The sequence below is a fragment of the Pelophylax lessonae genome (assembly GCF_965119305.1).
Source record: "Pelophylax lessonae genome assembly, chromosome: 1".
Lineage (NCBI taxonomy): Eukaryota > Metazoa > Chordata > Amphibia > Anura > Ranidae > Pelophylax > Pelophylax lessonae.
The window spans coordinates 335,886,888-336,031,066 of record NC_138768.1 but is presented as its reverse complement, the minus strand read 5'-3'; the positions used below and the strand labels follow the sequence as shown (position 1 = coordinate 336,031,066).

At 40.9% G+C, this 144,179-nt stretch overlaps 1 protein-coding gene across 2 annotated transcripts; it reads right to left on the bottom strand.

Moving 5' to 3' along the window:
• Window positions 1-38,948: 38,948 nt before the first annotated feature.
• On the bottom strand, window positions 38,949-104,696 carry DIRAS2 (DIRAS family GTPase 2). 2 transcript variants are annotated; one of them, XM_082243475.1, is made up of 2 exons: window positions 104,613-104,696; window positions 38,949-39,736 (listed from the first exon to the last, which is right to left on the bottom strand). In XM_082243475.1, the coding sequence occupies exon 2, from the start codon at window positions 39,696-39,698 to the stop codon at window positions 39,099-39,101; it is 600 nt and encodes a 199-aa protein (XP_082099601.1). In that variant the 5' UTR covers window positions 39,699-39,736; window positions 104,613-104,696; the 3' UTR covers window positions 38,949-39,098. The 2 variants fall into 2 exon arrangements, with proteins under 2 accessions (XP_082099601.1, XP_082099600.1); XM_082243474.1 differs by lacking the exon at window positions 104,613-104,696 and adding an exon at window positions 104,273-104,540.
• Window positions 104,697-144,179: the final 39,483 nt, after the last annotated feature.

The window sequence follows — 144,179 nt, the reverse complement described above, 5'->3', positions numbered from 1 at the left end:
GGAGAGCTCATTAGGCATGGAGCAATATGTAAAAAGGAGAAGGAAAAACTCACTGAAACCCTGATAAGGAAAATCTCTGAACTTGAAGGGCAGCACAAACTCAGTACTTCGCAAAAAGTAGAGCAAGAACTGATATCACAAAGGAAGGCTTTGAATGATCTTCTACAATTTAAGATTAAAAGGTCACTGTTCCTCAAAAAATCAATCTACTATGAACAGGGGGACAAGGGTGGTAAACTATTAGCTAGGGCTTTGAAGGAAACCCAACTAGACAATAACATCCACTGCATCAAAGGCAAAAATGGTGAATTGATAAGAGACCCACATAAAATGGCAGACAGCTTTGGATCCTTCTATTCCAAATTATATCATATCCCACCGCAGAAAAAACCCGAAGGGCTGGAAGGATCCCGAGATGAGCTAATTCAGGACTACTTGTTCAACAGTGGGTTACCAACTCTGCCGAAAGATGCATTGGATGATTTAGAAAAAATGATTTCATTAGATGAAACGAAGACTGCAATAAGAGAATTGAAAACAGGGAAGAGTCCCGGCCCAGACGGCTTTACATCCCAGTATTATAAAATATATATAGATTCTATAGCGCCTCATCTCACAAATGCATTGAATTCCATGCTTGGAAAACATGTCCCATCCAGGGATTTTTTGATGGCACACATCTCAGTCATCCCCAAACCCGACAAGGACCCTACTCTTTGTGCAAGCTATAGGCCAATTTCGCTCCTAAATTTGGATTTAAAGATTTTAACTAAAATAATGGCAACCAGAATGAGTACACTGTTACATCATGTCATAGGGCCGGAACAGGTGGGATTCATGCAGGGAAGGGAGGCCAAAGATAGTGTCATAAAAGCGATAAACTTGATCCATGGAGTACGGGACACTGCTGTCGAGGGCCTGATACTCTCCACAGATGCGGAGAAGGCCTTCGACAGAGTGGCGTGGGATTTCCTAATGCACACATGTAGGCATATTGGTCTGGGACCGAATATGTTGAGTTGGCTTCAAATTTTGTATTCAAACCCCACAGCAAGGGTTAAGGTTAACAACAACCTATCTTCTCCGTTCCCACTGAGAAATGGTACCAGACAAGGATGTCCCTTATCACCACTTTTGTTTATTTTGACCCTTGAACCCCTAATTCGTACTATAAACCTTTCTCCAGATATTCATGGATTCCAAAGAGGAACTAGAGAGTTTAAACTCTCAGCTTACGCAGATGACCTTCTATTCTTCATATCCCAACCACACATATCTATTCCAAATTTAAACAACCAATTCAATAAATATAGATACCTATCTAATTTTAAAATTAATCACAGTAAATCCGAAGCTCTTAACCTGACCCTCTCTAATGATCTCCTCAAACTAACGAAAGAAAATTGCCCATATAGATGGGAACCCAAGGCGTTGAAATATCTAGGCATCAAACTTACGAAACAGACAGCTGACCTATACGAAGCAAATTTTATACCCATACTGAAACAAATAGCAAATGATCTTAAAAAATGGAATGTGAGGACTTTTTCCTGGTTTGGCAGAGCGTCCATCATAAAAATGACGGTACTGCCGAGGTTGCTCTACCTCTTCCACACGCTCCCAGTCAAGATACCCTCACTTTTTTTTCGCAAATTAACGGTTCTACAAAGAACATTTGTTTGGGCAAACAGAAAACCACGAATTAAACTTAGCTATTTACAATTGCCTAAACTAAGTGGTGGCATAGCGTTACCAAACTTCCAAAAATATTATCAGGCAACGCACCTGACAAGAGTACTGGACTGGCATTGCCACTCTAACAGCAAAGACTGGGTGGGTGTGGAGGTTGGCTGGAGCTCTATACCTTCACACCACCTTCTATGGACAGACCAACGAAATTATCCCGCAGACATCAAGGCACACCCGCTCATAAGTAATACCCTTAACATTTTCAAAAATGTAGCATTAGCGCAAAAGATATCTTCCTTTCCAAGTCCACTTGTACCACTTCACAAAAATCCAGACTTCTTGCCTGGTACGGAGAACAATTCTTTTCTACTAAAAAAGAATGGCCGGCTGCTTCCGTTGAGGGTCTACCAATGTTTCCGAAATAATACGTTTAAATCCTTTGATAATCTTAAACTGGACTGCTCAAGCGAAAATCCCTTAAAGTTCTGGTCCTATCTACAACTGCACGATTACATTTCGCACACTAAACACAGAGAACTCCTCTATAGGCCACTAACAGACTTTGAGGAACAGTGCATGAAAGGAGAGAGGATTGAGGGAGCCACGTCTCAATCGTACAAAAAGCTTATCACAGCGTCGCCAGATTTTACTGACCCATATAAAGAAAAATGGGAACAAGAACTGGGCTGTTTATTCACATCAGCTCAATGGGAGAAAGCCTGTTGTTTCTCTCATAAATGTTCTCTAAGCACGAAAATACAGGAGACATCCTATAAAATCAGGACTCAATGGTATCGTACACCTGTTGTCCTTCACCGTTGGTCTGAACAAAACTCTAGTGCGTGTTGGCGATGTGGCTCATCTCCAGGCACATTCCTCCACATTTGGTGGGACTGTCCTGTCATAGAAGGTTTCTGGAAAGAAATTTCCAAATGGATACGACATATCACGGAAACTACGCTTACTCTAGATGCAGCATGCTGTCTACTACATATTAATCATTTTCCATATAGAAAATACAAAAAATCATTGACAAGACATATGCTTAATGCAGCTAAATCCCTCATCCCAATACATTGGAATACAAAAGTGGTTCCCACGACAAAAGACTGGCTGACCAGGGTTAGCTATATATATGAGATGGAGGAGACTTTGGCTATAAAACCTCAGAGAAACGATATCTTTCAAAAAATGTGGGTTCACTGGCAAACATTTACGGTCTCTTCAGAGTACAAAGACCTTATGGCAGCTCAATAAGACTTGATAGGTCATTCACTCAAACCTGGACACGTTAACAACTTTTACCCCACCCCTACCCCACACCCTATTTCCTTCCCACCCCGTCCCATTTCTTCTAAAATCTCTACTTCTCACTCCTTTATATTCTTCATTTCTAATCTTTCTTTTTCTTCCTTTTTTCTACTTTCTCTTTGTTATATGGACGAGCCACGCCATGTGACTCGTCTGTTTGATAATATCACAACAGTAACCGACTTACGCTCCTCTTTATAGACTATATACTTATAAAATGTATACATCTGGAAATTTATATGCAAGTTTTGTTAACATTTATGCATCTCACACCTTCTCATCGAGATTGGATTGTAGATGCCGTATGCGAATGTTCATTAGTCTTTCCTGAATGTTACTGAACAAAATGTCTAAACTTAATGTGCACTTTACTATGGTAATGCATACTTTTACTTGTTTGTTCGTTTTCACAAATAAAAGTTTTATATTGAGAAAAAAAAAAAAAAAAATCAGTCTGATGAGACAATACAAAACACGCAACCATAAAATGGATTATTGGATAAACAATTCTTGTGGACCCAATAAGTAAAATAAATAAAAAAAAGACATAGTATTAGGTGGAAGGGCTATGGGAAATGGGGATTTCTTTAGTGCCCAAAAACCATAGACAGCATAACACTATCTATAAAATATCCACGTTTTTTATTTATTCAAATTTTAAAATGAAGTTCACAAAACGTGATATATCACAACCATAGACAGATAGTGCAAATGTCTGTACATCAATGGATACCAGGAAAAGGGAAAAAAACACCCCACAACAACCTGAATTATCTGGGATATTGCATAGATCCACACATTGGACAAAGGCAGAAGAATTGGAGGAGTGGATGCAATTATATTGAACCTTACCTAGGATAATAGCCACCAGGCTTGTGTGTATTAATATAAAAATAAAAAAAAGATTTAATGATGAAGTCACAAGGGGGTTTATTTACTAAAGCTAGAGAGTGCAAAATTAGTCACATTTCTGCATAGAAACGAATCAGCTTCTAACTTCAGCTTGTTCAATTAAGCTTTGGCAATAAAACCTGGAAGCGGATTGATTCCTCTGCAGAATTGTGACTAATTTTGCACTCTTTAGTTTTAGAAAATAACCCCCAAAGTGTCAATGTAAACAATGCAAAACCAATATGCATAGCTCGATGTGTGCTATTGATAAAATACAATTACTGGTGCCCAAGTCCACAATTTAAATAATTAAACTGTAAGTAGGTGTAGAGAGAACAGCCCCTTTTTTTTTTTTGCAGATGTTCAAATATTCCACAAAGGGCTCATTAGGAGATGAATAGCTTTTAAACTGTCAAAAACTGACCTAGAAAGAGAGTTTTCTGCAAAAGTGTAGAAAGTAAAAATAGCTCCTCAGGTCCCGAGCTGCAATAGAGCTCATGTGCGCATACGCAACGCCAACTAAGCTCCAAAAGTTCCGCTTTACCAAACTCAAGCATGCAGATTGTTGAATGCGAACGAAAAATCCGCTGTATCGCCCATGTAAAATGGAAAGAACTGGCAGATTAGAAAAACATGCACATAGTTTATTCCTTAGTAAACACCATCACATTACCACGTTCTAGACACCTTTCCTGCTCAATCATATTTCACTAGAACAATTTTACATCGAACCTCCACATTATCTAGGGTATCCCACAAAATATTTAATCGGGAAACACGTACCCACATGGAAGAAAAAAATATTAAAAACATATTGTAAAGAATTTTTTTTTTATACCAAATACAAAAGATAATCGTTTTGAAATGCTACAATTTGGGCCATATTAAATATGTTTGTCAAAATTTTGGTCTCTAAATATATCGGAAATACACATTTCTTCCATATGGGTATGGCCAAGCTTTTGCATTTTAGTACACATTTTACTGCAGGTATTTCCCCATACTTGGCTAATTAGCAAAGTATGGAAAATGAACAAATATAGCTCTATCTCTCAATATTGCTAGATATTGACTTTATGTGGCATCTTTTGTATTTAGTTAATGTCTTTATATTAAGAGTTTGGTGATACACATGGCTATGTTAAACAATAGCAAAAGTATTGATGCAAAAATTTGGAGGGTTGGAAAACCTCCAATTGTTGCTCATACAAAGGGCTCATTCTGGATTCGAACTCACAAACCTACAGCAGGAAGGCAGACTCCCTAATCATTGTGCTATTTCTCAGTCCTTAGAACTTCACACTTATTAGCCTATGTTCACATGTTGGCGTTGTTATTACGGACCTTTTTAAGGGCTTTTCCCCAGGCGTTTTTATGGTCTTTATAGCAGGCGTTTCACAGGCGTTTTTTGTGCAGGTGTTTTTAGATTGATTAGAGACCAATGGGAAACGCGTGTAATCTGCCCAAAAAGAAGCTCGTGTACTTTCTTGAGCGTTTTGCTCACGGCGTCAAAATGCTCAGATGTGAACAGGGGCCATTGAAATGTATAGGATTAGTCTTGTCGGGCGTTTTGAGAGCTGATCCTAGAGCAGACAAACTCCCCAAAATAGGCTACGTTCACATGTAGGTCTTGTGGGCCATTTTGGGGGCGTTCATTTTCTTTTCAATCTAAAAACGCCTGCACAAAAAACGAGAGAGAGAGAGAGAAGAGAGAGAAGAGAGAGAGAAGAGAGAGAGAAGAGAGAGAAGAGAGAGAGAAGAGAGAGAAGAGAGAGAAGAGAGAGAAGAGAGAGAGAGAGATTTTGGAATCTGTCTAGATAAAGACAAATGGATTGCGCCTTTTCATAGATGCAAGATTATCAACATGATATTCCCTAAATAAAGAGAAAAAAGATTTTGAGGTAGACATACATACACACTGCAAGCTCTGGTGATAGACAGGTTTGGCTGAGAGTTGCCATCATAAGATGGATGTGCAAACAGCAGCTAATTTGTTCACCTGAGATGGAATGAGTGATCACTAAAATCTGGACTGGACATGTCTTCAAAGGATTGCATTCGATAAATCGGCAGAAAAGGCACATGCATCTCACACTGCCATATGTGAATCCATGGGAGTGTCCATTGCACGTTAACAACACCCACAGATCAAATTGATTTGGGATTTTTGTGGTCAAACAGGACTCGGATGGCACTGCTGTGAACCACTATGCAATCCAATTCTGCTGTGGACCACAAAAAAGGATTATGTGTGATTTGACTGTGATTGTGTTGCTAATGCTAAATAAGGATGATCGAACTTTTGAAAAGTTCAGTTCGACCAGAACACCCGAATTTTCCAAAAGTTCGGCCCGGATTTCAGAACCCCATTGAAATCAATGGGACCCGAACTTCGGTAATCAAAAAACACCATTTTGAAGCCCTAAAACCCAATAAATGCCCCTAAAAAGTGCCTAGGGTTCTAGGTCATGCCCCATTAACTATTAATCACACAAAAAAGTTCTTAAAAGATTTTTACTTTGGATTTAGTATCTGGGGGGGTCTAAAAGGTGTGCATGTGAAGTTTCAGCTCTGTAGCATTTCCAGAACCATGAAAAAAAAAAAAGATAATTTTTCAGTAGAACAGGGATGTGGGTCGGGACCCTCCTTTAACTTTAACACCTATATGATCTTTTTTTCTGGTTCTGGACATGCTACAGAGCTGAAACTTCACAGGTACACATTTTAGACCCCCCAGACACAAAATCACACAAAAAAAGTTCTTAAAAATTGTCATTTTTGATAAAAAGCCAATTATTGAAAAATTAAAAAAAAAAAGAGATTTTTTGATTTTTACTTTGGATTTCAGATCTGGGGGGTCTAAAAAGTGTACATGTGAAGTTTCCGCTCTGTAGCATGTCCAGAACCATAAAAAAAAGATCGTTTGTATTAGAAAACTTTCTGACAGGGGGTTTGCTTCGCTGCTGTAACACCTTGCCGGTTTAATAGAAGGCATTTTTTGGGATCTTTGCAGTCAGGAAAAACATCTGAACTAGACATATATAGGTGTGTTAGTAGCAGAAATATATGCTTGCGCTAATGAAATCATTTACAGTAATATATTTCTTCTACTATCACACCTATATATGTCTAGGTGTGTATATAAATATATGGATGTGTGTATATATACCACTATACACAAGTTCAGATGTTTTGCCTGCCTCCAAAACCCCCCAAAAAATGCCAGCAAAAACACACCTGGGCATTTTTTTTTTTTTGACGCTAGCGTTTTTTTGGCATTTTTTTGGGTTCTTTTGAGGCAGGCAAAACATCTAAACATGTGTATAGGGGGTATATATAGACATATATGTCTGAATATATACCCCTAGAAATATATAGGTGTGATAGTAGCAGAAATATATTACTGTAAATGATTTCATTAGCGCAAGCATTTATTTCTGCTACTATCACACCTATATATGTCTAGGGGTATATATTCAGACATATATGTCTATATATACCCCCTATACACATGTTCAGATGTCATGTCTGACATCAAACATGTCCTCAAAAAAGCACTGGCAGTGGCAGCCCCTGCAGCATAAAAAATGCTTGACTGGTGAGAAGCCATATGGGTGTTTAGAAGCTATTCAGAGAAAAGATCATTTCTCTATAGCGGTCACCCTGCTATGGAAGGGTTTTGTCACCCTGCCATAGCAGTCACTGCCAGTTAACCCTACACTACACTACGGTCCCCTTACACTTAACACTTTCCCTACAGAAACTGAATTTTTGAAGCTAACTAAAGTGTAAAGGAGCACTCTAACTACACTAGATATCCCTTTCCTCACACTAAAAATAGCTAAATGACACTTTTAAAGTAAAATTTACAGAACAGCATTCCACTCTCTTCCATGTCCAGTATAACAATGCTAGGAATATGGCGGGGGCGATCTTATATACTGGGGGGCGTATTCACTAATGATTGGTCTAGGGACACCCTAGTCACTCCAATCACATTCCTAGCATTCTCCTGCCCCCTCAATTGGCTTTTGCTAATGGTTCTGGTCCAATCACGGGCTTTTAAAGCCCATTTCCTGAAGCATTGCATTTTGGGCGGTTCTGGTTGCCGAATTCCGAACTTTTTAGGCAAAAAGTTCTAAATTCGGCCGAACCTCGAACACCCAATGTTCGGGCCGAACCGATGGTGGACCCGAACCATTCGATCATCCCTATTGCTAAACCGGCCACATTAAATTGATCTAAATTTGTTATGCCAATGATATTCAATTTGTATTGTGTATGGGCAGCCTAAGTAATCACACAAGTCATCCCAGTGTGAAAAGGGTGTCAACACATCATTTGCTTGATCAATAACATATGTTTGTGTCAAGACTTCGATGTTAGCTCTAACATGCGATTCCACAAATTCCATTCGTACATATTCCAAGATGTGTAAAGAGTCACTTTAGCATGTACATGATAAAACACCTCAAAAATAAAAAAATCTTTGAAGGCAACAACAATAGAGATCTTTCTATTATTCTAATTATTCTAATTATTCTAATAGAGATCCTTCTGCCTATGTGCAATAAAAAAAACAGCCCCACCCCCACAATTACATATTCTTTTAAAAATATATAAAAAATAATGAGAGTGAAAAGAGATCCCAAGTGTAGTGATTGTTGGGATTTGAAACCATGACGTTGTTAACTGTAGTGAAGTTGCAAAGCACTTAGCTATTGTGCAGAATAGAGCTGTTTGGTGAAAAGAAAGGAGTGTGTTAAGGCTAAAAAGCACATATAGCTAAATTACTAAACATTGTATGGAATCTAGGAAGAAGACCATAGAAAAAGTGTGAGGTTTAATGTGGACCTGAAGTGGTCTAGTGGTTAGATTACATGGCTTTGCAACGTGTGATCGTAAGTTTGATTCTACAGACAGATGAAATCATAAAATCACTTAAGATGATGTAAGTTTGCAAGCGCTTCTGGGTGTATTTATGTGATGTACATTATTTAGCAATATATATGATCCAATAAGTTAGAGTTTTTTAAGAATAAAAAATAATTGAGAAAAGATGTTAGGTGGAGATGGTCAGCCTCAAACCTAGGGCAGAGAGAGATGAATTACAGAGGATGTGTGCACGAACCCTCTACACCACATTGCATCGTAACTGAATGCCGCTGACGGCGGTATTCATTGTTGCTGTCCCTCTGTCCAATTCGCCAGTGCGCTAGTTAATTGATTTGAAAGCGGCGAGACTTAAACAAGCCAAAGGAGTCTGAAGCTGCAGTTTTTATAAATCCGGCTCCCCGTCTCAGATTTGTCTGCCACAGTCCCGCTAAAATTTGCTGATTGCCGCCATTACTAGCAAAAGCAATAAAAAAAGTCAATAAACCTATCCCATAGTTTGTAGACGCTATAACTTTTGTGCAAACCAAAATATATCAATCAATTTATACGTGTTAGGATTTTTTTTACCAGAAATATGTAGTCGAATACATATTGGCCTGAACTGATGAAGAAATTTGATTTTTTACATTTTTTTTATTGGCTATGTTTTATAGCAGAAAGTAAAAATTATTGTTTTTTTTTTTCAAAATTGTGTTTTTTTTTTGTGTATAGCACAAAAAATGAAGACCGCAGAGGTAATCAAATACCACCACAAGAAAGCTCAATTTTATTTGGATACAGTGTCGCATGACCACGCAATTGTCAGTTAAAGCAACGCAGTGCCATATCACAAAAAATGGCCTAGTCAGGAAGGGGGGTAAAACCTTCCGGAGCTGAAGTGGTTAAGCACCACTGTTTTTTTTTCTAAATAAATGAAAAAACATTTTTTTTTTTTGTATTTTAGGGTGTCATTCCACTTATACCCATGGCATGTGTGAGCATCTAATATTTAGTGACAACTTTGTGTAAAAAAAAAAAAATAATAAATTGTAAATTTTCAGAAACTTGTGGCAAAATATAAAATATTCCATGGACTCAATATGCCTCTCAGCAAATAGTTGGAGTGTCTCCTTTCCAAAAAGGGGTCATTTGGGGAGTGTTTGAGAAGCTTATGTCACACATCCCCCACTCTTCTAACCACTTGAAGACCAAGCCTTTTCTGACACTTTTTGTTTACATGAAAAAAATATTTTTTTTTTACTAGAAAATTAATTGGAACCCCCAAACATTATATATATATTTTTTTAAAGCAGAGTCCCTACAGAACAAAATGGTGGGTGTTGCCATTTTATTTGTCACTCTGTATTTGCGCAGAGATTTTCCAAACGCAATTTTTTGGGAAAAAAAAACCTTTTTAAAATTGCATGCACAAATACACTATACAGTCAGGTCCATAAATATTGGGACATTGACACAATTCTAATCTTTTTGGCTCTATACACCACCACAATGGATTTAAAATGAAACAAACAAGATGTGCTTTAACTGCAGACTTTCAGCTTTAATTTGAGGGTATTTACATCCAAATCAGGTGCACGGTGTAGGAATTACAACAGTTTGTATATGTGCCTCCCACTTTTTAAGGGACCAAAAGTAATGGGACAGATTAACAATCATAAATCAAACTTTCACTTTTTAATACTTGGTTGCAAATCCTTTGCAGTCAATTACAGCCTGAAGTCTAGAATGCATAGACATCACTAGATGCTGGGTTTCATCCCTGGTGATGTTCTGCCAGGCCTCTACTGCAACTGTCTTCAGTTCCTGCTTGTTCTTGGGGCATTTTCCCTTCAGTTTTGTCTTCAGCAAGTGAAATGCATGCTCAATCGGATTCAGGTCAGGTAATTGACTTGGCCATTGCATAACATTCCACTTCTTTTACTTAAAAAAACTCTTTGGTTGCTTTAGCAGTATGCTTCGGGTCATTGTCCATCTGCACTGAGCAAATATTGCCTGAAACACTTCAGAATTCATCCTGCTGCTTTTGTCAGCAGTCACATCATCAATAAATACAAGAGAACCAGTTCCATTGGCAGCCATACATGCCCACGCCATGACACTACCACCACCATGTTTCACTGATGAGGTGGTATGCTTTGGATCATGAGCAGTTCCTTTCCTTCCCCATACTCTTCTCTTCCCATCACTCTGGTACAAGTTGATCTTGGTCTCATCTGTCCATAGGATGTTGTTCCAGAACCGTGAAGGCTTTTTTAAATGTTGTTAGGCAAACTCTAATCTGGCCTTCCTGTTTTTGAGGCTCACCAACGGTTTACATCTTGTGGTGAACCCTCTGTATTCACTCTGGTGAAGTCTTCTCTTGATTTTTGACTTTGACACACATACACCTACCTCCTGGAGAGTGTTCTCGATCTGGCTAACTGTTGTGAAGGGTGTTTTCTTCACCAGGAAAAGAATTCTTCAGTCATCCACCACAGTTGTTTTCCGTGGTCTTCCGGGTCTTTTGGTGTTGCTGAGCTCACTGATGTGTTCTTTCTTTTTAAGGATGTTCCAAACAGTTGATTTTGCCACACCTAATGTTTTTGCTATCTCTCTGATGGGTTTGTTTTGTTTTTTTAGCCTAATGACGGCTTGCTTCACTGATAGTGACAGCTCTTTGGATCTCATATTGAGATATGACAGCAACAGATTCCAAATGCAAATAGCACATTTGAAATGAAGTCTGGACCTTTTATCTGCTCCTTGTAAATGGGATAATGAGGAAATGACACACACCTGGCCATGGAACAGCTGAGCAGCCAATTGTCCCATTACTTTTGGTCCCTTAAAAAGTGGGAGGCACTGTTGTAATTCCTACACCTTTCACCAGATTTGGATGTAAATACACTCAAATTAAAGCTGAAAGTCTGCAGTTAAAGCACATCTTGTTTGTTTCATTTCAAATCCATTGTGGTGTATAGAGCCAAAAAGATTAGAATTGTGTCAATGTCCCAATATTTATGGACCTGACTGTATATTGCTCAATTTTTTGGTAAAATATAAAATATGATCTTGTGCAGAGTACATAGATACCAAACATAACATGCTTTAAAACTGTACACACCCGTGCAGCAGCAACAAACTCTGTACATTTTTAAAAGCCTTTAAAAGCCTTTACAAGTTACCACTTTAAATGTATTGAGGAGGTCTACTGCACAAATTATTGCTCTCAATCTGATGTTGGCAGTGAAACCTCACATGCATGCTGCAATTGCTGTTTACATATGACACCAGATCGATGCTTGCATTCGCCTTTGCGCGCAAACACGGGGAACAGGGGTGCCTGAATTATTTTTTTTATTATTATTTATTTTGCTTTTTTTATTTTATTTTGACCCCCTTCCCTTAATTTTTTTTAAAGCATTTTTATTGTTATCAAAGTTAATTTAAATATCCCCTATGATAGCAATAAGTAGTGACAGGTACACTTAAAAAAAATAAAAATAATTGGGGTCTTTTAGACTCTAGATCTCTTCTCTGCCCTTAAAGCATCTGACCACACCAAGATTGGTGTGATAAGATGCTTTCCCAGTTTCCCAATGGCACTGTTTATATCTGGCGAAACCGAAGTCATGAAATGCTTGTAGCTTCCAGTATCTTAGGCCATAGAGATGATTGGAGGCATTCTGGTCTCTGACGGAACCACCAGCTGCAGTCTCGGGTTACCCGGTGGGACAGGAGAGCCAGAGAACACCGTGAAAGGTGGTGGGGGGGAGTCCCCTCCCACTGCTTGTAAAAGCAGTCTAGTGGCTAATTATCTGCCAGGATTGCTTTTAGGCAAAAGCCAACCATTGGCTGCAAAAAACTATACCAGAAAGTGTGTGATATGCCCACCATTAGATCTCCCAGCATCCACCCACTTCTAATGATAGGCATACATGCAACATTCTTTTTTTTGGGCTGAACGAAAAAAAAAAAAAAACATAACAGATTCCTTCATTCACATTGAACAGTGTGGATGAAGAAATCTCTGCCAAGAAAAGTGTTAAAAAATATATGGCGACGCATAGGGGGATCTGCCCTATGTGTCCACCCCATCCCCTATGCTTTGCCATATATGCTCTTTTTTTAACTGTGGTGGTGAAATCACCTCCTACAGCACTGCAATCATTGCTTTACGTAAATGAAGAGAGCAAATGCTGTTGCTGTCAGAATAAACAAATCAATGCTGCAGCTGATGGGCATACCTGCAAAGCAAACAATGGTTAAGAATAAAGCACATTAACAATAAGACTTTACAATATAGTAGTATGCACTGCAGTAAAACAGTAGAATGGTGGTATCTGCAAAGAAAACTATGGTTAACAATGAAAAACACAGCAACAATAAAACATTACATTATAATGGAATACAGTACAGTAGAACGGTGGTATCTGCAAAGAAAATTATGGTTAACAATGAAAAACAGTAACAATAAAACATTACAGTATAATAGTATATTATAAAGTACAGTAAAAGTAGAAAGAATAGAAAAGTAGAGTAAGAACAAAAAATTAACTCAATAAAACGACAACTATTTTTGCCTTTTTTATTTATTTATTTTTTTAACTTTTTTTTTACATTTTTTTGTAACTGTAAAACACTGTTTCAGGCTAGGGTCTCTCAAAATGCAAAAGCCATCTAACATTTTTGAGACCCTGTGTAAAAGTGTGCCCTAGACTGTGCTGTGCTGTACTCTATACTAATACTCTACTAGTGTGTGGTAATGACGTAAACAGTACCCAATGTAGAGACCAGGTTGTCCAGGACAGGAGGGACAAAAATAGAGGGTGTCATGCCTATATCCGCGTTTTCTACAGACACAACATCTTCTTTGGGGTGCTCTTTGGGTAGGGGTACCAGGGAGGACATCCGGAAAATGCCGCTCATAGAACCGGCTCATTGCATCTGGATTGTGAATTTGGGCCAAAGCACCTTCTAGCTACAGAAGGGCAGTGATGATCTCTTCCTGGAATTTTAGGAAAGGATCCGCTTCTTCCTGACGCTTTGTATAGCCCACAAGCGTTAAGCAGAGCCAATTGGAATAAGTATACAGACACTTTTTTGTACGAGCGTCTGGCCTTACAGGAAATTAAGTATGGCACCATCATCTGGTCATTGAAGTCCACCCTCCCATATTAAGGTTGTATTCGTGCACACAGTGTGGTTTCTCAACAACACCAGTCGCCATTGCAATTTGGACTGTCGTATCTGTGTGAATGGATAACAGAACGAAAACATTCCGTGTGTCCCTCCACTTCACTGCAAGCAATTTATTACACTTCAAGCAGGCTCTCTCCCCCGTCTAAATCTACAAGCCATTGGGAAAAGCCCCAGTGATTAGGTCGCACGGTGCCACATGCGCCAATTCCAAAATCAAAAAAGGTGACTAAAAAGTGGCATGCTTGTGTAACAATTGCCCACGTATAAATGGTACCCCTTTCCAAATAAGAGTGACACCAAGTCCCAAACAAACTTGCCACTGCTCCCCATGTATTCTGGGCAGTTGGAGGGCTCCATATTCCTATATTTTCCCTCCTAAATCTGGAAACTACATGTATAGCTTGTTGCCCTGTCACAGAGCTTATACATCTTGACCCCATATATGGTGCGCTTGCTGGGGAGAAACCATTTGAAAGCAAGGCGGGCAGAAAATTTAATCAGGGACTCATCAATGCAGACAGCTTGTTGGGGCGTATACAAGGCTGCAAACTTCTGGATGAAGTGATTTACGAAGGGGCCCTAGTTTGTGGAGCCGGTCATATCCAGGGTCACCCCGAGGACGACAGAGTTCATTGTCACTGAAGTGCATGAACCACACGATTTGCTTATATGTAGTCCTGGCCATGGCAGCAGAGAACATGGGTATATGATGAATTGGGTCAGTGGACCAATATGACCGCAACTCGCTCTTTTTAGTAATGCTCATGAGGAGGGATAGGCCCAGAAAGGTTTTAAATTTAATACGTTTCCATGCAAATTCTCTGGCAAGGCTCAAATTTGGATTTGCTGATTGATTGGCATATAAATTGCTTTGGTCCACAATAGATCTGTACAGATCTTCAGTGAAAAACAGCTCTTAAAACCAAGTAGAGTAAAATTGGCTGTTTCCACTTAAATTCCGGGTTGGCCAGTGAATGGGGGAAGTACGGGTGCTGCAGAAGTGGTGGGCTTCCAATCAGGATTTTCAAGTGCATCAGGAAGGACACTATGGGCTCTACAGGCCTGTCTTCAAATTATTGGTGGCTGCGGGACACTACTTGTGCTGGCCACCTCACCAGCTTGAACTGCACTTATGGGACTTGCCATCTCACCAAGTGTTACTGCAATGCTGGTTTGACTATGACCAGGATGTAATAGGCTGCTGGTGTTTGCCAGTTCACCAGAAGGTTGAGCAGCACTAGTACCGACACTCTGCTGCATACGAGGACCCTGCGTTGTTGCCCTTTAGCAACAGAAGAACGGGGTCGGGTACACCTGACCTTAGCAGGGACCACTACTCCATTGTCCATTGTCTGGGTGCCACTGCTGTCTACAGGTTTGAATACTGAGCCTGATTCTGAGAGTGAGGCTTCCCCATCGCTCTCATCTGTCATGCTCAGAATTGTTTAGGCCCCTTCACTAGTGTACCTCTGTTTGGACATTTTGGCCAATAAATTTATAGGTACTTAGTGTGACTCACAAGTAAAAAAGTACCTGGTTGTCAAGGACTGTTTGAACCGCTACCAAAAAATGTAACTGCTTGTGCTAGCAGAGATCAGGCCTGACTCTGCTAACGCTGCGGTTTAGTGTGCTGTGTATCGGAAGTGACAGTAATCTACTGGTTGTGAACTTCTTGGAGGGGGGGAGCTAAATGCAGGTGCTGGCAGGTGTCGGGTCTGATCCTGCTAACGCTGCATTTTGGGAACACTATACTAAACTATTGGGGACGCTAGTATAGTTCTGATCAGATCAAAGATATTGATCCGTTCCGATACTATACTGGTAATGGAGGTGTTTAGTGTGTGTATCACTGGCAATCAAAGGGTTAAAATGTATTATTAAATATGCTGTCGGCAATCTGACGCTATCCTGTATTGACGCTAAGTAACGTTAACACTAACTGATGTCACCTGTGACACTAATACAGTGATCAGAAAAAATATCTGTAAACTATAATAGTGACACTGTGACAAGGCAATGAAGGGGTTAACTTTGGGTGATCAGGGGGTTAAATCTTTATTAGGGGATGTATGGTGGGTACCCTAAAACTACCTGGGACTACCATTAACTTCCACTAAATGTCTCTCACACTAACTGAAGTCACAAGTGACACTAATACAGTGATTAGTAAATGGTATACTGTATATGGTGTACACTGTGACGGGGAGAGATGGGGTAACTGGGGGATGATCAGGGGTTTAAAGTGTGCCTATATGCACTGGTGTCAGTGTAGTGCTTGTGTACTCACTGTCTGATGTTCTCATCTCTCACGCAGGAACCGAACAGGGCTCCAGGAGGGAAAATTGCTTCATTTCCTGTGCCTCTGTTTACACTACAAAAGCACAGGACATTCTATGAATGGCCAGAACTGATCACCAGGTCCAGGCCAAAAATCATTGGCGTATACCTGATGACCGATTGGTTCTGGACCGAATCAGAACATCGCAGGCAATGTGAGGGCGCGCACTCGCACCCACAGGTCCTGCGCACTACTGACTTACAGTTATGTCGGTTCGCGCAGCCGAGCCACCTTGCCGCGGTAAATCTGTGGCGGGTGCTGCATAGTTGCCAACATTTAAAAAAAAATTCAAGGGACACTTTGCAGCACAGCTATCAATTACCAAACCCACTTCCCTGATGCTCCGCCCACTCTGCATAATTGATTTCGTCTGCTTATCAGATTATAGAGTCTACTCAATAAACAGAGAATTACAGGAAATTAAAAAGGGAATTTCAAACTTAAGGCCACAAAAGCAGAGTTGGAATCATTCTCCCATTCAGCTGCACTACTTCTGCGTAACATTTATGGGCAGCCTGATTAACAGGCACTTCCAGGGACAATATAAATTACCTGGGACAGGCTCCTATTTCCAGGGACTGTCCCTGGAAAAAGGGACAGTTGGCAAGTATGGTGCTCGACAATGGGTTAAAGAGGAACTAAAGTCTGCTCACATAATTTGTAAAAACAAAACATATTTGCCATTCTAAAGCTTCCCTCCAACCACTTTGCATTTTATTTTATATACAGTATACTGTGATCCTGTACTTACCATATGCTGCAGAAATCTCCCTCAAACTAAGTCTGGCTGCAGCCATTTCAACTGTGGGCAGCAAAAGCTGCTGCCTGTTCACTTCCTGGATTTACACAGAGGCTCTCTCCCTCTCTCTTATGACTCATTCTTTCTCCCTTGCTGGAAAGCTCTCATGACAGTTAGAGAGAGAGCTGTGCATGATGTCATTAGCCTAGGCTAAATTACCAGACAAGAAAGAAGAGGTGGGCTGTATAAGGTATTTACTGGCAGAAAAAAATAAATGTTTTACTATCCAAAGTTAAAACAAGGGCAGAAGATTTAATAAATGGAAAAATGACTGAAGAGCCACTTTAAATAATACTCTATATATGTCACCATCGGCCACAGAAGAAGTACAGTATGTGTCATTTTACTTATCAGCCATGTAAGTTATTTCATGAGAATGGCATCCCTATGCGCTGTACAGAAGCTGAAAATGCACGAGGCACAGGTACATGGCATAATGCCAATAGCATGTATGGTGGTGCACTGTGGTGCATTAGAAAAAGGAGCATCTATGTTAACTGGTCTATTGAGGTGCATTAAGAGCCCATTTATAATACATATGATATGTCTTAGTGCCGGTTCACACTGCTCCTTCATTACATGCGATCGGATGTGCAGTGTGAATTCTGCCATACACTTTGTATGGCTAAATTCGCACTGCACCCGCACAAAACTCACACATGAGGCATTTTTTCAGCCGCATCAGGATCGGATCGCACAGTGGTTCACACTTGTGCGATCCGATCCTGTGCAAACTGTCAGATCGCACTGCGATATGCAATCAAACTGGGGGTGTCGTTAACATTTCATTGACACCCCCAGCGTATCGCATATGGCAGTGTGAACTGCCAGATGTGCGTTTGCGATGCGGGAACAGGCTGCGAATTCGCAGCCTTCCCACATCGCACAAGTGTGACCCGGCACTCAAAGTGATTGTAAAGTCTCGTTTAAAAAAGAAAAATAAATAAATAACAAACGTGTTATACTTATAGTTGTGCTCATAAGTTTACATATCCTGGCAGAATTTATGATTTCTGAGCCATTGAAAATATAAATGATAACACAAAACTTTTTCTTTGACTCATGGTTAGTGTTTGGCGGAAGCCATTTATTATCAATCAACTGTGTTTACTCTTTTTAAATCATAATGACAACAGAAACTACCCAAATTACCCTGATCAAAAGTTTACATACCCCAGTTCATAATGCCGTGTATTGTCCCCTGTAACATGAATGACAGCTTGAAGTCTTTTGTGGTATTTGTGGATGAGGCTCTTTATCTTCTCAGATGGTAAAGCTGCCCATTCTTCCTGACAAAAAGTCTCCAGTTCCTGTAAATTCTTGGGCTGTCTTGCATGAACTGCATGTTTGAAATCTCCCCAGAGTGGCTCAATGATATTGAGGTCAGTAGATTGAGATGGCCACTCCAGAACCATTACTTTATTCTGCTGTAGCCAATGACAGGTCGACTTGGCCTTGTGTTTAGGATCATTGTCATGTTGGAATGTCCAAGTACATCCCATGCACAGCTTCCAGGCTGATGAATGCAAATTTTCTTCCAGTATTTTTCAATAACATACTGCATTCATCTTGCCATCAATTCTGACCACATTTTCTGTGCCTTTGTAGCTCACACATCCCCAAAGCATCAGCGATCCACCTCCGTGTTTCACAGTAGGAATGGTGTTCCCTTCATCATAGGCCTTGTTGACTCCAAATGTAGTATTTATGGTTGTAGCCAAAAAGCTCAATTAGGTCTCATCATTCCAAAAGACTTTGTGCTAGAAGGTTTGAGGCTTTTCTCTGTGCTGTTTGGTGTATTATAGTTGGGATACTTTGTGGCATTTGTGTAGTAATGGCTTTCTTCTGGCGACTCGACCATGCAGCCCATTTTTCTTCAAGTGCCTCCTTATTGTGCATCTTGAAACAGCCACACCACATGTTTTCAGAGGGTCCTTTATTTCACCTGAAGTTATTTGTGGGTTTTTCTTTGCATCCGAACAATTTTCCTGGCAGTTGTGGCTGAAATTTTAGTTGGTCTACCTGACTGTGGTTTTGGTTTCAACAGAACCCCTCATTTTCCACTTCTTGATTTTGAACACTGCTGATTGGCATTCTCAATTCCTTGGATATCTTTTCATATCCCTTTCCTGTTTTATACAGTTCAACTACCTTTTCCCACAGATCCTTTGACAAGTTGCTTTCCCCATGACTCAGAATCCAGAAACGTTAGTGCAGCACTGGATGAAAGATGCAAGGGTCTGTCAGGAGTCCAGAAACTCATTGACCTTTTATACACACACACTATTTACAAGCAAACAGATCACAGGTGAGGATGGTTACCTTTTATAGCCATTCAAACCCCTTTGTGTCAACTTGTGTGCATATTATCAGGCCAAAATCTCCAGGGTATGTAAACTTTTGATCAGGTTCCTTTGGGTAGTTTCTGTAGTCATTATGATTTAAAAAGAGTAAACACAGATGATTAATAATAAATGGCTTTAGCCATACACTAACCATGAGTGAAAGAAAAGTTTTTGTGCTATCATTCATATTCTCAGAAAAATGGGCAAGATGTCAAAAATTCTGCCAGGGTATACAAATTTATGAGCATAACTGCACTTCCTCTGTGTAATTGGTTTTGCTATGGGGCACTCAAGCCGAGCTGCAGCTCTGTGTATCCATTCAGACACAGAGCTGCCGTTCGGTCCAACCCCCTCTCTCTCTCCTGATTGGCTCACTGACTTTGATTGAGAGCAGCGGGGGCCAGTGCCACCACGGCTGTATTTCAGCCAATCAGGAGGGGGAATCCCAGGATGGCCGAGGGACTTGTGGACATAGATGGGTGCACAGGTAAGTATTATGGACGAAAAATTTTATTTTCAATAAAAATATATTTAACATATATCACTGCTATATAAGCCATTTTGTCTGTCTTTGTCTGTCCATTTTGTCTGTCTGTCTGACTGTTGATGTACAGTAGATAACAGTTCTTTTTTGCTAAGTAAAACATTAAAACATAACTCCACCCAAAGATAACAATATAAAAATGAATAGCCTAATAAAAGATAACACGAGAATAAAACAGCTTTTCTGAGAGACTCCATGGCAGCATACATATGGGTTAATCCCGTCTCTGCTTCTCCTCTAAAGGACCCCACTCCCATAAATACTTGCTCTGAGCCAGAGGTCGCGTTCCTTTTTTGTCCTTCTCCTAAGGACCAGAATGGTTGAAGTCTTACCTTGGATGAAGTGTCCACGATCGAGGCCAGATTGTTTGGCAAGCTGACGCTTGGAGTCTCCACTAGTCCCCAGCTATTAGCACGGTGGAGAAGGGTGATGGATTTGGTGCCATGTGGAGTCCCTAGCAGTCCCCAGCTATTAGCAGGGTGGAGAAGGACGATGGATTCTGTGCCATGTGGAGTCTCCAGCAATCCCCAGCTATTAGCGGGGTGGAGAAGGGTGAGGGATGGGGTGCCATAAAGAGCTTAAGCTTGGCCATTGGCAGGCAAAGTGGCAGTATGGCCTTAGAGTCTTGCTATTAGCAGGTGGCCATAAATGCCCTGGGCCCATGCAGCAGCGTCTTTTGGATCCAGGCATGGTCATGGGGGATGTCGTGTACGGTGATTTATACTTTTATATTGCATATTCTATTGCAGCAGTTGTGTGTTTGTCTGTTTTTCTTCCCTGGCTCTAGTGTCTTCCAGCCTAGTGCGGCTGGAGCGCATTTGCCTGGCGTCCCTGGGTTACTCATGCCCAGGGACTCAGTGCATGTGCTCTGTGGGCAGCGAGGGTGGCATTACAGTGGAGAAATTCAATCAGCAGTCAGTACTGTTGACATTGGGATTTCTCTGTAGGAACCTTGCAGCAGTTTCCCTAAATGCTGTGTTCAATCATCACAGGTATATGCTCTGCAATAACACCCTTGTGTTCTGCCTGTGTGTGATACTGATGGTTCTATCACCTGTGCAGGTTGGCTGTCTGTGCAGTTTCCACACTACGTATGTTATCACTGCCCCCCCTTGTCGCCAGCTCTTGTGTAGCGGGGATGAGAGGGTGTGTTTGCCCTATCCTTTCCTCGTTTTCCTGGGCACTACTTTTGGGTTTTTAAACCTTTCCTTTCTAACCTATTTTGTTTTCTTTTAGGGTTTAAAGTCCTTCTAGGTCAGATTGACAATACAAGGCACAAGATGATAAAGACCTCATTAAGTCACTACATCAACATTCTTCTTCCAGATTTAGTCGTCATTGGTCACAGTCAAAGTCCAGCCTTCATAGCAGAAGCTCTGAACCCTCCTTTAGGCACCACATCCACCGCCACGTCAGCCGCTCCAAGGAAGGAGCCTTCTGGGGATGCAGGACTTAGGTCCCAGAGGACAAGTCTCTGTGTGAGCCATACTAAGCCCAGGCGGTTGGAAAAGGGGCTGGTGATTTCCAGCAAAAGGAATCTCTGGTGAGGCGCGTAGTGCAGAAAACATGCAAAGTCCAACACCCGGTATGACGTAATCTCCCACTAGGGACAGCCAGGGAGAACTGGAACTGTCCTAACCAAGCCTTCCATTTATGAAGACCTCAGAAAGTGAGGCAGTGCGAGATGTGTCCATTTGCCCTTGTGATGCCTTTGGGCAAGGCAATGAAGGGGGCATTTACTCCAATAAGAACCTGTAGAGTCTCCTGCAAGCACCTCTAGAGAGACAGTTCTAATTTCCCATTCCTAACAGAAATAAGGGACATAATTTTGGATGAGTGGAGCAAGTATACGAGATATACCTCCCTTCAAGGCAGGATGGCCAAGCTCTATCCATTCAGAGATAAGGATGTGAAGCATCTAAAGGATGCCTCTCTAGTTGTTGAGACCTTGATGAGGCAACAAGCATGTCGATCTTCCTTGGAAGATGCAGTGATGGGCCTGAAAGTCGGCCTGGGCTCTTGTGGTTATGTTTAAAGTGATGGAAATGTGGAGGGAGAATGTGGACGCAGTATTCAAAAGCGTTTTCAGAAACTCGATAGTTCAGGAGCTGGTGTCATTTTCCATGGTGAGGCTCCAATTGACATCATCCGCATAGTGGCGTGGGTTTTGGTCCCGTCAGTTATGGCAAAGTGAGTGCTATGGCTGGGGCCTGGGCTTGCTGATCCCGCCTCTAGCAGGCCTAGTGTAAGATCCCTTTGAGGAATTTTCATCTTTTGGCAAGCTGGACAGCACCGTAACCTGGGCCACAGTTGGCAAGTTGGGTCTTGCCTCAGGATCTGCGCCTGCTAGGCCATAAAACAACACAATCTAGAGGACAAAGTTCAGAGCGTGCGAGAGTTGCACATTTTTACAGACCAGGTCTGGATTTTAGGAAGAGCTGGTGGAGAGACCAGAAGTATGCTAAAAGCATGACCTGGGGTACCCAAGAAGCTACTGAGTTTGAGCCTCGGACTATTGGAACATCAAAGCGGTCTTTTCAGGACACGCATGGTCCATCAGAAGTCCTCCTCATTAGGGATGATCGAACTTTTGAAAAGTTCGGTTCGGCCAGAACATCCGAACTTCCCGAAAGTTCGGCCCGGATTTCAGAACCCCATTGAAATCAATGGGACCCGAACTTCGGTAATCAAAAAACACAATTTGTAAGCCCTAAAACCCAATAAATGCCCCTAAAAAGTGCCTAGGGTTCTGGGTCATGCCCAATTAACTATTAATCACACAAAAAAAGTTCTTAAAAATTGTCATTTTTGATAAAAAAGCCAATTATTGAAAAAAAAAAGAGAGAGAGATTTTTTGATTTTGACTTTGGATTTAGTATCTGGGGGTCTAAAAATTGTACATGTGAAGTTTCAGCTCTGTAGCATGTCCAGAACCATGAAAAAAAAAGATAATTTTCCGGTAGAACAGGGATGTAGGACCCTCCTTTAACACCTATATGATCTTTTTTTCTGGTTCTGAACATGCTACAGAGCTGAAACTTCACAGGTACACCTTTTAGACCCCCCAGACACAAAATCACACAAAAAAGTTCTTAAAAATTGTCATTTTTGATCAAAAAGCCAATTATTGAAAAAATTTAAAAAAAAAAAAAGAGATTTTTTGATTTTTACTTTGGATTTAGTATCTGGTGGGTCTAAAAGGTGTACCTGTGAAGTTTCAGCTCTGTAGCATGTCCAGAACCATAAAAAAAAAAAAAAAAAAAAAAGATTGTTTGTATTAGAAAACTTTCAGCACAGGAGTATGGCTTCGCTGCTGTAACACCTTGCCGGTTTAATAGAAGGCATTTTTTTGGGTTCTTTGCAGTCAGGAAAAACATCTGAACTTGTGTATAGTGGTACTGTGCACAAGTTCTGATGTTTTGCCTGCCTCCAAAAACCCCCAAAAAATGCCAGCAAAAACACACCTGGGCATTTTTTTTTTTGACGCTAGCATTTTTTTTGGCATTTTTTGGGGTTCTTTTGAGGCAGGCAAAACATCTGAACTTGTGTATAGTGGTGTATATACACACATACATATATTTATATACACACCTAGACATATATAGGTGTGATAGTAGCAGAAATATATGCTTGCGCTAATGAAATCATTTACAGTAATATATTTCTGCTACTATCACACCTATATATGGCTAGGTGTCTATATACATATAATTATGTGTGTATATATACCACTATACGCAAGTTCAGATGTTTTGCCGGCCTCAAAAGAACCCCAAAAAATGGCAAAAAAAACTCTAGCGTCAAAAAAAAAAAAATCCCCAGGTGTGTTTTTGCTGGCATTTTTTGGGGGTTTTTGGAGGCAGGCAAAACATCAGAACTTGTGCACAGTACCACTATACACAAGTTCAGATGTTTTTCCTGACTGCAAAGAACCCAAAAAAATGCCTTCTATTAAACCGGCAAGGTGTTACAGCAGCGAAGCCAACCCCCTGAGCTGAAAGTTTTCTAATACAAACTATCTTTTTTTTATGGTTCTGGACATGCTACAGAGCTGAAACTTCACATGTACACTTTTTAGACCCCCCAGATCTAAAACCCAAAGTAAATATCAAAAAATATCTTTTTTTTGTTTAATTTTTTCAATAATTGGCTTTTTTATCAAAAATGACAATTTTTAAGAACTTTTTTGTGTGATTTTGTGTCTGGGGGGTCTAAAAGGTGTACCTGTGAAGTTTCAGCTCTGTAGCATGTCCAGAACCAGAAAAAAAAAAGGATTGTTTGTATTAGAAAACTTTCAGCTCAGGGGGTTAGCTTCTCTCCTCGGTTTTCACACCTTGCCGGTTTCAAAGCAGGCATTCTTTTGGGTTCTTTGCAGTCAGGAAAAACATCTGAACTTGTGTATAGTGGTACTGTGCACAAGTTCATATGTTTTGCCTGCCTCCAAAACCCCCCAAAAAATGCCAGCAAAAACACACCTGGGCATTTTGTCTTTGACGCTAGCGTTTTTTTGGCATTTTTTTGGGGCTCTTTTGAGGCAGGCAAAACATCTGAACTTGTGTATAGTGGTATATATACACACATAATTATATGTATATAGACACCTAGCCATATATAGGTGTGATAGTAGCAGAAATATATTACTGTAAATGATTTCATTAGCGCAAGCGTTTATTTCTGCTACTATCACACCTATATATGTCTAGGGGTATATATACAGACATATATGTATATATATACCCCCTATACACATGTTCAGATGTCATGTCTGACATCAAACATGTCCTCAAAAAAGCACTGGCAGTGGCAGCCCCTGCAGCATAAAAAATGCTTGGCTGGTGAGAAGCCATATTCCTGTGCCGAAGCAATTCAGAGAAATGATCATTTCTCTATAGCGGTCACCCTGCTATGGAAGGGTTTTGTCACCCTGCCATAGCAGTCACTTCCAGTTAACCCTACACTACACTACGGTCCCTTTACACTTAACACTTTCCCTACAGAAACTACATTTTTTAAGCTAACTTAAGTGTAAAGGAGCACTCTAGCTACACTAGATATCCCTTTCCTCACACTAATAAATAGCTAAATGACACTTTTAAAGTAAAATTAACAGAACTGCTTCCACTCTCTTCCATGTCCAGTATAACAATGCTAGGAATATGGCGGGGGCGATCTTATATACTGGGGGGCGTATTCACTAATGATTGGTCTAGGGACCCCCTAGTCACTCCAATCACATTCCTAGCATTCTCCTGCCCCGTCAATTGGCCTTTGCTAATGGTTCTGGTCCAATCACTGGCTTTTAAAGCCCATTTCCTGAAGCATTGCATTTTGGTCGGTTCTGGTTGCCGAATTCCGAACAGTATGGGCAAAAAGTTCTAAATTCGGCCGAACCTCGAACACCCAATGTTCGGGCCGAACCGATGGTCGACCCGAACCGTTCGATCATCCCTTCTCCTCATCTCTGATTTCCACAGGTTTTGCCTCACTCTGAGGTAAAATTAAGCATATACTCTTGTATTATGTAAAGTCACTAATGTTGCAAAGTGCTGCTGTGCCAGTCCCAGGATGCAAGAGATTTCAGGGCATGTACTCTCCTCTCTTTATGGTCATGAAGAGGAGTGGCTTGCAAATGGCCGATATTCAACCTCGTGCACCTAAACCAATTTTCATTAAAAGGAGAAGTTCAAGATTGAAACACTGTCCCTGATTCATAAGGGGTCCAGCCAGGTGACTGGCTCATTTCCAATAGACCTAAAGTTGCTTACTTTCATGTGCCCATTGTAGAAGACTTCCACAAGTTCCTTTGGTTCTCCGTAGGTCAAGACCATCTCCAGCTTGCTTGTCTACTTTCGGGCTTTCAACATCACCCTGTGTGTTTTAAAGATATTATTGTTGTCTTTATCAAAGCAAGGAGCATACACTTGCATAATTACTTGGATGCTCTTCTCCTACTGTCCCAAGACAGAGGGAAGCTGCTCCTCAAAATTCAGCTGGCAGCTGATTCTGGAAAAGAAACACCTGGAGCCCACTCAGTCTCTTGTGTCTCTTGGGGCTCAGTTTCATATAATCAAGAGGACCATTGCTTTGCCTCTAGAACCTGATGTTCTAGAACAGAATACTCCTGGCCCTGTCTTCTTCCCACCTGCGCGCCTTTCAGTGTCTAAAATGAACGACACTATGGTGTCTATGGATCCGATGGTCAAGTGGAAGCTCCAGAGAAGGCGGCCCTTACAGAAGGGGTTTCTCCAGCAGTGGGAGCCAGGAAACAAAATTCAGGTCATCTACATAACCTCAGTCATGAGAGCGAGTCCCCTGGTGGCTGAAATGGAGAAACTGGCTCATTTGCCATTCCATTGCCCCTGGTTCACAATCACATTCGATACCACCAATATGGCATGGGGGGGGGGGGGGGGGCTGTCTGGGATAGCTCAAGGCAGGATTTCACAAGATTCAGTTGAACATTCTTTAACTATGGGCAGCCTTCTGCACCCTACAGGCCTTTCACCATATAACAAAGGGAGCGTCAGTGCTCTTAGGCTATTCAACACTACGGCAGTCTCCTACATTAAAAGACAAGTAGGGACTCACAGCATGTTCTCTATTACAGAAAGTGGAGCCAATTATGTCTTGGGCTCAGAAGAATCGAGCCTACAAGCCTACATCTTAGAGTCCTATTTCCCCGGAGTCCAGAATATTCTAACAGATTTTCTTTCCAGAGTCCAGTTGGACAACAAGGAATGGTCTCTGGAATGTGGAGGTTTTACAGGCACAGATGCCCTGATGGATAATTGGAAATGCAGAAGGTCCTGTGCGTTTCTTTAATTCCTGGTCATCCTCGGGTTTCTATGAAAAACCCTGAACAGAAGTTGTGGAGGTAACAGAGAATTGGCGCCCGCCCCCGTCTATAACTGGCCTTCACAGCAAGGAGCACATGGATGGGCAAACGCATGAAAGACAAAAATAGAGGAAATACTTAGCTCAACTCACCAACCAGTCTGCTTACCAACCGATTTAACCTGTCCAACAGTATGCGTTAAAAACAGGGGTTTAGTTAGCACACATTTGCAAGCACATGCTTAAGCTGCAAGGCCAATTCACAGCACCCTGTATGGCTTGCAGGCCTAACCCTACCAACTTATGAGAGTCTCCCAAATGAAAGCACATGCATTTTAATGGATAGATGAGGGGCAGGTGGGCCTGGAGGTAGCCCAGTCCTCTCCAAAGGGGAAGGGGCACCATGGACACCCAGAACATAGCACAATGGCAGCAAAGGTGTCCAGTGGGTCCCCCCACCAATATTACTCCAGTAACAGAGAAATGGCCCCTGCTCCCCTCTATAACTGGCCTTCACAGCAAGGAGCACATGGACAAGCAAATGCATGAAAGGAAAAAACAGAGGAAATTCCCAGATGGAAATGGAGTCTTCCTCTTGTTCTCAACACCCTCTCTGGAATTGGAGTGGAGTGTTCTATGGCTGTCTTCATTAAAGGCCTCTCTGTCATGTTCGCCTTTCTCCTGGCTGTTATGTCGGCATTAAAAAGCCTCAGAGATTGATTCACTGGTCATGGAGAACTTTTCTTAACGTTCTTCAAGTTTGAGCTGTGCTTTTACCTGTGCTTGACTCAATTCCTAAGGGTACATCAGTCTTTCATGGGAACCAAGAAAATGTTCTACCAACCTTTGGAGTACTAACTTGGAACCTTTAGATGTGGGAGAGGTCGAGCTGTGGCTTAGTTGGTTAAAGCCCATGTCTAGTAAATAGGGAATCCTGAGTTTGACTCTCAGCAGTGACTTCCTTTGGTTCTAGGAATCTCTCAGATAGTGTGAAGTTATATCTACAAGCTACAGCTTCCTTCAAGCTTCAGAACGCCTGTTTATTCTTTTTGCCGGAAAGGACAAAGGTGAACGTGCCTCATCTAGAATTACTGTGGCATGGATTGTCTGGGCCATCCAATAGACTCACAGAGCCAAGGGCTTGGCTCCTTTGGGGATGGTGACCGCTCACTCGACCAGGAGTGTGTCTACATCCTGGGGGGCTTTGCAACGTTGTGGTCCCCAATCAATAAATTTATGGCTCATTATTGTGTAGAGCCGGCCTCTTTATCTTCTGTTAATTTTTGGTTTACAAATCCTGTTGGTTGACAGTGTCAATTAAACCCTTTTCTTTTGTTCTGCAATTGCCCACCCGGGTGTGTATGGCTAGTTTATTCCCATACGTATGGTGCCATGGAGTCTGTCAGAAAAACTGGAAATTTGCTATCAAATACTTACAATAATTTCCCTTTCCTAATGGACTCTGTGGCAGCAGAAATCCCCTCCCAGAGTCATGAGTAGGCTAGTTACGGAAAGTGGCCTCTTGCATCATCCAAGGTAAGACTTTAACCATTCTGGTCCTTAGGAGGAGGACAAAAAAGGACCTCTGGCTCAGAGCAAAGATCAAAGATTTATAGGAGTGGGGTCCTATAGGGGAGGAGTGGACCCATACATATGCTGCCATGGAGACCATCAGTAAAGGAAAATTACGGTAAGTATTTTATACATTTTTCAGTTTTTGCTGCAATATTCATCTTTAACCTAGAGATTTTTCTGCAGTCCCTTTTTCTTCCTTCAGATGTCCTCCATCTGATGGTCAGTATCATTAACCGACTTCCTCTGAGCCTAGGTCATCCTGGAACCACCTCAGCCTGTGACTGGACTGTGAAAGGAGATGCAGCACAATGATGAGCTTTATCACTCTGATGAGCTTTATATTACTCTGCTTTCTCCTCCTGGCAGCATGCTTCTTATACATGTCTAGATTTCAGCTTTAACCAGTTCCTTCCCACCCACCGTCAGCGGTGCATCCATTGTTCTGGGACGCCGTCATATGATGGCGCACAAGAACTGCCTCTCTCGTGCGCCCACGGGGGCGCGCAGAGCGGCGATCGTGGCTGCGCCGTGTCGCTAGGACTCGGCGCGACCCCGATCTTGGTAAAGAGTCAAGAACATGACTCTTTACCCATGTGATCAGCTGTGTCCAATCAAAGCCGGTAACATGTAAATGAGGAAGCACCGTTATTCGGCTGTACTCGCCTATCACTGTCAGAGTGTGAGGCGAGGAGAGCTGATTAGCGGCTCCTCCTCATAGGGTAGACCAGGACAGGTAATCAAGGCACTGATCATCAGTGCCCTGATTACACAAAAGTAAAATAAAGTGCCAATCAATGCCCACCCTCAGTGCCCACAGTGCCCACCATCAGTGCCCAAATCAGTGCCCATAGTGCTGCCAGTCAGTGCTGCTCATTTAGGCATTGATGGGCACTGACTGGCAGCACTATGGGCACTGATTATGGGCACTGATGGTGCTGCCCATCAGTGCTCATCAGTGCCTCCCGTCATTGCCCACCAGTGCTGCCCGTCAGTGCCCATCTGTGCCACCTCTCAGTGCCCATCAGTGCCACCTATCAGTGCCTCCTATCAGTGCCACCTATCAGTGCCACCTATCAGTGCCCATCAGTGCAGCATATTAGTACCTCCTCATCAGTGCCCATAAGTGCCACCTCATCAGTGCCCATAAGTGCCACCTCATCAGTGCAACCTATTAGTGCCCATCAGTGCTGCCTCATCAGCGCACATCAGTGAAGGAGAAAAATTATTTCTTTTCAAAATTTACTCACAGAAAATAAGAAAAACTTTTTTTTTTCAAAATTTTCTGTCTTTTTTCTTTTTTTTTTGTAAGAAATAAAAAACCCAGCGGTGATTAAATACCACTGAAAGAAAGCTCTATTTGTGTGAAAAAAATTATAAAAAATGTAATATGGGTACAGTGTAGCATGATCGCGCAATTGTCATTCAAAATGCGAGAGCGCTGAAAAATGAAAATTGACCTGGGCAGGAAGGGGGTAAAAGTGCACTGTATTGAAGTGGTTAATATTGCTCAAGTGATTATAATGTAGACAGACCCTCACACTTCTGGAGTTTTTTTTTTTTTGTCAACAGAACTGGAGTTACACTTTAAAATCACACTGACAGTATCCAGCTTAATTGTTGTACTTTATTTTGTATAATTCTTTATATTCATAACAGCACTGGAAACATAGAAACATGTAGGCACAGATAAATTCTGTATCTGTATTTTGAATAAAATAGATGACATTTCAACAATAAATACAACTTGAATAATACACCGTATAATGTAATAAATATCATGCTCTTGTGTTAAAATTAGCCATTCATCTTACATGTACAGTATATCCAGTGGTTTATATACATATTAGAACTTGTGTACATTTGCATACATTCCATAAAGAAAAAAAAATAAAAACATAAAATATATTAAAGCTGTATATTATTTTATATTTTCTACAATTTATCATTTTTACTACTAAAATAAGCATTTTTTATACCAATGAGAGCATAACAATCATTTAAACCGAGCATACTCTATGCAAAATAGTACTCAAAAAAACTACAATAACCATACAAGGATATAAAATATGGTAGGAATTCATATATAGTATTGCTTACTGGCCTTGCTTATATTCATGCAAGACGTTTTAACAGATCATGGCTTTAATACATAAAACATGATAAAGTTATATGGAAACCAGCATGTTTTGCTTTATTTTACAATGTTTACATTATTTATTTTTTGCTTTTAATAAAGATCTGTTTTTTATGAATATTTATTTGTTTTAGCAGTGATCCAAACCACTACAAAATTTTCTGCTAATACACAAAGAAAATGCTGCCTTTTCTATAGGGAAACAATCCATAACATTTTTCCCTAAAAATAAAATATACTGTAGATAAATAAACATAAAAATTCAATAAATATTTTTTTTATAAATTATTTTAAAAAGTTTCATTACATGTTTGACAAGTATTAGTTTTTCCATATCTGAATATCATGGCACATTTATTATGATATACAACATACAACTCAAAACATATACAGTATATAGGTAGCTTTAAGCAACTTTCCATTTTTAGCCAAAATATGTCAAATTTCCCCTGGTCCTAGCTAATAGTCATCTTTGGCCTTCCTCTTCCGAGACCCCCATTTAGCAACCCCCACGTTAGCTTTCTTTAGAACACTGCTATATTACTGGGGCAATCACTATCTTTTAGAGAACCAATGTATTTTTATTTAAAAATTAAATGTTAAAAGCCGTTTCAGTGTTTGGTGAGATCAGTAATATCAAACCAAAATTAGTCTAAAGCCTCGTACACACGCAACGATTATCGGCCGACCGATCGTCCGACTTTTGTCCAAGTTGTGTTTTGTTGGTTGGAATGTGCCTAGACTGCACACAAATTTTCTTGGCCAACAAAATTCTACTTCAGAAGTGATGTCATGTGTTGGTTTGTTTTCTTTGTGTTTTTTCTTCTCTGAGCATGCCCAGACTTGCTCATCAGATTTTTCCCTGTCGAAATCTGTACTGACTGCACGAAAATCGGACGTTGTGTTGATGGCCAACAAAAATTTTATAGTCTGCACACCAGATTTTTTTCGGCCGAAAAGTCGGAGTTGGTTGTCGGAAGCATCATACTAACAAGCCGAAAATCGACAGATCGGACGTTGGCCGAAAATTCCCTGCCAATTTTAGACGCGTGTGTACGGGGCTTAAGTAAGGGCTATCCTTCGACTGAAAAAACTAAATTTGACTATTGACACCTGTGAAAAATACAGTAACTGTTTTTTTTTTTTTTAAGTAGCATTAGGCTGGCCATACACCTTGCAATTTGAATTTGTAGTCTCTATTGAATGTCCTTTGGTTCGTAGAACCCCTTCCTAGCAATTTAGTCAATTTGTAACTAGACAGGTAGGCTCCAATATGACATATGAGCTGTTAATAAATTAAAAAAAACAATTGTTTAATTAGCTTGCATTGTGTATAACCATCAAAACATTTTGCTGTCTATTTGGGATAGAAATGAATAGTGACTTTTTTTTTTATCACATCCTATTTTCTGTATATAGAACATTAAAGTAGAATTCCATGAAAAACTACTCTTAAAACTGTCTCCTCGCCTCTCCTAACATCTATTCGGACTAACCTGTGTAAGAAAGATTATGTCAACTAGTGACTGCTGCAGGGATGAGGAGGGATCACTGACAAGGGGTGGGCCATAAAAGCCTATAGGTGATGTCACTGCTCCAGGCTGTGCTCCAGGCTTTATCAGCTGTTGTCGAGTGCTCTGTCCTCTCCCCTGCAGGCTGCAGCCACTGCTGGCTTACACAGCAGATCACATGACTGGACCAGAGCTGGATGAAAATAGGTAAGTACACAGATCTTTCTTACACAGGTTAATAAAAATAGGACAGTTGTGGACATTATAGTCATTTTGTGCTTTACTAGATGGATCACACTAATATAAATTACTAAATGCGACCTCAGTTGTAGTCGTGAAACAATAATAATAGTCAAATATACAACTTCTTGTTGAGAATTGTGAACATTATTTAGCAGACATAGAAACTTATTAGTACCATTGTTACAACCCATAAAAGATATTTTAGAAGTTAAAAATACTGCAGTTTACATTTCATATTCTATTGTGAATGCCTCATATATGGATGGGACAGTTTTTGAAATTATTAGGTTTTACATGCAATTCTACTATAGGTTAAAATTAAGCCATGTTAAAGAGCGTTTCCAATCTGCTTGTACCTTAAAATGTGTATAACGTTAAAAAAAATAGCTTTGGAAACAATGTGGAATGTTTAGAACTCCTTTATGGTTTGTATTACTGTCTGAGTCCATGCTAAGGAGATGTGTCCTTGTCTCGGCTACAGACAACTTGGAGTTGTCATCAGAGTAGAGGAGAGGAGATCTTCCAAAGGAGATAGAGGAGATCTTCCAAAGGGTAAACCTGTTCTGGTGACAACTGTGTAAAAGTGGATATTATCTCGCTTTGGAGAGATTTTCTTTTTTTTTCCTATGGTGTCTCCGAATCAGGAAATTAAGGGCAATCTCCAGAACTGAACACAAAAAACTGACCAGGGTCTGGGTCCTAACCATTCCCTATTCTTTCTAAATCTAGAAAAAAGTTTTGATTTTTACGTACACTTAAGGGCTGCTAATTACAAGGGTTAAGATGCTCTTCCTATGAATTTTGTACTCTATTAATCACGTTGAGCATGCTGCAAAAGAACATAGTGGACTTAAGCATTAAAATGCCACACAGATACAGAGGACCAGAGTTACTGCAGTGTGAAGTGAGGTGAAGTGCAGTAAATTGAAGTAATCCTGCGTTTACTTCAAGCATCCAATCATGCTAAATTAAAAAGAAAAAAGAGCTTGATATTTGGAGGGAATCTAGGTTCACCTCGCTGCACTTCAACTGACTTCACATGTCAGAAAATCAAACCCAATGGACATGCTCAGACCTGTCAGCCATCCTTTTGTGCTTGGATATATAGTTGTTCTTTAGCTTAGCCTGTAAATACTAAACTGTGAAACACGTAGTGCAAAGGATGGGTTTTACATCTAGGACAGTTGTGGAAATTACAGTCTTTTTGTGCTTTACTAGATGGATCACACTAATATAAAGTACTGAATGCAACCTCAGTTGTAGTCGAGAAACTGTAATAATCGTCAAATATACAACTTCTTGTTGAGAATTGTGAACATAATTTAGCAGACATGGAAACTAATTGCTACCATTGTTGCAACCCATAAAAGATGTTTTAGAAGTTAAAAATACTGCATTTTACATCTGATATCTTGTTGTGAATGCCTTATATGTTTGCATATTTAATTTTAGAACATTCTGCAAGTCTGGCCTAAAAAATATTGAGATACAGTTTGTTTAAAATACAGCGTGTGCTTTGAAACAAACTGATACAAAAGTCAACCAATGCTACATAGAAAATCTAGTTTGTCTAAAAAAAAAAAAAAAAGATATTTTAGGACATGTAGTGCTTAGCTGTACTCCCAATGGTTTCCAGAGAGTGTTCACCTCTTTTACAGGAACAAAGCCTCCAGCATACACCTCCTCTGTACAGAACCTACTGGTCTGGACAGGTATGTCCGCAACTGCTCCCTCTACAATAGCCCTTGTTTCTTAAAATAATGCTGGAGGCACTGAATCCACAGCTGATTGGTATTAACAATCTTATTATACTCTATTATTAAAGTATACCTAAAGACATTTTTTTTTCATTTAGATAGTGTGTTATGGAATTAGAACCACTATCAGGTTTTTAGATTGAAGTCTGTGTCCCCATTATGGAGATGTATATCCTTTAACTGCCCTGATCACCAATTTCAATGAGAATACAAGTGAGGGTAAATCCAAAACTTTGAGTTGCCACTTAAACAAGAATAGTGGAGAACTCTTCCAACACTTATTCCAAAGATACCTGTGTAAGAGGGACTTTGCATAGGTTCACACTGTAGCAGATGTGGAATGTGTGTAATTCGCACACATTCTTGCACACACAGGCAGAATGTGCTGCTCTCTAGCAGATGCACAGGGGTGCCATTAGTTCTTAATGGCACCCCCCATGCATCAGAAAATACGGCACCTTTTTGGGTGTGAGAAACTGCATGGTGCCAAAGCACCATTATATGCAGCTGCATTTAAAAAAATAGCTCAGGGACTTTTTCCATGTGTTTCCTGCAGGTATAGCAGTCCATTCAAATTAATGGGCTGCTGTGCCTGTGCAAATGTGAGCCACAACAACAGCAACAGTGTGAACTTAGCATTCCTCACATTGGAAAAAAACCTATATCCTGTTAAGTCTAGGGCCGCTTTAACACGGGCCGCCTGTTAGTTTTTCAGGCGGACCTGATCAAACGCTCTATGGAGCAGCAGATGTCAGCAGTGACATGTTCGGACAGGAGGTCCTTTTTCATCTGATCTTCCATAGAAGAGAGCGGGGCTCTGACAGGTCCGTCTCAGCACGGTGAGCGGATACGAACCTGTCATCTGCATGCTCAGTGGGGATCAGCGGATCGATCCCCCCACTGAGCAAAACGGAGTCCGCCGGGCTTTTACCCTCCCCTACTATATCCAAAATAAACAAAAATAAGTTTTGGCTTTAAATATACTTTAACTCTTTCATTTAAATTAAGATAAGCCACACTATCTGGTCCTGTAATGTATGGTTTCTCCTACAAGCTGCATTTGAACATCTCCCATAAATCCATTGTGAAATAAGTTCTGTTACTGGTTACAGGTAGCAATATTCCAGTGCCTAATTGATAGGAGACATACGTCAACCAGGACAGAGCTAACTATAACTAATATCAACATTAGAGACTTAAATGCATGGTAAAGTGACTGTGATAATTCAAACAATTTAACTTTGGCATTCCATAAAACTGAACACTGTGCACAAAACTGGTATTGCACACTTTGCTTTTATTTGAACTTTGACTAGTGCATATGCTACATCACAGTGAGGATCTGTGTGGATGGAAATATGGAACCTGCCATAACTGCCTTGCTTACTAAGGTGCAGGCTCCAGAGATGTCACCCTACCCTAACCTCGGACAAGCGTTAATTGAGAAACATCCAAACTAAGTCCTGCATACTTGTCAAGGTCAGTGACTCATTACGTAGTAAAGGCCTGGAACCTGCCCCATTGAAAAAACTTCAGCAATAGCAGCATCCGTTATCCTTACAGAATACTAATGTGCAGATACAATAAAGGAATACTTTTAGCCTGGGTTCATTTAAACTCCACAAATATGGGAACATGATATATCTAAATATGTCGTAAAAAATTGAAACTTCCACTGAACCTGCATGGAAATTCAACGTGAAGATGCAATGCACATGTTTAGTAAATGAACCCCTGTATTGTCCACTGGTCTTTGCAGCACAAATATATAGAGATGTTTAAGTATGCGTTAGTCAAGTGAATTTAACAAAATCAGTCCATATATACACCATATTACCAAAAGTATTGGGACACCTGCCTTTACACACATAAAAACTTTAATGGCATCTCAGTCTTAGTCCGTAGGGTTCAATATTGAGTTGGCCAAACCTTTGCAGCTATAACACATCAGTGCACAAAGCAATGTCCATAAAGACATGGATGAGTGAGTTTGGGGTGGAGGAACTTGACTGGCCTGCACAGAGTCCTGACCTCAACCAGATAGAACACCTTTGGGATGAATTAGAGCGCAGACTGAGAGCCAGGCCTTCTTGTCCAATATCAGTGCCTGACCTCACAAATGCGCTTCTGGAAGATTGGTCAAAAATTCCTATAGGCACACTCCTAAACCTTGTGGACAGCCTTCCCAGAGGAGTTGAAGCTGGTATAGCTGCAGAGGGTGGGCCAACCCAATATTGAACCCTAAGGACTAAGACTGGGATGCAATTAAATTTCATGTGCGTGTAAAGTAATGTAAAGTAATGTCCCAATACTTTTGACATTATAGTGTACAGTATATATATATATATATATATATATATATATATATATATATATACATATATATATATATAATTAATGTAAAGATACATTACTGGGATTACTGGGTTTACTAAATATTAGGGTTGATTTAAAAAACCTGGAGAGTGCAAAATCTGGTGCAGCGGTACATGGTAGCCAATCAGCTTTTAACTTTAGCTTGTTTCATTAAGATTAACATAAAAAAAATGGAAGCTTCTATGCAGAGCTGCACCAGATTTTGCACTCTCCGGTTTTAGTAAATCAACCTCAATGAGTGTTAAGGGCAGTAGAGTTATCTCCAGAAATCTATTAATTAACAGAACTTAGCTTTGTTTGTTCAGACAAACGTCATGAGATATAATTCTTCAAGGCAATATCAAATCATCACACTTGAATGACAAACAGCCAAAGAACACATATGAGTTTCTTTAATAAAATGTGCAAAGTATAAATGAGATGTGCAAATTATGGAAACTCCTAACAATAAATTTGGAATAAATTCTCTTAATAGATGGTGGCAAACAGCACATCCTCACTGTACCTTGTACTGCCTTACTAAATAAACATGCTTTGCTTCTTCCTTACTTTATTTATTACACCAGCATTAGTATGACCTTCCAGTACAATGTCTGGTTATGAAAAAGAAAACATTTATTTAATTATGCTTTGACCTCAGTGCCAAATTTAAAGTAGGACTAAGCAATCCAATGTGAGATCATGGTGTTACATCTCTCCATCCATTTCCAACGAATCCTTGGGCTAATTCAATGTAAGACAATTCATAAAATGATCTACGTAATATTTCTTTTTTTGTGATTTACGAGCATGAGCAACAAAAACATTGCCAGTGAACATAAACTTCAACTGATATATTTAGCTGTTAATGGCCAATTTAGCAGCTATCACTGAGACAAAGATTGATTGCAATGAGGCCAACATTACGCATTTAACAAAAGGACTAAGACTGTCCAGACACATTGCACACATAGCACAAGGAAAATTAGATTCTGTATCATACCCTGTAATATTTTAAGGATTCTTCCCTTAGTTACAAATTTTTGAAGCCATTTTAAAAGCCTTTTATGTACTTCAGTTGAAAAGGTGCAATTTTGTATTGCCAAAGACACATTACCCTTAAAATAAATGAAATTGCTTACTGAAAGAAATGAGTAGCCTACCATTGCTATTTTTTTTTTTTATTGGAAATAATAGTTGTCTGGCTTTTTTGAGGATCCATTGGCTTCAATACTTTTCAGACTCTGATCTGGCACAGGAATCCAGATCATGTTACCTGACTTTACTTTAACTTCACTTGCTGAATGCACAAGATCGCTAAGCATCTAACATTTTCCTTAGTAACTAGCAAAGGCATGCTTCATACCTCTGTCAATACCAGTTAACTTCAATTGGGACGGGTGTAGGGTTTGCTTGTTATACAAAACGTATGTGCTTTTCTTAGACGTTTTTGCTTTTTCATTATGGTTTTTTTATGTTAGCACAAACTTAAACACCTAAACTGGGTAATTAAAATAACACAATATTTAAAAATTGGCACAGTTACAAACCACTGTTAAAGGCGTATACAGGTTCCACAACCAATTTGTGTGTCAAGGAGTGTTATAAAGAAAACTGAATGGAAGTACAGCAAATATCTATAAATATATAATGTGTATATATATATATATATATATATTTTTTTTTTTTTTTTAATTGTAAAGGAAAGGGATCCTACACTGCTGTCAAGCAAATGCTGAAGACAGTCCCTATGGTTCTGTTATAAAAACTGAGGCTATAGTTTATTTTGAAATGGAGTTGCTGCTCATTGCAACCAAGGTGATTTCAAAGTTGGTTTGAAGAAAAGAAACATAGCACCTTACAATAATAGTTGCAATGAACAGCATTTTTTTCTTGACCTTTTTTATATAAATAATTTACTTTGGTTTTTTAACATATAGGATTGGTTCTTTATCATCAGAAGACAGTAATGTATTGAATATAACTGATCAAACGAAATAATTCATCCACCCAATCATTTTCTCCATGTAACTGATTGCATACTGCTTCTATAGCAACTTATGGTTTAAAATGAATAACAAACAAGAGATTTGTGAATCAGCATTATAAGTGTGGTAACCCAAAATAGTGCCAAAAAAAAATGTATGTTATTGCAGCATGCCTTGAATATATTTATCATGTTAGTAAATGCACTTTAAAAATGAATATTGTTGCTTTTGGGTGTGTGTTTACATGCAAAAAAGTTTCAGATAATATAATCCGCAGTTGGGACAATTGGGACAGCAATGCTTGTATTACCAGATGCAAAACCTAGATCCCTATGCTCAGACACCCCACATGTGTTTTTAATTGTGTTTATGCTAAAATGCATGATTTGCATGCAAATTTATATTTTTAGTCTGCATGTTTATATAAAAAAAACAATTTGGAAGCATTTCTAGCGATTAACATGCTGGAAACAAGAGATCAGTTCTATTAAAATTATACTGACCACTGTAAAAATGTAAATTAATTTTACTCTGAAGTAAGTACAATTTCAACCCCAGTCCTATCTGAGGCGATATAACTATAAATCATGTGCCATTTATTTCCAGATGTTAAAATGATTGCATTGCCAAGTGTTGAACATGCTAGTGTCCCATTTTCGGTGATGCTGAAATGGGTGTAGCTCTATCCCATTCACATTTATGGGACTTTACATAACCACACATTTCCCTTTCAATTTTTCTTTTCTTTTTTGCTGTTTGCTCTTTTTGCCATCTATCTGGAGGCTTACAGTCCTGCGTTTCTCAAGGTTTAGCAGCTCTTGAAACAGCTCTTTCACATTGTGGTTCATCTTGGCTGATGTCTCCATAAAGGCACATTTCCACTTTTTTGCTATTGCTTCTCCTTCTGAGCTTTCCAGTTCTCTGTTTTGTGTTTCATCACTTTTATTTCCAACCAGCATTATAGGGATGCTTTCAACATCCCCTTTAATCTGACAAATTTGTTCATAGATTGGCTTCAGTTCTTCCAGGGATTGCCTGCTGGTCACAGAATAAACCAAAATAAAGGCATGTCCTTTTGATATAGACAGACGCTGCATAGCTGGAAATTGGTGGCTTCCAGTGGTGTCTGTAATTTGTAAAGTACATATGCTTTTATCACAGCTTATCACTTGTCTGTAGGTGTCTTCAATTGTCGGGATGTAACTTTCTCGAAATGTGCCTTTCACAAACCTTAGGACAAGGGAACTTTTACCGACTCCTCCTGCTCCAAACACCACTACTCTGTAATCATTACTTTGTTCTGGCATTTTCAGAATGAATCAGATGTCTTCCTTGAGAAAAACACCTACAAAGAAACATACAAAAGTATCATTAATACTATGCTTTGTGGATATTTTTTTCACTGACTGTAATTCTGGCACTTTAAAAAAAAAAAAAACATTTTGCCAATATGTTTGTTTCTCTGTTGTTTATAGCTTTAGATTAATCCTAGACTTTACTGCAGAAATGAGAGATGGAATCTAGATGTGGTTAAATCATATTGCCGAAGCATTCCTAAGGACAACAAGCTTGTGCTTCTTCAAAATGTCTAAATAGAATTTCATCACTGATTGCTTATCTTTCAAGCCCCCATGGATGCCTCTTTATCTTTTACACTATATACACTATATTGTCAAAAGTACTAGGATGCGCTTATGGAAGAATGGTCAAACATTCCCATAGACACACTCCTAAACCTTGTGGACAGCCTTCCCAGAAGAGATGAAGCTGTTATAGCTGCAAAGGGTGGGCCAACTCAATATTGAACCCTACGGACTAAGACTGGGATGCCGTTAAAGTTCATGTGTGTGTAAAGGCAGGTGTCCAAATACTTTTGACAATATAGTGTATGTACTTCATGCTTAGTAGTGGAATTACCCTGTGGTACATGGTACCCCTGGATTTTCCTAAAAGTTTTAGACAATTCTGGTAAATCAGTGACTGTTGGGAGATATGATCACAATAATGACATACTTGATACGTGTTCACAGAGATTTAATCATTATTGTACTGACACACCAGATACATGTCCGGAGACACAGAATCAGTACTGCACTAACAAGGCTGATACATGTCCACAGACACAGAATCAGTACTGTATCAACACACCTGATACATGTGCGCAGACACAGAATCAGTACCATACTGACACACCAGATACATGTCCGGAGACACAGAATCAGTACTGTACTACTACGCCTGATACATGTCCACAGACACAAAATCAGTACTGTATTGACACACCTGATACATGTCCGCAGACACAGAATCAGTACCATACTGACACACCAGATACATGTCCAGAGACACAGAATCAGTACTGTATCGACACACCTGATACATGTCCGCAAACACAGAATCAGTACCATACTGACACACCAGATACATGTCCGGAGACACAGACTCAGTACTGTACTACTACGCCTGATACATGTCCACAGACACAAAATCAGTACTGTATTGACACACCTGATACATGTCCGCAGACACAGAATCAGTACCATACTGACACACCTGATACATGTCCGCAGACACAGAATCAGTACCATACTGACGCACCTGGAGTAAGTACCGTACTGACACAGTTGATACATAAATACAGACCCACAATCCGAATGGTACTGACACACCTGACACATGTCCACAGACAAAAAATCAGTACTATGCTGACTAGTGCTTTTTCAAAGAGAATAGGTACACCCCTCCTCATACCCCAGGTCACTCATGTCTTCCCACCTACCCACCTCCCAGTACTGCCTCTTGTCTCTGCCCTCTACCTACCTCCTTGAACAGCCCCCTTTATTAGAATACAGAGTCAAGCATCATGTTGTAGTGCTAAACAATTACTTGCATGGAATTAGTTAATAATAAAAGGAAATGTAGTAAAATGTACAAATCAGGACTAATGAACCCTCAGGAGAGATACCAGATCCTCCAGCAACAGCAACAAATCTGGTGATGGCAGGGTTATCAGGGTAGGTGCTTCAATGAAGCATATCTATGTTTAAAATGTAAAATCATTTATTTATTCCCACATTATATTTCAGTCATTTCTAGCCCACTCCTATTAGTCTGAATGAACTTGAAGTGTATAAACGTAGTTTGTGAAGATCCCCATATATTTATTTCCTTGAATTCTGTCACAAACAATTACTATGCCCTGTAAGTAGGCATTGGTGTGTCCCACATTTTACAGGCTGCCTTCTGAACTATAGAGCTGCTGAGAGGACGTTCAGAAGGCAGAGTCAGTACAGGAATCACTGTGTGCAGGCAGCATGTTCCATGGGATACATAGTCCTTAGATATTGAAAGTAAACAGCAGAGAAGAGACTGCAAAGCATGCAGGGAGTCCAGGAAGTTGTGGAAAGTGATGGCCAGTAGGGTGATCGAACGGTTCGGGTCGACCATCGGTTATGACCCGAACATTGGCTGTTTCGAAATTTGGCCGAATTCCAAACTTTTTGCGGTTAAAGTTCGGAATTCGGCCACCAGAACCGCCCAAAATGCAATGGGACAGGAACTGGGCTTTAAAAGCCTGTGATTGGCCCAGAAACATCAGTAAAAGCAGATTGGAGTGACTACTGGGTCCAGAGGCCAATCAGGAGTGAATACGCCCCCCAGTATATAACATAGCCCCGCCAAATCTCTAGCACTGTAATAGAGGGGCTGTGCAATAGAGTGGAAGCATTTCTGTTACTCCCGCTGCTCCAGTGTCATTTTGCAATTAATATATATATATATATATATACAGAAGTTCAGATGTCATGCCTGCCTCCAAAGACGCACAAAAACGCCCAATAAACGCCTGCAACAAAAACGCCCAGGTGTGAAAGGAGCGGAACCCCATCCCTGCGCTACTAAAAATTCTAAGAAAAATTATCTTTTTTTTTCTGGTTCTGGACATGCTACAGAGCTGAAACTTCACAGGTACACTTTTTAGACCCCACCAGACACTAAATCCAAAGAAATCTCTTTTTTTTTTTCAATAATTTATTCAATAATTGGCTCTCTATCAAAAACGACAATATTTAAGAACTTTTTTTTGTGTGATTAATAGTCCCTGGGGCATGACCCAGAACCCTAGGCACTTTTTAGGGGCATTTATTGGGTTTTAGGGCTTCAAAATTGTGTTTTTTGATTCCAGAAGTTCGGGTCCCATTGATTTCAAAGGGGGTTCTGGAATCCGAACCGAACTTTCGGAAAGTTCGGGTGTTCTGGCTGAACCGAACTTTTCAAAAGTTCGATCATCCCTAATGGCCAGTAGACAGGCAACACTCATAATGTGAAAATTAATTTTATAGTAAGCTTATATTGGATTGTCAAAAATAACTATTGTTTGTATTGTTATTAGAATGCTGTAATATGCAATGTTATAAAATGAAAGGGTGTGGTGTGACCATAGATCTCCATTAATAACACACACAAGTGTAGGGTCAGGGTTTCTTAAGGAAGGTGCTCCATTGAAACTGTACACTTGGGGTGATGGAGCCCAGATAATATCTTTAAACAGGCATGAATTTTATGGCTTTTTGTTTATAGGCTCCTTATTGAGCAATGGGGAGCCGGACTTAGTGGGATTATACTTGGGTACACAGGACCCCAGGATTTCCCTCAATTTGTGCATTGTATCTTCCAAAATACCTAGAAATATATACGAAAAAATAAACTATTTCATTTTCTCAAAGCCCTCCCCCACCTACCTAACTTTCAGAGTGCATCTTCTAGGGAAATCCTGTTACTTTTGTAGTTTAGTACAGCAGTGCATGGCTCTGCCCACACAGCTGCTTCATCCAGGTTTGTTTTATTCTTTTACAACAAGTCTCATCTGCCACTGCAGTAGATGAAACTTGTAGATAATATTCCTGTAATCCCTTTTCCTTACTGCTGTAGTTCAACACCTCTTCCTCTAGCCAAGTCCATACCTCTGTATGTACCTGAGGCTGGAGGAGGGCTGGAGGAGGGCTTTGCAAGAGTTAGTGGAGAAGGTAAGAGAAACTTCTCATAGCGTGAAATTGTAAAAATGCATTTTATTGAACCTTCTTGTAGGTTGGAGTGATGCTAGGAGTGATGCACCGTGTGCTCCAGCTTGATGTGTTTCGTCATTACATGAAGTTATCAAGCAACTTTTGATAATATCACGTAATGACAAAACTTGTCAAGCTGGAACACACAGTGCGTCACTCCTAGTGTGTGATGGAGCGCACACTGTTACGGAGCTGGCTCTTGCTTCCACCACACAGTACGGATGAGTTTTTTTTTTACCACTACGTTTTTTTATGTATGCCAACCTACAAGGAGGCTCAATAAAATAAGTTTTTGCAATTTCACACTATGAGAAGTTTCTCTTGCTTTCTCCACTAACGTGCCGTCGGAATGTTGGGGTATAGAGGAAAAGACACTGGAAAGAGATTGGAGAATACATTGAGACCACACAAGCGCTTTTCACTCCTATATGACGTATGACAATAGTGTCAATATTATCTGGTGAGTGGAAATTCACTGGGATTGAGCACTTTATTATTTTCTTTTTCAAAACACCTGTATAGGCAAGCAGTGTTTACATATTACGTTTTGTACTGGTGTGGATTTGTTCTTTGAGCATTACACAACCGAATAGGTTTGGGACAGCAGCTGCATTTATTCACAGAGGTGGCGTGAGTGTATTATTAACACATTAACTTGACATAACTTCACTACAATGATTCCAACTGAGGTGTCATCATCAGTTACTAAATCCCACAGGTATAGCTTTAATCCATAATATGCAATGATATGCTCGCATATATCAACATGATGTCGGTTCACATAGCAAAAGAACATCTACAGTATGTTTTACTACTTAGAGTAGACAAAGCTTCTGATTCATGTGGCATTTGAGGCATTATAGGTCATTGCTGTTAGGCACTGACTACTAACTTACAGTAGTCAGTGAAATCAAGGTAAGCAATTTCAATACAGGAGAAAAGCCTGTACAACTGCACAAGGTAAGGCTTGAGCTCATCTTTAAATGTTTTATTTCTGTAAGCTAAAACATCTGTTAAAAGCACATTAAAATATTATGTCACAATTATTTAGTCAAGCAAACTAAGTGATGGTTCCTTGCAGTAGAATTTTAAACTGTTAGCACAGCTAAATATAGATATTTAAAAATATAAAAAATGTAGTTGTTTCTTTGGAGCAGAATTATGCATAGGATAGCCGACTATTCTAAACAATCTTAGGTGCAAATAAAGATAAATAGTGAGCGAAAGTGTAAAAACATACAACCCAAGCCTTGAGATCTTTATACTTTTTTAGAACAGACAGTATACACATCATGTTTACTGATAATGACATCTACCAGCACAGTACAGACTGCAGTTTATTATAGTAAACATAACTCCACTGCCCCCTCCCTAACATTACATAGAAGGGGAAAGCTGGTAGGATTTTTAAGCAGGTAAAAAGCAAGTAGCAAGGTAAGCAATCATTTTTATGCAAGCAACAGCGCTTGCTCTGAAAGTGTAGATAAACCATCAACCAACCCAAATGTACAAATAAACAATTAAAACAACTGTGAAAAAAAATAAAAATGCTTGTGCAACATAAAATATTGTGTTACCCCTAAGCCCAGTGCACACAAACTTATAATGAATTCAAAGTCCTGTGACAACAGTTCCAATAATATTCCTCCGTGATAGTCAATAAAAACAGCACACTCTTCCTGCTGGGATTATTAGGTGTATCCCAAAGGTAAATCCCACTAAAGAAGAGGGTGATACCATGCGTAAAAGGTGAGTGTAAAAATCCCCACTCACCAGATGATGTTGATCCTCCTTATCATATGATAAGAGGATTGTGGGAAGCTTCAATGGTCTCTGTGACCAGGATGTAGCCTCCAGCCAGTCCTCCGGTTCGCCTTCCTCTCAGCAGTTATGGATTCCAAGGTAGGGGCAGAAAAAGGGAACAAAAACAGAGAGCAAACTCCTCATAGTGTAAAATTGTTTAGTAGCCTTTATTTAGAATCCCCTGTACAGGCGGTCCCCAGGTTACATACATCCAACTTACAAACGACTCCTACTTATAAACAGAGGAAGACAACAGTAAGTGAGGAGAAATCTACCCTTAGGAAAGGAAAATTCACTTCTGTAAGAGTTCTCATGGGAAAAAGGTGTCTCCACTGAAGCTTTATCACTAACCCTTGTTTCCACAACAGCCCAAAATTTTCAAAATCCAGTTGTCATAGGGACAGAAAGTGAGATTAAGTCTTCTGAACTGGGGTACAGACAGCAAAACAAATGGTACAGGGGTGAACCCTTCTTATGCTATCCAAAACAAAATTAGTATTTTAGCTGGGGCTACACTTAAAAAATGTACCTGTTCCGGCTTACAAACAAATTTGACTTCAGAACAAACCTTCAGTCCCTATCTTGTTTGTAGCCCGGGGACCACCTGTATATGGACTAAGCATAAAAGGTTTTAAAAAAACTCTCCCGCGCGGACTCCCGCACTGTACAGTGGGAGCGATGGAAGCCAAAACAGCCTAGTACAGTGCAGGACTCCGCACAGGAGAGTTTTTTTTAAAACCTTTTATGCGTAGCCAATATACAGGGACTTCTAAATTAAGGCTACTAAACAATTTTACACTATGAGGAGTTTGCTCTCTGTTTTTGTTCCCGTTTTCTGCATCTACCTCAGAGTCCTTAACCACTTAAGCCCCGGAGGATTTGGCTGCTAAACGACCAGAGGGTATTTTGCGATTCGGCACTGCGTGACTTTAACGGACAATTGCGCGGTCGTGCGACGCTGTACCTAAACGAATTTGGCGTCCTTTTTTTCCCACAAACAGAGCTTTCTTTTGGCGGTATTTGATCACCTGTGCGATTTTTTGATCACGCGCTATAAACAAAAAAAGAGCGTAAATTTTTCAAAAATAGCAATATTTTTCCCTTTTTTTTATATGAAATTCCCCCCAAAAAAAATGTAAAAATCAAAATTTTTTAATATTTTCGGCCAATTTGTTTTATGCTACCTATGTTTGGTAAAAAAAATCGCAAAAAGCGTATTTTGATTGGTTTGCGCAAAAGTTATTGCTTTTACTAACAAAGGGAAAGATTTTTGTCATTTTTGTTTTTTTTTTAACGCGTAATGGCGGCGATCTGCGATTTTTTTTGCGGTACTGCGACATTGCGGCGGACAGATCGGACCCTTGACTGACATTTTTGACACTTTTGGGGTTACCAGTGACATTTCTACAGTAATCAGTGCTATATATATGCACTGTTACTGTAAAAATACACTGGTAGTGAAGGGGTTAACTTTATTTGAGAGGGAGGGGCTGTGTGTGTCCCTAGGGGCGTGATTCTAACTGTGATTGGCTGTGGCTTCAACTGTATGCAGAGTGATCAATGGATCTACATAGTAGATCCATGTGATCATCTCTCATACAGAGAGGAGAATGACAGGCAGCTTGTTTACACAAGCTGCCTGACTTTCTCCCTCTCCCCCGCCGATCGCAGAGTGGCCGGCGGCGATCGGGTCCGCCGGTCACACGCGCGGGGGGTCCGTGACCACGCGGGAGCGGGAGCGCGCCTCCGGCGGCGCGCGCTCGCTCCCTAAACCCTCACAGGCGAGCGACGTAGACCTACGTCACTTTGCCTGTGAGGGGCTGACCGCCGCCGTAGATAGTCGTGCGGCGGTCGGCAAGTGGTTTTAACTGCTGAGAGGAAGGTAAACCCAAGCACTTAACCCCCCCCCCTCAAAAAAAAGAAACACACAAAAATGTGATTGCGCTACCCATGTTAAATATTGCTGCACATGCCAAAGTGAGAGCAGTAGTTTTAGGCTTATTATTATTCTTATGACCTATAGGAACTTTTAAAATGTTGTCTATAGAAAATTGTGAGTACCAAAGTTTATTGCCACTTCCCTGGTTAATGCAGTTTAAGGATTTACATGTTGGGTATCTAATTACTCACTACAACTTCATATTTTATATTTCACAAAAAATTGGATAATGCATGTATATTGCATTTGTGTGCCCTAAAATTAACCAAATTTTTTTCTTTTGCTGAAATTTTGCACTTGGTAAACCTGTAACGCTACTCCCACAGGTGCTGCTTGGTAACTTTGGTCCCTGTTCTTTTCCTCGACTTGGTTAATGACCTCAGCCCCTCAGACACAGAAGATTTAGGCAAAAAGGATATTCATCCACTGTTACTAACATCAGACTGGTTAGGAATAAAGAAATAGAATATATTGTAATGGATTAAAGTAGATGACAATACGTACATTTGGGAACAAGTAGAACATACGGGAACAAGTAAGGTGCTACTACATTGTAGTAGTTTAAAAAATTATCTACAGTATATGTCCAGATTTATCTACAACATATACCAGGTAATCTGCAAATTTGCATTAAAGGATAAGTTTACTTTTTAGAAAAAAAGAAGAAGATCCCTGCTAGCTGTCTCTTTTTTACAAATGGCAGAGATAATATCAATGGCGATGGTAATCAGTGCTGTAATCACTTTTCTGCGACCAGTATACTATACTGCTTAGAGTGCACTCTGTATGAATGCTAAAACCCAGACATTCCTACAGAGGTACCCCTTTCTATAAGCAGCAAGTAAAAGCCTTGTAGATGGGCTATCTGGGGAGACAGTTCTCTGCCCTAGTTTTTCAGCTGGGTAGTGTTGGGGCCCAGTCTTACAGTGGTTCACATAAGTACAATCCCAGTAAAGACTGCATGCAGTGGTAAATGCTGCTAGTCAAATGTCTAATCCCTATGTGCTCAGTCTCTGTTTCAGATAGACACAGACCGGGTGGCTCGGCCCCACCCCTGCTCCCTCATCACAGCATTTAATTGACAACAGCGGGTACCAATGGCTCCCGCTGCTATCAATCTGACGAGTAAAGAGGGTGACAATAATGAGAGCTGCTGCTCTTGTGCAAATCACTGGATCAAGATCAGGCTCAGGTAACCATAAAGGGGGGCTGAGGGGGATCCTGCAGCACAGAAGGCTTTTTACCTTAATGCATAGACTGCACTAAGGTAAAAAAAAACAAAAAACCTTAAGGCTTTAAAACCACTGAGAAAGCCAATGCCTTCGTACACATTAAAAGACTGGAAACCATTCTTTTTAATTGCATGAATCTGAAGTAAATGTTTCATTCAGCTTTTGTGTTGTAATGAAAAGTTAAGCTACTTATAGATTCTACCATGCCACATTACCCAGACTGGGTCTATAAAGTGTGTTATATATCATATATAAGCAGGTTAAACAGAACATTTATTAAATAAGCAAAAACAAAGTAGATGTGCATGTATTGTCAGACCATACTTATTCATACTAAGTCAAAGTAAATATATATAATAAATTCTATATATAAATGTTATAGATAGATACCAACAGATAATATTGAAACTTAGTAAAAAATGGAGGATTGACACAGCTCTATACACATATAGAAACTGGAACTTTGCATAACAACGTTTTAGAAAAACTTTTCAGTGGGGTCAAACTCAATGGTCCATTTGGACTTTTTCCGTTGTTACTCTTCTGTTTCTATGTTCTAGCTATTTCACTAAGTTATTAGATAGTTGTGTCCTCTTCTCACAAATATTTGTATGCCTTTAGAAAATATGTAGATCATTACCTGTTTTCTTGGTAAGCTATCTTTTTTTACTGCATTTTCCACATATGTTTACACTTAAGAGTACTGATTTGAGCTTCTGCTTTCTACTTATTACTATTATAGTGTTTCTAATCTAGTTTTAAAAGAAGCTATTTTTGTGTCCAGATTAGGGCTGCAGCTACTGTAAATAAATATGCCGTGTTGCCAACATACTGTCCCTGTAGGTGCAGTCACAGGCGCCTTTTATAGCTATACCGAAGCTTTCAAGCAGGGAAACAAGCTGTATATTTGCTGTCGTCAGAAATCAAGCATAACATATGTTCAGCATTTTATAGCCAGGAGCTCATGTCTACTGTAACTAAGCAGCAAGACTGTAAATGACCATGACTATCTTCACATTATGTCATGACACAAACCCCATGTGTGGCTACATGGCATTATTATACATCTGACTATTGCTAAATAAACAAACCTCCTTAATAATTCCCTAGCTAACTGTAGGTATAACAAGGTTAAAAGAGCTTAATTAACGGTGAATTCACACAGGAAACTAAACCCTAGTGACCCATACCTTCCTAGAGCATATACATAGCATATAATTATTTAACCCTTCTTTTAGAGCTCTTTTATACCACAATGCATGCTTTAGCATGCTCATAATTCATATTGCAGCAAAATGTGTCCTGGACCAAGGACTTCAGAAAGTACTTTGTATAAAAATAATTTATTAGCAAAAAAGGGCAGCAGCAACGTATTTAATCTAAAAACAAATGGTGGTTTCAAGCCCAAAAGCTCTTTTTAATGTTCATAATGCACATGAATAAGCAATTTTATACTGCATTGCACTGCACATTTTTCCTTTTTTAGATTATGTACATGCAATAAGTAACACATGTTGTATTGTATTTAGCAGAATAAGATGGTCCCGAGGAAGCCACGCATCTAGCAAAATGTGTTGACCAGCAGATAAGGACCTGCACATTTCTAGCTATAAGTGATAGGATACACTCAACAATAGAGGGGTGCTTGTATTGTGGTCCTAATTGGGGTTTACGTATCATATGACAACCCATGATACTACATGATTTTATTACACTTTGTGTACGCAATGGCGTTTTTTTGTTTTTTATAATGTTGTAAATAAAGATTGTTATATTTTTTAGATAATTGTGTTCGTCTCATGCGGATGCCATTAAAATCCATATACTGGCAGGACATGTCCTGCAAATTTATACTAGTATAATATAATATTTTGGATGCGGCACAGGTGGAGGTCTCCTGTTTTTTTTTCTTTACTAATTTATATGCTTTTTTAATGCACTGCCGAGTGATACAACTTGCTGCACTGCGTAAAAATGCAATTTGTCCCATTTTTTTAAGCACACATCAATGCAGCATGTTGGTGTAAACTGACATTACAGAACATGCTATTTGCTTTGTTCTTGCGATGGAACTGCAATGAGCAAAGCAGCCCAATGCTATTGTTGTGAACAAGCCCTAAAAGATAGCAGATTGTTGTACTATTTTAGTCAAGTTTAGATGGTGCAACAAGTTTGGAATTTGGGTCATACCTTTTATTGCCTACCTTTTATAGGCTTTTAAAACATGTTATTTTTTTATCATCATAAAGGAACCAAGTTTATGTAAAGTGGAGTTCCACCCTAATTTTATACTTACCTCCATCTTCTTGCTCCGGGTCACCTGAAAAACAAATGGATAATCGCATTTTTTTTTTTTTTTTTTACTTACCTTGTAGAGAAGAAAATATACTTACCTTACTTCCTTCCTCGGCCGCGGCCCGTCGTCACTTCCTGGCTTTGCAATGATTCCTGGGAGCTGAACGTCATCGCTCCAAGGAATCATTGCGCCTGCACCGGCCCCGACGTCAGTTCCGGGGCGCGCTCGTCATTTCCTTCTAAACAGCTTCTGGGCATGCCCAGAAGCTGTGGAGGGATGACGCGCGCGCCCGGAAGTGACGGCGGGGCCGGCGCAGGGCATCGTGGGACTGAACAAGAAGGAAGAGGACGCTGAAGAGGATCGCGCTGGCTTCAAGCTGCCCACACCTGAGATGGCAGCGCTGGACAAGACTTTTTCAAGGTAAGTATTTGTCCTAACAGGTAAGTGCAACCCGGGACAGATCAGAGGCTAGCCATTGTGGAATGCACTAGCCCTGACTGTCCCGGGGGTATTCTTTAAAAAAAAAAAAAAATTCCAGGGTGGAACTCCGCTTTAACAAACTCGTGTAGCCTTTTTTTGTGGGGTCGGGGGAGGGGGGTGTGATTATGTTAAAATGGCCCTCCACAAACAGGAGATTGGTTTAAACCTGTAGCTAAATAAGAGAACCAGAACCTTCACTAAGTTTGAGAGTGGGTTTGATAATAAAGTTGGCAGTGCCTGCACCCAGGACAGTGCCTCTGTGAACAGAGGGGATTCCCTACCTGGGAAATGAACAAATAATCTAATCAAAGTAATTGGAAGTAGAGTTGCTACTGCAACCAGCATATAAAATTAACTGTAGGCATATAGATGCACTCCAGCATGAAAGTAATACAAGCTTACAAGCTTTATATAAGAAAAGATTTATAATAGTACATATATCCAAGAGTCCTGGTGGAATTGTGCATATATACCCTTATGTTGTAAAGTGCTGTTTAAACTGTTGGTGCTATTTGAATCCTACAGCATAATAATAATAATAATAATAATAATAATAATATATAGTTATTAATAGAGATACCTCCAGATAAATGTTGCATCAAAGTCCAGTTGTGGGACCCCCTAAGAATATGAAGCATTCATCTTGGTTTTGAAGACCTGAAGACAAGATCTGCTGTGGTGTAGAGACCCTCCATCTGTTATCCAAATAGCCTGGATAGAAGCTTTTCACACGTACAAACTGTGGGGTGGCACTGGAACCCAGAGTCAGCATATCTGCTCTGTGCTTTAGTCCCTCCCTAGTAGTTTCTAATCTGACAGGCAACCAGACCCATTTTTACCAGAATATTTGAAAGAGGGCTACTTCAGCCCCCCTTTCTCATGGGATGGCGGAAGGGAATAGGAACAGTTAGCTTTGGCCTAGCCATTCTGTTAGTCAGTTTAATTAGGGATTTTAGTTTTAATTCAGCCATTTTGTTGTTTTAATCTTGTATATGAGAGTGACCTTTTGACTCCCCTCAGCTCTCCTAGCCCCCTTCCCGCTCTGAGGATCCCGCCTTCCCTGTAGCTGGGCAGTTTATGCCAGGTAACTAGGCAGCTTCTAATCTTCCCTAGTTTTACAGCGAATGAGGCCCCTTCCCGCCTTACCTTTCCCACCTATGAGCCCACCAGTACCTCAGCTTAAGGCTTATTTAAACAGGGTTCCGTGATCCCAGGGCTCAATCTCTTCAAGGAATCTCTTACCAGCGTTCCCCTCCCTCCCTCCCCTTTGGTTTGTTGCGGCTACAATATTAACTGGTTGGGTCACCTCTGCTTTGCAGAGAGGGACTGTTTCATAAGTGTTAAAGGATGGTTTAAATTTTGTGGTTATATTTTGATGGTACAACCTGAGTTGTTCATGACTAGGTTGTTGTTGTGATGTTTAATTATATATTTGATTACTTATTTATGTTTGTGTTACCAGTTAATAAAATTTATCCAAACAATTTTGTCTGAGTGCCTTATTTATTGTTTAAATATGTACTTTTCCTGTTTCACTTACTTCCTAATTTGATGGTATATTTAAAAAAAAAAAAAAAGGTATGGTTAACATTTTCAATCTAACTCCTTCCTGCCATTCCATTGGCCATCAGGTACCTAACTGGGCTCTAGCCAATGCGGGTTATTGAGCTGAAGCTAAATCTAGCTATAGATTCCCAGACCAGAAAGGACAGGGTAACTAAAATAACAGAAGCTGCAAACAAACTCTATGGGAATAAACAGATTCACCTATCGATATACAGGAAGGAGACCACTACACACATAAAGCAGCACAGACCTAGCTGTATGGCACTGTGCATATGAGATAATAATAATAGGACAGAGATCCTCTGCCTGTCCCAAAGATTTAGATATGCACTCAAGAAGCTATGGGAAGCTGCAGCTAAACTATTAGAACATAGAAATATTTGCATAATAGTCCCTTCTCTGCTGGAGTTAGCAGCATGGACAGGACACACGACTGAGACTTTCTCTCTCTCTCTCTCTCTGCATTTTCTCCTTTACTCAGAGAGGTAGAAAGTGATGTACATAAATAATCTCTGTGAACATTAACCACTTTCGGACCGCCCACTCTGTATTTACGTCGCTACTTTGACGTTAAACACCGGGGTTATGGCATGAGATAGCTGCTATTACCCTGGTATATTTTTAAACGGCGGGCAGTCCGCTTTAGCATATAAGTAGTTTCACCATGGTATTACTTTTATGGGCGGCCCCGATTACTGGAGCTGTTGGTAGCAGGGAAAACGATCTGATCCTCTGTGTGGATGGGCAGGAAGTCGAGTGAGGGCAATATGGTCCCCATTCAACTCTATACTCTTTGAGGACCGGAGCAACGATAAACGCCACTTCTGCCTTCCAGCCTTAAAGGGCCCATTTTTTGGGGAGAAAAAAAAATAAAAAAGTTTTTCTTATTGCTTTTAAGTGTAAATGTGAGATATTTTTGACCCCCAGATCTCACATAAAAGAGGCCCTGTCCTGCTTATTTTTATTACAAGGGATGTTTACATTCCTTTTAATAGGAAAAAAAATTATCAAAATTTTTTTTTAAAGGGACAGTGTAAAAATAAAAATAAAAAATAAATAAATAAAAAGTAAGAACAAATAGGAAAGAGTCCGTCCCTCTGAGCTTGTGAACAGAAGCGAAAACATACGCAAGTCGTGCCCACATATGTAAATGGTGTTCAGACCACACATGTGAGGTATCACCGTGATCATTAGAGCAGGAGAAATAATTCAAGCACTAGTCCTCCTCTCTAGCATTAAACTGGTAACCTGTAAAAACATTTTAAAGGGTCACCTATGGAGATTTTTAAGTACCAAATTTGTCGCCGTACCACGAGCATGCGCAATTTTAAAGCATAAAATGTTAGGTATCAATTTTCCTCAGTGTAGCATTACCTTTCACATTATAGAAACAAATTGGGCTAACTTTACTGTTTTTTATTTTTTAATTCAAAAATTGCATTTGTAAGACTGCTGCGCAAATATAGTATGATATAAAATATTGCAATGATCTCCATTTTATTCTCTAGGGTCTCTGATAAAAAAAAAAAAAAATATATATATATATATATATATATATATATATATATATATATATATATATATATATAATGTTTGGGGGTTCTAAGTCATTTTCTAGCAACAAATACTGATTTTAACTTGTAAACAACAAATGTCAGAAATAGGCCTGTCCTTAAGTGGTTAAACAGCAGAGCCACTTACAGACAGTAGAGGGCAGCAGATCCCTACACTTGCACCTTGAAAAACTTCCGCTAGCCAATAAAGGGTATTTGAACTCCAAACCTTTTTTTTCTTCCTTTTTCAACACATGAAACATCATAGTCTAGAAGGCTTTGAGTTGTATTGTGTATCATGTTAATTAGAGTCTAAAAACACCTACTGTAGAATAAAAATCACACCAGCATAAAAAAAGTCCACACTTAATTCCTTTGTTCAGCTATCTGCTTGTTATTGTATTCACCTACTGCTGAGAAACGAGCTCCCAGTGTGTAGTGAGTGTATCTTAATAAAAGTTGTCCTGAAAGGCTAGCTATTAGACATTGTAGCAGGGGGTTGGAAACCTTGATCGGTCCTATAATATTTTAAGGCACCATGTGTCTTCCAAATGGTTACTGACATGATTACTACACTGCAAGCTCAAGGATAACCATAAAAATACATCACTGGGAAACTACTGCTGCTTTCAAAAGAACATGTTAAGCAATAAAGTCAAAGTTATGAATATTACAACAGTATATAGTTATTTTCACAATTTCCACCTATACTTTGCATGGCAAATGATAAAATTTAACATTTTTCTCACTATCACTCAAGTATAAAATTCCTAAACCCCATGTGAACCTATAAAGTCTGACGTCAGTGCTAGGAAGTTGTGAATATTTTCAGAAGCACAGTGAGAATTCCCATAGTGTGACTTCAATTTTCAGTTGTTCAAATCCCAAGTACCACTTCCCCTTTCACAATCTTCCTGCACACTGTCAAGGATAACTATTAAAATACTTCACATGGAAACGGCTGCTGTTTTTCAGTTGAAACTGTTAGGCAATCGTGTCAGAGTTAGGAATAATCCTACAGCATGAGAAATGTATAGCTATTATTACAAATGTCACATAAGAGTCTGATATCAGTGCTAGGAAAATGTGAGTATTTTCAGAAGCACAGCAAGAATGTCTATAATTGGGTTATTCAATTCTCATAAGTCCCAGCTACCACTTCCCCTTTCACAGTTATCTTTCATACTGTCAAAATATATTTTGTAATTAATTATACATACGGACACCCTAAGTCAGCATTCTCTCCATTAGCAGTATTTTCTTATGACGGCCGAATATAATAGTGTGTTTAGCCAAAATAATAAATCAGGTTTTATGCTTTATGTTATTAAAAAAGTTTACAGTGGTTGCTATTGCGAACAGCTATGTCTATTGTTTAAAGATCAGTCCCAAATGCTGTCATGTGTATAGCTAAATTCAAAAACAATAATAAACATCTTGAAGGTCGGTTGCAACGGGATGTTCAACAATTAGATGCTGATGACTGGTGTTATGTCTGGGACCTACCGTTCCAGACATTAGTTTCCTTGCGTGATAGAATGATCCAATTCAAAATAGTAATAAAAACAAAAAGCAGAGCGCCTCTAAGACCCCATTCAGACTTGTGCAACTTGTCAGGCGACCAAGTCGCCTGACAAGTCGCGGTCGGTCGCTAGCCATTGAGTAGTACAGGACCCGTTCTAATAGGAGCGACACAAGTCGCTCCGACTTAGAAAAAGGGTCCTGTACTACTTTGGGGCGACCTGGGAGCGACTTGCATAGACTTCCATTATGTGAAGTGCCTGCAGGCCGCGCCGAAGTCGCGGTGCACAGGTCGCCCCTCGAAGTCGGATCGCCTCAGTGTGAACCGGCTCTTAGTGTTATCAGTTTAATTAAAAGGGTAAGGCAGGTACAGGAAAACTGCTCACATTTAAAACAGTATAAAATAGCTCATATATTAGGTGGTCTGCAGGAACACAGGGGTCCACGGCTGGATGTTGTGGCTCCAAGAGGTGGTGCAGGGGATGGTGAAGGAGGGAGATGTCTGGAGGGACAAGAGACCAGATAGTAGGATGGCCGGCGCCTTTAGGAAGGTGTTCTGTTCCTCAGAGAGACCTGTGTGATTTTTATTTTTTGCGCTATAAACAAAAAAAGTTATCGCGTCTACTAACTACGGGAAAGATTTAGGTCATTTTTATTGGGTTTTTTTACTAGTAATGGCGGCGATCTGAGATTCTTTGCGGGACTGCGACATTGCAGTGGACAGATCAGACCCCTAACTGACATTTTTGACACTTTTGGGGTACCAGTGACATTACTACAGTAATCAGTGCTAAAAATATGCACAGTCACTATAATAATGCCATTGGCAGGGAAGGGGTTAACCCTGTGGGTGATTAAAGGGGTTAATGTATACCTATATGCTTACTAACTGTGTGTGTGTGGGGGGGGGGCGGTTCTGTGACAGACAGACAGATCGCAGTTTCAGCTTAGCTGAAACTGATGATCTGTCCCTGCCTGTCTGAGAGAAGATACGCCTGCTTTGTTTACATAAGCAGGCTGGTCTTCTCTCCTTTTCCTGGACGATCGGGGGAGGAAGGCGGCAATCGCCGCCTCTCCTCCAGTGGCCCGGCTCCCGCTGTGTCTAAACCGCTGGAATCACATGCACTCCAGTCACGTAGTACTACGTGACTGGATGCAGGGGAGCTGCACTGCCATAGTAACATTACTGTTGGCAGTCGGCAACTGGTTAAGAGACCCTGTCATGTAGCAAAACACTTGTGTGAGCATGCCTTAATATAATGCACATAAATACAGTAAACAAATTGTAAGTTTACCAAGTAGGACATGGGCACCTCTTGAAATCATTAACCCCTTCCCACCCATCTCAGCCCTTTCAGTGGATCTTAAGGCAGGGGGCAGGACAGGGCCACTGATAAGCCAGTACAACGGCCCTATTGCCCGACATCATCAGCTCAGCAGGGGGTGCCTGGGCAGCATCACAGTCAGTTCAGTGCAGAAAAAAAAGGGCTTTCTAAATTTCACCCACACTCAGCAACTCCTACTAGCTTACAGGGAGGGGGGGGGTTACTACTATTTCCTGGGCCCCTCTCTGATGATGGGATGATAGAGCAATCAACAATCAAGAGACTTTCTTTTCAGTTTTTGGGTGCATGGGCATTCCGTGCCTACTCCCCACTCCGCATATTGCTGGCTGCTCTGCTCAAGTCCCAGCTGCTTGCTGCTGTGGCTGCCCATAGCCTTCCCTGGTGGAGTTATATCTCAAGAGTGAGGGGCTTATGTGAGGCTGGCGGATGGCGGGCGAGAACCGACAGGGATCAGAAGGAGCCAGACTTCATCGTGGCTGGGGTGCCTGGGTGAATATGAAGATATACTGCACATTACTATGGTGATATACCACACAGGCAGCAGTAAGCAGGTTCTCTGTCACAGAGTGTCACAGGACATGGCTGTTGGGGGATGTTTTTGTTAACTTATTGGTCATAAGCTAACAAGGTCAGCACCCAACAGCCATGTCATGTGACACACCATGACAGAGCCAGCCATGATAGAGCATCCGCCTGTGTGTTACCATAATGCTGATGATCTTAACCTGCGCTGTGTGGTAACATAAGGCTTCTTTCACGTGGGGCGGAATCTCCTTGTTAGCTTATGCAGAGTGGACCTATACACAGCCCACTCTACTCTAAGGGTGGCTGATGTAAACAAATCAGCTGTCCGTTTACACACAACTGCCCTCCAATCCAATCCACTAGATGGAGGGGAAGGAATCATTTTCTATTTCGTTTAGCGGATTGGAATGGAGGTAGGCGGATGTAAATGTACACTAGTTTGTTTACATTCATCGCTCTATAGAAGTGAATGGAGGGTCAAATCAGCTTTGTCTATAGATATTAAAGAGGTCTGTTCTCATCTGAAAACAATAATCATTTTGAATAATCACATTTTTTACCAGGCTGGAGAAAGATAAATATTACTTGAAGACAAAAAACCTGCTCTCGCCTGAAACTAAGGCTAACCACCTTCTGCAGGCTCCACAGTTTGTCAGTTCTTATATACAGTACATAAGGGGCTGAACCACCTGGCGATGTCACCTGATGGCACCGCCCCTTGTGACGTCACCAACCCAGCATGCACTGGCTGGGGACATCACAAGGGGGCAGTGCCACCAGGTGACATTTGCAGATAGCTTCGCCCCTTACCTATATAAGAACTATCAATGGTAGAGCCTGCAGTAGGCAGTTAACCTTCGTTGCAGGCGGAGCCTTTTTTCTGGGCCGGTGGTGGCAGTTGCGTCGTGATTAACAAAGGATCTACATCAGGGGATAAAGTTTTCTTATTTTTAATACAGGAATTGTCAAAAGCGTATTTTTTTTGTTGACACCATTTTTGGTGAATGAGTAGGTACCCCGTATGCATTCACATGGGTGGGCAGGATCTGAGGACCCACTTGTTAAAGGGGGCTTCCATATTCCGATAAGCCCCCTGCCCGCAGACCCCCACAACCATAGCCCAGGGTTGTGGGGAAGAGGCCCTTGTCCCCATCAATAATGTGCTTTACGTTGTCCCCATAACCACAGCCCAGGTGTTCTGCTTCCCCTACCCCAAAGCCCCCCCCATGTTGAGGGCATATGACCTGGTATGGTTTCCTCCACTTTCCTGGCCTGCTAGGCTGCATGCTCGGATAAGAGTCTGGTATGGATTTTGGAGGGGACCGTTTTGTTTTAAAATTTTGGCATGGGGTTCCCCTTCAAATCCTTACCAGACCCAAAGGGGACCCCCGCGTAATTTTTTTCTTTACTTTTTTCTATTTGCGGCAATTTTTTTTTTTTCAGCTGTCAGCGGGGAAGCTGATTGACAGCTGATGACTCGACGGTTGTTAAGGATGAAGTGGCCAGCTTCCCGACCCTGCTCCTTAACAACCAGCTTTCACTGTGCTCTGATTGGGCAAAGCTTTGACGAACATTCCACCAAGCGCCCTGAAAATTCAGGTGTTCGTCGAACGGGCAAACAGGCGATGTTCAGGGCCAGCAAATGTTAGGCCTGAACATCGCCTGCTCGCCTAACACTACTAAGGGGGTGATGCTCACTCACCATACTGTATCAAACAAAACTGCAGAACACCTTCCCTCTCATCTCAATTATATAAACGGGAGCTGTTTTGTAGTTCCCAGAAGATAGCTGGGAAAGTTGATAATATTTTTTTTTTTCAGATTTCAGTTTACTGCACATAAATTTACAAGGATACAGGACTTTCAGTCAGGATCAACAGGTACTTTCAGTACTTGCATAAAATCCTGCCTGGAAAAAGAAAAAAAATGCAGCGACTACATGTAAGGACTAGTAAACTGCAACATATTACATTTTGGTTCTTGAGATTAGCTTTACTTAAAGCGGAGTTCCGGGCACAGAAGTCATTTTTCAATAAACATACCCCCGGGACAGTCAGGGCTAGCACATTCCACAATGGCTAGCCTCTGATCTGTCCCGGTTCGCACTTACCTTTTAGAAGAAATACTTACTTATAAAATTTCTTCCACAGCGTTTCCATCTCTCTTGTGGGCTGAAGCCGGCGCGGTCCTCTTCTGTGTCTTCTTCCGCGTCTTCTTGTCCCAGAATGCGCCTGCACCGGCCCCTCTCGTCACTTCCGGTGCGGCGCCGCATTCCTCCACAGCTTCTGGGCATGCCCAGAAGCTGTTTAGCAGGGGAATGCGGCGTCGCCCGGAAGTGACGAGCGGGGCCGGTGCTGTTGCATTGATTCCTGGGAGCGATGACGTTCAGCTCCCAGGAATCATAGCGAGACAGGAAGTGACGGGGTGAGCCACGGCGCCGAGGGAGGAAGTACTCTGAGGTGAGTATTTACGATCTTCAACTAAAAGGTGAGTAAACAACAAAAAAAAAAATAACTATCCAATTCCTTTTCAGGTAATGTCGAACTAGCGGAGGGGCACAAAAAAAAATATTGTTTTTGTGCCCGGAACTCCGCTTTAAACAGTATTAAACCCAAAACACAGAAATATAAAATATTGTAGCTTACCAATCATTAGATGTGATGGTTGCATATGTTTTCTTTTTTGGGGCTTTTTTTCCCTCTGTTTTCACCTAGTGATCTGGTTAGTACTGTATTCTTGGTGGTGGTGGGGGGGGGAGGGGTTGTGAGATGTACTAGAAGATTTTGATACACTAATAAATTTAAGCTGATTGCCATCTAACACTTTATAAGCAGTTACAGCAACCATTATGTTCCTATTGGGATACAATTTACAAATAAAATCTAATTGTAAGCACCCTGTCAGTGGTAAATAGTTTGTTTCATCCCTATAAATGCTACATTTGCAGAAGAGTTTGATCTTTTGATAAACAATAGACTTACTGGCTGGATCACCGGGAGAAAATAGAAGAAAAAAAGTTTAATGGGCAACTTATGCAGCCATGACATCTGAGGATTGATAAGCTGCAGTATAATAAATGTTTGCCTTAATACCACTTTAAATTCAGCGTAATTATAACTCAGTAACTATGTTACTATGTTTTGTATCACAGTGTAACCATTTGCTTGCCAAACACTCAGCTTCTACCTAACCTCTGCCCCTTACAGCTTGGTGTTGCAACTACCATGTTGCCACTCTTTATAACCATTACAGCACAATGCTGTTACTCTGTAAACTGTAAATCAATGTTATCATTGAATCTTTATTTCAAAACCGACACAAAAAAAAAAAGAGCAAATGCTTTGTCAAATTAAAGTATTTGGGGTTGATTTACAAAAACTGGAGAGTGCAAAATCTGCTGCAGCTTTGCATGGTAGGCAATCGGCTTCTAGCTTCAACTTGTTCAATAAAGCTTTGACAAAAAAAACTGGAAGCTGATTGATTTCTATCCAGAGCTGACCCCATTGTTTGGTTTAAGATATAGCTTGATATTTCTCATTAAATAGATATATTAATGCAATTACTTTTTTCACTAGAAACATTAAAACGAAAACACGCACCACCAAGATTTATGTTATGCTAAGTTATGGGATGAGGTTATTGGGCTTTGGAAAATTAGGATATGAAAATATCTTTATAAATATTTATAGCACATGCTGAGGGCAAAAGAAAATACGTAAATTTCAAAACCTAAATTTTAAAAAGATTGTTTTAGGTATTAAAAAAGGAAAGATTGAATTTATAGATTGTATGATTTTTGTTAAAAAAGAGTTTGCTGTTACATATTCCAGTACAGTTTGGCACAAGCCTAGATTCATAACGAAGAGACTTGACTGTTACATCACATTGTGTCCATAAACACAGACAGTGGAGCTTTGCTATATCCTTCATCCCTGCTCCCTTGTCATAGGATTTGATTGATGTCAGAAGGAGCCAATGGTTCCTGGTGCTATCAGTCTGCCCTGTGAGAAGGAAGAGAGTAATGAGAGCTGCTGCTCTCGTGCACAGGGCTGGATCGATATTGAGCACAGGTAAGTATTAGGGGGGGGGGGGGCTCAGGAGGGGGAATCCTGGACACAGAAGGTTTTTTTTTTTTTTTCATAAATCAGAAGGTTTTTTACCCTAATGCATAGAATGCATTACAGCAGAACTTTACCCATAGCAACATGATAAACAAAATAATGTTCTTTAGCAAGGAACATACATTCTACATTAATATTCATGCTACCATAATAAGGCCCCTTTCAAACGGGCCAGATCCGTTTTTTTCTCAGCAGGGTACCCATCTGCTGATCCCCTGCTGAGCAGAGCGGAGTGGCTGGATAACAGGTTTGTGTCCGCTCTGCTTATGCAGAGCAGGCACAGACAGAGCCCGCTCTGCCCCACGGGCAGCTGGATGTAAATGGACTGGCTGTCTGTTTACACCCGACTGTTCTTTGATCCGATCCAGCCAGCTGGAGGAGAAAGGATCCCCTTCCATTTTTTGTTTATGTTGATCGTATCAGACCCAAAAGTAGCCGGGTGTAAAAAGACACAATCTGTTTACACCCAGTGCTCCATAAAGGAGAATGGAGGGTCTGATTCCTGATCCTGACCTCTCGGACCTCTCATGTGAAAGAGGCCTTAGTGTGTGCTGTAAACTGCCTCCAGCATTGCTACTGTTTCTTCTTGACAGAGGCTGTAACTTGACAGGGGTTCTTCTAACCTTTCAACCTTCTTTTTAAAAATGAAGAAAAAAACATTTGGATATAAATACACTTTCAAATCTTCTATTTTTAAAAATTAAACTAAATTGTAAAGATTGTTTAATCTTTTTGAAAGTGTTCACAAATAGCAACATTCACATAGGAACTAGGAATACAGTTAGGGATGTCAAATAGCACTCAACACTCTTGGGATCAATTTACTGAGTTGTGAAGCCCAATCATGTTTCTAGGTTTGGCAGAATAAAAGCCATAAAATGACCTATCTGCCAAAACTGCTGTATTACTTTTGAGTGTTGCTGGCCCTTATCCCAAATCATATCTTGAAGATTCTGTGATGTAAACTACTACATTTCATATGGCCAAATAATACACCTAGATTGTCGGCTGCAATCCTATACAGGCTCGCATGGGTTTAGAAGTGCCTTTTCTTAAACATTACTTTGTCAGGGCAATAATATTGGTGTCTTTACATGCTACCCACAAACAACCTATCTGGATCCACCCTACAGTGCAAAATGCCCCCCTTTCCCCATATACCACTTTAGACTCTACTCCAGAGGCCCAAAATGTTGAACCCCTCTCTGCAGCAATCCCTCTGGCACTGGGACCAGTAACCTGATCTCGCCCCACCTACCTTTGTCTGGGATTTTGAACACCCCTTTATTCACCCCAGCCTATGACAACCCCCTCGCCTTCAACAGGTGGCATTTAAGGGGTACTTGCAGGGTCTTTAAATGAATAAAACATTAGGAAATGTGCATATCTTCCAGAAATCGATATCAACAACAACACCAATAGCGACTACAGGTCCTCCTAATTGTTTACAGTGGTTCAGTATCTCTGGTAAACATATCAGAACCTATAAAACCCTAAAGGGCCATACACACTATAAGATTTTCTGAAGACTTTTTCCTTCAGATTTACCTTTTCTATGTAGTGCAAGGTAATATAAATAGAAGAAAAATTTCCGCGCTAGATGTGACAGAAAACCAAATGATTAAGAACAATAGTGAGCAGCTGGCACAAAATCAACTAACAGTGATTCAAAAAATACAATAAAAACCAAAAAGTGCAGCGCTGAAATCAGTATACAATTATATAGCTGAAAAGCTCATATAAAGAAAACAAAAAAGGAGAGGGGATAATGTCCAAATGAATAGTCCCAATATTAAGTGCAGAGATGTGAATCCACGTGCAAAATAACTTTCTTCCAGTGACACCAGGGAAAAGTGTAGGAAGGGGACACCCTTGTGCTCAGGTATAACAAGCAGCTTACCGAAATTCCGTGGCTGCTCAATTTAATGAGACAGCCTCTCCCAGCTAGTAGTAAACCAGTAGGTCAACCGATATCAAGCTCAGGTGCTTCGAAAGACTCCAAAAGCCGAAAGCCGTTTCCGGTGTGTTGTTAAACCGATCACATTAATATGTGGCACACTTGGAACTTCTCATATACTCCATTGAACATAAAGCCATATGTAGAAAGAAACAGAGGCCCATAGCGTAATCCCGTAAACCAATAGGTAAATTTATTAAAAAAACTACTTACAATTTAAAAGACAAAAACAGGCATGTAGTATGTGCCGGTCATGGATCTAACCGCAGCGTCCCGCAAGTCTCCAGATCAGCATATGGATAAACGGCCGGCTTCGTTGGGGGGCGTGTGGACGTTTATGTCGGCGATCCCGCCGGCTGGATGGCGTCCCGATCAATGCCGGAAACGGCTTTGATCGGGTCTCCGATGACATAACCCGGAGGCGGTGTCCATGACGTCACTTCCGGGTTACTGTGCTGCAAAAGGCGGCAAATTTAAAAAAACGGCTGTATGCAAAAACGCAGTTTTTGGCGTTTTGCATACAGGGAAGTGTAGTGGAGGGGTCTAGGGTCTTTTAGACCCTCGATCCCTCCATAAAGTGTACCTGTCACTGTATATTGGTGTCACAAGGGATGTTTACATTGCTTGTGACAGCAATAAAAGTGATCAGATTTTTTTTTTTTAAAAACTGTAATAAAGTTAAAAAAATAAATAAAATAAATGGGAAAAAAAAAATGTAGCCGCCCCCGTCACCGTTAGCTCGCGCACAAAAAAAAACGTATATGGAAATCGAGCCGCAAATGAAATCGCTGTTCAAACCACACATGTGAGGTATCGCCGCGATCGCTAGAGCGTGAGCAATAATTAAAAAAAAAAGAGCTACACTCTAACTCTAAACTGGTAACCGTTAAATAAATTTAAAGCGTCGCCTATTGAGATCTCTATTGACCGTAGTTTGTCGCCATCCCACGGGGGGGGGGCGCAATTTTAAACCGTAACATGTTGGGTATCTATTTACTCGGCGTGACATCATCTTTCACAATATACAAAAAAAATGGGCTAACTTTACTGTTTAGTATTTTTTAAATGCAGTGAAATGTGATTTTTCAAAATGTTTCCAAAAAAAATGATGTTTTAAAGACCGCTGCGCAAATACCGCGTGACAAAAAATATTGCAATGACCGACATTTTATTCTCCAGAATCTTTGCTAAAAAAATATATATAATGTTTGGGGGTTCTAAGTAGTTTTCTAGGAAAAAATACTGGTTTTAACTTGTGAACAAAAAGTGTCCGAAATAGGCCTGAGGCTTAAGTGGTTAAATAGATTCAATGAACCACCACATGAACAAAAAATAATAATGATGAAAAATAAATAACAAATACTGAAAAAAAAAAAACTTCCTTCATAGTCAAACAAGTTTATTAATACAAATACCCAAATAATACATATTTTAAAACCCTGGTAAAAAAAAAAAAAAACAATTAAAAATCCTGGCCCACTGGTCTGCTGCAAAAATGTATGCATGAGCAAATGTGCATATGAAACAAACACTAGTAATTATAAAGATAAGGCATGTTAAATATATACCTGGCATCACATCAACATATTTAAATGTGTGATTTGCTTAGTTTATATATAATATATATTAAAATATTGGACACACAGGATGTAGAAACTGACATGAAAATTAATAATTTGTCCCCTTACAACTTGTCATCAAGTTAGCAGTTCCTGCTTTTATAAGGCCTAAACTTCTGCCCCTCTGTGAGAAGGAGCTTTTTGATAGACGTGTATCTATTTGCTCAAAAGTTTTTTTTGTGATTGGTCAAAATTATGTAGATTTGAGTACAAGGCTTTGAAGTATCTAGTAGAATTGTAAGAGGAAGGGCGTGAAGAAACATTGGAGGATGTTGGATCTCACTTATAAAAGGGAGGCACAGGAAACAGTCCAAAATGTTACCTGACAAAATGTTTCTGGAGAACAATCTGTGAATTAAAACAAGTAGATTTTTGTAGACTTGAATGGGATAATGCTTGAACACAAAGCATTGTGGTTTCTCCAACAAAATGTAAACATTGAAATTAAACCCTTTGACAAGGGAGAAATCATTTTTGGACAAAATTAAGAAATAAAATTCTTAAAATTTAAGCGAAAATTCCTAAAACTGATCCAATACCCTTGGGTATCAGTGTTCTATGGTAGACTGGTAATTTCTGAGAAAGGGGCCCTTAGTGAAAAATATAGTGACTATATTAACCAAGTATTACAACCAATTAGTCTGGGATTCCATCAAATGTAAGGGATAACTTCCACCTGGTTACCCTATTAGACAATGTTACAGTTCTTGTGAATGCCCTTTTAATTTTAATCGTAATTCTAATTTAGACATTACAGCGCTTTGCTCATCAATTATCCATAAATTAGGTTTGAAGATCATCTTAAAAAAACTTTAGACACAAGACCCATAGATAAAAGAGGACACAATGGGGTTTATTTACTAAAGCTAGAGAGAGCAAATGTAGTCACAATTCTGCAGAAAAAACAATCAGCTTCTAACCTCAGCTTGTTTAAGGTTTAGCAATAAAACCTGAAAGTTGATTGGGTTCTCTGCAGAATTGTGACAAATGTTGCCCTCTCTAGCTTTAGTAAATAAACCCCAATAAGTTTATCCTCTTAAAACACAACTAATTTAGTTTTGGACCTAACCATTCAAAAAGGGACATGATGGACAACTTAACGCTCATCTATTCAGAACACTGACTTTGACAAATAACCACCTTTCATGCCACCAGTTTTCACCCATAATCACTAATTAAAAAGCATAGTTACAGGAAAATATTTGAGGTCAAGCAAGAACATATAGAAAGTTCTGAGGAAGAAACAAAGTTCATTAGAAAGATAAATCTAGGTGAGGTTCTAAAAGAAAATGGGTGATTAGAGCCTGTCAAAGAGCCAGGGAAAGTAGAGTGGAGAATCTTCTGTATGCATGCAACAGAAATGAACAGAAACAGAATACTGAAGTTCTACTAGTCTTAAATATAGAAACATGTCATATAAAATTAGAGACATTTGCTTTACGTATTGGTTTTACCTGATTAGGGGATGACCCAATCAGGGATTTTGTACCCCCCACTCATGGATGTGTATAGAAAGGCTTAATCTTTCCATGATGTTCTTTTCACAGTGGTTTAAAACATTCTAGAATTGATATAGGCAATACGAGAGAGAGTGTTTTTGCTAGTGGAAAATGTCCCTTTATAACTAAGGGAAGCACATTGCAACTCCACAGGGAGTATTCTTAGGTGCAGAGGACGTGTTGACTGTGGTACAGATGGAGTGGTCTACATACATACACGTGCCTGTGGTTGCTTCTGTGTGAGGAAAATAATTAGGACTATTAGAAGATGGCTATATAGCCATATACGTCATTGATGTATGTCATTCATACTTTGATCAACTGTAGCCTACCTTATTTACTGTGCCACATAATAGGGATGTAAACCTTTTGAAATGTTGGGTAATTGAACAAGTAGCAAAAATACATATAGGGGAAATTTGACCAAAACATTTTGTAATGAGAGAGTATGTGGATATAAGTGCTTAAAACAAAACACCCTCAAGAAACTAATGGTAGTTTGAGTTCCAGTTAATTTTTGTACAGCATTTATTTTGGTTTATTTATTTTTATTTTTTTGAAAATAATTTTTTTCATTCTTTAAATATTTTTAGGAAACTACTTTGAAAAGTGGGTATTCCCTTTAAACAATATGTAATGTTAGATGTTATTGTATGACCAGATTCTTGAAGGTGATATGACGTGTTTTGTTATTTTTATGCAGAACATGTAAAGTCACTACTTTTGTGTAGAATATGTTATATTATTAAATCATGTACTTTGAATTTAAGTAAGCAATGGGGGTTATTAAATAATAAGATCGCTTGTCTTTGTATGAGGCTAAAATATCTCAACTGTGCTGCTATTTACCTATACATACCTAAAAAAAAAAACATTTTGCTTCAGTACCATGTGGAATCTCATTTTAGTTATTGTAAAAAAAAAACATTCAATAGCAATAAAAGGCAAAACATTTGTGCATAGATATCAAAAAAAGGAAAAAGGGTATTTATAATGTTTTTTTTTATAAGTGATCACATACCCTCTGTTCCCTTTGCATAGGAGCTGGGGGGAGGAGAAGCAATACTACACTGAGTTTCCGAGTGAATGGCTGTGCAGCAGGGGCGTGTCAGGAAAAGTCTGATCATTGGAGGAAAGCAGCCTGAGTTCCCAGCACAGCAAGAAAACTGACCACAGTGTGTTCTCCTGCCTAGTGTGATCAGTTTCTAATAGGAAAGCAGAGGGATTGGCAGGAACACCAGAGATTACACACAAAAGAAGTGATACAAAGAGAACGGGATACTTTCTCACACAAGTACATGGCACAGCAGACACAAATCAGGAATATAAAATGTTGGGGTAACAAACACTTTATGGCTTATGGAGTTGTGGATAGATGCACACAGAGCTGTGATAGGCCTGCGTGACATCAATGTGTATGGACTTGTTTAAAAACCTACCTCTAACACCACCAGGTGGGACATTTACATTTGGACCCACCACCCCCTTTGCTCCCCGGTATTTACTGTATTCACTGGCAACTTTAAGCTCTGTTTGGGCGAGTATAAACATTTTGGATGCTCTTTTTTGTAATTCCTTTTGCATGTGCATATAGGAACTTTCATAGGTTAATGAATACTGGTGTGAAGCTGCTGCTAAGAATTTATCCTCATGTCAATTTTATTATTATTGAAAGATAACTGCAGTGCAATATTGGGTAAAGGCAGGTACATTGATATCATAGTACTTGCATTTGCTTTTTTTTTTAACCAACTGATCTCTTTATGGAAATATGCTAATACATGCATATTTGAAATTTTGCAAGCTCACTGAGAGCTGCATGACATTGTCATTAGCAATAGGTCTGTGTATGACATTCATACCTGGAAAAAATAAACTCAGTGAGAACTACATTGATAGAGGAACTTTTGGTGTAGTTGTGGAAGCTCATACAAGAGTGCTTGTACCTATAGTGAAAAGTGCTTCTTTTCAACCATTATACATTTGTCAATGAACACACATTGAAATCTTGTACTGTGTATCCAGTGAGAAGTGCACGACGTTGTCACTAGCAAGGCGTTTGTGAATCATACTTACACCTGGAAATGAGTTTACATCATCTATGAGAAGTTCAGTGAGACATATATAGTATGTAGCTGCTATTAGCAGCAGATTTGTACATTATAACTATGATTGCAAATAAGGTTGCATTGACAGTGCAAAGTTTTTATACGTATTAGCATTATCTTTTATGGACATACACCTCAATATTCATAGATTTGAAGTTTTGCAAGGTCACCAAAACTTATTTGATCTTGTTTTTTTTTTTTTTTTGATCATATAATGTTTCTTTGAAGTTACACAGCATATATCTTCATTCAGATATATGATTAGTCGCAGTATATTACTGTATTATGCACATTGATGCATGAGTTGATGACATGCGTTGTTTGGTCTGCATTATGTTTTGTGTTGTACGTGTGTATAAGCTGTATGTTCTGTTTTTGTATACGTTTTTGTATAAGTTCTGCAACACTTCATATCTTATACATTTGTTGGTGATGTAGGAATACACATTACATTGTAGACAGCAACTAGTTCTTTTTTTTGTTTATATTTGTTTTTTGTTTATTGCAAAGCCATATTCCTCTATAGCGAGGGTCAACAACCTGTAGATCATGATCTACCAGTAGATCGGAGCCAGATGACTGGTAGATCGCGGTCTGGGCTTGCTGACCCGCCATCCCAGGGCATCAAACAGAATGCAATGCAGAGAGATTACTTGTAAAGTTGGAGCTGTAGTAGAGAGCAAGAACTGCATAAGCCCATGTCCCCTCTGTAGTGTTGGCTCCTGTCCCATGCGGAGTGATACAAACTACACTCCACCTCTTATTCCAGCTAGTGGTCCCCAGAGTGGTGCCAGCAGCAGGAAAGAAGAGATCTTCAGGTCATTGTGAAGCAATACACTGGGCATAATAGTATAGGGCTGCTTTCACAATGATGTGCTGCGGTTTACCCACACTGCGGGGAAGTTCAGTGTACCCACGTATTTGCTGCACTTAGCCATAGACTTCTATTATATCCAGCAGTAACTCAGGCAAGTTGCAGATGCGCTGCACTCGTAGTTTAGATAAACCACAGCACATCAGTGTAAAAGTAGTCTTATAGGGGGCTTAGAACAGTAAGGGTTAATCTACATTTGCCATTTGGGGGGGGGGGGGTGGTAAAACCCCATAGTTAAGACCTGTTTTTATCACCACCGCACCCCCTCTAGCTGTGGTGGTCAGGAGTGTACACATGTTGCAGCAGGGGTTATACACCCTGTCATGGTTGGTGGGTGTAGCACCTGCCAAGCATGACCCGTTCAAGTGAACGAGGCCACACATCAAGTGCCCTGCAATCTTTACCAGTACAGCAAACAAGGGGTTAAAGCAGGCAGCATTATGTTGCTTTCTCATCACCTGATTTAACCCTTTAGAGCCCGTGGAAGCATGCAGTTGAAGGGCACTTGCAGCGTGGCCCTATTTACTTGAATGGGTCGCAATTGGCAGGTGGTAGCACCCAACAAAAGCAACTGGGGGTTTTATTACTGTTGCGGTATGTGAACACCTTTGGCTAATACCTCAGCCACTAAAGGGGGCAGGGACTGGGGGTGGTAAAACTGTGACTCAACCGCAGGATTTCATCAACCCCCCAAAAAATGTATGTGTGTACTAGCCCTAATGGTGCCCCTGCCGAATGCAACTAAGCATTAATTCACAATTGCAGCAGACACTGCTGATCCTCTGAAAAGTGAAGAGTGTGTTTAACAGGTGGTGAAGAGGCGATATGTTGCCTCCTCACCACCTGATTTTAACCCATGATTGTCATGAAATGCATGCGATTGTGACATGGTAGTACAAGGTTTAAATTTGAGATTTAAATTTGAGGTTTAAATTAGGTGTCAGGAGGCGAGACTGTGCCCGGTGATGTTTGACTTCTCCCATGTTGTTCCGGTAGATCTTCCCCTCTTTACGTTTGCCTACTCCTGCTCTAGAGTATGTTTTGTCAACTGCCGCAATGCACAGTCTAGTTTCCAGAGGTAATATTCCAGGCTAGCCCTGTAAGTCTAGTCCAGAGGGGTCGGGATATGGCCTCCAAAATTATTGCTAAGGAAACACATTCCAGATAGTTGCTATATAAAGGCCAACTCAAGCAGTGTAGTGAGGAACCATGATTAAAGTTCCAAATAAATAATCCAGGATGAAAAAGGGCTGTCAAAAAAATGAGTTAAGCCCCGTACACACGCACCGATTGTTGGCCGTAAATTTTCGGCCAACGTCCGATCGGCCGATTGTAGGCTTGTTAGTATGATGCTTCCGACAACCGACTGCGACTTTTCGGCCAAACAAAATCTGGAGTTCATGCTATAAAATTTTTGTTGGCCGCCAGCAGAACGGCCGATTGTTCCTCAGTCAGTACAGATTTCGGCCGACAAAAATGTGATGATCAAGACTGGGCATGCTCAGAGAAGAAAAAACACACGAAAAGTAGACCAGAACATGACATCACTTCTGCAGTTGGTTGTTGTTGGCCGACAAAATTTGTGTGCAGTCTAGAGCTCATTTCAACCAACACTACAACACTGGACAAAAGACGGCCGATCGGTCGGCCAACAATCGGTGTGTGTGTATGAGGCTTTAGACTTTACTTAGCAGATCTGAGGAAAAGTTGTCCAGCCTCGTATGACACCAGCAAAAACCTGAGGCATTTCAGGTAGAAAAGGGGTTATATGGAGCCTGGCTAATGATCTTTCTGTTTGCCAGTGTCCAAACCTCCTAAAGGGAACTGTATAATCCAACTGTATCTGAATATATGTATCTCTCATGAACAATAAGGATTTATTTTTTTTGTTCCATTTTGCCTAGACATACACTTTACCACTATTATTAATATATAAGCAAGTGTCATGGCTACAGGGCCAATGTTGGCAGGAACGAGATGCAGCCTAGATGCATATTGTACTGTTTTTTGTATCTAGGCTCCTTTGGGTTTTTACCCTAACCTATGCAGAATGCCCATGTTAATGGCGTATGCAGATGGTTGCAATTCTACAGTATGTATAGTAGTGTGTAATGTGGTTCACTTTTCTTTACTACAATACTAATTTGTGCCACATCAAATATAATTTATTGTTTAGAGGTAACATTGATAGGATGTCCCTTTATCTTCTTGATCCGCTTCTCCATTTGTAAGGAGGATAATGTAGCCAGTACATATAATTATAATGTGAAAGCATTTTTATTATATTTATATAGTGTTGAAGTAAAAAGCTAGGATTTATCTGAAACATTGAACAATGGGTTATATATATATATATATATATATATATATACTGTATTTAAAATGTATCATATCAGGGGTCGACAATTTTCTTTTTCTGTATAAATCCTTGGGCATAATCTCTTTTAGATTTTAAGCACAAGTACACAGTCTAATTGTGTTAGAGACACCAGCTGCTGTTTTGTCTTGTCTGCAAATCAGATTCATTAACAAATCATTCCCTCTTTTCCTGCATACCTGGCAACATATTGTAACTTGTGGCAAAACTGAGAGCAGATTACCATGCAGATGGGGAAGATTTTGTGTTCTTGCTGCACAACATACAAGAACATTAGAGGATAACATGCCAGGGGGGGTTAAAAAATACTCTGTTATATCTTTGATTTATCTACAATGCCTCAAACAAAAACATAACCTTGATTGACACAAAAGATAATAGAAAACCTTATGGCATAGTTTTTTACGATTCTAAAGGTCAGTTTACAAGAAGAAGGGCTTCTGAGGGCCAGGTATAAATAAGGACATCTTTCATGGCTCTTTCAGAGCACTGTTTTTACCTTGGATTATCCTTGACTCCATGTAGTTGTAAATAGTAATGGAAAATTTTGCCCAGGCTCAATTAGTCGAGAGTGCAGTAAATCTGGTTGAACCCAAACCTTGCATCAAATCCCATTGAAGCCAACGAGGAGGCAAATGCAGCTGTTAAATTCTGTTCATTATTGGGCTATTAGGCAAACTGTTGTCTGAAAAGGGCATGAGGAGCCAGGAATGCCCATGGGTGATGATCAACAAAGCAAAATATTTAAAAAAACACTATTTAGTGAGAACTGTGGCTTCAAGGGTCACATGCAAAAAAATACTAATCTTTTAAATTACATACTTTGGAGATGCCTTTAAGCTATAGGTGGTGTTATAGAAAAGCGATTTTCATGGGCAGCATCAGTGATGCCATATTCTAGCATCACAAATTTTGGATTTAGTTAACTTTTAACTATTTTACATTTAGCATAGCTTAAATACAGCAGCAGCACTGCAATCTGATACATTTCAACTTGAAAAAAAGGCTTTTTTTGGTAGTTTTTTCTGCAACACCTGTTTTTTTTTTCTTATCATGCAGTATCAGGCCTGAATAGACTGGTAGAATTAATAGTCACAACGTATAAAAAAGCTGTAGCAAGGTTTCCTTTAAAAAAAAACTTAAGCTAAAGGCCTCAAATTTCTACAAACTGCCCTGTGGCACAACAATTTAACAGTACAGTATGTGAGCTTTTTTTTTCACAGTACAATACTGCATTTTTAGAAATGTTAAACATTTTAAAACAGAGTGCAAAGAAACACCTAAAGACCAAATCCAGATCCAAATTCCCTGTAGCCTTCACCCCCATATCCCCTTAGCACCAAAAATTCTGAAAATGTTTGAAAATTAAATTTCAGGCATGTTTACTAGAATTTGGCCTGCATCGGGACAGTAGATGACCAGTTACATAGGCAGCACATAGAAAGAGACAAGGCAGGTTTTATCCTGCAAAAATGTATATTATCTGAGAAACAATAGCCACAAATATTGTACAGTGGCTGTACAGTATGTTGGGAGCTTGGTTAGGCTTCATTATTAGAGGGAGAGAAGAGGCAGATTTTATCTTCAAAGAGAAATTAGAGTGTATTATCTGAGAAACAATAGTCAAGTGAGAAAGACAAGGCAGGTATTATTATGTGTAGGGACCCTGCCCTATGCAGTTGTGTGCTGTTGCAATCTGTAACCAGTCTGAGTTGGTATTTACCTTTTCTGGGCTCTGTGGGTCGTCCTTAAGCCTGCTGAGGTTGATTGGTTCCACCTTTTTTTGGGAGGAGGTGAAAATAAGCAGTTCAGGAGAATCAACTCACTGGGTAATGAATACTTATGTGACCCAGCCAATCTCTGAAGAGTTGTGCCCAGAGGTATGACTTAGAAAGATTATAAATATTAGGGAGCATCTTTCCAGAACTTTCTCTCTGCTGGTACTTCTCCAGTGAAGAATTGCTCTCTTTTGCTGGTTTTAGCATGAGCCACGTGCTTAGGGCTCTGGAAACTAGGATAGAGCTGGAATAAATACCGAAAGGGAACTGGACTAAAGAGAGGGTCTTCTTACTGAAGAGTGTTGCCATCTGGACATTGTAAGAAAGATTTAAAGGCTTGAATATTTTTGTCTGCTTACAGAGGTACAGAACCAAGATTTGTGAGCAAATAAACACTGTCAATGCTCTAAAAGGGTCACAGATTTACCTGGATGATCTCTGTCAATCAGCATTTAAAATAGAATTGCAGGTTTCATTTCACTTAAAATAGTTTATTTTGGCTGAAACTATTTCCAGTACAGAACAATGTGGCCACTGCGAGTGCTTTAATGCATTAGCTACATATAGCACTGTGTTCTGACAGCAGTATGGACGACTTCCCATCTGCTGCTATAATTTTAAAGAGTCAGTATGATTGCTTGTCTGCCTCTCAAAAGAAGCCTGGTATTTTTATCTGGCTGAGGTGGAGAGGTGGGCAGAGGCTGACATGATTTTGAAATCAGCCAACTCTTTAGAGTGAAATTAAACCTGGAATTCTACTTTATAGGTCACTTTTATAGGGCCCGCTGCTGTAACAGTATTCCTGTCCTAAGATTCTGTGCTTTTTGGGTATCCTACACCTCTAAGCCCTCTCTCCTATTGTGATTGTGAGTACAGCATTAAAAGGTAAAAACATTGTGACTGATGCCCAGCTTTTTTTTTTTTTTTTTTGCTCCACCATACACCAGGGACCAGACTTGAGATTTGAGATGTTAGCCCCCTAAGCCACTGGGGGGGTCAACTAACCCTGCTCAGGGGTTAGGGGACACTACACTTAAAATAGAAATTTTAGTGTGTTATTTTGGAGACACTGGGGTTGATTAACTAAAGCTGGAGTAAGCGAAATCTAGTGCAGCTATGCATGGTAGCCAATCAGCTTCTAACTTCAGAATGCTCATTTAAGCCTTGAAAAAAACCTGGAAGCTGTATGGTTTCTATGCAGTGTTGTACCAGATTTTGCACTTAGGCTGCAAACTCTGAGGTGCAATACTGCATATACCTAATAGCAAACATTAGACATTTTTCAGCTGAAGTTGAGAAATTGTATTTGCCTTTATGTAACATAACCTTCTGCCGTGCTAAAGGCTCTCTCGGGCAAGTCAGAAACTCCAAGGTATAATGTGCAGGCTCAAGCCAGAGGTCCAGCCTGTACAACCAATAGTCCATGGGGTCATCACTGTTTCCAACAGCCCTAGACCCAAAGTAGTTTGCAATCATGTGGCTCAGGTGATCACTACCTGCAGCCTTAGGTCTTTTGTGTTTATTTTTTTTGTACACCCGTTCACATATGCCCCCTTGTTAAAGGGGGCTTTCATATTCCGATAAGCCCCCGTCCGCAGACCCCTACAACCACAGCTCACGATTGTCAGGAAGAGGCCCTTGTTCCCATCAACATGGCCTTGCCTGCCAGGCTGCATGCTCTGATAAGGGTCTGGTATGGATTTTGGGGGGGGCCCCATGCTGTTTTTTTTTTACATTTTGGCATGGAGTTCCCCTTAAAATTGGTACAAGACCCGAAGGGCCTTGTATAGATTTTTGGGGAGACCCCATGCCATTTTTCTTTTTTGTGGCATGGAGTTCCCCTTTAAATCCTGAAGGGCCTGGTATAGATTTTGGGGGGGGGGACCCAATGCCATTTTTTTCTGTCATAGGGTTTCCCTTAACCACATAATACAGGGCACTTTCATCCCCTTCCCGCCTAGACCAATTTTCAGTACTCATTGGCATCTATAGGAAATATTGGTCAGCTTGGCATGGCACTGCTCCCTGTCTTTAACATTGGCATCTATTAGAAATCTTGGTCAGCTTGGCATGGCACTGCTCACGAACTTTAAGTGACAGGGACTTTAAACTTGGGGAGCCCTGAGAGGGGACCCAGGACTACAACATACATTTTAAAAGTGGGGTATAACCTGAACACTACACTGACTGCACTAAACTAACTCAACACACTATCCAATAACTATCTGCCTAACCTCCATTATCACACACTATACACAGCTGCCATGTAAGCAGTAGCCTTATATAGTGTGGGGCACTCTCCCTTTGGCTATTCATGGCTCTGACAGGACATTGTGCTGTGATTGGCCAAAGCATACAGGTCAGGTGCATGCTTTGGTCAATCACAAGCACTTAATGCACTGCAATCGTGCAGTGCATTATGGGGCATTTATTGACGGGTGAAGTTGCTGCCGAGCGCCCCGGGTGTTTGTGTGTTCGCTGAACACACGAACACCTGATGTTCGAGTCGAACCTACGTTCGACTCGAACATCCAGTCCATCCCTAATTGTCACACATAACCTTGCCTGGCTGAAGATGGCGTTGTGTTAGTTAACTCTTGGTCTGAGCCTGCAGAACTGCTGATGGAGGGAAGAGATGGCCTTCTGGAGAAAATAATTTTGGCTGGGTTCTTGCCACTGTGGTTTAGCACAAGACATAAACTTGTGGAAGAGGGCTATCCCTATGAGCTGGAATGGGAGCAGCTGTAAAACCAGCAAGTTTGCCAACTGGGCAATTGGATAATTTAGGCATTTTTTTCCATTTTAGCAGCTGCGAAACAGACACCTGCCTTGAGAAAGATCCTACTGGAGATGGGTAAGTGGTCATAGGAGAATTCTGCAGAGGTTTAAGTCTTTGCTTGGCCCTTTTCAGTGTGGCCCCATCACCTTCTTTCCTGCTTGACGTGGTGTATCCTAAGTCTTTAAAACCCATTTTAAAACCTCCCTACCTGTCAATGGAGGCTGAAGAGGTTGTGATAGAAGCAGCATGAGAATGTGGTGTGGAGGGAGTATCAGGAAAGCAAAGAAGAAGAGAAAGTGCACACCTTTTTTCTGCCGACAGCCGAATCTCATTGAGATGTTGTTCCCACAATTTAGAAATTGGATATCAGACAGATGTGGCAAAATACAATGACAATTCCAGTTATAGACAGCAAAATAAGGTTTACAGGAATGTGTGAGCTGCATGGTGCAGAAGCCACAAAAAACATATAATATTATTATTGTAACCAGGTTCTTGGCTAAGAAGGAGAGTAAGAAAAATACTGGCTGCAGCTGTTCCTTGTAGCTGCTGCCCTGCGATGCTAAACTGGTTATCAGCTATATTAGCAAAAAGAAGGAGCTGTTGAGCAGGAAGAGTTCAATAGACTGAATCAGGCAGCAGTATACTTTTGGAACTGTAGTCTGAAGGAGAGACTCTGCTGTGGTGATCAAAAGCTATTAAACTATATTCCCCAGAAAGGAGATACCCTGGAGGAGGGGAAAGAGCTGCATTTCCCCATGCTGTGCAGGACCTAACGTCCTCTTGCTGTAAGGGAGACCAGAGAATGCACATCACTATCCAGTGTGCACCATCACTGCTGCATATCGGCAGTCTGAGCAGGATCAGGAGTGCTGAGTTTGGAGATGCTGACAGACAGAGTCACTTGGGTGCAGAGTAGAAAGTGGACTAATTGCTGTGTGTGACTGAACGGTGAGCTGCAATATCGCTGGGACTGGTGAACTGCTGATGCGGGGAGTTACTGTCTTCTGCCAGAAAGACTGAGTCCTTTAGGAACTAACCTTACAGCTATCTAGTAGACTTATTGCTGCCTGCAGGTTTGACTAGGACTGTTGTGCGCCAATGGTACAACTGGGCCCCAAAGCTAGGCGGCTGAGGATTTTGGACTACAAACTACCCCTTTACAGCTGCTACACAGAGAACTTTACCTATTGCTTATGCTAAGAGGTACCTTTCAGGCGACATTGCACCATATCCTTGACATTTTCCTAGAGTGCACATTAATCTAGTTATAACATTATCATTTACATTGCAATTATTGCTTATATGCACTGTTTATTGCTGACTTTGTTGATTTAGGAGTTGACTCCAGTTTAGTGGTATAGAACTCTATTCTAAGTTACTTTGGCATAGTGATTATACTGTCTCGCAGACTGTGTCTGAACCTAATTTCTGTATGCTCGTTTATGCTCAAACCCCCATTTATTCTAATCTGTGCACACTGAGTTTATTTACCACTAAACAGTCTTGTATCTATTTCCTGATGTGTTACTATAAAAGCTTGCAGCAGTTTTCATTTAACTGGGTGTGCCAGAGGGGCGGAGGATAGTCACAGAGTCCAGGCAAAGAGCAGCAGATCCAATCAACCAAGTGGCTCCTGCAGGGGTAGTGCCACACTATACTTTTGTTTTCCTTTTTTGTTAATATACCACAATCTCTATATACACAATGTGATATTGCCTGCCCTGACTGATTACATGTCTTGGTAGTGAAATAAGACTAAAAGGATATGAAATACTAAGGCTTCTGCAACATTGCTTGCATTATGTGTACTGACTGCTAAGTGCCGCATGCTGTCTGTACATTAAAATGCTATGCATTCTCCAGTTGTTTAACATTAGCTGCCCTTCAAAGAAATCAGCCACAGGGATCAAAGTGCAGCAACATCAGAATGAACTAAACATTTGTTTTATTCAGTAGAAAATGTAATTATAAAACAATGGACTTAAGCTTTCCAGACCTGACATCTAATTTGTCTTTCTCAGGTCATACAGTATCTGGCATCCAATTTACAAAGCTGTAAGTCCATTTAACATTGTAAAACCGCCTTATTAAGATAGTATGTTAAGAATTTGATCAGTTAATGTGTCAAAAACTTTTCTGACATAGCACTTTGGGTGAATGAAGAGGGGGAAAACACTATATTTATTTGCCTGGGTACATCCGTGTAACAATGACTTATGTACCATAGATCCTACAGTGACATGAACAGATTTATACTTTTTAAACTATTTATATAAAATATTAACACAGCGCACATGTGTTTTTCACAATGTACATCTTAAGCCAATGGATAGTGTATTTGCAAAACAATGTTGAGAAAATGCTGCAAGCAGTACTCTCCAAAACACTGTTATTATGTGACTTTTAAAAGCACTGCCCCTTGTGATTTTCTAAACTCTCTTATATACGCATTAAATAAAAGTCCACAAAAAATAGTCCATAGTTAAGTGCAATATTCAAAGTGCATAGTGCAGAAATTCCTTTGGAAGTGCTGAATCCACAGTGCTGTGCTCCCCACCTATGTGTCCCTACTCACCAGTAGAGATGGGCTGAATGACCCCCTGTTCGGTTCATGGTAGAACTTTCGAACATTGCAAAAGTTCGGAACCAAATAAAGAACCCCAGTGAAGTCTATGGGACCCGAACTGTAAAAATAAAAAGTGCCCATTTTGAAGGCTTATATGCAAGTAATTAGGCATACAATGGGTATGGGGGTCCGAGTACTGCCCTGGGGACATGTATCAATGAAAAGAAAGTTTGTAAAAATAAAGCCAAAAAAATTACTTTTTTCCATTCAAGCTTTCTTTATTTTATAAACAACGGCTTGAGGAGCCAGTTTATATGATGAGGCCACAATTTTAGTGCGCTCGGAACAAGATTAGAGAATTTTTGGAGTCTCTTTCGCAGACTTTGTATAGAAGTGAAAGGTGCAGAAAAATTAGGTTTTGGGTGTTGGTGGAGCCTTCACACCGTAACCCTAAAGAGGTACTGTTGATGACTCAAGTAATGGCCGTGCATCGTCAAGGAGCAAGTGGTTGATGCTGTGTTCAAATAACTTATCTGACTCCTCTATGCTTGATGCTGGGGCTATGGCAGGAGTAGCTGTGGACAAGGAGGCAGATCGAGCCACTCTGGCAGCTGCAGTGGACTGCACACTAGGCTCTGCTTGGGTGACAGAGGATGAGGAGGATGATAGTTTAGTAAGCCAGTCCACCACCTCCTCTGCATTCTGTGGCTTGATGGCACGGGCAACATCACTAAACAGAGGAAATTATGCCCTGCCTGAGGACAGACCACATCCACCCTTGCCTGTGGACACATACAGTGCTGGCCCCCTCTTAGTGCCATGGGAATGTCTGCCTCTCCTTGTTGGCCTCCCAGACATGATAGGGGGAGGGGGGGCGTTTATTACCAAAATGTAAATAAAGATGTGGAAATGTGTACGTGGATGCACTTTAATCAATGGAAAGTGGTGTTTGGTGCACTTTAACTTGAGTACTCACTACACAGACACACTGCACTGACACACTACAATATACTGCAGTAAAATTGCACTGACACTCTGCAATATACTGTAATAAATATGCACTAATGCACTGAAATATACTGCGTTAAACTGCAGTAAGGAACACAAGTTAAATGTACAGTAACGCACTGATATATACTGTGTTAAACGTACAGTAATGCACTGATATATACTGCATTAAACGTGCATTAACGGACTGAAATATACTGCATTAAACACGCAGTAAACTCACTGAAATGTATCGTGTTAAACATGCAGTAACGCTCTGAAAAATATTGCGTTAAATGTGCAGTAAAGCACTGATATATCCTGCGTTTAAAGTGCAGTAACGCACTAAAATTTACTGCGTTAAATATGCAGTAATGCACTAATATATGCTGCATTAAATGTGCACTAATGCACTAAAATATACTGCGTTAAACATGCAGTATTGCTCTCAAATACACTGCATTAAATGTGCAGTAATGCACTGATATATACTGCATTAAACGTGCAGTAATGCACTGCTATATACTGCGTTAAACGTGCAGTAAGGCACTGATTTATACTGTGTTAAACATGCAGTAATGTTAGGGTAGGAAACCTGCCCTGACAAATTAAACTGACAGTAAAAATGAATGGTCACACTACACTCACACTTAACTATCACTAGACAGTAGAATCACAATAGCACACTATAGCACACTAACTCGCTAGTAGCACTGAACAGAGTCCTGTTCTCTACACCAATATCGCACTGCAAATGGCCGCTATGGGAAGAATATTCTTATAGTGTGAGGCGGGACTAAGAGCAATGAGCCATGATTGGATAGATTCATCATTACTTTCGCCAATCATGGCTCTGACAGTGCTCTGTGCCTTGATTGGGCTTCCAATGCACTGTGGGGTGGCCAATGTTTAGCCTGAACCCATGTTCGGGCCGATACTGTTTTACCAACTTTATTCACCAGCAGTTGCTGAGAAAAGGCATATGAATATCTTTCCAATATGTTCTGATATGGTGTGGTATAAATGGCCATCTACTTGTCTCCTCCTCCACTCCTCCGTAGCCTTAACTGGACCAGTATGATGTTTTCAGGTCATAGAAATCACAGAAAATCTCCATAGTGTGACACAATTTATTATGGTAACATTTTAAAAAAGGGTACACTTTCAAATGTTGCAGTAAACAGAGCATTCAAACCCGCCATGCCATGCGTTCCAACAACCAGAAATGTTGTACTAGGATGACCTTGCGTTTCGCCCCTCCCACTGGGCATCTTCAGAAGCCTAATACAACATTTCCAGCTGCTGGAATGCATGCCGAGGTGGTGATCCTAGTCAGGTTTACATGCTCTGTTTACTGCTGCATTTGTAAGTGTAACCGTTTTTACATTTTTAATGTAATAAACAGTATCACACTATGGAGATTTTTCTGTGATTTCTATGACATGAAACCATCATACTGGTCCGGTTAAGGCTACGGAGGAGTGGAGGAGGAGACATGCAGAGGGCCATTTATACCACTGCATATCAGAACATTTTGGAAAGATATTTATATGCCTTTTCTGAGCAACTGCTGGTGAGTGGGGACACATAGGAGGGGAGCACAGCACTGTGGTTTCAGCACTTCCAAAGGAATTTCTGCACTTTGCACTTTGAATATTGTACTTTAATATGAACTATTTTAGTGGCCTTTTATTTAATGCATGTATAAGAGAAAAAAAATCACAAGGGGGCAGCACTATGATAAGTTTAAAATTTGCTATTACAAGGTTAACCATTACCTTCACAATAGAAGCAGCTCCATTATTATCTAGTAGGGTATTGTACTTATTAATTATATTTGTTTATGGTTCATTTATTGGATTTTCACTTTATTTGACTTTCACTTTATTTGATTTTCACTTTTCACGTATTAATTATAAGGTAATATAAGAAGATTATACCATAGCACGGGTATTGTATATGAAAACTGTAATTATGTGATCTACACTACTGCAGACCACATTCTTTATATATTTTTGTGAGGGGTGTGGATGTCGCAAAGCACTGATCATTGCAAAAAAAGCATGTATAAAATGTCCTATCAGAGCTATCAATACGATAGGCTGCTGCAGGCACAAACACATACATGAATGCATGAGATGCTTTCACATATGTGCCAACATAGGAAGCCAATACTAATGATAACAGTCCAACAGACATTGCATAACGGTTCTTGAGTGGAAGTGATATGGTTTGAAGCCCCATCCTCTTTACCCATCGGGGGTGATTTACTAAAACTGGAGAGTGCAAAATCTGGTGCAGCTGCTTCAGCTTGATCAATTAAGCTTTGAGAAAAAACTGGAAGCTGATTGGTTTCTCTACAGAGCTGCACCAGATTTTGTACTCTCCATTTTTAGTAAATCAACCCCATTGTGTCATGACTGGTGGAAAAAGCTTTCTGACCATCTCACATATGGGGTGCCCTAAACTCTTGATCCTTTCCACAGGACAGGGAAATACAATTTCTACAGGTGTTATATTATCCTCCCAACAGCAGACTGGCTCTGTTTATTAACTTTTACTTATGGGAGATGTACAGCCAAAGCTCTTTTGGCTGTACTTATCCTGTGGATCACAGGAGTGCAGTTTGTTCTGCACTCCTGTGACCCGTTTTCAGCAGACAGCATGCGAAAGCCCACTATCATCACAAAGCTGATCCAGGCTTGGGCAAGATCTCGACAATAAAGTTGGGATCCGCCGATTTGCCTTAACTGGCACCGCTCCCTCCACAGTCCTGCATTTGTTAGCACGGGGGGGGGGGGGGTCAGAGCAGAGAGCAGTGACTGACAGCCAGCAGCTCTCTGCTCAGGGGCATTGTTCGTTTGCTCGGTTCTCAGTATTAGAGGGGCCGGGGGACAGATGCAGCATCAGACGACCAATGCTGCATCCACCAAGTTAGTATGATTAAGTATGAAAAAAACAAAAAAAAACATACATCTCTTTTAATCCCCATGCAATATGGTAGTGCCATGAAACACTATTGTAATCAAGTACAGATTGTACATTATTGACCAAAATTATGTGGACACCTCTCCAAAGTATTGAGCCCAGGTGTTTCTCGGTACGGGTACCAGTAATGCTACAGCATACAAAAGACATTTTGGACATTAGTATGCTTCCAACTATGTAGCAAAAGGATTAGGAAAGCCTCTTTGCTGTTCCAACATGACTGTACCCCTGTACACAAATCTAGCTCCATAAAGATACACTTGAGTTTGTTATGGAGGAAATAGAGTTACATGCACAGAATTCTGACCTCAACACTACTTAACACCTTTGGCTAAGCTTTGACCTAGGGTAAAACATGTCAGAGGATAAGCAGTTTCTGGGGAGAAAAAATATGCTCTATATGCCAATTCTTGTATACAATAACATTTATTGAAAGAAAAAGAAAAGATTATATTGGATTGTTACCCACTTGTTTTGTTATTGAAGCCCAGAGGGAGAATATAGATCTTTGATTGGTCTGGCACCCACAGCTGGTAAAGCAGCCCGTATGCTGCCTTGAGTGATACCAATTTGGAAGGACTTTGAACACCTTTGGGATGAACTGGATTGCAAGCCAATTTTACAAATGCTCTTTTGACTGAATGAAAATGTAATGAAATTAATTTGACTGAATTCCCACATACATATACTAATCTAGCATTTTATCATCCAAGCCATCATGCACAATCTTCCTGGAAAGGACTATACCCAAAAAGATGATAAAGTAGGAGATTGTAAGGGGAATAAGAGATGGAAGATTGAAGATGCACAGTGCATAGTGCAGAGAGGGAAGAGAACATTGGAAGGAGGACATGGGGGGGGGGGGGGTGGGCGGAGAAAGGGGGAGAAGGCGGTCACAATATCCACTGGGTGAATCATCTTTAGACAGAATAATTTCCTTGGGTCAATTAAAGGATTATTCTGAACCCTAGGAGTCTATCCAGGCAGCCACATCTTATCAAACGTCTTGTTGCAGTTCCTACTAACCTGTCTTATGTTTATGCCTAGATACATTTGTTTTAGACAGTGTTTCTTTGACAACATGTTATTATTACAATACAGTGGATTTAGGAAACCTGCATAGATAAAAAAATAACTAAAAACCTTTACATTTTTCTTATTTTGATGTAGTTCATTATTGATTTACGAGGGGGTTCCAAAGGTAAAAATGTTAGACAATACTACTAAAGGCTGCAGTGTTTGCACTTGTAGCAAGAGCTCAATCAGCCCTGACTTACAGCAGATTTTAAATATCTGTGTTTTTTAAATGCTACCATGCACCAGCATATCTTGTGTGTAAACATTATGAAATATTCAACTAATATTGAAATATTAAAATGAAGACACATTCCATCATAACTAAAGAATGAGATAATAGCCATTTCTCTACCAATTATTTTCCAACATAAGAAACTTATTGATTACAGTATTTGTATCTAGTGGAGTTGATCTATTGTTTTAAGCTTTACATATAATATTTTAACATTCTAATCAATCTAAAGTATGCATTAGTGGAACTTACTACCTAACAATCCTTAGCCTGTCATTGTGGAATACAAAAGAACCTTATGTTTTATTCTCAAACAACCTGGGTTATTAGTATGTGAATGAACTGTATAATGCAGTTCACCCAAATACATGATGAACATAAAAGACTCCATACAGTGTCCAAAAAAGGATATGAATAGATGACTACAGTGCTACATCTATTAACAACCTATGCTGCTAAGGAATTTTATATGCATTATTCTGTTGATAATTGCTCAATACTGTATTTAATTTGGCTGAATTTAGCAGCCAGAGAGTGGTAACAGCTGCATGGAAATCTCCCAGAATTCAAAGCTTTAGTTACTACTATGAATTTCTACAAAATACAATTGTAGGGGAGTTTTCTAGCAGATTAATGCCAGAAAAAAATTCAGAGGGACTGGACTGTGGCAAATGTCAGTAAAATTGTCTTGGCACTAAGGGGAGTAAACAGTTTCCCATCTTTGGTATTTGGAGGAAGAACGGTGCCCCATTGTTGGTGTCAGTGGCAGGAATTATGCCCCATTGCTGATGTCAGTGGCAGGAATTATGCCCCATTGCTGATGTCAGTGGACGAAATTATGCCCAATTGTTGATGTCAATGGCAGATTTAATGCTCCATTTTTGGTGTCAGTGAGACGAATAGTGTCTCATATCAGGGGGAGGAATAGTGCCCCAAGGGCTAAATAAAGGCAAGCAAAGAGCTGCATCTGGCTCCCAGGCCACAGTTTGGAGATCACTGTTTTAAAGTATATGTACATTTTGTCAGATTTTCTGGTTAGAGGCTTAAGAGTGGGAAATTTGAGTGGAGAGTGATAAACGGTTTTGCTTTTGACTGCTGCTGTGTTTGGATTTTGGGTCTTTTCCTTGCAGTTTTTTAAAACCTTTTTGACAATTTTTAAATAGCCATTTTTTTATTTCCTTCCATCAGACTACTAATTAAGATGATTGGTGAATTGGTCACTGGTGCTTCAGGTCCTATATAACATTCTGTAGAACTTATTTCTGAGCTTGATCATCCTTGAGCTTGCCACCTTTTTGCTTGCTGGAACACTGACCAAGTGGAACTTGACTAAGTGGTGAGTTAAAAACCAGAGTTTACAACAGGAGTCTTTAAGACTGTAAGTAACATCTCAAATTTTCTGTTAGTAGTATTATTGTTGTAACCGGGAAAATGTGTGCTAGCAAGATTGTGTGCCGCATGTATACAATAATGGAGAAACTGCTCTGGAATGGATACTGATGCAACAGTTTGCCCTTCTGGAAGCTCACATTAGAGATTTGAAGGAGCAAATTGCAACACTGGGCAGAACTGACAACCTTGAAACTGACAGTCCTCTGCTCGCTGAGCAGGTGGCTAGTAGGGTTAATGGGGAGGGTGGAGGGGTTAAGTCAGGGTTATCAAGTAGGAAGATGGGTTATTACAGTTAGAGGGAGTGGTAGGGGCTCACAGAAAAGGAAGGCAAGCCCTGGGTTTGAGCACCCTAACAGATTTGCCAAGTTGAGTGAAGATGTAGAGGTGGCAAGCTCAGAGATGGAAGCCTTAGATGTCACTGCTATCCCTAACAGGTGGGAGAGCAGCCCATCTAGTACAGGTGGTGAGGGTAGTGCCGGTAGGCCTAGACATTTGGTGGTAATAGAGGATTCTATAATCAGAAGGACTGATAGAATAATTTGTCGCCAGGATCACCTCAACCAAATGGTTTGCTGTCTCCCTGGTGCCAGAGTTCGGCATGTGGTGGACTGGGTTGATAAATTACTTGGAGGGGCTAGGCATGACCCAGCTGTCTTGGTCTACGTTGGAACCAATGACAGAATATATGGGGGGTGGAGGCTCCTTAAGAACCAATTTATTGAATTAGACTGCAAGTTGAAGGGAAGGACCTCCAAGGTGATATTCTCTGAAATATTGCCTGTGCAATGCACAACACAGGAAAGACAGGGGGAGATTGAAGAACTGAATGCATGGCTAAAGACCTGGTGTAAGAAGGAGGGATTTTGGTTTTTAGAGCACTGGGATGACTTTTTATTGGGTTGCAACGTATATGCTAAAGATGGTTTGCACCTAAATGGAAGGGGGTCTGCTGTGCTGGGGGAGAAGTTTATGGGAAGGCTGGAGGAGTATTTAAAAAAGGATGGAGGGGAGAGGGTGAATTAGATTATAATGGGGCAGACAGGGGTCAGTCCCTATTGGTGGGTGGAATGGGGAAAGATGGAGGAAAGCTATGGCAGAGGATAGGAAGGTTCCTATGTTACAAACAACCATTGAAAATTGTACTATTTGTACTAAAATAAAAAATATGCAAAATAAGTGTGCAAAATGTGACAATGAATTAACCTCCCCGGGGGTATGATTGTTTCCGATTTTAGGTGCTGAAAGCGGTACCATTATTTTGCTAGTAATTCTTAAAGACGAGCAGCCCAAACCAACAATTTACATATGATTTTGTTTTACTGTGCGTTCTTCTTTATAACATCTCAGGTATGATAAAGTTTGAAACACAAAATCATAAATTATAATATAATAAATAACTATAAATGAGTTAAAGTATATATATATATATATATATATATATATATATATACATACTGTATATATATCTCTATATATATCTCTATATATATATATATATATATATATATATATATATATATATATATGTGTGTGTGTGTGTGTGTGTATATATATACATATATATATATATATATATATATATATATATATATATATATATATATATATATATATATATATATATATATATATATATATATATATATATATATATATATGTGTGTGTGTATACATATATATATATAGATATACGTGTATATCTATCTACATATATATATATATATATATATATATATATAAGTACAGTAAAACTGCAGGAAAGAGCACTGGGGGGCAAACTAATGTCAGTTTATTTTATTTTGTAATGTAATACAATAGGTTTACAATATATAAGTGTGTTTGTGTGTTTTACTTTTCAAATTTTCCGCCGGTTCAACCCCCCTGCGATCGTCACGTCGCAGGAGACGGAAGCCGGGGCTCACAGCATTGGGCAGAAGATCTGGCCGCCGTATGCTGCAGTGACACATCGCGGGATCCCAGGGACAAGTTAAGTACCCTCTACCAGGATCCAGCGATGCTCCCTGGCGGTACCCCGAGTGTGGCTCAGGGTTACCAATAATGGCACTGAAATTCCACCCCGAGCCACACTCTGAAATACCGCCAGGGAGGTTAAAGCGTTTGTTCACCAATGCCAGAAGTCTGCCAAGCAAAATAGGTGAGTTGGAAGCTCTGGTGCACAAGGAGAATTATTTAATTGGTTTTGTTGAAAGACAGGGTAAAACGGAGGGGTGGTGGTGTCTGTCTCTATGTGAGAAGTGATCTTAAAGTGAGTGTGAAAGAGGACCTAGTTGACTGAGAGTGTGATGAGTCTGAAGCAGTATGGGTGGAAATGTACACGGGTGAGAGTAATACAAAGATTATCATTGGAGTTTGTTATAGACCTCCCAGTATTAATGAGGAGGTGGAGACAAAGCTGCTTGCACAGATAGAAAAGGCTGGAACAGTGATAATAATAGGGGATTTTAACTACCCAGACAATGCTGGAATAATTACAAGACAATTTTATGTTGAAGTTTATTGAGGCCCTGTCCAGAAATGATGCTCTGCTGGAGCTGGTAATCTCAAACCATGCAGAGCTTATTACCAATATTAATTTAAAAGAACATCTGGGTAGCAGTGACCATAATATGATTTCATTTACTGTTAGTTATAAGCAACAAACGCTTACAGAAAATATAAAACATAAGAGAGCAAAGTTTCCAAGGATGATGGCTGCTCTCCAAGACTTAGACTGGGAGCAAATATTGGCATCGATGAACACAGAACAGAAATGGGAATTCTTAAAAAAAAAAAACTGTATGTGAACTTACTGCAAAGCATATTCCCATGGACAATACATTTAAAAGGTTAAAAATGAAACATATGTGGCTCACAGCCAAAGTTTAAAAAGCTATAAATAATAAGAAAATTGCTTTTAAAAAATATAAAAATGAAGGCACACTATCATTGTTTATTTGTTACAAAGAATATAACAGAATATGTAAAAAGGAAATCAAGGGCGCAAAAATTCTAAATTAAGGACAGATTGCAAAAGATAGTAGAACAAACCCTGAAAAATTCTTCAAATATATTATTAGTAAAAAGGTCAGGTTTGAGCATGTAGGCCCTTTACAAAATAATCTGGAGTGAGTGACTGGGGACAAAGAGAAGGCAAATTTATTAAATACTTTCTTCAGCTCTGTGTATACAAAGGAGCATGGGGGAGCTCATGACCATAATGTGGATGGTACTGACACAGCCCCAAATGATCCACAATGGCTCAAAGGTGATATGGTCCAGAAATATTTAGACAGAATAATGGTGGATAAAGCACCTGGACCAGATGGCATCCACCCCCGCATCCTAAAAGAATTGAGCTCTGTCATTCCAAAGCCTTTGTTTCTAATTTTTAGAGACTCATTAAGGACTGGAATAGTACCACTGGATTGGCATAAGGCCAGTGTGGTGCCTATATTTAAAAAGGGATCAAAGTCTTTGCCAAGTAACTATAGACCTGTTAGTTAAACGTCTATATTTAGGAAGATACTGCAGAGTTTAATAAAAGACCACATAGATGAGGTCTTGCTGCAAAAAAAAAAAATATTTTAAGCAACAGACAGCATGGATTCATGAAAGACAGTAGTTGTCAGACAAATCTGATTACTTTTTATGAAGAGGTAAGTAAAACCTTGGACAGAGGGGTGGCTGTGGACGTAGTATACATGGATTTTGCAAAAACTTTTGACACAGTTCCCCACACATGGCTAATGTGTAATGTAAAGTCTACAGGCTTGGAAAGATCAGTTTGTAGATGAATAGAAAACTGGCTAAAAGATAGAATTCAGAGAGTAGCGGTTAAAGATGCTTACTCTGAATGGTCTAAGGTTATCAGAGGTGTACCCCAAGGTTCAGTGTTGGGACCATTACTTTTTAATATCTTTATAAATGGTATAGGGTCTGGGATTAAAATACCATTTCAGTCTTTGCAGATGACACCAAGCTTTGCAGTGGAATACCTTCCTTACAGGATGTCTCCAACTTACAAGCCGACCTCAATGCACTGTTTCATTGGGCAACTATGTGGCAAATAAGGTTTAATGTTGATAAATGTAGTTATGCACTTTTGGGCCGTGAATATGCATGCATCATACGTACTAGGGGGAGTAGAACTGGGGGAATCCATAGTGGAGAAGGATCTGGGTGTTCTGGTAGATCATAAGCTTAATAACAGCATGCAATGCCAAGCTGCGGTTTCCAAAGCAAGCAAAAAGTCCTTTCTTGTATTAAGAAAGGTATAGACTCCAGAGAGAGAGAGAGATATCATTTTTCCCCTGTACAAATCATTAGTAAGACCTCTTTTGGAATATGAAGTTCAGTTTTTGGCACCGGTTCTCAAAAAGGATATCGGGGAACTGGAGAAAGTGCAGAGAAGAGGAGGTTAAGGGGGGATATGATCAACATGTGAAAATAAATAAGGGGTCCATATATTGAACTTGGTGTTGAGTTATTTACTTTAAGGTCATCACAGAGGATAAGGGGGCACTCTTTACGTATAGAGGCAAGGAGATTTTGTCTCCAAATACGGAAAGGTTTTTCACCTTTCTCTGGATCAACTGTGGGTATAGGATTGAGTATATGGGATTGTATGGTTGTGTTTTCTTTCTTGTTTTTTATTGGTTGACGTAGAAGGACTTGTGTCTTTTTTCAACTTGACTAACTAACTATGTAACTATGTAAATCCTAACAATCAATTTCTCCCCGGACCGCCCACCGCATATATACTGTGGCAGGGCGGCTCGACTGCGCAAAACCATGTACATGTACATGATTTTGTGCATGCGATCTAGGGGGCGCACGCACGCCACCAAAGCGCCACTCCCACTGTGATTGGACACATCAGAAGCCAATCAGCGGGTCCGATGACCGCAATGGCTGGCAGGACCCACCGATCGTTCAGAGGAAAGGCAGGATAGGGGTCTGCCTAAGTAAACAAGGCAGATGGTTGTTCTGTCAGGGAGTAAAAGAGAGATCTATGTTTCAGCTAAGCTGAAACACATATCTCTCTTTTCATCCAGTGTATCCACTCCCCTCATAGTTAGAAAGAACTTCCTAAGAGCACACTTAACCCCTTGATCGCCCCTGGTGTTAACCGCTTCCGTGTCAGTGTAATTTATACAGTAGCAGCTCATTTTGTTTAGCACTGGTCGCTGTATTGGTGTCACTGGTCTCCAAAAAGTTTCACTTATTGTCAGATTTGTCTGCTGCAATGTCGCAGTCCTGCTAAAAATCGTTGGTCGCCGCCATTACTAGTAAAAGCAACAAAAAAAAAGTAAATAAAGCTATCCAATAGTTTGTAGACGCTATAACATTTGCCCAAACCGATCAATATACACTTTTTACCAAAAATATGTAGCAAAGTACATATTGGCCTAAATTGATGAAGAAATTAGATTTTTTAATTTTTTTATTGGGCAGAAAGTAAAAAATAATTTTAGGTTTTTTTTTTTCAAAATTGAGGTTCTTTCTTGGTCTATATCGCAAAAAATTAAAATCGCAGAGGTAATCAAATACTGCCAAAAGAAAGCTTCATTTGTAGGGAAAAAATGACATCAATTTTTTTTAGGTACAGCGTCGTGTGACCGCGCAATTGTCAACTGTATCGCAAAAAAACTTCCGGAGCTGAAGTGTTTAAATATACTGTTGTAAGTGTTTAATATTTCTGTCTTGTAAGTTAGGTAAAAAATACCTGTTGATCTTGAGGAACTCTTGTGAGCATTTTAACTTCTTGTGCTCTCTTCATATACTGATTATTATCAATTACATTGTTCCTTGAGTGTTCCCTAAGAGTTTAGACCCACGCACCACAATGCAATGGACAATAGGAGAGGAACAGGGTACTGTGATCCTTTCTTGTTTCCATTATCCTGATTTAGAACAACAAGAAAGTGTTCTCATCCTGACACTTGAAGAGTTTTACTAGAAGAACTACCAGGTTACAATAAAAAAAAACTTGAAATGTGAAAACGAATGCAGTTGTAACATTTAAGGAGGAAAAAGCTGCTACATATTACGTTTTTGGTTTTGGGTTTAGATATGCTTTAAGCATTAGGCTCCCCCATGCTAAAGGGCATATAAATCGGTATTAATATTGCAAAGGGCATACATATTCGCTTGCTATACTAGACTGCAGTCCTGGTGTGCTGAGTTGGCATCCTTCAGGGAGAGAGGGTTGCAGCAGGCGTGTAGTAGTTCTGCAAGTGACGGACAGGATTGTGAGACCAGATTAAATAAACTGCAACTTTAATGGATTTTCTATTTTTTTCTCATGTTTCAACTCTTGGATTATATTGTGCTAACATACAATCTAAGATTGTAAAATGGCATCTTCCTGAAATATAACTAGAGCATTTGGTACATTTAAATTGTACGCATAAATAGACGTTAGCACAGAAATAATTTGCCATCTCTCCTTTCCCCACTCTTAAGGTTTAAGTGTAATCTTCCAATGCTGGCAGTTGACAATGGTTCTCCAATGAGGCATATACAGTGTCACAGTGAACAAGCACAGGAAAATATTTGACGCAGTAAGTATGCTCTGTAATAAAAACATTGGTTTTAAAGTGCTTTACACAACATCCAGCATTAACTGTAGAAGCTATTTTGCCTTTTTTAATATCACTAGACTGTGCAGACTCGTGCATCTCTCTAGAAAGAATGCAGCAGCTCACTGAGAATAAATATCTGAAAATGTACCACTTATTTCGTATTAATATGGTTTGTGTGTTTACTGGCATCCTAAAATTGAATTTCTGAGGGACTGCAATGCCCCCAAACCCAGGTCTGTAAAGCACTGAGCACCGACTTCAATGACTGCAATATAAAGGGCTTTTTCCCAAAAGTCTATTCTCCTGAACAAGAGCAGCTAATTGTTCTGCTGAGGTTGTTGTGTCACAGTGGCAACTAATTCATTTCATAAGCATAGAAAATGTAAACCAATTCCTGGCAGTTTAGGCCACAGAAGGGACAATAGGACATATGTATTTAGAATTTGCATATAAAAAAAATCAGCAGAAAACCAAAATAGCCATCGAAGTATGTTTTCTTTACTTGGTGTTTGAAATCTTGTAACAAGACATGCTAGCACAATGCAGGAGCATTACTATTGCCTAGGCACTGTTGTTACAAGATGGAGGTAAAGTAAATACGTTATCTAGCTTTTTTCTCCAAGGACATTGTTTTTTTCTTTATTTCTAAAAACGTTTTGGCATGAAAAATATATGTGGATCTTGCATTTTTGGTTCAAAGTCCACTTTAGGAATATTAATAAGGTATGAAAGAAATATGAATAAGGACATCTGTGTTTCTCCTTCACCACATATTTACTGGTGTGCCTGGATTTTTCTGGATTTTCTATGTACTGTAAGGACTGAAAATGTGTTACTGCACTAAAGATAAAAAAAAATTACAATATGTAACACAAGCGCTAGCTACATCACATAGCATATATTTTCAACTGGAACGTATCTAGTATTTTATAGAAAGCTCAACCATTATCAACTAAAAGTTTCTAAATGTTTATAGGTAGTGCAGGGATAACTGAAAGTCTGGCGCACTAATTTTACAGATATGCCCTGTGGATCTAAAAGTACAGCAGGTCACTGAAAAATTTAGTTAAATTAAATAGGGGAGTAAGGTACATAAAGGATTTTGATAGAGATGAAGATATTCACTGCAGAAAGGTATCTACACTAGGGATGATCGAACTTTTGAAAAGTTTGGTTCGGCCAGAACATCCGAACTTCCCGAAAGTTCGGCCCGGATTTCAGAACCCCATTGAAATCAATGGGACCCGAACTTCGGTAATCAAAAAACACCATTTTTAAGCCCTAAAACTCAATAAATGCCCCTAAAAAGTTCCTAGGGTTCTGGGTCATGCCCCATTAACTATTAATCACACAAAAAAAAGTTCTTAAAAATTGTCATTTTTGATAAAAAAGCCAATTATTGAAAAAAAAAAAAAAGAGAGAGAGATTTTTTGATTTTGGATTTCGTATCTGGGGGGTCTAAAAGGTGTACATGTGAAGTTTCAGCTCTGTAGCATGTCCAGAACCATAAAAAAAAAGATCGTTTGTATTAGAACACTTTCAGCTCAGGGGGTTAGCTTCTCTTCTCGGTTTTCACACCTTGCCGGTTTCAAAGCAGTCATTTTTTTGGGTTCTTTGCAGTCAGAAAAAACATCTGAACTTGTGTATAGTGGTACTGTGCACAAGTTCTGATGTTTTGCCTGCCTCCAAAAACTCCCAAAAAATGCCAGCAAAAACACACCTGGGCATTTTTTTTTTTTTGACGCTAGCGTTTTTTTTGGCATTTTTTGGGGTTCTTTTGAGGCAGGCAAAACATCTGAACTTGTGTATAGTGGTATATATACACACATAATTATATGTATATAGACACCTAGCCATATATAGGTGTGATAGTAGAAGAAATATATTACTGTAAATGATTTCATTAGCGCAAGCATATATTTCTGCTACTATCACACCTATATATGTCTAGGGGTATATATACAGACATATATGTGTATATATACCCCCTATACACATGTTCAGATGTCATGTCTGACATCAAACATGTCCTCAAAAAAGCACTGGCAGTGGCAGCCCCTGCAGCATGAAAAATGCTTGGCTGGTGAGAAGCCATATTCCTGTCCCGAAGCACCTCAGAGAAATGATCATTTCTCTATAGCGGTCACCCTGCTATGGAAGGGTTTTGTCACCCTTCCATAGCAGTCACTGTCAGTTAACCCTACACTACACTACGGTCCCTTTACACTTAACACTTTCCCTACAGAAACTAAATTTTTGAAGCTAACTTAAGTGTAAAGGAGCACTCTAACTACACTAGATATCCCTTTCCTCACACTAATAAATAGCTAAATGACACTTTGTAACACATTAGAACAGAACAGCATTCCACTCTCTTCCATGTCCCGTACAAGAATGCTAGGAATTTGGCGGGGGCGATCTTATATACTGGGGGGCGTATTCACTAATGATTGGCCTAGGGACCCCCTAGTCACTCCAATCACATTCCTAGCATTCTCCTGCCCCCTCAATTGGCTTTTGCTAATGGTTCTGGTCCAATCACGGGCTTTTAAAGCCCATTTCCTGAAGCATTGCATTTTGGTCGGTTCTGGTTGCCGAATTCCGAACTTTTTGGGCAAAAAGTTCTAAATTCGGCCGAACCTCGAACACCCAATGTTCGGGCCGAACCGATGGTGGACCCGAACCGTTCGATCATCCCTAATCTACACTGGGGACAAACACAGCTGACAAAGTGTTATTATCTACTAAGAAGAACTCTGGTCTAAGTGAAAACTTGGTTAAATAGTTATGTTTATAACTGATGTTTGAAGCTAATATGCAGCTTTGGATTTAGGATGTGGTTTTCCATGGAAGTCCAGTGGTTTGGCTGCAAAAGGATAGTTAAAGACCCACATGATGACTTAGGGTGTCCACCAGATAAGAAAAGAGGGAGGTGGGAGAGCCCTTTAAGTTTAGTAAGGGGCTCAAATATAATAATTACCTCAAAAAAGTTTATCAATAGGTTAAAGAGAAAATAACTTAAATCTGCTGAGTTTGCAATAACCCTGTAGGGTAGAAACACACAAGCTTTCGTAAGTGCAGGTGGAGAATTCTCTGCACCCATGCAGCATTAAATATATCTCTCTTGATGCCACAGGGACCCAGTCCTGGATCCTCTGCAGGGTTCCCAGGTAGGTGCTGAACTAGGTAATTTGAAGAGGTTTAAAAAAGCCCATTGATGATCTGAGCGACAGAGGCACCATGACAATGTGCGCCTCTACTGATTGGTCCTACGACTGACTTTTTAGACCTCTTTTAGCTCACCTAAGATGCAGTTTCGCTGCCCTCCCAAACTTAGGTTTATAGGGTTGATTGCAAGCACATAAGAAATGGCACCTATTGTATTCGTGCTCTGAAAGTAATCTTTCAGTGTTGGAATTAGTGGAAGATGTCCTGTATGAACTTTGGATTTATTTAATTTTTGGTGCTTTATTGTGAGATAGGCAACAATTGGAACTTGCAATATTATTTGAGTTTTATCTTACTGGTGTAGTTTCATTGATATTAATTTTATGTCTGTTAGGATGAAAACACAGCTGGAGATAATTATATATATATATATATATATATATATATATATATATACACACATACATATATATACATACACACATATATATATATATATATATAGCACATTATAACTTTTACAACAATCATGGGGGTGGTGAATTTACTAAAACTAGAGCACATAGAATCTGGTGCAGCTGGGCATAGTAACCAGTCAGCCTCTAACTTCAGTTTCAGCTTCAGCTTCAGATAGAAGCTGATTGTTTTTTGTGCAGAGCTGCAACGTATTCTTTGTGTTCCCGTTTTAGTAAATCCCCCAATAGGGTTTATGTTAAAGTGATATTAAAGGCATTTTTTTTTTAAATTACAAACATGTCATACTTACCTGCTCTGTACAGTGGTTTTGCATATCAGAGCCCCGATTCTCCTCTTCTTGGGTCCCCAGGCAGCGCTCCTGGCCCCTCCCTCCTGCCAAGTGCCCCAGAGCAAGCAAGTCCATTCAGACATGGAGCCGCAACTCGGCCCCACCTCCTCCCTGTCCTCATTGGCTGTCTGGTTGTGATTGACAGCAGTGTAAGCCAATTGTTCCAGCTGCTGTCTCAGTTAATGAGGAGGGAGAGCCCCCGAGAGCTCTCGTGCACATCGCTGCCTAATGAGGGAGCTCTGGTAAGTATTAGGGGGACTGGGGGGACTGCTGCAAACAGAAGGTTTTCTACCTTCATGTAAATCCTTCAGTCTTCAGAACCACTTTAAGTGGAAATATAGTGCAGAATAATAATATTATTATTAATATTATTATTTTTTTTATTTTTATTATTATTATTATTATTATAATTATATACAATGTGTTGTCGATGCCTGTCCTACTTAAAAAAAAACTAAAAGTTAGGAGAAGCCATGCTGTGTCTATTGCTGCCTAATTATCCATAGCTGGTCTGAATCATTTGGTGGAGGAGGGATTATGATGTGGAGTTGTTTTTCAGGGGTTGGGCTTCTGAAGGGAACTCTTAAGGCATCAGCATACCAAAACATTTTGGACAATTTTATGCTCTTAACTTTGTGGGAACAGTTTGGAGATGGTCCCTTCCTGTTCTGATATGACTGAGCACCAGTGCACAAACAAGGTCCATAAAGAATTGGATGAGCGAGTTTGGGGTGGAGGAACTCGACTGCCTGCACAGAGTCCTGACCTCAACCCGATAGAACACCTTTGGGAGGAATTGGAGTGCAGACTGCGAGTTAAGGCTTCTTGTCTACATCAGTGCCTGATCTCACAAATGCGCTTCTGGAAGAATTGTCAAACATTCCCTTGGACACACTCCTAAACCTTGAGTTGAAGCTGTTATAGTTGCAAAAGGTGGGGAAAATGAATATTGAACCCTATGGACTAAGACCGGATGCCATTAAGATTCATGTGCGAGTAAAGGCAGGCGTCACAATACTTTTGTTAATATAGTATAATTGATTAATATAGTATATATATATATATATATATATATATATATATATATATATAATATTTCAGCTGTGCACTTAGAGTTCAGCTATAATTTAAAGCCAGAGTGATCCTAATGAATTATGTCAAAAGTTCTTAAAATAACTGTATCTTTATTTCTTACCATTAGAATGTTCCCTAAAGCAATTAGATTAAGGGCCTGTACAATTGGCCACTGGGCTTGTTTTGATGGTATTAGTTTGACATCAGTTTGAGATACTTCTGAGATCATTTGAAATACCTCAAGCAGGTTTTGCATTCCCATAGACTGATAAGGGAATGCAAAACCTGTTTAAAGGAAACAAGCACCCATCAACACCTAATTGTTTATCTTTAGTTTATATTAAAGTGTACAAAGAGTTAAATAGTGTATTTTACCTCCAAAACTTACATATGTGGTAAACTATTTTAGATTTAGTGGGCTAATAAGCATTTAACAAAATCTAATCAAAAAGGTGTTTGATCATTTTAAATATATACAGTATTTACAACATTATATATCAAAGCAACATATGTGATAGTAATGTTATGATCCTTAGTCAGAGGATATCACCGCTTATTATATGTAATTTCTAGCACTGCACTAGAAATCTGGTAGTGAAGGTAAAGAAATTACCCTATTTATTTTTTTAAGCCTAATTAATAAACCTATACAACGAATAAAGTATACTCTTTTACCAAAAATGAACGAACTTTGAGTGCATGGGAGTGCCTCGTGGCAATATAAATGTGTTAATTTATTAGAATTCATTCTGTTTATGTTTTTAATAGCAATATAACATATCTACATAAATTATTACTGTATATATACAAACATATACTAATGACTCTGATAAAAAATATACTATTGAATCTTTATTGTGTACTCATGACAACCTTAAGTCCTGGTTCACACTACCGTGACTTGTCAGGCGACTGGTCAGCCTGACAAGTCGCGGTCCATTCTGTGCTACGGGAACCGTTCTAATTGGAGCGACTCAAGTCGCTCCGACTTAGAAAATAGTTCCTGTACTACTTCGGGGTGACATTGGAGCGACTTGCATTGACTTCCATTATGTGAAGTCCGTGCAAGTCGCACCGAAGTCGCGGTGCACGCGACTTCTCAGGTCGCCCCCGAAGTCGGATCGCCATAGTGTGAACTGACACTATTTTCAAGTTTCAGTTTTTTAATGCAAAAGCAGATACATTTAGTCTATGGCCAAATGTTTCTATTGAAACTATGAAATGACCAGACCTATTGGTAGGAGGGTGCCTTTTCAGTTATTGTTGCAATCAAAAGCTGATTGCAAGTGATTGAGATTGCTTAAAAAAGTAAATATTTTTACCCAGCAAACAGGGTTACATTTTATAATATTTGTATAAATCTATACAAAATTATATCTAGTCTACTCTATTACTGCTGATATAACTTGTGAAGCTTTTGTTTCATAAGTAAGTTTGTTTCTGTTCCAATCCAGTCTTAGAGATCAGTTAACATTTCAATATGGTGCACAGCAATATCACTATCTCTAGTATAGTATATTGCAGCACAGTAGATTATATGTACAAGGCTCTGCGTATTCATTGGATTCGGGAACCAAAAACACTGCAAGATAGGTCCATCCACCAAGTTGCAAGTATATCCAACATTTTTCCAAAAAAGATTGTTATTTTTTTGACGATCAGAAACCATTCTCTGGAAATCTGTTCTGGACTGCACCATCTTTAGTGAGTAAGAATATTGCAATGTCTCACAGTTTGAGAACAAGCTTTCAATCCAAAATCCAAGCTAATCAAAGCTCTACTACACCACAAGCTTCTTTCCACACGCAGGTCAGATGCATATGTAGCCCAAATTTTCTACGTTAAAATTTAGAAAATAATTTTATCCTTTATAAATAATTTACTAAGGTCAAGCACGTGTTTTTTTTTAGTTGTATATGTTAAGAGGAGTTGATACTGCGAACAACTGGCTGTGAATACCTGAAGTATAAAGCCATGTCAGCTTTGAAATTGAATTTGAAATGGAATCTCTAGGCAAAACTTTTTAGTTTGGGATGCTGTGCAAAGAGGTTATGGTTTTCTTGCAAGTTTTTATTGCATTGTGTGTCCCCATTGAGTGGGGAGATTCACTAATCTGTTTGTCCTGATGGCTGCTATCATCGAAACAGAAAGTGAGAAGAAATCCAAAACTTTAGAGTTGTACTCACAACAAAAGGTAAAGGGAAAACCTTTCAATAGGAACACCTGTTGCAGGGACAACTGTCTATGGGATGGGAATTCCCCTCACTTTCCTTTAACTTTCTGTTGCATCTTTTAAACAGGAAGTGAGAAGAAATTGTTTAAATGGTGGAGCAGGTGGGTCCAAAGGCTTCTATTCTAGACTTATCGTATGGCTTGACTAAAAAAAATACATAGCTCAAGTGCAAAATTCCCACATAAAGCAAAGAAGATAAAATGAGCCATACAAAAATGCCATCTACACATCGAGGAGTAGGATGATCATTTCAAGCCATTTATTTAAGCTTACTCAAAACTGCAAAGATACACAATCCATATTTAAAGTGGAGTTCCACGGAGTTCCACCCCCCCTCCAAAAAATAAAAGTCAGCAGCTACACATACTGTAGCTGCTGACTTTTAACATTAGGACACTTACCTGTCCTGGAGTCCAGCGATGTCGGCACCCCAGCCGATGTTGGGTGCTGCCACCGCCATTGACGGTGAGGGAACCTGGCAGTGAAGCCTTGCGGCTTCATGGTTGGGTCCCTATTGCGCATGCGCAAAGCATGCTGCACATTTCTATTGGCTCGGCGGCGGGGGATGGAGGAGAGGACCAAACATCTGAGGGACGGTGCCGCAGCGCCGTATTCCGTAGGCGGGAAGGTTACCTGTCAAAAACAGGTACCCCCTCCCCCCTGAAAGGTGCTAAATGTGCCATCGGAGGGGGGGAGGAAAAAAATGAGCGGAAGTTCCACTTTTGGGTGGAATTCCGCTTTAAAGTGAAAGTAAACCCTCCTATCATTTTCAGCCAAGGAAGCTGCCATCTTGGCCTCTGTTTAATCTTCAACAGCCTTAATGCTGAACATGTGATCAGTTAGGACACCAGCCATTGGATGGTTTGACAGTTTGTTAGAGAGCACAACCAATGTGACAGTTCCATTCCCAGCACTGCTTTTTGAAACTGTAAAATTGATGGGTTTAAGAAGTAAAAGTCACTAAGTTAAAGAAAATATATTGCATATGAGAGTTCTAATGTGGGATGCTGATGAATATCCACTAGCAGGAGCATTTGGTACAGGTATGGGTAAATGGCAGGAGTTACCATCATCTGGTATGAAATATATGGAACCTTAAAATAATGCATTTAATACTTCATAGTGAGTGTGGGGTCATTCCCTTTTCATTATGGTCAGTACAAAAAACACACAAGGCTGCATAAGTCGGAGGAGTAACTTACATCTACTTTGACCCCTCCCTTCCTGTTCCAGCAACTTTTATTTACAGAGTGACTACCTGAAAGCAACCAGCTTCTGCCAAGTGGTCTCTTTAGAAAACAAAAAATACTCTGTGAATCCTGGGTCAGTGGTGCAAACTGTATTGCTTATTTGTAAAAAAAAGAAAAATAGATTTTATATCAATACTCTAAAAAAGATACAAACAACCAGTAATGTATAAACATTAAAAAGAATGAAAATTAAAAACTGACAAATCCATTATAGCTTTCTTTTAAACTGTCCAGAAACCCGTCTAACTGCAAACCTGAAGTTAATAAATCTTTCTAGGTATACATTTTCTGTCTCCTGCAATTGAACATTAAACTGTCAGTGGGAAGGCACTGCGGTACTGGCATCCTCACTAGTAGTCAATACAGAAGTGTAGAAGAAGGCAGAGCCAATTTTCTGACATCACTCCTGTATTCTGGGGAACCTGGACACTCTATAGGAAATCTGACTAGGCAAGCAAACACCTGCTTTTTTTAATTGTTTTTATATATATAAAGGTCATGGTGTTGTTGTGACTATATGAAACCTTATTATGCTTTTTTATTGTTTGCTACTGTAATTTTTGATTCTTTCACTGTCCCACTTTACAAGATATATGGTTGACTGCACTGTATATGTTTTATTTTATCTTCTGTACATATGAAATCTAAAAAAAAGAAAAAAAAAAAAAAGAATTTGAATTATAGAAGCTTTTATTTTTAAAGTGTGAAAATTTCAAGACTGTCAACAAGATCCTTGCTCTTCTATGTAGTGACTTGCAACCATGCAGGAACACAGGAGTAAAAACTGTTCAGGCTTCACTGGTTGCAAATGTTTGCAGGTTTGCTACTAGGTAGTGCAGCCAGGATCAGGCTGACAGCTTAGAAGCTCTGCTCTTTACAAAAGCAAGTCAGCAATGGCAGCTCCCGTATTGTTATCCTCACAGCTGTCCTGTTCGGTGATCATTCACAACATACTACAACTGCTATTGTTAGAACTACTAATCGCACTATTGCTACAACAAGGAAGGAACAGCACCGCTCCTACTATCAATACCAACAAAGTATAATAAATAATATTAACACTACAAATGTTGCTGCTAATACTACTAGGAATATTGTTAGAACTAAAAGTACTAGTATATTTACCAAAAAGAATAAGACAACAGAGATTGGCAACCGTCAATTCTTTTGGTATGTCTGTCACATCTAAATGCTGCCATGTTAATGATCCAACATTATGATAAAGCATTTAAAACATAAGTAGAAAATTCATGTCGATTTGTCCCCCAAAACATGTTTAATGGATGTCCCCCATTGACATTTCTTAGTCCATGACATCAGCCTTCACCCTTTATGCAAAAGTGCTGCGACTGATCGTTTAGAACTCAAGCCAACTAATCAAGATATGTAAAAAAAGTTGCTTACTCTTTTATTTGTAGTATCTGATCACTAGAGCTTTCTTAGATTTCTTGCTATCAGTTAATTTGAATATAGATTGAGGCAGGTATTTCACATTTTATTATGAAAAACTTTGAAGATGACATACTGATTACCTCTGCGGCTACATCTTCAATGTATGCACAAACTCAGAAATGGGTGCATTATGGCATGGAAGCATGCTAGAAGATCTGATCATCTAACTTTAGACTGCAGCCAAACCACCCTCTTGGGGGGTCAGGGGGGGTTAAATAATTGAACTACTGTATACTGATAGAAACCTGCAGTTTATACACCCAACCGGTTATGTAACAAATTAAATACTTTCATCAAAGCATTTTAAATCACTGCTTTAAGTTTTATTTTTATTATTTTAAGTACTAAAACGGTAAACTGTACAATGTTATTAACTAATTCTTATAGCCTTCGTTCACATTATTTTTTGGGGTCATTTACACTATTATGTTTTGCCAAGTGTTTTAAGTGGATCTTAGCACTGTGTCAATAATTCTTAATATTGCTTTTTAGATTTTCTTTTTAATGTATAAATGTTATGTAATTATAATGTTTTATATATATATATATATATATTTTTTTTTTTTTAAGCAAGCACTTAAGAATATATAATTTTTTCTGTTTTGCCAACAAAAAACATACAATTGTTGCTTCAAATGGATTTTCTGCCCTATTTTATTGTATGTTACATAATCCCTGCACATTTACATTAGTTGTGAATAAACAATGGGAGAAAACAATCTTATTTTATCGTAATGTTATATAAACTGCAGCTACAAAACCCTGCTGGCTCCCAAGTTTAATCTGTTTTTTTTTTTTTTTTATTTCGTAACCATTCACTGCCTTTTGCTGAGATTGAGGGAGCTAAGCTGATTTAAAGGATGTGGTGTTCGAGTATCTCTTTTCTGAATCATTCCGGATGGAAAAATCAATGGTAATGTTTAAAAGGGGGTCCCGTAATCAAAGGCCAGATTTCATTTGTAAAAACATCCTGTACCTGTCATGCTGTTATTTTTATTTTTTTTAAAGTTGAGAAAACAAAGCAGTGATGTTTCATTTCTTACCTTGTGCACAGTATTGATTCTAAATCAGGATTACAGTACATTAACTGAAAATATCCTCCGCACAACTGAGATGGATTTGCCTTTTAATGTTGCTGCCCTGCTGAGAGTACATTGTACCAGCAGAGAATGAGAGAGAGAGAGAGAGAGAGAGAGAGAAAGAGAGTAGAAGGTCCAGATCACACAGATCACAAATCTACAGGAAAGCTCTTAATTATCTTAGCCTATGTGAAATTCCATAAGAAGCAGGTGACTGCATAATCATGACAATACTCAGTGCAGCATATCCTTTATAATGGATCCTACTTATTTTCTACTGTATATAAATATCAGTAAACAAGCTGTGTTTAGTTGGAATCTAGAATTTTTTTACAGAAAGCAAATATACTTGATACCGCCATTAAACTAAAATTGCATAAAAAAAAATGACCATGTATAAGGTGTAGAAATATGTTAAATGATGCTGATGCTACTGACCCTAATTCAATATACTATGATCCATGTAAATAACAACGTTACACTGACTGTATTGTAGAAACATTGCATAGGAAATACATCTTTGATGCTGGGGAAAAAAAAATGCATAAGAATTACCTGGTTGGGAACAAGTCAGCAGCAGAGATCTTCAATTTTTTGCTGTCATAATACAAGCAGAGCTGCCTTTTTAATCTTGATCTGGGTGGTAAAGAGCTGCCCCTTCTGTGACAGATATTTGCAGCTCAATCTGCTGCACTGTGAGCCTGGCTCACGACTCTTGCCTTGTGCTGCTTGGATTTGCTGTGTGCTGCTGCTTGTGTAGTCAGTGGCTTCCCTGCTTCTCAATCTCTTCCTCCCTCTCTCTCGCTCTCTCTCGCTCTCTCTCTCTCTCTCTCTCTCTCCCTCCCCCTTTTGTCTATTGCTGCCTGGGCCTTGGCTGTTGCATTTGCCACAGTACCTTGGCTGGAGTGCCTTTTCAGCCTGTGTGCGCTCTCAGGGATGGACAGGCTCCAGCCTCTGCTGCTGCTTCTCTAATGGCGACTGCAAACACATAGAAGCTTTTTAAGTGCCACCTACTGAATATTCCTGTGAACACTCCTTTCATTTCATTCTTTTTATGTCCCGCAAGCACTTGATCTCTAGAGATAGCAGGTTAGGAGCTAGCATAATTCTGCTCAAAAATGTGATGATAAACTTGAATATAACTGTATCTAGCGGGGATGTGAGCTGCGATAAATGCATAAAAAGAAAACATAAGATTCCCATTGAGAGTATATGGTGGTGGTAATATTTTAAAGCTGTGACCACTGATTCAAACTGGAGATTATCATCAAAGAAACAATTCCTGGACATGGAATTGTTCGATGTTCAATAATTGAATAATTGAATTCAATGTTCATAATTAGATAAAGTAAGATAAAGTAAGCATGCTTTCAGTGAGACTGAGAGTTTCTGAATATTATAATCTAGTAAATGCATTCTGGGTGTGGCCTTGTTGTATAACCATCTCCAGTGTCTGAGGATAGATTAGTGTCCTGGACTTGAGACTCCATGCATATGCTTTCTGCTTATGGCCCATGTCACACTGGTGATTTTGCAGCGATTCAAATCAGTTACATAAGCACTCATCTTAGCTATTTTGTTGCTAGAAAAAAAAAAGGATTTGCAGTCAGTAAAAGGTTTGTGTCACAGAAAACAAATGCAAATTTACAGAATACATAAAATGTGCATTGCTCGGTAAATAGGCAATCAAAAAATTGCGCATACAACAGTGCAAATTGGTGAAATAACCAATGCATTAATATAAAAAAAAAAAGTGAGTCCAGAGTTCACAAAACAACGTGAGTGTAGCACCCTCCTAGGTAGGTGCTAGGGAAAAGCATATAATGGCCCTGTCTGCTTATCAGGGGGGCTGGATCTGTTAGTTGTGCTGTTACATGCCTCCAGGTGTGACCTGTTGAGTCTGGGGAGTCTCCCCACTGTATCCAATGAGGGATCATGTTGGACAGTGGAGAAAAACCTAGCCAATAGCACACCAGGGTTTATGACTGTCCCAGTGGGCGGGGTTGCCGCAATGCATCCTGGGATTGCACATAAATAGGAAGGGGGCATGTGACAGATTGTCTTTTGGCAGGAGCATCAGTCCCAGGAGAAGGTGACAGCTGTCTCAACTCCTGTAAATGTGACAAGGTGGTCCAGGCAGTCGGCCTAGGGTCCAGAGGTTGAGCTGGGCTGCAAGGGATCCAGAGTTGCTGACTGAGTGGAGCTGCTGGGCAGAGATCTTCAGGAAAAACAGTATCGTGCATACTCAAGATCTGCCCAGGGGTCTACCTAGGAGAGAGGGCCGCTCCAGAGAGGTCAAAGGGGATTCAGGAGCCAGCTAACCAGGAGTGCACAGTAAAGGGGGTGCCAAGCAGTAAAGCCCTGAAGTTTGGGGAGTGAAAGGGGGCACCAGGAAGGGCCCTGAAGCGTTCAGCAGTACAGTCTGCACTACCAGTCAGCTACCTCAGGAAAGAGTACCTTAGGAAGCTTAACCCCTTCAATACCGAGTCATTGTAAAATGACGTCGGCAACATTCCTTTATCGATCCGGGCCGACGTCATATGACGTCGGCCCGTTCTAGCTGCCAGTTCCCCCCCCCCCCCTCGGCGGCGCGCAGCGGCGCGATCAGGGATGAGGCTCGTCCCTCGGACAGAGCCCATCCCCGATCTAGGTAAAGAGTCAATGAAATTGGCTCTTTACCACGTGACCGGCTGTGTCCAATCACAGCAGTCACAAATGTCATCAAAGAACACGGTAACTAGCTGTCACCGTGTTCTCCTCCTCACACACTGATCCTGTGTGAGGAGGAGATTGTGGTAACAGCTAGTTACCAAGTACAGTGCACCCCAACCACACTGATTGCCCCCCCCCCCAATAAAAAGCACCTGTCACTAGCCCATCAAAGTACCCGAGTACCTTTCACCAGCCCATCAGGTACTCTGATGACAGGTACTCGGGTACTCTGATGGGCTGATGACAGGTACTCTGATGGGCTGGTGACAGGTACTCGGGTACTCTGATGATGGGTACTCTGATGACAGGTACTCGGGTACTCTGATGATAGGTACTCGGGTACTCTGATGACAGGTACTCGGGTACTCTGATGACAGGTACTCGGGTACTCTGATGACGGGTACTCGGGTACTCTGATGACGGGTACTCGGGTACTCTGATGACGGGTACTCGGGTACTCTGATGACAGGTACTCGGGTACTCTGATGACAGATACTCGGGTACTCTGATGGCAGGTACTCGGGTACTCTGATGACAGGTACTCTGGTACTTTGAGTACCCGTCACCGGAGTACCCGAGTACCCGTCATCGGAGTACCCGAGTACCTGTCACCTACCCATCAGAGTACCCGAGTACCTGTCACCTACCCATCAGAGTACCCGAGTACCTTCCACCTGCTTATCAGAGTACCTGACACCTGAAGTACCCGAGTACTTGCCACCTGCTCATCAGTACCCATCACTACTCATCAGTACTCATCAGTACCCATCAGTACCTATCACCTATCAGTATCAGTAATGATCATCCGTACCCATCAGTACAGTATCAGTATCACCTATCAGTATCAGTACTACTCATCAGTACCTATCACCTGCCTGTCACCGGCCCATAAGAGTACCTGAGTACCTGTCACCTGCCTATCGGAGTACTCGAGTACCTGCCACTTGCTCATCAGTACCAGATTACCTGTCACCTGCCCAGCAAAGTACCCGAGTACCTGTCACCCTTCATACAGCCACCATGTCTAAGTCCAAAAAGGTTTATATACGTCCTCCGTTTAAACCTAAATACCGGTGTTATGGCAGCAGATAGCTGCCATAACCCTGGTATTTTTTTAAACGGTGGACGGTTGGCTTTCCGATAAGGGTGGTCCCAGCGGCGTATTCACCGCGGGATCACCCTTCCGGGGTGGCGGAAGAGGTGCCCCCCCCCTCCCGCCGCATTCTGGTCCTTTTCCCCGCTTACCGGACCCGCCGGCAGCGGGGAAAACGATCCGGTCCCAGATCCTCACAGACAAGATTTTTATTTTTTCTATCTTTTAGTGTACTTGTGAGATCTGAGGACTTTTTGACCCCAGATCTCACAAAAAAGAGGTCCTGTCGTGCCTTTTTCTATTACAAGTAATGTTTACATTTCTTGTAATAGAAATAAAAATGATCAATTTTTTTTTTAAAAAAACAGTGTAAAAATAAAAAATAATAAAATAAATAGTAAAAAAAAAAAAAAAAAAATTAAAGCGCCCTGTCCCCGCGAGCTCGCGCGCGGAAGCGAAAGCATACGGAAACCCCGCCCACATATGTAAACAGTGTTCAAACTACACATGTGAGGTATCGTCGCGATCGTTAGAGCAAGAGCAATAAATTGAGCCCTAGACCTTCTCTGTAACTCTAAGATAGCAACCTGTAGAAATTTTTAAAATGTCGCCTATGGGGATTTTTAAGTACCAAAGTTTGTCACCATTCTGTGAGCGTGCGCAATTTTGAAGCATGACATGTTGGGTATCTATTTACTCAGCGTAACATTATCTTTCACATTATGGAAAACAATTGGGCTAACTTTACTGGTTTCTTATTTTTTAATTCAAAAAAGTGAATTTTTTTTCCCAAAAAATTGCGTTTGGAAGACCGCTGCGCAAATACGGTGTGATAAAAAATATTGCAATAATCTCCATTTTATTTTCTAGGGTCTCTGCTAAAAAAATATATATAATGTTTTGGGGTTCTAAGTAGTTTTCTAGCCAAAACAACTGATTTTAGCTTGTAAACACCAAATGTCAAAAATAGGCCTAGGCAAGTGGCTAGGATGCATGATGATGCTCCTTGGATGTTGGGCCCCTCTATATGGCTAGGCTGTGAAAAAGTCTCACACATGTGGTATTGCCATACTCAGGAGGAGTGGCAGAATGTATTTTGGGGTGTAATTTTTGCTCTGTACATGCTATGTGTTAGGAATATCCTATAAATTGACAACTTTGTGTAAAAAAAAAAAGTTTTTATTTTTTCCCCACATTTTCCAAAAACTTGTGGAAAAAAATGACATGTTCAAAGGACCCATAATGCCTCATAGAATATACGTTGGAGTGTTTGCTTTCCAAAATGGGGTCATTTCTAGGGCCTTGAAAAGTGTGATAGGTAGTAAGAAAGTTTTATGTGTATTTATGCTCCTAAAACGCCTTATGGTGCTACTTGGACGTGGAGTCTCTTTTTGTGGCCAGACTGTGTAAAAGTCTCACACATGTGGTATCACCATACTCAGAAGAAGTAGCAGAATGAATTTTGGGGTGTCATTTTTGCTGTGTACATGCTATGTGTTAGAAATAGCTTATAAATTGACAACGTTTTGGGAAAAAAAAGAAAAAAAAGTTTTCTTCATTTTCCCAAGAATTGTGGGAAAAAATTATAACTTCAAAAAACTCACCATGCCTCTTACTAAATACCTTGGACTGTCTACTTTACAAAAAGGGGTCATTTGGGGGGTATTTGTACTGTCCTGACATTTCAGGGCCTCAGGAAAGGAGATAGGCCATCAGTACATCTGGTGTGATCAATTTTCAGTAATTGGTACCATAGCTTCTAGACTCAATAACTTTCACACAGACTAAATAATATACACTAATTTGGGTTAATTTTACCAGAGATATGTAGCAGTATAAATTTTGGCCCAAATGTATGAAGAAAAATCTATTTTTTGCAAAATTTTATAATAGAAACTAAAAAAAAGTGTTTTTTTTTGCAAAATTTTTGCTCTTTTTTTGCTTATATCACGAAAAAAAAAAACCCCAGTTGTGATCAAATACCACCAAAAGAAAGCTCTATTTGTGTGAAAAAAAATGATAAAAATTTTGTTTGGTTACAGTGTAGCATGACTGAGCAATTGTCATTCAAAGTGTGAGAGTGCTGAAAGCTGAAAATTGGTCTGGGCAGGAAGGGGGTCTAACTGCTCTGTATGGAAGCGGTTAAAGGACTTTTCCACAGTCAGAGGTGAAGTTCTAGTAACTGGTCTAGCCGAGGCCAGCATCAGTCAGTGTTAACTAGCGTCAGTGAAGCGTTAACCAGCGTCAGTCAAGCGCTAGCCAGTGCCAAGCAGCATTTTTCAGTGTCCCTGCCTAATTGTGCATAGTTCAGTTGTTGGAGTATCCCACTTCTCACTTCTCCCATCCAAGTTCTCAAATAAATCCTAAAAACTAAAGAAACTGGACAGGTTCTTGTCTGAGGTGCTCACACTTGAAAATATGCTTAAAGATACTGTTGTTGCTAGCGGTAACCCAGGGGGACCCACACTCAGCAGCTCCCTTGGGAGTAGTGCTACATTAGAAATACTGGAAAACCATAAAGTGAAGCTGAAGTGTTCAGATAGTCAAAACTGTCACTGAGAAAGAACACGGCCCCAACATAGAAGGCATATGCGCTCACCAGAAAATATCGACCCAGGTACGTTACCGTAAATGGGTCAAACAGACCAAGTAATCCTCATAGGAGAGAGTGGTTCAATCGTTACATAGTTACATAGGTTGTGAGGTCGAAAAAAAGATACCAGTCCATCCAGTTCAACCTATGATGTGTGTGTGTGTTTGCTGTTAACCGTACATTGTATACCCCTGTATTTTGTGGTCTTTAAGGTGCCCATCTAATATTTTTTTGAAACTATCGATGCTCCCTGCTGATACGACTGCTTGTGCAAGAGAATTCCACATCCTTGCTGCTCTGACAGTGAAGAACCCCCTACGTATTTTAAGGTTAAATCGTTTTTCCTCAAGTTTTAGTGAGTGGCCATGTGTCTTATTGTATTCCCTTTCTCTGAAAAGTTTGTTCCTTATGCTAGGGTCGCCAGTACAGTATTTGTACATTGATATCATATCCCCCCTCAATCGTCTCTTCTCCAGAGAGAATAAGTTCAGTGCTTGTAGTCTTTCCTCATAGCTGATGTCCTCTATTCCCCTAATTATTTTTGTTGTCCTTCTCTGGACTCTCTCCAGTTACAGCACATCCTTCCTGAGGACCAGTGCCCAGAACTGGACAGCATACTCCAGATGTGGCCGGACCAGTTTCTTGTAGAGTGGGAGAATAATCTCTTTATTTCTGGAGTGAATCCACTTTTTTATACATCCCAGTATTCTGTTGGCTTTGCTTGCAGCGGCTTGGCATCGCATGCCACTGCCAAGCCTGTTGTCTACCAGTACCCCCAGGTCCTTTTCCATCCTAGACTCACCCAGAGATTTCCCCCCCAGTGAGTAGATTGCTTTCCTGTTTCTGACGCCCAAGTGCATTACTTTAAATTTTTTAACATTAAACCTCATCTGCCTTGTAGTTGCCCACCCCATTATTTTGTCCAGATCCGCTCGTAAGGTTGCATAGAAGATATTGACATGTTTAGTTTAGCATCATCCGCAAATACTGAGATTGTGCTCGATATCCCCTCCTCTAGATCATTTATGAATAAATTAAACAGGATTGGCCCGGGACAGAACCTTGGGGGACCCCACTTTCCACACCCGCCCAATCCGAGTACTCCCCATTAATTACCACCCTCTGTACTCTCCCCTGGAGCCAGTTCTCTATCCAGGTACTCACCCTATGGTCCATACCTACCTTCCTTAGTTTGTACATTAAGCGTTTGTGGGGAACGGTGTCAAAGGCCTTTGCAAAGTCCAGATACACCACATCCACAGGCTTACCTTTATCTAGGTGGCAGCTCACTTCATCGTAGAAGGTTAATAGATTGGTTTGGCAAGAACGATTTTTCATGAATCCACGCTGATTACTGCTAATAATACAATTTTCATTAATAAAGTCTTGTATGTGGTCCCTTAACATCCCCTCCCTTAACCACTTAAGCCCCGGAAGATTTTACCCCCATTCCGACCAGGGGGTATTTTGCGATTCGGCACTGCGTGACTTTAACGGACAATTGCGCGGTCGTGCGACGCTGTACCTAAACGAATTTGGTGTCCTTTTTTTCCCACAAACAGAGCTTTCTTTTGGTGGTATTTGATCACCTGTGCGATTTTTTGATCACGCGCTATAAACAAAAAAAGAGCTTCAATTTTGCAAAAATAGCAATATTTTTCACATTTTTTTATATGAAATTCCCCCAAAAAAAATGTAAAAATCAAATTTTTTTAACTTTTTCGGCCAATTTGTTTTATGCTACCTATGTTTGATAAAAAAATCGCAAAAAGCGTATTTTGATTGGTTTGCGCAAAAGTTATTGCGTTTACTAACAAAGGGAAAGATTTTTGTCATTTTTGTTGTTTTTTTTTTTAACGTGTAATGGCGGCGATCTGCAATTTTTTTTTGCGGTACTGCGACATTGGGGCGGACAGATCGGACCCTTGACTGACATTTTTGACACTTTTGGGGTTACCAGTGACATTTCTACAGTAATCAGTGCTATATATATGCACTGTTACTGTAAAAATACACTGGTAGTGAAGGGGTTAACTTTATTTGGGAGGGAGGGGCTGTGTGTATCCCTAGGGGCGTGCTTTCTACTGTGATTGGCTGTGGCTTCAGCTGTAAGGACACTGATCAACGGATCTACATACTAGATCCGAGTGATCAGTGTCTTAACAGCAAGGAGAATGACAGGTGGCTTGTATACACAAGCTGCCTGACATTCTCCCTCTCCCCCGCCGATCGCCGAGTGACCGGCGGACATCGGGTCCGCCGGTCACACGCGCGGGGGGGTCCGTGACCACGCGGGAGCGGGAGCGCGCCTCCGGGGGCGCGCGCTCGCTCCCTAGACCCTCACAAGCTAGTGACGTAGCCCTACGTCACTTTGCCTGTGAGGGGCTGACTGCCGACGTAGATCGGCGTTAGGCAGTCGGCAAGTGGTTAACATGTTCGATCAAAGTGCATCCATATACTCCTGGGTTCTGATGGATTGGTCTCCCGGCAGCACACCGACATATAGAAATAAGCCAGAGTACACATACAGTGTGTAAAAATGCAATTTATTGTTCATTCGCTGAGCTGTTGGGGTTTTGCAGCATTGAAGGCTTGCTACCAATCGCCAAGTTCAGTAACTACTGATGTTATCTAATGCAGACACTGAAGACCAAGGCACAACAGTGAATTGCATCTGCCTATATAAGCAACTCTGTATCTAGGTAAAAATTGCCAGCAAAAAATAGGTTTGCAGCTGTTGCAGATCTTTGTGTCATGGCCTAATGTAAAGTGATCATGTGCCCAGGTGCACACTTAAGTATTTACATATTATAAACTAGTAGCAAAAGCACCTTAAAACCTGCCCTCATTCACCTCTGTATCTATAGGCCATGTGGAGGTATTAGCATACAAATTTCACACTGAAGTCTTAGCTTTTTTCTAATAAGAGCAGCCTGTCAGCACTTAAATGTAAACAAACATTGGCTGTTTATAAGCTTTTCGAAACCGACTGTACCCCAACTTCAGCATCTTGTTGTGAATAAATTAATTCACCTTACAATCAGCTAGAGAGGTCAGTGAGGTCTTGTTTACTGCTTGTTAAGAAGTCCATTGTCTGAACACTTTAAAGCTACAACTTGGTAGTAGATAGGAATAAATGCAAGTACAGATCACATAAGGGGCCTACTTGGAAAGTTTTTGTGCCTTTGTGATCGTGAGTGATATCTTGCTGAATCAGGGATAGGGGTGTACAAGACTATGAGGGGGGAGGCCGACTATATACACTCACAGGCCACTTCATTAGGCGGGGTTGGACCCTCTTTTGCCTTCAGAACTACCCTAATTCTTTGTGGCATAGATTCAATAAGGTGTTGAAAACATTCCTCAGAGATTTTCGTCCATATTGACATGATTACATCGCACAGTTGCAGCAGATTTGTCGACTGTACATCCATGACGCAAATCTCCTGTTCAACCACATCCCAAAAGTGCTCGATTGGATTGGTATCTGGTGACTGTGGAGGCCACTGGAGTACAGTGAACTCATTATATAATATAAAACAAGAGTCGCGCTAAATGTGCAGAACTGTGAACTCATATAGAGAACTAAAGTCCATAAACCATGCGTAACACCAAAGGCTAAGACAGAGGGATAAGACCATCAATACAGTTCCAAAGAGATAACAAGTAGATGAAATGAAGTTCATATGGTCGTCCACCCAGGTGTATGTATATAAACACAGACAATCAGTGAAACCTCCAGCACATGAAGCCTCTTACCAGAGGAAGGAAGGGTTAAAGCAGTAAGTAGTTATGGGACTACTACCACCCATATCCTGCAAGGCAGCTCCTAGAAAGTCCACCTGAACTTGTTCAAAAGAAGCGAACCATCTGGGATGAATTCCAAATCCACTGGAATGGGCTGGATCCACTTTTAGCAAAGTATGCATATAATACAAAACGGAAACAAGCCCATAGCGTAATAACGTTTAAAACATTTAATGAAAGATAAAAGACATGCACTCACCCTGAGGTGAACGTAATACAGCAAAAGTGTAAATAGATGACACCAAGGCACAGGGCTGGCAACTCCAGTATTCGGGCGTGATAAGGAGTGTAGACTCAGCACCTCCCAAACAGTGAACTCATTGCCATGTTCAAGGAACCAGTTTGAGATGATTTGAGCTTTGTGTCATGGTGCATTATCCTGCTGGAATTTGCCATCAGAAGAAGGGTACACTGTAGTCATAAAGGGATGGACATGGCCAGCAACAATACTCAGGTAGGCTGTGCCATTTAAACGATATTCAATTGGTACAAAGGGGTCCAAACTGTGGCAAGAGAATATCCCCCACACCATTACACCACCATCATCCCTAACCGTTGATACAAGGCAGGATAGATCCAGGCTTTCATGTTGTTTACTCTAACAAAAAAAGTAAAAAAAAGTTAAAGGAACACTTTTTAATCAGAGTATAGCATCAAGTCAATTAAACTCCTGGGATATTGATCTGGTCAGTTAGGTAGCAAAGGGGGTTGTTAACCAGTTTCAGCTGCTTTGGTATTAATTCAATTAACAACAGGTGCACTAGATGGGCAACAATGAGATGACCTCCAAAACAGCAATGGTTTTACAGGTGGAGAACACTGACAGTTTTTTCCCTACTCATCATTACTAGTTTTGCATTTGACTAGAGTCAGTGTCATTGCTGGTAGCATGAGGCGATACCTGAACCCTATAGAGATTGCACAGGCAGTCCAACTCCTCCAGGATGGCACATAATTATGTGCCATTGTCTGAAGGCTGTGTCTCCCAGCACGGAGGAGATTCCAGGAGACAGGCAGTTACTCTAGGAGAGTTGGACAGGGCCATAGAAGATCCTTAACCTATCAGCAGGATCAGTATCTGCTCCTTTGTGCAAGGAGAAACAGGATGAACACTTCCATAGCCCTACAAAATGACCTCCAGCAGGCCACTGGTGTGAATGTCTCTGACCAAACAATCAGAAACAGACTTCATAGGGTGGCCTGAGGGCCCGACGTCCTCTAGTGGGCCCTGTGCTCTCTGCCTGGCACCATGGAGCTTGATTGGCATTTGCCATTGAATGCCAGAATAGTCAGGTCCGCTACTGGTGCCCTGTGCTTTTCACAGATGAGAGCAGGTACACTCTGAGCATATGTGACAGACGTGAAAGGGTGTGTAGAAGCCATGGAGAACGTTATGCTGCCTGTAACATCGTTCAGCATGACCTGTATGGTAGTGAGTCAGTGATGATCTGGGGAGGCATATCCATGGATGGATGCACAGACCTCTACAGGCCAGACAATGGCACCCTGACTGCCATTAGGTATCAGGATGAAATCCTTGGACCCATCGTCAGACCCTACACTGGTGCAGCTGCTCCTGGGTTCCTCCTAGTGCATGACAATGCCCGGCCTCATGTGGCGAGAGTATGCAGCCAGTTCCTCGAGGATGAAGGAATTGATAATATTGAATGGCCCCTACACTCACCTGACCTAAATCCAGTATAACACCTCTGGGACATTATGTTTTGGTCCATCTGACACCGCCAGGTTGTACCTCAGTATGTTCAGAAATTCAGTAATGCCCTTGTCCAGATCTGGGAGGAAATACACCAGGACATCTGCTGTCTCATTAGGAGCATCCCCCAACATTATCAGGAATGCATACAAGCACGGGGGTGGCATACAAACTACGGAGTACCCTTTTGAGTTGCTGCAATGAAATCTCAGCAAAATTGACTAGCCTGCTGAATCATTTTTTCACTTTGATTTTTAGGGTGTCTTTAAATTCAGCCCTCTGTAGGTTGATAATTTTCATTTCCATCAACCAATGTGGCATCCTTTCATTCCTAACACATTACCCAGTCCATATCAGTATAAATATCCAGCATGATATTTTTCCCCATTGAGATCTCATGTGTTTTCAAAGTGTTCTTTTTTTGAGCAGTGTATATATGCTGGGAAGTACTTCAATCTTTTTGAACTGGTTGAATGCACAGTACTATGTTCAGCACCCTCCTAGGTAGGTGCTAGGCAGGGAAAGTATAGTTGCTCTGTCTGCTTATCAGGGGAGCCTGATTAGTAGTTATGCCTGTTCCATGTGTCATGGGTGTGATTCATCTGGACTGAGGGAGTGTCCCCACTGTATCCAATAGGAGAGCATGTTGGACAGTGGAGGAAACCCAGCCAGTGACATACAGGATTTTGTAATTATCTCAGTGGGTTGGCACAAACAGTGGTGCATCCTGGGATATGTTATAAAGGCCAAGGGCACTTGTGACAGGGTGTCTTTGGGCGGGAAGCCAGGTCCCAGGAGGAGGGTGACGGCTGTCTCTCCTCCTGTTTGCTGTGGATGGTGGTCACAGACAGTTGGCCTAGTGGACCAGAAAGTGTGGCTGAACCCAGAGGTCCAGTGGAAGCTGACTGTGGAGGTGAAGGCAAAGCAACTCTGGAAAAACAGTGTCCGTGAGAAGAGTTAAGCGGACACCTGGATGTCCATGTTCGGTGGGTCCGGCCGAACTTGAAAAAAAAGTCCGGGTCCGTGACCCAGACTTTTTCCGAACTTGACCCGGACCCTGAACCCCATTGAAGTCAATGGGGACCCGAACTTTCAGGCACTAAAATGGCTCTAAAAAACCAATGGAAAGGGCTAGAGTGCTGCAAATGGCAGCAAAATGTAGTTAAGAGCATGGCAAGTGCTCTGCAAACAAATGTGGATAGGAAAATAACTTTAAACAACAAAAAAAAAACAGAAAAATAAAACAATTTTCTTCATCTGTGAAGGACGAGGCCCATATGGAGTAGGAGGGAGGTTGAGGTGGCGGTGGATGTGGCGGTGTAGGCGGAAGTGGCGGTGGAGGGGGACGAGGTAGCCAACACTGTTTTTTTTTAGTCATTTTAAATTAGGGTACACTCCAAAAGAGTGAGAAAGATCAAAAATATAACAATGGCTGGGTAAGGCCGGTATCCATCTCTATTCTGCACAAGGTACGGACAAGTCCTGTGGGATCCATGCCTGGTTCATTTTAATGAATGTGAGCTTGTCCACATTGGCTCTGGACAGGCGGCTGCGCTTGTCTGTGATAACGCCCCCAGCCGTGCTAAATACACGTTCAGATAATACACTGGCTGCAGGGCACGCCAGCACCCCCAAGGCGTAAAGGGCAAGCTCAGGCCATGTGCCCAATTTGGAGACCCAGAAGTTGAAGGGGGCAGACCCATAATTCACTACATGTAGGTGTGTGCACACATACTGCTCCACTGTGTTGGTGAAATGCTGCCTCCTGCTAAGACGTTCCATATGAGCTGCTGGTGCTGCTGTTTGTTGTGGTGTGCTGACAAAGCTTTTCCACATTTTGGCCATGCTAACCCTGCCTTCTGAGGTGCTGGTGGTGCCCTGGTTGCGTTGGCGACCTCTTCCTCCTCCTCCTCTGCCTTGGCCTTGTGCTTCCACTGTGGCCCCGCTGTCAGGAGGGAATGCCAGCAGCATCGCGTCTACCAGCGTGTGCTTGTACTCGCGCATCTTGCGATCACGCTCCAGTGAGTGAATTAAGGACGGTACGTTGTCCTTGTAACGGGGATCCAGCAGCGTGGCCACCCAGTAATCAGCACAAGTTAGAATGTGGGCAACTCGGCGGTCGTTGTGGAGACACTGCAGCATGTAATCGCTCATATGTGCCAGGCTGCCCAGAGGCAACGAAAGGCTGTCCTCTGTGGGAGGTGTATCGTCTGTGTCCTCTGTATCCCCCCAGCCACGCACCAGTGATGGCCATGAGCTGGCCTGGGTGCCACCCTGCTGTGAACATGGTTCCATCTCCTCCTCCATCTCCTCCTCCTCATCCTCCAGAACTGTGCCCTTGCTGGACAATTGTGTACCTGGCGTTTGTGGGTGCAGGAACCCACCCTCGGAGCCACTTGTGAATGACTGCCCTGAAAGCCTTGGAAATGATCCCTCTTCCTCCTCCTCCTCCTCCTCCTGTGCCACATCCTCATCCATCATCGCCCGAATCGTTTTTTCAAGGAGGCATAGAAGTGGGATAGTTAAGCTGACAACGGCGTCATCAGCACTGGCCATGTTGGTGGAGTACTCAAAACAGCGCAACAAGGCACACAGGTCTCGCATGGAGGCCCAGTTATTGGTGGTGAAGTGGTGCTGTTCCGCAGAGCGACTCACGCGTGCGTGCTGCAGCTGAAACTCCACTATAGCCTGCTGCTGCTCGCACAGTCTTTCCAGCATGTGCAAGGTGGAGTTCCACCTTGTGGGCACGTCACATATGAGGCGGTGAGCGGGAAGGCCGAAGTTACGCTGCAGCGCTGACAGGTGAGCAGCAGCAGGGTGAGAACGCCGAAAGTGCGCACAGATGGCCCGCACTTTCTGCAGCAGCTCTGACATATCGGGGTAATTTTTAAGGAACCTCTGCACCACCAAATTCAGCACATGCGCCAGGCAAGGGATGTGCGTCAAACTGGCTAGGCCCAGAGCTGCTATGAGATTTCACCCGTTATCGCACACCACCAGGCTGGGCTTGAGGCTCGCTGGCAGCAACAACTCATCGGTCTGCTGTTTCATGCTCCTCCACAACTCCTGCGCGGTGTGTGGTTTTTCCCCCAAACAGGCAAGTTTTAAAACTGCCTGCTGTCGTTTACCCCTGGCTGTGCTGAAGTTGGTGGTGAAGGTGTTACGCTGACCAGATGAGGAGGCGGTAGAGGATGAGGAAGCGGAGTAGGAGGAGTTAGGAACAGGAGGAAAACTGAAGCGCCCTGCAATCCTCGGTGGTGGAAGGACATGCGCCAAATTGCTATCCACCTCAGGCCCAGCTGCCACTGCATTTACCCAGTGTGCCGTTAGGGAGATATAACGCCCCTGACCGTGCTTACTGGTCCACGTATCGGTAGTTAGGTGGACCTTGCCACAGATGGCATTGCGCAGTGCACACCTGATTTTTCCCCCACTTGGTTGTGCAGGGAAGGGATGGCTTGTCTGGAAAAGTAGTGGCGGCTGGGTACAACGTACTGTGGGACAGCCACCGACATAAGGCTTTTAAAACTGTGCGTCTCCACCAGACGGAATGACAGCATTTCAAAGGCCAAGAATTTTTCAAATGCTGGCATTCAGGGCCAGGGATCGCGGGTGGGTAGGGGGGTACTTCCTCTTCCTCTGAAGTGTTTGGGAGATGGAAAGCTGAACGTTTCCACGGGACATTGTGGAGATGGTTGGTGACCCAGGTGGTGGTGTTGCTGACAGATCATCTGTTTGCGGGGTGGCAGGTGCAGGTATCACTACAGAGGTGGATGAAGAGGCCGAGACTGCAGCAGAAGAGGAAGCAGGAGGAGCCAGAGACCTTTCTTGGTTTTGAAGGTGTCTACTCCACTGCAGCTCGTGCTTTGCACTTAGATGCCTGATCATGCAGGTTGTGCTCAGGTTGAGAAGGTTTATGCGTCGCTTCAGGCTCTGATTGCACAGCGTGCAAACCACTTGTGTCCTGTCATCAGCACATTGTCTGAAGAGCAGACAATAGCAGCAAGGGCACGGCTGCTACGCTTCTGCACCCTGCTCCCTCTTCTGCTGTGCTGGTGGCTCTGTGCGACCACCGCCTCTTCCTCCAAACAACTCAGGTCATCTGCATGACCTTCATTCCATGTGGGGTCGAGGACCTCACAGTAACGTATGAATGAAAAAATGAATAATTATTTTTCACTTTAATTGGTGATTTTTCAATAGCAGGTGTGAACACAGCAGTGTCTTATGTTTTATGTCACGGTCAAGCAGCAGGCTATGAAGGAAAAAAAAAATTCCCCTTTAAATTTTTAATTTTTAAATAGCAGATTGGAACAGCACTGTGTAGTAAAATATGAAGGCTGCACACAACAGACTGATAAAAATATTTTTTTCCCTCCTCCTCCTCAGTGAGCTCAAGTGAGGGCAAAAAGATCGTTCACTGCACCACCCCCCACACAGCAAAATTGATGTAGATCGCTAACGGACGATTGTTCTGTCCTGTGTCTCCTAATCTCTCCCTGCCTACTCTCTCCAGCCTGTCCCTAAAATGCTTTTCTATCTTTCTCTGCCTACACTCCGACCTGTCCCTACATTCTTTTCTAACAGCCACAATGTTTTTTTTTCCTGTCTCCGTCCCTAATCAGCAGCAGCCAGCACCGTTGTGTGTCCTCTCTCTCTACACTAGAACAGACTGACCCGCACCGCGCTGTGTCTCTATCTTATAAAGACCTGGGTCACATGCTTCAGCTGGCCAATCACAACCATGCCATTAGTAGGTGATCAAACAGCTGATCAAACATGGGGGTAAAGAGCCAATCATAGCGGCCCTCTACCATTTGATTAGCTGTATCCAATCACAGTTGGTCAAATGTTAACAGACTTGCAGACGTATCCATGTGAGGAAAGGAGAGCAGATAACTGGACACAGTGGGCATATCGTTTTCACTGATAATCAGGGCACTGATGATCAGTGCCCTGATTATCAGTGCAAATCAGTGCCTATCAGTGCAACTTATCAGTTACAGCCTAATCAGTTCCCATCAGTGCAGCCTCTTCAGTGCCACCTCATCAGTGCCACCTCATCAGTGTACATCAGTGCCGCCTCATGAGCACCCATCAGTGCAGCCTCATCAGCGCCATTCAGTGAAGAAATAAAATTACTTATTTGCAAAATTTTATAACAGAAACTAGGAAAAACTTTTTCTTTCAAAATTTTGGGGCTTTTTTATTTGTTTAGCAAGAAATTAAAAACTCAGTGGTGATTAAATACCACCAAAAGAAATTTCTATCTGTCGCAAAAAAAAAGATACAAATTTCTTTTGAGTAAGGTGTTGCATGAACGTGCAATTGTCATTCAAACTGAGACAGCACTGAAAGCTGAAAATTGGCCTGGGCAGGAAAACAGTGAAAGTGCCCAGTATTGAAGTGGTTAAAAAAGGTGCAAGAATCTTTTTCCTGCATGAAATGCAGGCACAGCAGTCCATTCAAATGAGTAAATGTGGCTGGCAGTACAGCATAGGAGGGTACCTGACATTTCTCTGCTGCAGTTACACTTTCACATACAGGTCTCCTCCCTAACCCAATCCTGTGACTGGTCAGTGAAAGCAGAAGCAGCACACAGATGAGCTAATCTCTATTCACTCTGCTCTCTCCTGCTATCAGCATGCCCCTGCACTGCAGCGAACCTGATTGCTGCTTGTGCTTTTTTCTGCCTCCCCCTTCTGTGTTCTGATGTACAGACAGTCCCGTAGACTGCAAGAGGCTGATACCAAGTCAAACTCTGATACTTACACTGTGTGTACTCAAACAGTTCATTTAATGATGTATTATTGATTACAGAGCTGTAAATATTTATGTCTTTTATATCTACCTAAAGTTTAAAGTTAAGTAACCTTACACACTTTTATTTTTATTTAAAAATTATTTTTTTTTTAATTTGAGGTAGATTGCTTCAATGGGTCGAGAGGAAGCATGCCTAAATATAGGAATAACCAATCACGGCAGTAGTGGGGACTGCATACATACACAGCTCAAAGAACAAAACTGAGGCCCTATTCACACCTGAGCTTTTTTTAGCTTGTAAAACGCTCATCTCTGAAGTCTCAAAATGTCAAACAAGCAAAATCCCATTCATTTCAATGGCCCCTGTTCACATCGGAGCGTTGTGTCGCCTGAAGCAAAACGCCTGGAGCTCAAAAAAGTACATGAGCTTCTTTTTTGGCTGATTACAAGCATTTTTGTTAGATGTCAATGCCTGCCTCCAAACACCTGCAAAAAACACCAAAATAAAAGCCTGTAAAACGCCTGAAAACTATACGTTCAGGTGTGAATGGAGCCTGAGACTTGCGGATTTCATAAAGAGCAATTTGTTGGTCAAATTAATTAGGCAAAAACCAGTCCAATTTTTATAAGAACAATATTATGCAAGATTTTTCGGGGTAATGAGAAGCATAAATGCAATGCAATGACAAAAGTGTTTAAAAAGGCATTCGTATTTAATTCTTTAAATCCTTTCAGGCCATATTTTGTTTTGTTAATGGAAAGATAGAATTTAGTTGAAAACATTTAGAAATTTTTAATATAAATTTTACCTTCAATGCAAATTTTATGTGGCTTTCACATTTTACCTGATTTGATGCAGATTTTCAAAAAGGTTCTGCCAGGACCCGAAAGCACATCCAAAATCGTGGCACTGGAAGTCGGGAGGGGGGGCAGGTGGAGCCACTGAAAGGGGGAAATCAATATAGAAGACATAGCTGCACTCCAGGTATCATCAAAATTCTGGTTTATTAACCGAACATCCCAATGTGGCAAACAATAGGTAGACGCGTTTCACACACTAGCAAGTGCGCTTACTCATGGTAATGATTAAGCGCATTCGCTAGTGTGTGAAACGCGTCTACCTGCTTGCCACATTGGGATGTTCGGTTAAAAAGAATTTTGATGATACCTGGAGTGCAGCCATTTCTTCTATATTGAATATCTGCGGAGGCGAGCCGAGGCGTGCACCTGTACATCATCAGGCTTCTTGATTCACCTGGAGCAGTGAGTCTTCCTTGTCTTTGTACACTGAAAGGGGGGACTAAAGATCGTCTTTAAGGGTACTCACACTTGCAAACTCATAGGATATTAAGCAATAAGCAATCTTGCTAAAGTGGGATGGATTTAAAAAGCCACCAAGTCAGGATCAGCTGGAGCCACCTGCAAGAAACTAATACCAACCTATTCAGTTGTTTCTGCTGCGTTTAAAAATATATATTCATTCGTTATTTGACAACTCAGATTCACCTGATCCACGAATGGCCCTGCTGAAATGTAATTCTTTGGAGCTGACCAGGAACCAATGCTGCCTCCTCTTCATCACGACTGCTGCAAAGCAAACAATAGCCAAAGCCTGGAAGACACCGGTACTTAGTGTGACTGCTACAAAACATTTAGCCATCCAGGCAATGATACACGCTAAGATAGAGGCAAAGCTCCAGGACAAGGTGAGATGATACTCCAAAATTTGGCAACCCTTGATTGATTTTTGCCCCCCAATGACTACCTCCCTGTCCTGTTTTACTAGTTTGTTGCCTGTGCTCTTTGGTAGGGATCAAAGCCAATATATCGAGGGCCGATCTGCACTTTCCCCGATATATCGGAATTGGCCCCTGAGGTTACCGATATTGCCGATATTTCGGGAAAGTGCTGTACCGGAGTGATGCCTGCAGCTAGAGGCATCAGCCTGGTTCCCGGCGTCCATAACCAACGGTCGGCTGTCTTGTAATGACAACCAATGCAGCTGAGAAGCAGCTCCGCTGTCATTACAAGGATGTCACCTCCCTCCCTCCACCTTCCGCAACTTGCCCGGGTCTCCCGCCCCAGCGGGAGACCCAGGCATCCTACCTGCATGGCCACTGAAGACCCAATCAAATCCGCATTTGGCTCTGATCGGGTCTCCATGTAAAAACTGGAAGTGATGTCATAACATCACTTCCGGGTACTGTCTGGCGCCAAATTTAAAAAAATGACAGCATTCAAAACAGCCAAACTTGGGTTTTGAATGCTTTTAAGTGCAAAGGAGGGGTTCAGAGTTGTTTAGAACCCCAGATACCTCCACAAGAGTTCATGTAAAAAAATAAATAAATAAAATAAAAAAGAAAAAAAAATTAAATGTCCGAAAATATCGGCAGATATCGGCCGATACCGATATGCGATGACCAAAATATCGGTATCGGCAATACAAAAATTATATCAGTTGATCACTACTCTTTGGACCGTGGAAGGTTCAATCTCCGGAACCATTCCTCTCCTTTTACCCCCCTACTACTTCTCTACCTTTTTCTCGTGTTTATCAGTACATTGCTGGATTTTTCACTGACTTCGCTTAGTCCAAGTTTTCCCCTGAGCGATGGCTGGGATAGGCCACCCGAATGTCAGCTTTGTATCTTTTTCTACCTCTACTTTAGCTATTAGGTTACTAAAAGCCATTATTTGATGCAACGTATTTGTCCATTAGTTGCCTGCCTATTGTGTACAGTTGTTGTTTATTTTGACATGTTAATGGCACTTGTTAATGTAACACTCCCTGCGTGGAAGCATTCTCTATATATATCATGGCTGCTATGTTTCATGTGATGGCTATGATGGAGCTGCATTAAGTGTTTTTTAAGTGTTTAAAAAAGCTGAGGTCCAGGATGCTTACCAAAAAAGGCTCTTAGCTGAGTAAATGCAGGAGCAAAAGGAAAACCTGCTGCTTGGTTTACAGGTGATACTACAGAGATAAGATCTAGTGCATGGTCTAACTGTGCAACCACCACACAGGTTTTCTCATCCTTATATTGTTGCTTGTTAGCTGAGCCTAACATAGAGATTCTGCTACTACTACCCAGATCAGCCTTGTTCAACCAGGGCACCTAGGCACCCTGTTGTGCCTTGAGGTTTCTTCAGGGACGCCTTGGCAAAATACCTAAAAATTGATCAAAAATTGTATACAAGCCAGCAGGTGGATCAAGATTTCCTTTTAGTTATACAATGCCTTTCTAGACACTGGCATCCTAACAACCAATGACATCTGTTAAAAGGAGGATGTCTGTTGCCTCCACAGCATTATTGTTTGACCCTCCCCTGCCCTTCTTCCTCAACACTAGGTGCAAAGCTGACTGATGGAGAAAACTTGAAGGAGAAGAGAAACATTGGTATACTAGTCAGTACCAGTGTGCAAAAGTGTATTTGCTTTGGAGGAATAAATCACCTCTAGCATTGGGTGTCCTACATGTGGATATTGCTGCATCATGTAAAGCCATTAGAATAGTTTTTTACATTTTAGAATGGGGTGCCTCAAGACTGTATATAATTTTAACCAGTTCCGGACCTCCCACCACACATATATTGCGGCCGGGCAGCCTGGCTGCGCAAAATCACGTACAGGTCTGTGATGCACATCCGAGGATAGGGGGCCCGCACGCCTGCCGTCCCCGCTGTGATCTGATTCGGTTCATAACCGATCAGTCATCAGGTCCAGGCCAATGCTTTATGGCCTGAATCTGGCGATCAGTTCTGGCCAATGGCAGAACCTCCTGTGCCTGTGTAATGTAAACACAGACACAGGAAATGACGTAATCTCCTCTCCTGGAGCCCTTTCCGGTTCCAGCGTGAGAGAGGAAAGCATCACAGTGAGTACACAAGCACTATACTGACACCAGTATACGTAGACACAAATTTAACCCCATGATAACCCCCCAGTTAACCCTTTCACTCCCTGTCACAGTGTATACTATATACAGTATACAGATAATTTACAGACCACTGTATTAGTGTCACTGGTGACGCCAGTATACCCCAGCGGAAGATCACAGAAGTTATCGTCAGTCCCAGGTAGGTTTAGGGTACCCGCCATATATCCCCTAATTAAGGTTTAACCCCTTGATTACCCCCAGTTAACCCCTTCACTGCCCTGTCACAGTGTCTATATACAGTGTACAGATAAGTTACTGATCACTTTAGTGTCACAGGTGACGCTAATTAGCTAGTTAGCATCAGTGTCCGGCTTAGTATAGCGTCAGAGTCCTGCCACATATTTTCTAATAAAGTTTTAACCCCCTGATCGCCCCCAGTTAACCCTTTCACTCCCTGTCACAGTGTCACTAGTAAAGTGTACAGATCTTTTTTTCCTGATAAATGTATTAGTGTCACGGGTGACACTAGTTAGCGTCGGCATCAGCTTCTGTTAGGGTCAATCCCAGACAATTCTTGTGACCTTCCAAAGGGTGGGTGCCCACCTCACTGAATGTGACCTTGCAATTAAGCTTGGTCTAAATTTGCAGATATACCCTCACAGGGTTGTAATGTGTAATCGCCTTTATCCTTTTGTTCAAACCAGACTCCCAATAATAGGTGTATAACATCAGCTGTTCTCTTGTACAGGGGAAAAAACAGACATTCATAGTGCAAACAACATCTGATGAAAACGACTTTATTAAATAATAAAAATTCCACTCACATGCTATGGGTGCTAGAATGCACCACTATATTCATGCAGAGTATATTCAAATGGCATAGGATGATGGATGGCCGAGCATGCACCTGTTTCTGTACAATCCAATACACCGTTTGAGCCGCTGTGGTAAGCCTTTAACCACCTCAATACTGGGCACTTAAACCCCCTTCCTTCCCAGACCAATTTTCAGCTTTTAGCGCTGTTGCATTTTGAATGACAATTGCGCGGTCATGCAACACTGTACCTAAACCAAATTTATGTAATTTTTTTCCCACAAATAGAGCTTTCTTTTGGTGGTATTTGATCACCGCCAGGTTTTTTTCTTTTTTGGTGCACAAATAAAAAAAGACCGAAAAGTCTGAAAAAAAGTTTTTTTGTTTAGGTTTTAAAATTTTGTAAATAGATACGTTTTTTCCTGCACTGATGACGCGGCACTGACAGGCACTGATGGGGTGGCACTGATGGGGTGGCACTGATGGGGTGGCACTGATATGCAGCACTGATGGGCACTGATAGGTAGCACTGATATGCAGCACTGATGGGCACTGATATGTGGCACTGATAGATAGCACTGATATGCAGCATTGGTGGGCACTGATAGGCAGCGCTGATGGGCACTGATAGGCAGCACTGATGGGGACTGATCGGCGGCACTGATGGGCACTGATGGGCACTGATAGGTGGCACTTATGGGCACTGATAGGTGGCACTGATGGGCGGCACTGATGGGCACTGGTGGGCAGCACTGATAGAGGGCATTGGTGGGCAGCACTGATAGGGGGGCACCACTGGCAGGCTCTCTGAGCCCTGTTTGCCATCCCTGGTGGCCATGGTGGGCATCCCTGGTGGTCATGGGTTGGACACAGCCGTCATGTGATCAGGAGGGCCAATCACAGGGCCCTCCTGCCGAGTCTTGTTGCTCTGTGTCCTAGGGACACAGGCACATCGAGATTGCACCGCTGCGCGTGCCCGCGGTGGCGCGATCTCTCTCCTTCTGAAGGATGTTCCGGAACGTCCGATCAGAAGGACGAGACTCCCAACCGGCCGTATATGTACAATGGCCCGGGTGGGAGGTGGTTAAACACCGGCACTCACCTGGCCCCTTTCCTACGCGTGACGACTACGTGCCTTCCTCAGGGGGATTTGAGATCGCGCGTAGGGGAGGGGCCAGGCGAGTGTCGGTGATTGGAGGCTATCCACAGCGGCTCAAACGCTGCATCAGATCGTACAAAAACATGTCATGATTTAAAATTGCGCACACTTGTGGAATGGCGACAAACTACGGTACTTAAAAATCTTCGTAGGCGATGCTTTAAAAATTTTTACAGCTTTCTGTTTAGCATTACAGAGAAGGGCTAGTGCTAGAATTATTGCTCTTACTTTAACAATCGTGGCGATACCTCACATGTGTTTTTTGAAAATCGTTTACATATGTAGAAAAAGAGAAATTCCCCCTGTATGTGACTTTAAAAGGCAGCTCATACACCAATGTTCATTTAAAACCAAATATTTATTAGTGTATGTAAAACAATGGTTCACAAATACAGTGCCTTGCGAAAGTATTTGGCCCCCTTGAACTTTGCAACCTTTTGCCACATTTCAGGCTTCAAACATAAAGATATAAAACTGTAATTTTTTGTGAAGAATCAAAAACAATTGGGACACAATCATAAAGTGGAACGAAATTTATTGGATATTTCAAACTTTTTTAACAAATAAAAAACTGAAAAATTGGGCGTGCAAAATTATTCAGCCCCTTAAGTTAATACTTTGTAGCGCCACCTTTTGCTGTGCTTACAGCTGTAAGTCACTTGGGGTATGTCTCTATCAGTTTTGCACATCAAGAGACTGAAATTTTTGCCCATTCCTCCTTGCAAAACAGCTCAAGCTCAGTGAGGTTGGATGGAGAGCGTTTGTGAACAGTAGTTTTCAGTTCTTTCCACAGATTCTCGATTGGATTCAGGTCTGGACTTTGACTTGGCCATTCTAACCCCTGAAAATGTTTATTTGTGAACAATTCCATTGTAGATTTTGCTTTATGTTTTGGATCATTGTCTTGTTGGAAGACATTTTTAACCATCTTCCCTGTCCCTGCTGAAGAAAAGCAGGTCCAAACCATGATGCTGCCACCACCATGTTTGACAGTGGGGATGGTGTGTTCAGGGTGATGAGCTGTGTTGCTTTTATGCCAAACATAACGTTTTGCATTGTTGCCAAAATGTTTGATTTTGGTTTCATCTGACCAGAGCACCTTCTTCCACATGTTTGGTGTGTCTCCCAGGTGGCTTGTGGCAAACTTTAAACCACACTTTTTATGGATATCTTTAAGAAATGGCTTTCTTCTTGCCACTCTTCCATAAAGGCCAGATTTGTGCAGTATACGACTGATTGTTGTCCTATGGACAGAGTCTCCCACCTCAGCTGTAGATCTCTGCAGTTCACCCAGAGTGATCATTGGCCTCTTGGCTGCATCTCTGATCAGTCTTCTCCTTGTATGAGCTGAAAGTTTAGAGGGATGGCCAGGTCTTCGTAGATTTGCAGTGGTCTGATGCTCCTTCCATTTCAATATGATCGCTTGCACAGTGCTCCTTGGGATGTTTAAAGCTTGGGAAATCTTTTTGTATCCAAAATTCCACAACAGTATCTCGGACCTGCCTGGTGTGTTCCTTGTTCTTCATGATGCTCTCTGCACTTTAAACGGACCTCTGCGACTATCACAGTGCAGGTGCATTTATACGGAGACTTGATTACACACAGGTGGATTCTATTTATCATCATTAATCATTTAGGTCAACATTGGATCATTCAGAGATCCTCACTGAACTTCTGGAGAGAGCTTGCTGCACTGAAAGTAAAGGGGCTGAATAATTTTGCACACCCAATTTTTCAGTTTTTTATTAGCTAACAAGGTTTGAAATATTCAATAAATTTCGTTCCACTTCATGATTGTGTCTAACTTGTTGTTGATTCTTCACAAAATATTACAGTTTTATATCTTTATGTTTGAAGCCTGAAATGTGGCAAAAGGTCGCAAAGTTCAAGGGGGCCAAATACTTTCGCAAAGCACTGTATGTATTGCAAAAGATTCTAAAAACATATCTCACAGCCATATCAGATATACAACCATAACAAGAACTAATTATTCTCCAAAGAGACCGACGCGTTTCTGGACTGCGCCTTTCTTCAGGGGTAAATCAGAGGAGATGTATTGTTTCTGGAAGTTTTCTTTAGAACAGAAAGATAACATTGTAATGTATGTACAACAGGAATATAATTTAAAACCGTGATGTCTATCAAAATTATACATACCACCAAATATTCATACATATCTTCTAGCTGTGTAGATACATTAAAGATAGAAAGAGTCAGTGCCTTACACGGAAGACAGGTATCAAGAGGCCGATAGCATCAGGGAGAGGATCAGCACACAAGATACCCACGAAGGTTCCAAAAACAGTGTAGGTCGCCAGTGTTCCTCTTCCCCCAAAAATAGTGCGCTATAAGAAAAAGTAAGATATCATATAATGGATTGTGAGCAGAATGCTCAATAGGTACCCCCAGGTCACCATTAATCCCATAATGTGGCTTCATCAAATAAAATAAAAAATTACCTGAATTTTTGACAAATAGTCTCAAATTCTGATATGGGAATGTATTCCTTCTCGCATTAATGGGCTGGGTGCCCATCAGTCGGCTATGTTCACCCTAAAGGGAAGCAGATTTGTACAAATTTTGTCCCATAATGAAATTGTGCCCATATAGGTAGAGTGCAATGATCTCGAAGTCAATTGCCTATTATTTTCTGGCTAGTGCAACAGCTTTTTCCAGGCACTGTTCACAAAGCAGACTTCCCCTGGGTTTATAAAGATGGAGATGAACGCCTGCGCATGCGCACTAAGAATGTTGTGCATACATCGACCAACAACCAATGGGACCAACTTCAAATCTCCACACTCGGATGGGGTGGTGTCATGCGCTCCATAGACACTGGCGCTTACTGCAGATCAAGAGCCAATGACTGCACAATCCCCCCATCGGACTAATAAGGGGGAAGGGGCACTGCAGTGATCCGCTGTCAGACGGGCTCCACACAAAAAACGCGCAAGAGCCCCCCGTTTCTGGGCGGGGCTCTGTGTCGGTTCCCCCACACATGCATCCAACCCCCCCCAGAAGGGATATTCAACCCACCCCCCACTGGTGAGGCAAAGACTCCTCCATGGTTAGGGGAAAGTAAAAGTAACAAGCATACTGTACGCATAAATCAGAATGAAAACAAAAATAGATATAAACAGACAATTCAAGCCTAAATATGTGACATAATTGCAGACAATCAGACACTCTCATCCCATCATGTACATATTATATAAGCAGCCTCTCCACTCATATGAGTTTCAATGTTAATCTCCTTTCTCTGTTAAAGGGGGAGTGATTGACTCTATCTTTGTTATGTGATTTCACTGGACAGATATCCTATTTTCCCTCCTAGCGTAGTGGGCCTCGTGACTCCCCATCATCTTTCTATAGTGTGGTGGTCCCCCGAATATGGGTGCACATATCACAGTTTAAGTGTTAAAAGTTAAACATTAAAGTGGGTTAGGGCCTGCACCTATCTGTCTTAATATTCATTTCATATAAGGGGCATATTTTTTACCCTAAGATTCAGTTAGAGTGTCCTTCAGTTCACCTATTTTTTACACCCCCTTCAATGCAAAACCATCTAGGAAGGGGTGATAGCTCATTGCATCATTAGTCCTGGGGGGAGGTGGCTTTCAAAGACACTGTTTCATGCTGAAGCAGGGTCTTCTTCCAGCCTCCCCCCTTATAACTTGGGTGGTCTTGATCCAAGATTAGAAATGTAATGTTAGGTAAGCTGCTCCCATGAACATCTCTCACATGTCTCCCCAATGGGAGGTTCGGGTTGCAAGTTCTCATACTCGTTATGTGCCGATTTGCCAGTTTGCGAAACTCAAGTTTTGTTTTCCCTATGTAAAAACAGCCGCAGGGACATGTCAGCATGTAAACCACTTTTGTAATTGGCAAAATGTAATAGTCTTTATTTTTTATCATTAGGGAGTTAAGTGTTCCTATCCATGTTCATGTACTGGCAATATGAGCAACCACCACATTTGAAAGTCTCCAGCCGTTTACATAGATCGTTTCTGAACTCGCCCGTATATTCACTGTGGACCATATAGTCCCTCAGTAATCTGGTTCTTCTGTAAGAGATAGCTGGGGACTCAGTTATAAATGGGCATAGAGTAGGATCTATGCGCAGTATATGCCAGTGTTTTGCTATCATTTTTCTGATTCTGTCATGTTGTGTTGGAAATTTTGTAATGATCCAAATTGGATTTTGTTTTTTGGCTTCTGTGTTATCCCTTTTATTGTCAAATAGTAGATCCTGTCTAGTCTGTTTGCAAGCTCTTTTGTAGGCTTTTTTTCAGGCACATTGATGAGTATCCCCTTTGTAACAGTCTATTCCTCAAGCCAGCTGCTTCAAATTTGAAGGTTGTATCGTCTGAACAGTTGCAGCGAATTCAAAGATACTGACTATACTGAATAGACTGTATCAAAGGTTTAGGGTGGGAGCTATTCCCATGCAATATCGTACTGCCCACTGTTTCTTTGCGGTATAGGGTGCTAGAGAGGTTAGCGTCCTGATCTTTTATAATAGTAACACCCAAGAAGAAGGTTGGTCCTTCGAAACGCGCTAGCCGGTTGGGTCCTGGACAGGGCTTCTTCCCTCGGTTAGAGGTCACGGTCATTCACGGGTGTATAGTCATATAGGTGGCATGATGAGCTTTTACTTTTTGAGTAGACATCTATATGTTTTTATTACTATTTCTCTAATAAATAAAACATTGGATAATGCATTAAGCCAGTGCGTCCTCTCTTTTCTCTTTTTTCTAAAAGCTAGTAATATACACTGCTCAAAAACATTTAAGAAACACTTTTTAATCAGAGTATAGCATCAAGTCAATTAAACTCCTGGGATATTTATCTGGTCAGGTAAGTAGCAGAGGGGGTAGTTATTCAGTTTCACTTGCTTTTGTGTTAATGAGATTAACAACAGGTGCACTAGATGGGCAACAATGAGACAACCTCCAAAACAGCAATGGTTTAGCAGGTGGAGGCTACTGGCATTTTTTCCCCCTACTTATCCTCTCTGACTGTTTTTCACTAGTTTTGCATTTGGCTAGGGTCAGGGTGATACCTGGACCCTATAGAGGTTGCACAGGCAGTCCAACTCCTCCCGGTTGGTACATCAGTACGTGCCATTGCCAGAGGGTTTGCTGTGTCAAGAGCATGGAGGAGATTCCAGGAAACAGGCAGTTACTGTAGAAGAGTATCACTTTTTCCCACATTGGAGAGGAAGTCATGTCTGGTGTCGGGTCCGCTGGATTTATGACCTCAAATGTTACCCACCTGCTGGTTTGAATATTGAATGGGACGTTAATTGTTTTGTAAATAATAGTTTATTTTTATTTAATTAGTTGCAATTTTTGTAATTTCTTATTTTTATTCCTTTTTATGTTAAGTTATTGAAGCTGTTTGTTATTTGACAGCCCCAATAAACTTATATCTAGGTATGTAGAGACTGTGTTTATCTATGTTTATTTGATGATGTTGAGATGTGATTTTTTTCAGAGTCCACTAGATGGCGCTTCACTATGTGTCATTTCATTAAATTAATTTGAGTCTTGTGGCTCAGATCAGGGGTTGAGCTACTATTAGAATCTAATTTAGGTTACATAGGGAAATGTATTAATTTAGTGGCTTTATTTTGATTAGAATATATTTTTAGTTGTTTACTCAATGGTAACCACTTCTTGTTTTTGCAATATGGAGTGATATTAGTGCACTACGCTATTTTCGATTTTCACCATTTTTAACTCTAGTGCTGCCGCAAAATCGGAAGGTTAGCGCACCCCTTTCTTTTCACAGTGATATTACCAACTAGGAGTGTTTTCCTCTTGCTCTATATGGAGCGACTCGTGAAGCGCAAGCTAGTGACGTATTTCTGTTGCCGGTCATTTCCGGGCTGGGTGTTATTTAATGCGTGCTTACAATCATTCGATACGCCTCTGATGACATCAATGTGTGATAAAACGCGTAAGACAGTATTGGACGACATGACGCCAGCACGCCATATGCCGCCAGCACGCCATATGCCGCCATCTTTGTTTACAAGCTGATATATTTTTAATGCTTTCTTCAAATGTGAGTGAATCTTATTTTAAACAAATTACTACACTATGATAGCGTCTTTGTTTCCCTGAGGTTAAGCTGTTGGTCCTGCCTACTGCTTCTGGATTGGGAGCCTATTGATGATTGAGTGGGGAGTCGTTTCTGGCCCTGGGACTACTGTGGAGGATATAGTGTATACCTGGCCCAGCAACAGATTGATTGAACTTTGGCTTTCCACATATTTTTATTGGCCTCTCTATAACTCGATGGCCAATGTGATCTGGTAAGCAGGATTGCCCTCTCCCTGACGTTGGTGACGTGAGTTTATAGGTCACAGCAGTCAGTGTGGGGATATTTTCCAACATCAAATGTCTTATAAGCTTATGGACTTTGTTATGTTCTAACAGGACTTTGTTATTTGAGTTGGAGCTGCACCCTCTTGCTATATATTTTTACTGTGGGTATACAATGAAGCCTATTGGTGCTGGCTGCCTATTTTATATCATTATCTTAACCAAGCGCAGATATCATTTGCTTTTTAGTTGCTCTAGAAGAACTGGACAGGGCCGTAGAAGGTCATTAACCCATTAGCAGGACCAGGATCTGCTCCTTTGTGGAAGGAGGAACACGATGAGTACTGCTAGAGCCCTACAAAATGACCTCTAGCAGGTCACTGGTGTGAATCTCTCTGACCAAACAATCATAAACAGAAATCATAAGAGTGGCCTGAGGGCACAACGTACTCTAGTGGGCCCTGTGCTTACTGTCCGGCACCATGGAGCTTGATTGCCATTTGTCATTGAACACTAGAATCTGGCAGGTCCGCCACTGGCACCCTGTGCTTTTTACAGATGAGAGCAGGTTCACCCTGAGCACATGTGACAGATGTGAAATGGTCTGGAGAAGCCAAGGAGAACGTTATGCTGCCTGTAAGATCATTCAGCATGACCAGTTTGGTGGTGGGTCACTGATGGTCTGGGGAAGCATATCCATGGAGGGACGCACAGATATCTACAGGCTAGGCAATGGCACCCTGACTGCCATTAGGTATTGGGATGAAATCCTTGGACCCATTGTCAGACCCTACACTGGTGCAGTGGGTCCTGGGTTCCTCCTGATGCACGACAATGCCCGGCCTGAGTATTCAGCCAGTTCCTAGAGGATGAAGGAATTGATACCATTGAATAGCCCCCATGCTCGCCTGACATAAATCCAATAGAACACCTCTGGGATATTATGTTTCGGTCCATCCAATGCCACCAGGTTGCACCTAAGTCTGTTCAGGAGCTCAGTAATGCCATGGTCCAGATATGGGAGATACTACTCGTTGTCTCATTAGGAGCATGCACCAACATTAGGAGCATGCCCCAAAATTAGTTTTCTTCTTTTTTTGGGGGTCGGAGAGCGGCGTGATTGACAACGGATTTACATCGGGGGACACTGTTTTTTATTTTTTAATAAAGGACTTGTCAAAAACTGTCTCTGTGTTTTTATTTTTTTTTTTACACTTTTTTGGTGAATAGGTATGGGTACTATGTACCCAATATCCATTCACATACTTGTTAAAAGGGGCTTCCAGATTCCGTTACCCACCCACCTGCAGACCCCGACAACCACAGCCCAGGGTTGTCAGGAAGAGGCCCTTGTCCCCATCAACATGAGGACACAGTGCTTTGGGGTGGGGGTGGTAGAGCCAACCCCCCAAAGCACCCACCCCACCATGTTGAGGGGATGTGGCCTGGTGTGGTGCAGGAGGGAGGGGGGTGCACGCTCATCCCCCCCCCTTTCCTGACCTGCCGGGCTGCATGCTCAGATAAGGGTCTGGTATATATTTTGGAAGGGCCCCAAGCCATTTTTGTTTAACATGTTTCTATTACAGGGCAACTGCCGGCATTGTTTTCTTTACATTTATCTGTCAGTGGGGAAGCCCGCGCTGACAGATGATGACTCATGGTTGTTAAGGACATGGGCAGCCGGCTTCCCTGCCCACTGCTTAGCAACCAGCTACTTCTTCAATCGTTTTTTTTTGACCAATCCCAATTCTAATCATTCCGAAAAGTTGTAATTCTTTAGAAAATAAATAAATGAAACAAATTTTAATGAAAATTAAACAAAATTTAACGAAAATAAAACTAAACAAAAAGAATTCTGAAACCAATCTAAACAATGAAGAGTCATTGGGGTTTATTTACTAAAGGCAAATCCACTTTGCACTACATGTGCACTGCAAGTGCACATTGAAATGCAGTCGCTGTAGATCTGAGGGGAAGATCTGAAATGAGGGGAAGCTCTGCTAATTTTTATCATCCAATCACATGCAAACAAAAATGCTGTTTTTTATTTTCATACATTTTTTGTATGTCCCCCTCAGATCTACAGTGACTGCGCTTCCAAGTGCACTTGCAGTGCACATGTAGTGCAAAGTGGATTTGCCTTCAGTAAATCCCATTGCCATTTGGAATCAGGGGACCCATCCATCAGCAGCTCCTCCAGGGGTAGGCACTACATCTATATGACTTATCCAGGAAATACAGTGCATTGATGTAAGTTGGATTCATCTTATTAGTGACAGAACTATTCAACATACAACTAACTGCTACTTCAAAAGTAAAATTACTACCTTAAAGTTGAATTCCAGTCAAAGTAGAATTCCACTAAATATACTTAAAACTGTTCCCACACCCATTCTAAGCCTATTCTAACTAATCTGTAAAGCAAAGATGTCTATACTTCCCTGTTCTGAAGGTGCTCTGGAACAGTCACATGATCTCTCCAGCTGCTGGCTTCAGTGAAGAGGAGAGATCACCAACAACGGCTGCATCACCTATAGGCTTACTATAGGGAATACGTTGTCATCTGTCCATTAAAACAAATGCTAGGAGCTGATTATGTGATCGGACCCGGGAGCACCCTCAGAATCGGTAACTAGGCATCTTTCCTTCACCAGGATAGTTAGAATAGGTGTAGAATGGGGGTGGGAGCAGATTAAGGTATAGTTATAAGTACCTTGTGACTTTTAGTTAAACAAAACCCGCAGACCAGCTGCTTGGGTATGGATGCTATACTTAGAGCTGCTTGGATTTTACTGGTGTTACACAACCTAGTCATTTTTAAGCTTTGCTTTCAGTTCCAGTATATCATCAACTTTGTACATACATTGAAAAGTAAAAGATATAGCGGCTTTGCATTGGAAAGATCTGAGCAGCTCTGTGTCGGTTGTCTGGTTTTTGTTGCCCAAAAAATTAGCTTGGCATGATTAAGAATGGTGCTACTGGAGGGAATGGGCAAAAAAAATGAAAAAAAATTTACTTAAAAAATACAAGACTGTAAAATAATATGAGCACTAAATGCTCTTCAGGAATGATTTCAGCCACAGGTCCCCCTACTTAGTGTACAGATAGTTTCATTCATGGCCACCTCTCCTCTGACTAAATTCATGGGTGGAGCACAGCAGTCCATCGGGACACGTAAAGAAGTAGGTGGTATGAACAGAAAGAGAAATAGTGGGATAAAAGCAAGTTGAGAGTAGCTTCAGACAAGGAAATATGTAAGGTCAGTGCATAGCTGCAATTTGGACACAGCCTTCTTGATTAACCCAATAATAGATGGCAGAGTTTACAAGAGGAAAACCCCACGACATAGCTTTTGTCATAGAAATAGCAAAGCATGCAAAACAGAACATTAACCACTTAAGCCCCAGAAGATTTTACCCCCTTCCTGACCAGGGTCTATTTTGCGATTCGGCACTGCGTGAATTTAACGGACAATTTAACGGACACTGTACCTAAATGAGACATCCTTTTTTTCCCATAAACAAAGCTTTATTTTGGTGGTATTTGATCACCTGTGCGATTTTTACTTTTTGCGCTATAAACAAAAAAAGAGCTTCAATTTTGCAAAAATAACAATATTTTTCACATTTTTTTTATATGAAATTCCCCCCCCAAAAAAATGTAAAAATCAAAATTTTTTAACACTTTAGGCCAATTTGTTTTATGCTACATATGTTTGGTAAAAAAAATCGCAAACAGCGTATTTTGATTGGTTTGCGCAAAAGTTAAAAGGGAAAGATTTTTGTCATTTTTGTTGTTTTTGGCGTAATGGCGGCAATCTGCGATTTTTTTTGCGGGACTGCGACATTGCGGCGGACAGATCGGACCCTTGACTGACATTTTTGACACTTTTGGGGTTACCAGTGACATTATTACAGTAATCAGTGCTATACATATGCACTGTTACTGTAAAAATTACACTGGCAGGGAAGGAGTTAACTTTATTTGAGAAGGAGGGGTTAAGTGTGTCCCTAGGGGCGTGCTTCTAACTGTGATTGGATGTTGCTTGAGGTGTAAGAACAGAGATCAATGGTCCTACATAACAGAACCGTATGATCTCAATTCTTACACATGGGAGAATGACAGGCGGCTGTGTTTACATTAGCCGCCTGCCTTTCTCCTGCTGTAACGGACAATCGCGAGTGCCCGGCGGACATCGGGTCCGCTGGGGACATGCGCGGGGGGGGGGGGGTCCGTGAGCGAGCCGGAGCGCGCCTCCAGCGGCGCGCGTTCGCTCCCTAGAGTCTCACAGGCTAGCGACGTAGACTTTGCCTGTGAGGGGCTGACTGCCGACGTAAATCGTCGTTAGGCAGTCGGCAAGTGGTTAAAATGATACTAAATACACACAGCTGTCACATGACCCAGATGTTTTCCAGCCTGTCTGCAGGGAAACATAAGCAGAAGGAGCTTCTAGTCCTCTGTTGCTGGTCACATGTTCAATATAATAACAGCCTTTGGAATACAGAGTAAAAATAAATAAATAATATGAATAAACAAACTTTAAATTGGCACACATATATATACTTAAAATCAAATGTTTATTATTTTGTGGCAATAACATGGCGTAGGCAGATTTCTACCAGTCACAGGCTGTTTCACTTCCCTCCTGCCTATGTTTTAAAATAACAGGGAGATGAGGCCTCCATAAATCAAGATGTAATATCCCACTGCCATTATCTTTAGGTTTCAATAGGTTTTTATTAGGTTTTAAGTGTAAGTCAAAGATATAACAGAAAACAGCAGGCAATTGACTGTCAAAAAGTGCAACATTACAGCATGGGTAAGGGATTCGGGGACGCAGCCCCTCGGGGAACACACAATAAGAACATAACCCACTTATGCAACCCGAAACCCATCATGCCCCGTACCGAGGCGGCCCAAGGCAGACCCAGGGTCACCCCCCCCACCCAGCGCCCCATAAAGGGAACACACTGCGCCAAGGCAGGGGGGAGGCGAACACCCGGGCCCCAACCCACTGCCCCACCATCGGGAACAGCGGCTGCCATTATCTTTAGATGGTTAGTGGGCATGGAGGACAAGGGAGGGAATGGATCATCACTTATTACTGTGTATACGCCCACATGTGTGACCCTATAGTCACATGGGCTGCTTAGATGTGATAGGGAGGAAACGCTCAGCATAGAAAAACACCGAAAACTGAGCATGTGCAGAGTTGCCAACACAGCTGCAAAACCCCTAGCTGAATTGGGGACATGAACAGAAGGTGAAAATAGAGAGCAGAAGGATGAACCAGGTTTTTTGCAGAATACAGAGAATGGATCTCATAGTGACTGAGTAAGTATAAAATACATGTAATACACAATTTATTGAGAGTTTTTTTTTAATGGTGTGGGTTTAGTGACACTTTAACCAAGGTACTAGATACTTGCTTTCCTACATATCTTTGTGGTTCACTTATCACATTTAAAAAAGAGAAACTTTTTAACAGTAGTCTATTTTGTGCAAAACACCTAAGAAAAGTTGTATTTTCTTTCTGTTGTCTGGGCAAGAAAAACAGAAATTGCAGAGGAGGTCTTTGGACAAATATCTGGAAAATTAATTAAGATAATTGGATCTGAAATTGGATCAGTGATGATTTCTCTGTAAAGTGCCTGCCAATGATTTAGTAATTTGTTTGTTCTTAGATATTTATTCCTTGTGGACTTGAGGCTGATTAGGCTGTCGCAGAAAGATAAAGAATAATACGTTTCTCTCTTTTAAATGAAACATAGCAACATAGGTATTGTCTAGCTTCTGGGAGCAAAAAAAACATATATACTATATATTGTGTATATATATATATATACACACAGTATATATACACACACACACACAGTATATAGTGCTCATCCCATGACCCATGTCCCCCTTTACCTTTTCAGAGGCTGCCAGGTCCAGAGACAGCAGGTCCAAGCACACCGACAAGCACAGGCTCAGTCTAGGGGAATTTTGTTTGTAAATGTATTACAGTGCTTAAACAGGAGAGAGGGATGAAGATGCTGGATAGTTCAAAATGCAAAACATGTACAGAAGGACAGGTTCTCAAGCACAAATCTTTTAGCAGCAACCATTTCTGGAAGTAATGGGGTATCCAGCTAATCTGAAACTTTGTGTTAACAGTCCCAGTCCTTAAAGCAACCTCTAGCAATAACACCGGAAGAACAAGCACACCTGGAGCATACCTTCCAACTTTATGAGATGAAAATGAGGGACACCTATTAGCAAAAGTATGTAGGCATAGGACACACACCCTGCCATGCCCCTCTTTAAAGGAGAATTATACAAAAAAAAGTATTAGTGTTTTTATACCACTACTATTCCTTTATTTTGGCTTTTCCAATTTACAAATGCAGCAATTTAGAATTGGATGAAAAGTTTAGCACTGTAAGTAGTGCATTTTATATACAACTATATATATCCGACCAAAATGAGGGACACATGGGGAGGAAAGAGGGACAATAGGACTTTGTTCAAAATCAGAGACAGTCCCTTGAAATCAGGGACAGTTGGGAGCTATGCTGGAGTCCTAGGCAGAGGTCCTACTCAAAATATCAAAGGAAAGCTGTTATCCACCCAGCTGCCATGTGTGAGAAAGAAGGTCCTTCTGCAGCCCAGCTTCTACAGGTGATGCCCTTTAGCAAAAATCTTTCAGTCCAAGTTCCTTAAGGCCCTCAACCAAGCGGACTCAAGAAGGCAACACTGAGTGTCAGCTGAACCCTATACAAGAAGGAATCACTAATTGGCACCTTATTTGCATTGATGGACATTTACTTGTTTGATTGCACCTTTCCATTGCACTTTATAGGTTATTAATTGTACTGGCACTTTATACATTATTTAGCTCATGTGACTGATTTGTGTAAGCACGCTAAGTTTTAACAATCTTTTGTCATGCAGATAAACACACTACTATTTAGGAGACACACAGGGGTACCATTATTTTTTAATGGTACCCCCACACATAAATCAAATGGTTGTGCTGTTTTTACCACCTCTACCTACTCCCCCTTTAGCTGCAGAAGACAGGGTCAAGGTGAATGGGGTTGCACTGAAACAGCACTGCACATGGTTGCATTATTTTGATGCTGCATTTAGGGAGTTAAAACAGAAGTGTGTGTATGTATGTATACGTACATTACTTTTAATCTTGACCTCTAATCCTGCATGATCGGAACTGCTTTTTTAGGGTTCTCTCATAATAGCATGACAAGCAAAATATCTGTCAGGAAGACTATATGGTGCCACATGCCCTGCATGCATACTTTCATACACACAAACATACATATATACATACACATATAAACATGCACACACATATATACACATACATACAGTACTTGACATACATACCCATACAAACACACACACACACATACATAGATACATACATACACATGCCCACAGATAGCCTTTTTTAAAAATCAGCAGTACAGTACCTGAACTCACACTGCCTCCACAAATCAGTACTTTCACTTTTCTGACTGCATGTCACTGTTCTGACTGAGCTCCTGCTGTGACAATCTACAGTTTAGCGGAGGAGCAGAAGCTTGGTTTCATCTGAATGCCTTTTTATACAAGAATGTCTCGGCACCCCTGACAACCTCAGGCAGCACCCTAGTTGAGAAAGGCTCTATATTTTTATATATATATATATATATATATATATATATATACACACACATACTGTATACTGTATATACATGCAATCAGGTGAAGTGCACGTCCTGTGAAGCAGGTATAGAAGACTACAGTCTTCTACACTGGAAGAATGGGCAAACATTCCCATAGACACACTCCTAAACTTTGTGGACAGCCTTCCCAGAAGAGTTGAAGGTGTTATAGCTGCAAATGGTGGGCCAACTCAATTTTGAACCCTACGGACTAAGACTGGGATGCCGTTAACTTTCATATGCTTGTAAAGACAGGTGTCCCAATACTTTTGACAATATAGTGTATATACAACAAAGTCACTGCACTTTCTTGATCAAAGTTGAAAATGCTTTTTTTTTCCATGTAACATAGAGGAAGGCGCACTCTTTTACAACTAGTTGATGTGTCCCAAACTACAACCTTTCTGGCAAGAAGTTAACTAGAATATTACAACTGTTACAACCGACGTGCTGGACTACTCCCCTGCACAATTCCTCTTATACCATACACCCCTTTAAAAATGATTCAAATCTATAACAGGTATTGGTCCTCCATTGCAAGTAGCCGTAGTTGATGAGCGCTACACCATTTTGTTCTGGTTACCTTGAGTCATACCTGGTTATGTTGGGCTAGCTAGCTCTTCGTCAGGTAAAATAATAGCCTACAAGAGTTTTACTTAAATTAAAAGCAGAAGTCATGCATTTATGGCCATCCTGTGACCTTCTTCTTATTTAATTCATACATTGTGTGAGTGAGTGAGTGAGTGAGTGAGTGAGTGAGTGAGTGAGTGAGTGAGTGATTGATGCAAACCACAGAAGTACTCCACCTGACTAAGGCAGCCCATAATTCAACTTCTTTTTTTTTTTCTTCGATCAACCAGCAGGTTGAACGAAAAAAAAGATCTGACTCCCAGTTTGCTATTGTGAAGACTCCTCGCCCCCAGAATACAGCCATCAGTGAGTCCAGCTATAGCTAGTGGCACTGATTGATCGGGAAAACACTGGCTGGTTGTATAGAAGCTGAACGGTAGATCGATTTCTATACAGCCAGGGTGCCCATACATGGATCAAAATTTGGCCACTCCCTGCTGAACCGGCTGAATTTTGATCCATGTATGGCCGACTTAAGTCATGATCTATTTATGAAACTTTACTAATACATTGCATGCATGAATTAATCACCCATGCAAAAGTTGGAAAGGACAGTGTTACTCAGCAATCATTGCATTCCCATTCATGAGCTTCCTGGAAAGAATTGCAAAAAACAAATCTCACTGTTGGAACAGATACAACTTGTAATCCCTGTTTAGTCATTCCGGGAGTTATGTTTTTAATCCACCTCTCATTTTTTTAGGAGCCAAGATACGGTCAATCACCTCCCCTCCTTAGCCAGGGCAAATGATCAAGAACCATGAAATGGAGGTCCATCTATGTATGTCCCTGGTCCCTGGCAAAATATTTAGAGACTTTGAATATCATTTCTTTTCTAAGGCTAGAGTGTATGTGCTGGGAGATCTGATTATTAATGGGTTCTTTTTTTTTAATATTCTTTATTTTAAGCATTTTAATCACATGAGTAATGATATCTAAATTTTACCAAGGTTTGACAACCAAATAGTTTTATCAAGAATACACTTACACCAGTCAAGATATAAAGCAATAGTATTCAACATGTCTACAAAAATTGCACTGTGATCCGGAGGTTGAATGGGTGGGAAGTTATGGGTGAGGGGCAAGATTATAAAAGTAATTATAAATGTATGGAGAAAAGGAGAACACAGGGTGGAAGAAGGTGGGGAAAGAACAGATCACCCAAAAGCTCACTTCATAACACCTCCTCCTCTGCAGGGCTGTCAAAATTGAAGGGGAGTGGGAAGGAGGAGGCTCCCACTTCCCTCATTGCTCCTCAACTATTAGACATTAGGGTCTCACTTTCCCAAACACAAACTCGAACAAATCATTTTAGACATTCCTGAACTGTTGTCCTCTGTTCTTTAAGAAGAGAGTCAGATCTTCCATTCGGCATATCTGATCCATGTCAGTCAGCCATATGATGATAGTGGGTGGTTGGGTCTCTTTCTACAATGCTGGCACACAGGTCCTAGCTGTGTAAAGTAGGTGTATATGGAGTGTCTTTTTGTACATTTTCCTAGAGAAATCTCATCAATAAAAGCAGTATCGGGCCCAAATCAATGTCTCTAAGTCTTTTGACAATTTCCCTGACTTTATTCCAAAAAGGGTGCAAGGCTGGGCAGGATAATAAAATGTGTGTCATGGTGCCCAACTCACCATTACATCTCCATCAATTGGGTGAAGAGGCAGATTTAGATGGGATGAATTTCATGAATATTATTTGCTATAGAGGGTTTGTGGGAAAAATATATGATGTAGTTTGGTCCTTGGTCAAGGAGGACCCCAGCGCTTTCTCCCACTGGGTAATGTAGAGAGGGGATATGTCCCACATTACAAACGCTTTAAGGCTGCATGGAAGTTTCCTAACTGCATTGACCTTCTGAAATCAAGGGTGGTGGGATTGTTATCTGTTGATTTTCAGGCTTAAATATGTAGTGAAATAAATAAGCCTGAATCACTCCTCAGAGACCAGGGCCACAAAAGAATGATCATGAAGACAATGAGCAATGCATGGGTTCCCAACTATTGGAAGCATGCCAGGGAGGGAAGCAAGGGGGAGCAAGACAAGTCACCCAGAGTTATTGTGAAATGTTACAAGGGAGTCATGGGTAAGAGAGTGGGAGATCTTAGACAAGGCACACAAGTGGGACAGCAATGACATTGCCACCAGTGGTAGACATGTAAAATCCTGTTTGAGAACGACCCATTTCTTGATTGAGGCATTTGTGCACCAGTCAGATATTCGTGCCATATGAGTTACTACCTGGAAAAAAACATAG

Coding starts and splice junctions, on each gene's coding strand:
- DIRAS2 (XM_082243475.1), bottom strand. CDS start 39,698: ATGCCAGAACAAAGTAATGATTACAGAGTAGTGGTGTTTGGAGCAGGA.